We start from the raw sequence: 144,179 nt of genomic DNA, 5'->3' as shown, positions 1-144,179 counted from the left end.
GAGTTAAGAGATTTCTTACATTGAGAAATCACTTCAGTGAAATAGTTATAATAGGTAAGAATATGATTGGGATAGTTTAGATTTGATATTGTCTTGATAGGAATATCATTGTCCTGAGGAAGAAAAAAGAACCATATAAAATCTCTTAAAGTTTGTAAAGTCTTGGAGTTCCTTGCACACCATTTTATAACTGAAAACGATCTTAGAGATATTTTCTACAACCTCCTTATTTCATAGATAAAGAAAGAGAAAAGTAATGCCCAGAGAAATTTTAAGTCCAGACACGATAGTCATGAGTCTGTCAGTATAGAGTTGGATTCAGAACTCAGTTATTCTGTATCTTTTGACATTGAATCTAAAATAAAGTCCAGGGGCACTTGGGTGGCTCAGTTGGTTAACCATCTGATGTCAGCTCAGGTCATGGTCTCGTGGTTCATGGGTTTGAGTCCTTCATCAGGCTCTGTGCTGATAGCTCAGAGCTTGGAGCCTACTTCAGTTTCTGTGTCTCCCTTTCTCTCCCTTTCTCCCACTTACACTCTGTCTCTGTCTCTCTGTCTCTCTCTATCTCAGAAATGAATAAACAGAATAAACATTAAAAATTTTTTAAATAAAATCCAATCAGTATTTCATCATTCCGATGGTCTATCCATCTAACATAAAATATCCAAATATTTATTTATTTATTTATTTACATTTTTAAAACATCCAAATATTTAGAAGTGTTTAAATTACTTACCAACCTTCAGTGTTCCATCTAGGTATATTATATTTAAGTTTTTAGAATGTTGGGGCTCCTGGGTGGCTCAATCGGTTAAGCATCTGACTCTTGATTTCAGCTCAGGTCATAATCTTGCAGTTTGTGAGATGGACCCCACATCAGGCTCTGTGCTGACAGTGTGGAGTCTGCTTGAGATTCTCTGTCTTCTCAAAATAAATAAGATAAACACGCAATAAGATAAAACAAAATTTTAGAATGTCAAAAACCAAGAGGAAAATTTTAAAAACTATCAGAGTAGAAAAAAATAAAGATTACCTACAATAGATGGAGAATCATACTGACATAAGAGTTCTCATCAATATGAATGCAATAAGACAGTGACCATTTTACAATATTTATAATATTTAAATTTGAAAATGTTGGAAGAAAATTTCTTTTAGCCTATAATTCTTTACCAAGTGGTATTTAGGCATAAGTTTGTAAAGAAACTAGTTTTCTACATATGAATAATAAGACATCATATGAATAATAAGTTAAACTCCTGAAAGAATTCTGAAAGAATTATAAGAAGATATATACTGGCAATAAGGAAAATGAATCTAAGAGGAAATAATGTGGTAGAAAAATCAAAGGTGACCAATGATGCTAGGAGAACTTAATGCTGAGTTTAATAAACATTCATTGTAAGAAAAAGAAAGAAAGGAAGGAAGGAAGGAAGGAAGGAAGGAAGGAGAAAAATATTTGAAACTAAATTCGTCAACTATATAAATAGGGAATTTTGTGGAGATGCAGTGGGAGGCTAGAACAACAGAAAGAAAGAAAATCATTGAGATGTCTGATGTTAGTGAGGGTACATAGAAGTTGCTACTTTTGTAGGGACACCTGGGTGGCTCAGTCAGTTAAGCATCTGACTCTTGATTTCAGCCCAGGTCAAGATCTCATAGTTTGTGAGATCAAACACTGCATCTGGTTCTGTGCTCACAGTGTGGAGCCTATTTGGGATTCTCTCTTTCTCTCTGCCCCTCCCGACACTCTCAAAATAAATCAATAACCTTTAAAAAATTACAAAAAAAGAAGTAGCTATGTTTGTAAACCACCTTTGTAGAGCAACTTTGTAGAATTGATTGGCATGTACAATGTATGTTTCCTATAACCTAGCAATTCTTCTCAGGTGTCACCTTGAAGGAAAACATGGGTATGTGTATAAGGATGCATATCTGCTCAAGGATCCCTTAGCGGCAATTGTTCCTAATAGTGAAAAAAAAAAAAAAATTGGGAGTCCACCTTTCAGCCAGGGAGGATAGCTAAAACATTTGGGATATACCTCATCTACAGAATCCAAAGGAAGAATTAAAAAAGCAAAAAGAAAAACAAAAACCCAAACCAAACAAATACAGGCAGACCTGACCCAAAAAGACCTTCAAGTCATATTTTTCAGTAAAAAATGCAAGTTGCATGTATATATCCAAAGAAAATGTAAAGTTTGGGATTTTATGTGTATTTGTATATTAAATTTTATATAAATTGTGTCATTCTACATATATATGTTATTGCACGGAATTATGTGTAGATTAACCACTGTTCTATGTTATCCATGCCAAACATGCTTTCCATTAGTTTTGCTGAATGAACCATTTGTTCATTTATTAATTCTGTGTTTTCATCAGATATCTATCAAATATTTATTGAATACTTTTTATATGCCATGGCTTATATTAGGATCTAAAATGTGGTCTATACTCTCCTTGAATTTATTTTACATTACAGGATCCAAATTATTGACTTAGGATGTCAGTAGTTTACAACAGGATGCATGTTTATAAAAGAGGTATGCATAATGGAAGATAAAACCGAGTAGAAGTAGAAGCAGCTCTATTTGGAGGGCTCTAAAGACCTTACAGAGCAGATGATGGAGTTGGTTGGTCTTTGGAGGAACAGCACCCTGCCAGTACAAGAGACAGAAGAACATTTCAGAGGGGGTACTAGAATGTGCAGTGGAATATTGACATGGGTGCACCCAACATGGGTGGGGAAATGAAAATATCCCAACGTGCAAGAAGGGCACGTATTAAAAATTTTGCAAGTGGGGCGCCTGGGGGCTCAGTCACTTAAGCGTCCAACTTCAGTTCAGGTCATGATCTTACGGTCCCTGAGTTCGAGCCCTGCGTCGGGCTCTGTGCTGACAGCTCAGAGCCTGGAGCCTGCTTCTGATTCTGTGTCTCCCTCTCTCTCTCTGCCTCTCCCCTGCTCGTACTCTGTCTCTGTCTCTCAAAAATAAATAAACATGAAAAGAATTTTTTTTTAAATTGCAATTTACACCAAAGAATAGAGAGCCACTAAAGACAAGGAACTTTATTAGATGTTTATTTTCAGGAAGGTAACTTGATAATTTGGAAGACGGAGGTGTTAGAGGAAAGTAGTAGAACACTGGCAAGGATTTTCTGAGAATTCAAGTGAGAGATAATGAAACGGTCATGGAATTGCAGAAGAGGAAATTGATGTGATAGAGACTTCAGAATTTTCATGATCAACCTGAAAAACTGTTGCCCTCTAATATGGGGACAGTTTTCAAGTCATTTCTCAATTTTGTTTTTGAGTCTGCTATCATTTTCTGGTTTTTTTGTCCCAGGTTCCCTGAAGGCTATAGTATCCAATACTGGATAATGGGTGGCCCAGAAGCCTCTTTTGGGTGGCTAATGCTTTCACAGGCCTTTTTCTAAAAGATACAGCTGTATATACTGGCAGTAAGGGACAATAATGCGCACCGTGGGTAAGTGCCAGCTCTGGGAAGACTCTCTTCCAGATGTCCTGGGGAGCCCAGTGGTCTCTAATCCCAGCATGCAGGGAATATACTCCCACAAACAGATGCCTTCAGCCACAGGATGGGGACTCCTGTAATTGGTTACATTTGGCATGCAAGGTCTCACCACAAGTTGGCAGAGGCTGGTCACACACAGAGAAAGACGTGTCTGTGGGCATGACCTTCTCCAAAGCCATGGTTTCAAAGCGGGTGGTGGCGACTCAGGGTGGAGGAACTGTTCGAGAGCTCGGAAGGCACCGGAGGGAGCCTTGGAAAGGGGCTGAGGTTTGGCTTGTATTAACACCCCTGGCTTTGGCTACTCTGGCTACTTTGCTAAACCTCAGAAAAGTGAATTATAAGGCTGGAAATGTCATAAGAAAAGACCTCCTGGGGACACAGCTTCCTGTTCACCCAGACGCGTGGACCCTGATCTTTATGTTTGGAATATCCTTTCCACAGTCACAATTTCTGGTCTACATTGTGCTAGAAGAAGAAGGAAAACATAAAAATAAAGCTATTCTTTGTTGATGCATGGAGAACCGGCTAAATTTCTTACAATTTCTTAACAAAGTTAAAGAGAAAAAAAATTATAAAAGCAAGGTCAGTGATTGGTGTTGTGTGTTTTGGTTTTTTTTTTTATCTTAACAACCTCATTCCCCTCCAGCTGTCATCCTTCGCAGGGAGAGTGGGCAGCTCTTACAAGAAACGCAGATACAGATGAATGAGTCTGTGTGACGTCTCTACAGGGACATGTTGGCTGTGTACACGGGTTTATGTCAGCATATAACCCCCACCCCAGAGATGATCCAGGGCTGAGCTGAAAGCAGGAATATGCCGCTTGCACGGCGTAATCCCCCTCACTTAGAATTCGATTTTCCACTGCTTGCTTGATCCTCTGCAGTCAGACACGCTAAGACTCCACCTACTTACCTTTTCCTTTTTTCCTGCTTACTACTTCTACTTTTTACCCTCCTGTCTCTTGCTTTCTGTGACTTTCTTTTTTTCCCCCTTATCTCAGACTGACTGGAGACACTGAAAGAGTAAGGATTAATTGACAAATTAATTTGATTGTCCATGTTTACCAGTGTATGAATTTTAAAGAGAATATGTAAGTAAAAGAGAACAGTGAGAGAGAGAGAGAGAGAGAGAGAGAACAAGAGATAAACAGAACATAAGAGTGTGAATACATGTGAGAGTGACTTTAGGTGACAAACAAATTACAGTGTAAGAAGTAAAACAAAACACAAAGGGACCTGACTGTTGACAGTTCTGCCTTCCAGGGAGCTCATATAATTCATACTGGGAGATGGCATTTCATATTACTCTTCTTTACTTGCAAAGACTGGAGGTGGGAGCTTGGTATGCCTAAGAATTTGATCCTGAGATAGGGGTGCCTGGGTGGCTCAGTCGGTTAAGTGTCTGACTTCAGCTCAAGTCATGATCTCACCTCTTGAGTTTGAGCCCCATGTCAGGCTCTGTGCTGACAGCTCAGAGCCTGGAGGCTGCTTCAGATGCTGTGTTTCCCTTTCATTCTGCCCCTTCCCTGCTTTCTCTCTCTCTTTCTCTCTCTCTCTCTCTCTCTCAAAAATAAATAAACATTAAAAAAAAGAGAGAGAGAGAATTTGATCCTGAGACAAAGTAAAGCCATTTTTGTCTCTAGAACAACCTGAGTTTCGAGACAGGTAACAGTGGTCCGGAAACCTTTGAGGTAGCGGGTGGAGGGAGGGCTGCATTATTTTGAAGAAACACTTAACCAACTGAGCCACCCAGGCGCCCTTGTTTTGAAGAAGAAACAAATCAGCATGGGGAGGAGGGAATTGGAAGCTGGCCATGGGAGAAAGAAGGAAATGTACAATAGGGCAGTGGCCTGAGACATAAGGCAAAGAGACAGCCAGTGAGAAATTTCGTGATATGGGATCTGCCAATGGAATTTTCACAGGAAGACCTGCTCAGTTGGTTATTGTGAGATCTTGCAATGGAACTACTTTGTTTCATTGTTTAACTTCAAACTTCCTTATGTGTTCATTATACAGAACTGGCTTAGGGTGGTGATTTTGGGGGAAGGTCAGGGCAAGGGGGATGTGTTTTCAGGGCTTATATTGTGGGGGGGGGAGGGAGCAGTCACATGAGACATAGATAAAGGAAAGTTCAGTAAGAACAGGAACTTGGAGAAAGTAGTGACTATGATAAGTCTAAGTTCTCTAGAAAAGTCACCCATTTAGGCAGAGAGGTCCTTGTCTTCCTCATAAGAGAGAGGATAAAGGCAACTTATGTAGATATCATTGAAAAGGTGTCCTTATAACACTCAAGGACTTGGGAGATTTTGATGTGTAAGGCATAAGTTACACACACACACACACACACACACACACACACACACACACACACATTCACATACACTCACCAGCCTATCTATCTGATATTGCTGTGGAGTCTTGTGAACTGTTGTCAAATAAATTAATTCCTTCCTGGTCCTCACCTGGAAATGCTGATCTACACCAAGCTGCTGATTTGAGAGGCAGGTGACAGAGGTGACACTGCACCAAATGTCATCTCTGTCCCTAGCACCTTAGTAAGACATATCTCTTCCATCTGGATTCCCAAGGCAGTCCTCCCTGCTTTGGTGTCCATGAACTTGATGAGTGCCTCAGTGCCTTCCAACTTTATTTAATCAGAATATCCCTCAAATACTCTCCAAATGGTAAAATTCATCTAACGACTTTTGGTGCTTGACAAACAGGAGAACAGAGGTCAAACTGTGTGCCTAGTTTTCCTATATAACTTTCCCCTCAAATAGAAAAAAAGAGAAGTAAATGAGAATTTCGTAAAGATAAGCCAGCATCAAGTCCCCCTGCCCCCTCCCAGGTTCCCAACCGCTCACGTCTCTGGATCTAACGGGTAGTTGACATTCGTGTTTGTGGTACTGACCTGAACTGGGGAGTAACTGCATTTATCTGTCTTCACTCTGTCCTGCTGTCGAACACACTGTTCTCTGGTCTCTTCCTAGAAAGTGCTCATATTTCTACATCCTTTGAAATGCAAAAATGGAGAGCAAATCACAACATTTTCCTGTTTATCATGACCCATTGGGCAATGGGGTGAGCTGAGCTTTTCACAAGGTCCTGAAGGGATGAAAAGGACCCAGAACATATGGAAAATATGGAGAATAGGGTATAAGTCATAAAAATAAAAATAAAATAAATAAAATAAATTGGGAATGCCAGTTTCTGGTAATGATTTGTTTTCACAGTAACTGAGAACTCCCTTAAACCTGCGATTAATCACACATTTATGGTGAGGCTAAGCGGGGAGAATTAGGGGCTTGGATTATTAGTGCAGCTGCTTTTCATTGATGAGATCTGAGTTCAAATCTTAACCAATGTTACAAATGAAAATGTCATTTTGAAAGTTAATTAGCTCCATGCAATAAATGCTGGCTGCTTGATTGATGTACCTAAAAAATCACTACCTAGGAGAAAAAATTATATATATGGCCCGTTAGGGGAGTCAAGCCAGTCAAAAAGTCAGACATTATTTAAACAATTTGCTTTTTTTTTAGTAGTCCAACCACCTGCAAGTAAATAGAATTTATTAAAAGAAGGTGGGGTTTCTAGTAGTCAGAACACGTGTAAGAATGTCTGAATGTATTAAGAACTGCAGAATTTTAGAAGTAGAAAAAAAACTCTTTATAAGCCATCTAATCTAATCCTTGCTTTTTTTCAATAGAAGAGGGAATAGAAACTCAGGAGGATAAGGGACTTGATTAAGTCACACAGTTAACTAGTGGGGGAGACAGGGCTGGGTTCCAGATGTTGTCTGGATTACTCCTGTGGATCCCTAGCTCGGCTCTCCCCTCACTACTCTGAGACTTACTTTCTTCCACAGGGCCTTGTCTTTGGTGTGTTCTGTGCCTCAGAAGGTTCTGTCTTCTTCTACCGAAAGGTCTCAAAACTTATGCTCTCCATACTTATCAGTGAAGCTACCCAGCTCACACAGGTAGAGGAGAATCAGCATGTGATCCCTTCGCCTTAGATGTCCTAAAAATGGAATTCAGAGTGAATTTGACCCAAATGAGAGAAGTGTGAGGTACTATATTTAGCAAGAGAGCAGACCACTATTCTGCCTAAATCAGTATTTTGTTAAGAGTCCTGTCTGGGCTAGTGAGACACAAAGAAGTCAGGGAAAAGTTCCAGGTGCCTTTGTTGACACGTTTACAATTTAAGCTGCTCCTGATATTGAAACAATGCCTTTGATGTGGCATTTCATTTGGTAGCAAGGTGACTTTACTAGGACCATTAAAGGTGATTCTGCTTGGGGCTCAGGAGCAAAGAGGAGCCCTATGGGGGAAGCCGCTATTGTGCCAGAGAATACATACATCATCATGAACCCAATGCTGGTAGAAATGTGGTTGCTAAGGGACATTCTGGTGAGGTCTGCAATGGAAACGAGGAACATGTTATTGAAAACTGGAAGGGAGGAGATCCTCGTTACAAAGAGGCAAAGACCTTGGCAGACTTGCGTTCCAGTGTTCTGTGGAAGGTAGAACTTGCAGGCCATGATGTTGGGTGTTTAGCTGAAGACATTTCTAAGAAAGATATTGAAGGTATGGCTTGGTTTCTCCAGTGAGAGGAGAAATGTGAGAGGAGAGAAAAAAATGAAGGGCATTGTTAGGCAAATAGGAATCAGAATTTGAGGATTTGAAGAATGTTCACATTGCAAAAACTGAGAAAGCACGTTTTGAAGTGAACACTATGTCTCCCCTCTAGAGACGTTAGGGTAGATTTTGTTTCCATGCTCATTCTGGTTGTTGGGAGAATATAGTTCCTTGAGGTTGTAAGACTGAGGTCCCCATCTTCTTACTGGTTGTTATCTTCTGGAGGCCACCCTCATTCAACTTTCCGCTGCCCTCCCCATCTTCAGCTCCTGCAATGGTGGATAGAGTCTCTCTCAGGCTTGGAATCTCTCTTGACTTTTCTTCTAATGTTTCATCTCTGTGACTTTTCTACTTCCTTCTCCCACTTTTAAGTAATGTAACAGAGGTTTCAGATATGAGAGTGAGAACACTTCTGGGTGCTACTATTCCACCTACCACAAAGATGAATATCCATTACAATTTTACTTTTTATGCTTACTAATTATTTCTAAAATATTTAATATTGTATGTAGCTCTGCTCACTTATATACTAGTGATAAATACAAACATAACTCACTCCAGAACAAGATGTATGGTCAGAGGAAATAAAATAAGTTTTAAAATTTCAAATTAAATTTTGTTGTAGATAAGAAATGATCAAATCAGAACATGATTAATGAAGTTGTAGATGTATAAAATATATTACATTAGGATAAAGATAGATGAAAGAAGGGGAATAAAAATATAAATTCAAAGAGAAATAAAACTAAGTATAGTTTCCAAATCTTAAAGAAGAGTCTATTTAAAAAAAAAAATGACAGTGGATGTCAAACAATTCTTAGATTTAGATTGCATTGAGAAAATGTAAAAGAGTGATACAGTTTTAGTTTTGGACAGCAATATTTACAATATTGCAAATCTTTAAAGTTTAGAATAAATATTAATTTAAAATATGGAAGTGTTTTTTATTTTTGAGAACTATTTTATTGGTAAATGAGCAAAGAATGCCTAATTACTGCCTTAGAATACATATTTATTTTTATCTTCACTAAAACTTAATGAACTTCCCTTAAAACTTCCAAATGTTAAGATATTTTGCTGGTCTAATGGGCAAATAATATGTAATGTTGATTTAATTTATATTTCTTCTTTGGTTAATTATCTGATCATATACTCTACATACTTTGGTTTGCCTCTTCCTTGTTTATTATAGATGCTCTTTATGTATTTCTTCCCATGTTTGGCCTTTAGCTTTAATAGTTAAAAAAATTCAATGCATTCAAATACATCTATATTTTCTTCTATAGCTTTTGCTTTTGTTTTTGGTTTACAAAGAATTTTCATATCTTAAGGTAATATTTTAACACTTCCTTTTTTAGGTTAAAGCACTTAATCCATTTATACTTATAAGTTCAGATTATAAGAAAGATTTAACTTTATTTTCGATCTCTAACGACTAACCAGTTGCCACAACCATTATTCAATAACCAATCTTTTTCCCACTGTTTAAAATGTTTCAGATACTGCGTGCGTGTACATGTTGATTCTCAAATGCACACCTGGTTCAAGTTTCTTTCCAGAAGTCCAGGCCTTTATAGCCAAATATCTCTTAAATATCTCCTCCTGGATGTTTCTAGACACTTTGGAATAAATGTGTCTAGACACCACAATGGATCATCAAGCTGAAGCTAAAGAACACCTACTATGTGTTGGTCATGTTAGCAAACACTCTGCTAAACATTAAAGGGGTAATTGTAGATAATCCTCTCAAGGTGGATTCTATTACTACCATCTCTATTTTATAAATGAAATAAATAATTACAATTACGAAAGTTAAATGATTTATCCAAAGGGGTCAAGATGGGTTTGAACCTGGGCAGTCAGAGCCAAGGTGCATTCTCCCATCAACAGTGCTTTCCTCCAGGGTCCACCCACCCCCGTGTTCATTATCTCAGACAATGGCACCACTACCTAATCACCCTGAACAATTGCTAGCCTTGCTAGCAAATATTTCTCAATCTCTTCATTTCTCTCAATCTCTTCTATTTGGAACCCTGGGTTGCTTCTCATTGTCCTCTTGATACAATTCTAATCCCTACAGGACTTTATTCTGCTCTGTGGATCTAGCCTTTTTCTTTCCCTTTTAGGCCACATTCTTGCTCACTTTCTTTCTTTCTTTTTTAATGTTTTATTATTTATTTTTGAGAGGGAGAGAGACAGAGTGCGAACAGGGGAGGGGCAGAGAGAGAGGGAGACACAGAATTTGAGGCAGGCTCCAGGCTCTGAGCTGTCAGTACAGAGCTGGACGCAGGGCTTAACCTCACCAACTGCAAGATCATGACCTGAGCAGAAGTCAGATGCTTAACTGACTGAGCCACCCAGGCACCCCTCACTTTCTAAACTCTAACCCTTTTTCTTTCATCTGCAATGGTCTTACCCCTTTAAGGATTTAAATAATCACTATGTATCCTTTGGATTAATTGACCCTAACCTACCAGATTAGTTTTGTCCTCTCTCACATGTGGCCATACCACCCTGTACTTCTGCTATGATGGCAGGGACTTGCCATGGTTTCTCCAGTGCTGATCATGGTACCTCAACAATAGTTACACCCAGCAGTGTTTGATATAAATTAATGACTACATTAAATAAATGAATGCCTTTCAAAATCAACAGAATATGTCTTTGGCATGTTGACTCAGAAAAGAGAAAATGAGGTGAATGGAATAGATTGCCAATGATATTACTTTTCTCCCTCAATTATTTTTGTCAAATTACATAGAATAATTGTTAACTCTCTATATTTACTTAAAACTCTATTTCCACCCATTTTTTTATTGTTTCAATTTTTAATTGTGAGTCACTTTTATATAGATAGTGAGGCCATCTACAAATAATAATGCTTTTGTTTCCTTCTTTTAAGTATTGGTATCTTTTATTTGGTTTTCTAGAATTTCCAGGAGGATGTTAAATTATAGTGGCACAATATTCGATCCCTAACTTTCACGGACAATTCCTTTAGCCATTCTGGGTAGTGTTAGTTATTGGTTTGGGATAGATCTCATTCTTCAGGTTAAGTAATTCTCCATCCATTTCTAAATTACAAGAAAGAAAGAAAGAAAGAAAGAAAGAAAGAAAGAAAGAAAGAAAGAAAGAAAGAAAAGGAAAAGAAGGAAGGAAATAAAGAGAGAAAGAAGGAAAGAAAGAAAGGGAAAAAGAAAGAGAAAGAAAGAAAGAGAAAAGAGAAAGAAAGAAAGAAAAGAAGGAAGGAAGGAAAAAGAGAAAGAAGGATGGAAAGAAAGGGAAAAAGAAAGACAAAGAAAGAAAAGAAAAGGAAAGGAAAGGAAAGGAAAGGAAAGGAAAGGAAAGGAAAGGAGGAAGGAAAGAAAGAAAGGAGGGAAAGAAAGAAAGAAAGAAAGAAAGAAAGAAAGGGAAAAAGAAAGAGAGGAAGGAAGGAATGAAGGAAGGAAGGAAGGAAGGAAGGGGAAGGAAGGGAGAAAGAAAATATACTCTTGAATTTTATCAAATGTCTTTCAGGTATTTTTCAAAACTATTTTAGCTGTTTTTTTGTGTGTGTTTTCTGTGGATTTGAACACATTAGCAACCTAATCTTAAACCAGCTTTATGTTTTTAGGATAAACCCTTACTGCTACATACACATTTTACAACAGTGTCACTCTTGGGGCACCTGGGTGGCTCCGTCGGTTGAGCATCAGATTCTTGGTTTCGGCTCAGGTCATGATCCCAGGGTCCTAGAATTGAGCCCTGCACCAGGCTCTGTGCTGAGCGGTGGAGCCTGCTTAGAATTCTCTTTCTTTTGGGGTGCCTGGGTGGCTCAGTCGGTTGAGTGTCCGACCTCGCCTTGGGTCATGATCTCACAGTTGACATATTAGAGCCCTGTGTCGGGCTCTGTGCTGACAGCTCAGAGCCTGAAGCCCACTTCTGATTCTGTGTCTCCCTCTCTCTCTGCCTCTCTCTGTCACTCTCTGTCTCAAAAATAAAGATAAACGTTAAAAAAAAATTTTTTTAAGAATTCTCTTTCTTTCTCCCTCTCTCTCTTCCCCTCTCCTGCTCACACATTTGCGTGCTTTCTCTCTAAAATAAAAAGAAGAAGAAGAAGAAGAAGAAGAAGAAGAAGAAGAAGAAGAAGAAGAAGAAGAAGAAAATTTGCTCTCAGCTGTACATAGTTTTAAAGGCTAAATTTTCATTTAGGTAGTAATTCTACGCCCCTGTTGAAAGTCTTGGAAGGAAAGCGTGAACTTTCCATAAGGCCAAACCTTTACTATTGTCTCTTTTAAATTCAGTCCCCATTGGGGCGCCTGGGTGGCGCAGTCGGTTGAGCGTCCGACTTCAGCCAGGTCACGATCTCGCGGTCTGTGAGTTCGAGCCCCGCGTCGGGCTCTGGGCTGATGGCTCGGAGCCTGGAGCCTGTTTCCGATTCTGTGTCTCCCTCTCTCTCTGCCCCTCCCCCGTTCATGCTCTGTCTCTCTCTCTGTCCCAAAAATAAATAAAAAACGTTGAAAAAAAAATTAAAAAAAAAAATAAATAAATAAATTCAGTCCCCATTTACAAAAACACATTCTCATCCCACCTCTTTCACCCCAATTTATTTCTCTATAAGCCATATTCTATTTTATATAAATTTCTCAAATATTGCATTTGAATTCAAGTCAGTTCTTTCAATGATAATTCTTAAAATTCTCTTCTTAAAAAGTGGCTTCAGATCCCACAAAGACTTACTGAGAACTAATTACTTTCCAGGTTGTGTACTAAACAGTGTCATGTACAATATCTGATCCAATTTATTGGACTTCAAACTCCTGTGTAAAGTGTTTGCTTTAACTCGGAAGATGTTTTCCCTTTCAAAGGAAAAGAAAAAAAAATTGCCTGCCCCAGTTTCTGCATGCTGAAAACTAGACCTGACAGTGAGATGTGTTTTTATAGCTTGAGGTGCTGGTAACTACAGTACTCTGAAAAAACGCACAAAGCAACCTCAAGTGCGGTTATGACAATCAGACGATTTCTGAAGTTTGTACCTTGCAAGAAATAAGGCTGTGCTTAAAAGAAATGAGGCTGATGATTCAAGTGGAAATTCAAAGTAAATGCATAGCACTTGAAACTGTATATTTCTACACTATAAATGCTCTCTAATATCAGGCAAATTGCCGAGATCACTTGTCTCCCTTATTCAAATTCCTGATCAAGACACATTTCCTGAGTAATTTCTTTCTACTCAGTTTACTCCCATAGCGTTAAGTATCATTAGGTCCACTGGCTTAGAAATTAATCTGTCCAATCTTAAGTACATCTCAAATCTATCCGGCCCTCCCCATCCCCAGTGCCACTGCATTAGTTCAGGCCTGCATCATTTTTCCCTTGGATTATTGTAATTGCCTCTATTCTGCCTTAACTGCCTCAAGTCTTGTCCCTTTCCCTGTACCCCTTACAATTTATTTTCTGCATTACCTCAGTAATCTTTCTTAAATGCATGCCTGAGCATGTCATTCCCTGCTTAAAATCCTTCAATTACACTCAATTGCATTCATCATACAATCCAAGCTCTATAACAACAGCCACTTTAAATCCTCTCTGGAATAGGGTGGGGGTGTAAATACAAACAGGGGTGCATGCTCACATGAATTCCTTAGCAGGGCACATAAGAACGACCTGACGACGTATCCTGGTGTGTGCCTCTCTGGACTTTATCCTTCCACCTCTCACTCATACACCCTGGATGCCCCTATCCGCCTCAATGCCTGCGAATGCACTATACGGCCACTCCCTTTGCATAGAATTTACCCTCCTCAAGATCTGCATAAGCCCTCATCTTTTAAGCCTCACTCACATGTAAGGAGGTGGGCAGTGAGGAGCCCTCCTTCGAAGTGGGTTTGGGGCCCTCTTCTAGATTCACCCAGCATTTAAGCACTTCTCCCACATTGTTCTTGTTGGTTTACTTGTTGATCGATTGCCAGACTATGAATTTATTGAGAGTAGGAACTAGGATAGCATTTGGCACTTGGTAGGTACACTATAATGATTAGTAAGAGCTGTGTATCTGGTCATTCAGATGACCAAAATGTATTTCTCTGGTATTTTTGGTCTTCATCCACAGTTGCTAAAAATGTTTCAGAACCATAAAGGTGAAATGGGTGTATTATTATTAATGAAGGTGACTTCTGGACCCCATGCAAGGGCAGGGGACTTCCAGGAGGACCAACCATGCGATTAGAGGGTTGGGACTTTCAGTCTCACATTCTTGACCTGCAGGAAGGGGAAAGGGACTGGAGGTTGAATCAGCCAATGGCCAATGACTCAGTCAATAATGAAGCCTCCATAAAAGGACAAGAGGAGAGTTTTTTGGTCCTTTTTCGGAGAGGTTCTGTGCTTGGGGAATCAGAATGCTTCCACATGTCACCAAGCTGGGCCCCAAGCTCCATGAAGACAGGAGCTCCTTTGGGACCTCTCCCTATGTATCTTTCTCTCTGGCTGTTGATTCGCATACTCTATCATATCTTTTAATAAACCAGTGAACCTGAGTGTTTCCCCGAGTTCTGTGAGCCACTCTAGAAAATGAACTGAACCTAAGGAGGTCATTGGAACCTCCAATCTGTAGCCAGTTGGTTAGAAGCACAGGTAACAGCCTGGGGCTTGTGACTGGAGTCTGCAGTGGGAGTTGGGGGACAGTTTTGTAGGACTGAACCTTTAACCTGTGGAGTCTGATGCTATCTCCAGATAGATAGAGTCAGAATTGAGTTGAGTTCGTGGACACTGGTTCCAAGAATTGCTTGGTGTTGTGTGTGGGGGGGACCCCAACCCCCAGGTTGGGAGCCCTGAGAGATTAGGCATTCCAAGTCAGATGTACAGTTTTATTTGTTTGCTTTGAAATGCCTTATTGTTTTCTACTCTGACTCTCTTCTTCTACAATAAAACATATGTTATACGTGAAACCAGGGAGACCCAACTGGCCCAACCCAGACTTCCAATATAAGAACACTTTCTCTAACACATGAGCTGATGGTCATCCAGCACCTGCCTGACACCATGGTGTAAAGCTACTGCACTTTACCATTCCCAAAGGACCACAGTGATTTTTTTCATTGATTTTGCTCAGTCATTTCTTGAGAGTAGTTTGGAGAAGGGTCATCTTGGGCTTTTGTTCCTCCAAGAATACTAACCATGGACCTTTCCCTTGTCAGATAATTTATAGAATTGTGACATAGGTAAAATAGGTCTTGGGCAATTGCTTATTTTCCCTTTTAGTTTTCTTGATGTGCTTCTCTTCTCAAGATCCTCAGTACCCTGATCTGCCCCAACTTCCTTCCTCCCACCTGGCTCCATTCCATTTGGTTGGTGCCCAAGGTTCATATTTTCACCTTCTCATGTACAAATCTTGAGGACTTCTGTCCCCTAGGAAACATTTAGAATAGGAAAATTCATAGTGGTTGATGACTAATAATAATTTAATTATCTGCCCACATGTTCTTTACATGTTAGTTGATGTTTCTACTTTAACCCAAAGAAGTAAACTTGTGGTGATGAAATTTCAGACATCACAAGTGGACTTGTGGGGATTTTATAGATGTTGGGGTTATGGTTATTCTGAGCATCCTTACTAAACATACCGTCTGCGTTTCCACCTATTCTATGTAAGCATTGATTTGTTACATGGCATTAATTTGTTATGCAGTAGAAACAATTCAAACTAGAGCAAGAGCTTCGAAGAGAACAAGCTCAGGCCTGATTCAGACTTTGTGGTCACATGCATGGGATCGAACAGAAAAGAGTTTATGGAGTAAGGACACTCACGCAGTTGCTTCCTGGTGGATGGTAGATGCTTTCTGGTTGTCAGAGGATCCTCCCAGAATCCACCTCTAGAACGTACCTGTGGTAGTCACTTACGGAGGGGAAAGGAACCACATAAAATCAAGAGGCTAGTAAAGATCTCTGAGGAGTTTCTGAGTTTTATACATTTGTTGATTCAGTCAGTAAAACTCATCCTCAGGGCACGTTTAAAATTTTGCTTTTATCAGATGTTTTACAGTCTGCTCCTTCCATTCTGGAGTTTTTCTTCAGTGTAGCTAGTCGTGATGTGATTTTCCACACTGATATGAGCTCTGGCAAAGCTTCCTCTCCACTTCTTTGGCTGCCAAGCCCCTGAGGGCTCAGCTACATCCTATTGTCTTTCTTCCCTGGAATGACTGAGGGAGAGGCTTCATAGAATCCTCTGGCTAGGTTGGGACAGCAAGACTCATTCCTGGGCCTTTGTTTCAGCTTGAAATACACCACAAATTAATTGGGCTGATGCAGGTAATTAAGATAGTCACTTGGATTGTGTGCCTTTCCTCTGAAAAATTTCTGTAAGTTGCCAGATCTAAGCTTGGTCTATTGAAATGTTAATGATCCATGGCCTTAAAAAAAAATGTTTCTTTTGAATGGAAATTCATAGCTAAAGAAAGTGTTTCTGAATGGAAATTCATAGCTAAAGAAAGTGTTTCTAGTGATGAACATTCATGCTGTAGTCTAATATACTGCTCTCAATAATAAATAGCTCATCATTTAGCATACTCACAAGTAATTCAATGCCAAACTTTCAGTAGACTCCTACTGTTGTAGTAACAATGATTTTTAATCTCTACTCTAAAATGGCCTTGTAGCAAAGAAAGAAATATTCTGGGATATTTTCTGGATCTGCAATCAGGGAACACCAAACTTTGAGTAGAAACCAATAGTTTGAGCAAACAGGATAACTTGCAATCAGAGGCTGTTAGAAAGGGAGATACCAGTAAATACAGTAGTATAACCAGGGTCGTTTGGCATTTTCTGCTGGTGGTTACAATTCTTTAGCATTACCATGTTTGTGCTTATAAGTCTAATAAATCATGATATTGTATGTTCTGCTAAGAGGAACCATTGGTATTTCTTACCTTGGCCCTTCATCAGGCATAGATCTCCTGTATTTCCTACATTAATTCCTTTTTGAGTCACATGCTTCATTTCTGATCCTAATTTTGATACTTCTGATCATGACCTGGTTGCCTGATCCTTATTCCACACTGATCCCTCAGATTTAGAAGTCAATTTGGGAGTATATCCTACTTGACTTTGTTAATTCCCACCAGCTCAGGAGAGGACCCTAGTCTTCTTCCTCCGACAGGTTAAGTGTCCTTTAATTGTGCCCCAAAGCTTTTTCTGTGTTTCTCTTAGAATTCAAATTATTCATGGTTGGAGAAGGGTATTAATGTACATATTTAAAATAACCATCCTTGAGTTTTATATAAATTCAATAAAGTACACCTATGTTTTTCCACTAAAGTTTTAAGTTTGTTTTTAAGTGGATCAGTAGGTGGAAATTTTTGCAATTAGAAATTTAAAAAATAAGTTGAGCTAAGCAGAGCAACTCAGTGTTACCTGAAGGTAACACTAATGTTTGATGAATTTTGGTAAATTCCCATATTCATGTAAACATCACCCAAATCAATGCATATATAGAACTCTGTCCAATCTTTCTCCAAGTAAGTGTCGATCTGATTTCTATACTATAGATTAATTTTGCTTATTCTAGAATTTTCTGTACATAGACTCATATAGTATATATTCTTTTGTGTCCTATTTCTTTCACTTAGCATAAAGATTTTGAGACCCATCCTTGCTGTTGTTTGTGACAGTAGTTTGTTCATTTTAAATTGCTTAGTTTATTTCATTTATGAATATGTAACTATTTACCCACTGATGTACATTTGTGTTGTTTCCATTTCGGTGCTCTTATGAAGAAAGCTGCTATAAACATTCATGCACGACTCTTTGTGGACTTCTGTTTTCACTTTTCTTGGATACATATCTAGAAGTGCAATTCTTGGATCACAGATTAGGTATATGTTTAAACTTATAAGATGCTCTCTGTTTTGCAAAGTGACTGTACATTCCCACCGGCCATGTGTGACTGTTTGAGTTGCTCCAAATCTTTGCAATACCTCTTATTGTCAGTCTTTAAATTTTGGACATTTTTAGTGGGTATGTGATGATGGATAACTGTAAAATACTCCTTTATGGCTTCAATTTGCATTTTCATGATTTCTAATGAGCACTTTTATATACACTTATCAGCCATTCATGCTTCTTTTGTGAAGTGGCTCCTCAAATAATTTGCCCATTTTCAATTGTTTCGTGTGTCTTATTATTGAGTTATAAGTGCTTTTTATATATTTTGGATAAAACTCTTTTCTCAGGTATATGTACTGCAATTATTTTTCTCCAGAGAGCTTCCGGTAAGTTGTCTTATCTCTGTTCATTGTTCCTTGGTTGGCCTTGTGGAGTCCAAAGACATGAGCAGACCCTTATGGAGACTTCTGGGACTCTTTGTGTGTCGATCGGATCTCTCCTTTCTGGTACTCTACAGCACAAACTCCAGCCACCTCAGCCTCTCCCAACTCTGATCTTTGCCTTTTCAGCTCAAGGAGACCCCTGTGTTCTGCTTTTCCCCTCTTCTTACAGGATGATTCAAAAATTGCCTCCAGGCAGAAGGCCAGGGTGATCACAAGGCTCACCTACTTGTTTCCCTTCCTGTGGGGATTACAGTCATATAATACCTATTGCCCAGGGTCTAAAGGCTGTTGTTTCACATATTTTGTCTAGTTTCTTACTTGTTTACTGTAGGAGGGACAGTCTGGTACCAGAATCCTCTTCTGGATTCTGTATTTTCGTAGCCGGAGGCAGAAACTTTAAGAAGTTACTTAGAAACACAAGAAAATAAAGTAGGAAAGTGACAGATAAAGGGATTTCAGAAATATGATTGAATGCAGCATTAGTACACTAAAGATACTTGACCAAGAAATTATAAGGAATGTATTCAGCCTACTCTACTGAAAGAGTTACTAGTTTTTCATTGTACTACAACATATTTTTGGTTTCATAGCTGCTTACAAAGTTAAAAAAAAAAATCCAAAAATCAAACAAATGTAAGCCCTACAACTGAGCTAATAAAATTATCGTCACTTCCTCTGGAATGCCCTTATTCCCTGGTTGAGCCTAGTGCATCCTATCCCTTCATGTACCTTTCTATCTTTCCCACTTTCCTGAAGACCTACCTGTACTATATTCAGAAGTTGGAGAATCAATAAGGACCAGATGTTCAATCATGAAAAATAACTTTTTCTACAATGATGATAAGACTATAACTATGCTAAGTGATTTATCTCATTGAATACTTATAACAACTCGGAGACAGAAAGATGATTTTGTGACCTTAAGCAACTTATTTAATCATCTCACACCTGAGCTTTCTTATTGGTAAAGTGAAATAGTAAAGAGATAGGCAAGAGGGGAGCCCATTTAACCAAATTTCAGTGTGGGCAGCTTGCTTCCAGTTTAGGAAGAATGCTCTTGAACTTCTGGTTAAATATTATGTGAACGTGCATTTGAATACGTGTAATATAACACACATGTGTCTCTTTTAAAGCCCTGTTCACATGGCAGTGAAATAATTTCAAAGGAAGTTCAAGGAAAAAAAAAAAAGGTAAGAAAGGCAAACACAATGAACTACAAATTTCTTCAAAAGTTAGGCAGTAGAAAGTAGATAACTGGTTTGGTAAATGATATAACAGGGAATCGTGAGCTGAAAACCATGTGCCTGTAAATGAAGATATTAATAAAAATGAGCTGATTTGTGCTACAAAAGCACAGTAAATTTCAGGTGCTTGGAACGAAGCAAGGTATTCAGCAAGGCAGGAGTGAAGGATAAGTTGTAAAAAACTAAAATCTGGCTCCCAACCTCCTATTACCACATTCCTACCCCTATCCCAACAGGAGGCAGGGGGCTTACTCTCTGGAGAGTACCAAAGAGAACTGGGAGTCAAGAGTAATGGTTAAGCTGTATATGAAAAACATGGCCCAAGAGAAGTTTCTGGACCTCTGTTGTGGTGACAAGTTCTATGCAAATACATCCTGGCAGCAGATTCATTCTCAGAAAGCTGCTTGATCATCCAAAGAGATGTTGAGGAGATGAAATGATCAGAGAGCTAATACAAGAAAATGTTCTAGGACACAGTCATTTGGAACAGCTGGGTCCTTTCGGGTCATGCTTTTGAGTTTTGTTAGGCAAGAACAAAGCAGCTCGTACTTCCAGTAGTGATCCTTCCCTACTTACTCTACCTGAGGACTTGTGAACGGGGAGGTTTTCCTTCTGGCTGGTGGGAACAGGAATTATTCCTGGCCCCAGGTGAGCTCTACGAAATTGTTCCTTTTAACCCTTGTAGGTGTTTCTTTTCTCAGCCTCAGGTACTTTTCTCCAACGTATACACTGATCACTGAAAGACTTTTAATCCCTGGAGCTCTCTGCTCTGTACATCACTATCCTCTTAAGGGCCCTACCCTGCAAGCTCCAGCTGCCTTGACCTTTCTAGACCTTGACCTTCCTAGACTACCATTTCTGACTCCTTAACTCAAGGAGAATGCTAAGTTCCACCTGGGTACCCCTCCCTGTACCGCCTCTGCTCAGTAAGAGGAGTAAATCACAGAACTCACCTTGTCACTTCCCTTCTCTTGGGGTTCACTGTCCTTCATTGACTGGTGTCCGATATCTTCAAAACCACTGTCTCAGGCATTTCCGTCCCACTTTTAAGATGTTGTTTCAGGTGGGAGGGTAAATATGGACCCTCTTACTCCATCTTGGCCCAAAGTGGAACTCACACAGGTAAAACTCTAGTAAAATTAAAATTACATTAAAAAATCATTGTCTCAGTCATTGGTAACAAATCCCAGCCTTCCCAACCAGGTGATGCTATGATGACAAAGCCTCCATGGTTTTCATGGAAGAACAACAACTTGGGCCTCTCCCAATAATTTTAGCCAGAGAATGGTCTCCTCTTTCTTTGTCACACGTTGCTATTTTTAAAGGAATGACCATTCTCCTCTAAGTTCATCATATGGTGTTGAGGAGAAAGGAGACAGGGTTCCTCAATGGAACCTTTCAAGCATCTACCTGGATGATTTTCAGGTAAGGCAACTAACCTCCCTGATCCTTGGTTTCTTCCCCTGTTGAGTGAAGTGGATCCTATCTACTTTGCAGTCATTACGAGGATTAACTAAGATATTTGTAAGAAAACTAGCACAGAGCCTGGTTCATAATAATTTTCACAAAATATTCGCTAATTTATTCTTAAGAATGTCAATAAAGGCCTTTTGGCACTAGGTCTATTCTTCTGTGCGTGGTCTTATTGTCACAACCTCCCTGCTGTGTATGCGGTTGACATGTCTTCAAGTTTTCCTTGTGGATATAGCTGGTTCCTGAAGCATATTATGTTTCAGTAATCCATTTGTCACTAGCAACCAAGGCACATAACTTGGCACACAAAGAGGGCAGACCAGCAACGAACAGATTAGTCTGCCCCAGTGATGCCTGTGGTGATTTGCCTGACAGTCTCAGAGCCAAACTGGGGGCAAGGAAGTGCATTGCTTCCTGTGTCTCACAAGCCGAGGGCCAGCAGTTGGAGACACCCATTCATGGCAGGAGATTAGCTGCTTTAGCAGCTAATTAATGAGAGAGGCTATGCATGACGTTTGGAAAGTTCCTGAGTGAGCACCGCTGTAGTGAGAAGCTGAATAACATCCTTATGCTATCTGTCACATCGTTCATGTTCACTTCTCTTGGCCTGGCCTTAGCACACTGCATAAATCTACAGCTGCAGAAACCGAAATCTCATATAAAATTGAAGGATTTATTTTGAGGTATTGAAAGGTTTATAGCTAAAAAAGTTAAAATTTGCCGAATCGGCATTTGGAGGACTCTCCTGTATGCCTCACCCCTTTTGGCTCTCCCATTGTGTTCTCTGAATTCCTGTCTCCACAGGGAGACAAGAGAGCCAGAGGAAAACAGTGACGTGGATGGAATTGTCCAGACTTTACCCACTCTTGGCCTTCGTGGCTTCATATTTCAACCTAAGTAGCCCTTGAAAGCTGTCATTATGATGCTAAGACCCATACACAAGAAATATAAAACAATAATTCCATTCTGCTCTGGTGCCTGATTGCATTTTGGACTCCAGAAACTTCCGTCAGTTTTCACGACGTTATTTTAGAGCGTAGTGTTCAGTTTTCAATGCTCACTTTCCTGCATCTTTACTATTTGGTAGGAACCAGTCGGAGGCTGGCCTAGGTCTTTAGTTCTTTCATAGAATAAAAATCTGAATTATTACTCTTGTATTTAATCCAGGATTCAGCATTTTCTCCTCTGGATTCTGTAGGTCCTCCCTAATGACCTCCTAGATCTCTGGCTTATGGTCTGGTTCATTTCTTGAGCCAAGAGAGATAGGTCTTCAAATCTTAAAATGCATGCAAATGGACTGGGCATCTAAATATTAAAATAATAATAACTATACGTATATGCAAAATGCCACAGAGAAGGTCAGAAGGAGTATGACACATTGGTGAGACTTATCTGGTACTGGTCCACCCACTTTTCCTACTAAGATGGGGGGAAAATTACTTGCCTTAATCATTTCATCTGTAATGGGCGAAATATCCAATCTGTAAATTAATAATGACACATGCCCCCCCCCTGTTTTTAGCGATTTTGTGGAAAATCAGTGAAGTAACACATACAGTCTTGAAAGGTGTAAGGACTTTAAAAATCTCAGATGTGGAGCGCCTGGGTGGCTCCGCTGGTTGAGCGCCTGACCCTTGATTTCAGCTCAGGTCATGACCTCATGCAGTGACCATGCAGCCTGCTTAAGATTCTCTCTCTGTCCTTCTCCCCAACTCATGAGTGCTTTCTCTCTCAAAAAACAAACAAACAAACAAAAACAAAGGAAAACAAAAACCAGACATAATGGCTAACCGGCACGTCATTTCAATTGCTTGGCTCTTCACTGTTCTCACCTTCTACCTGCCTCCCCCGCAAATCAAAGAGGGAAGGACCCCTCTTCCTTTTCTCCAGACTTCTCCAATCCATGACATGAGAAAGCATCGTTACATAAAGGCTATTGGAGTTCCATTAGTGAGGACTATCTGTCTTACATGTTTCTGTTGCCATTACAGCACTTCTCAGGGTCCCATGTTCACAGAAATAATTCCAGAGGTGTGTTTGTGTTGGATCAGTGCTGACCCCAGAGTGCAATAGTAGCAGGACGTGACAAGTGGAAAAGGCCTTTAATCTGCAAATGAAAAGTCTAAAACTGGCCCCTGGCTGCCCCCTACTCTGGTGGTCTCTTCTGGGAATGGGCTCACTTTTTAGTTGAACTACGGCTATTTGGGCTTCTCTACAGAGTAAGCAGCAATTGAGCTGTGCAGTTGCTAAGAAGTTGAGGACTCAGACTGTTTTGCAGACACGCGCATCTGAACTCTGCAAGGGCTCAGTGTTTTCTGAAGTCTCCCTTATTCTGTAAGAAGAGAAATCTTTTTTACCTCGCTGTACCCAATGCCAGTTCCAACAGCTGTAACTATTTCATTTTTAATTTGCTCCTTGCAGCCTTGTCTCTGCTTAATCCATTAAGACAACTTTGAATGTTCCCGGCTCATATATTTATAAAGGGGGAAAAAAATGAAGGGAAAAGACTTTGAAAAATGGTATCTAAATTGTAGCCAAATGTACTCAGAACTCTCCTAGGTTAAATTGCAAATAATTTTCTTTCAAACATCACAAACACTCTCTCTAACTTAACTCAACAAATTGGACCGAGGGGTTTCATTGCTCTCAGAGACATGATTCATTCTCTCTTTCTGTCTGTTTCTCCTTTCTCTCTCTCTTTCTCCTCCCTCTCACTTTGCTTCTACAAATATTCTTCTGGTTGTGTTTGAACCACATTGTATTATCTCTAAGGTTTCCTTCCTGGAGCTTCCATGAATAATTTGCCTGTCTGTTGAGAGAGCCATTTTGGAGACCGGCCCCCTAGTCAACTGTGCTGGGAGAGGGGAGGGGTGGGGAAGAAGGGCCGGCTGCTTTAAATCAATCAGTTGACACTAATCTAATGTCTAATTAGCTCTGGGTGGGCGTGTGCTTTGATTATAGGAAGTGCCTCAGGCAGTGGCTGGCGTTTGAAGGGCTGCTCCACACATATCAATCATCCTTTGACAAGGAGAACTGGAAGGAGAAAAAAAAATCAACAACAACAACAACAACAACAACAAAACGGAGGGGGGGCATGTTTCTCTCTGTCATCTGTTGATTATCTGTTTCCAATGGTCCAAACCAGTGCTTTGAAACTCATCCATTTGCTCCTTAGTGATGAGCGCCTGACCACAGAGAGAGGCAGACTTTCTAAAATCAGCAAATATTGCCAGTCGTGTCAAATAATTACTTCCTGTGTCACAAAATGCCTAATCATATCTAGTAACAGTTATGTGTGCTTTTTTTTAATCCTTTAAGTAAATGCAGAAGCCCTACATTTCAATATTCAGCTGGATCCTAAAAATGGAACAATTCCTGTTTGTAGTTTACATGGAACGATTCGCGATTGAAAAGTGACAAGATCTTTCATTAAAATTTAAAAAAAAATCGCTTTTATTGAAAATGGCATGACTGTAATTATTTTCTGATTGTTCTATTTTCTTTATTTCTGTACTTAAATTCATTCTTTTTGAAGGATAGGCAGTTTAGAAACTTTCCTAGAAGTGGCTATGGCATATTGAAATGCTGCTGCTTCTGCTATTATTTCTAGTAGAAAAGGAGGAGGCCGGTCTCTTTCCCGTTTGTTCTTCCACATGATCCGGCATTACAGAACGACAGTGCGGTCAGAATTAGTAAGGCAGTTAGGGTGCCTTTCAGTTTTTAAATAAAGAAAAACAAATCTAACTGAGGAGTTAATTTTACTCTCATCCTTATTGATGAGACTGAAAGAGGTATTTTAAAATCGTTTTTATTTCAGATCTATTTGATTTGCTTTTCTGTGTGCCTTTATTTTTCTAATGGTTCCAAGCTGTTGAACTTGTTGGGCACAAGAAAGTGGAGTGACATAAAAGTGATACTTCAAGAGATTCATGTGCAAAGCCTGGTATAGAATATGGTCTGAGGCTCTATAGATGAACTGTCAGATTTAAATCCTGGCCATGCTACTTACCAGCTGTGTGACCTTGGGCAAGATACTTAACCTTGGTGAACCTCACCTGCAAAATGGAAATCATGATAGTGTCTACTTCACAGGGTGATTATGAAAATCAAATAATATGATGCATGTGGAGTGTTTAGCACATGGTAAGCACTCAATAAAATGTTAACTGTTACTGTCGGTGTACAGAAGTGAGTATTTTCCCAACAACACGGGCTGAGTTTAGAAATCCACAAAAAGTATGTGTGTCTTTGGAGGCAGGGACTTGAAAAGGAAGGTCTCCTAAAATTTTATGTGAGGTATAAGCGTGATATTTATACCACTGCCTCGTATACAGGCATTGTGGGCTTACAGGAGCACTGCATTCTTGGATGTAAAGTAAAAGACTTGTTAAGATTATTGACCCACTTTGTGTTAAGGTATGCATTTCTTAAGAATTTTCGTAAGGTTAAACTTTCTTATGATATGTGAAGAAATTCTGGTGTGACGACTTTATTAGAAAATTCGTATTGGAATATTCATTGGAATACTTCTTGCTAACTTTAAGAAAATGTCCTCTCTCCCTTTCTCTCTCTTTCTCTTTCTTTAACACAAGACACAGTAAGGGAAAGACAATGATATATGCCTTATAAAAGGCACCAGCTCACTCTTTTGCACTCTAGAATTTAATGCTTCCAAATTTTCTCAAAAATTTGAAATAAATACGAAACATAAATGACTATATTGTATTTTTTTCTTTTGTAATATTTCACTTGATCAATAGGATACATTTTCAAAATTTTTCTGTTAATATGAAAACTAATATATTTTAGTATAATTTTTGCAAACTTTGTTTTTTCAAAAATAAGAAAATAAAATATCATGAAGATAATCAGTTTTGATTTCTTTCCTCAAAGTATTTTGTCGGTAACCCATATACTCAACAGATGATTAAAAGTCAGATAAGGAAGTTGTCAGAAGCATAAACTCAGGTTATATATTTCCAGGTTTCTTACTGAAAGATGGTTGAGGCTTCATTATTCTGAATTTTGAAACGAGCAATTAAAAGTAACAAAAAAAACCCAACTTCAATTTGTGTAAAAGTGTAGAGACAGCATATGCTATTTCATGACCTTCCATTACTTACAGTAATTTAAATTAAAAGTATGATAAGATATTACCAATAAAGGTCCTGTCCAAGCACATCTATTTTAAGAGAAAAATAAGTAATAATGATGCATAACTAGCATATCATATAGTGAATATTTAATATGTTAAGGTTTTAGATTCCAGATTCTACACACATAATTGACTTAGTAAATCCATAACTTTTCAATATGATGAAAATGTAATATGAAATGGAGATTGAAGTGTATTTACGTCACATGTATCAAAATCTTAACTGTTTCAGTAAGGAGAATGCTATTTTATGTTTATAACTAATCAAAATCCAAAACAGAGCAAAAAAAATAAAAATAAAAAAGGAACAGAACAAGCCTTGGCTTCCAAAAGCCCATATCATATCATGTCTTGTTTTGGTAAACTCTGATATGAAAACCCTATCAAGACTAACGCAGAGGAAGCACTACTAACCTGCCCTCTTCTCCTCAGGTGAACACGACACACATAGCTCTCTGCGACTGTGGGAAGATGTTTTCATACTGTGGAGGGAGAGATTTCGTCTAGACTGGAGAAAACACTCTCTACATGAGGGTTATGTGTCATGGGAAAGCACATTACAACAGGGGCTATAGAACTTCCTGCTCTGGGAATTTTATAATAAGAGCCAGGCTGGTGTCATTTCACACAAGACCTGCCCGGAGGTAGGGGAATGGATAAAATGACCTTTCCTGCCTCCTCCAAGGGCTATGACTGGTCCTTAATGAAAACCTGGTACCAAGGAATAGTTCAGTATGGAACAATGCTTTTAAGGCCAAAGTTTAATTTCATAACAGCAATCGGATACTGTAGATAGCTGGATTGCACTCTTTGGAGATGGATAAAATGACATGGTCTTTGGAGCTCATCCCAAGGGGCACTTTAAGGAACATTCTCTGCGAACTGCATCCTGTGCTGGCAAAGGCATTACTAGATGATTTAATGGGTCTTTTCCATTTCCAGGTCTTATGATGTATTATTACCACCATTGAGCAGTTACAGTCTCCACGTGGTAACAGACACCAACTAGGCAGTTCGGCCATCCAGCTTCAAAATTTCGTCTTGTTTCATCGCGGCACAGTTGTTCAAGATGGTAGTTGCTAAGCTCCTTTCCCCTCTCCTTTGAATCTGAGTGTGTTCTACCCTGTTGTCATGAAGATCTGTCTATAGAGTTACTTGATTTTAATCTGCATTCCAAGGAGGTTGCTGCGAAAGTTTATTGGTATTGCAGCCTATTCTCTTGGAAGTTAAAAGTCCTTGGGGCCTTGAATCTCAAATCTATTTAACTAGCACAGAAGTAATAGATATGGTCTACTTGGGAGATACCAAATATGGATGGTTTTGAATTAGGGGTGTGTGTGTGTGTGTATGTGTGTGAAGCTAATTCATACCAGTAATGCTCAATGGACCATCAAAATAAAAGCTTATGTTGTTGACTTTTACTGGTTCTTACATGCTGTAGCTCTCCAAAGAGATAGGATTGCTACACTTACTATTGAAATAGGCCACTGGGCAGGCTCTGGGAGGGAAAGAGGTACAAGGAAGCTTTCTGGCCTCCTTTTTGTATGTGTTCATGTTGAGTACCGGCTACTCTGACTTCTTTTCTGCTGCTACTGAAACAGAATAAGGTGGCACACAATGGGCACAGCAGGGAGGGAGGGGCAATGGGCAGCTCCCTGCAACAGGTGCAAGCGGCATGGCCACCACTTTCCCACACGTATCAGTGGGTCTCAAGTGGCCTTGTGTGCTCTGAAAATGAAATAAATGGCTGTGTGGATCAAGTGTCTGCCAATTAGAAGTTGGAAGCAAAAGAGCAACAAGGAGGTGGATGCAGAGGGTGAGGAGGGGAGGAGTGCAGTGAGGGGGGTTGTTCGTGTCCTTGCATCTTTGTTATTCCCATTTCCAAAGCCTGGATGTGAAATCCTATCTGTGTTATTTTGCTCCCAACAATCATGCTCCACTGAGGCTCTGAGATGGTATCTGGGTGATGAACACAGAGAAGTTCCATTGTTCCCCCCCCCCCCCCCCCCCGCCCCGCTTTCATCTGCGCTGAGGAAGTGCCGATAAGAGTCTTCAGGTGGAACTGGAAGGTTCCTAGGGAGGCAGACGCTGTACAAAACCTGGAGTGGGGCTCCCACCAGCAGTCTTTCCTTCTGTGCCAACACCTCCGCCCTCTACCTCATATATCATTCATATTTAATGGACTGATAGTGCCTGTCATATCCTTAAACCTGACCTGAAATTGTGATACTCACTTGGAACAATTTGAGATCAGACAAGTAGAAGACATGTTTGTGGTTAAGGAATTATTTTCAGGGGCCTGTCAAAGTGTTTCCATATGAGGCTAATGCCATTTTCCTAAGGAACAAATGCAAGAGACACAATAAATATTATTTCGTTTCCTTTTGGTCCATTAAAAAAAAAAAGAAGGAAAGAAGGCATTCACAGGGAGATTTTTCCAAGAGCAAGTAAAAAGTACTATCATCTAAGCAATTATTTGGGGGGAGGGGTATTTTGCTTTGATCATGTTTTTTAGATGAGGCTCGTGTGTGCACCTCTAAATTATCTATGTTTTAATTCATTTTTATTTTCTGCAGAATGTGGTGGGGGGTATATTCTCATAATTCCCTCTCCAAACTTGTTTGATCCCTACAATACATCTCTTGCTTCAATCACGTCTAACTACATTCTCATTACATATCAAGAGCTTTCATAACCCCATGGTACCTGCTACTTTGTATGTGGAGTTCTTTTTTTCCTTTTCTCTATTTGGTGGCTTCTTCTCATTTTCCAAGACTGGGACCCCATGTCCCTTCCGGTGTCAAGCCTTCTCCAACCCCTCAGGCATAATGTAAGTATCCTCTTTGTTGGCCTGCTGCTTTGCAAGAGCAAATGCAATGCATTAATGCACGGTAATTATTTGTGAATATGGCTGTCTCCTCCCTGGGTGATGAGTCTGTCTGGAGCAGGGGACATTTCTCCTTCTTTAATTCCATCACTGTCTGATGTGGTGCTCCATAAATGCTGATTGATGAGTCCAGGGATGAATGGGGCTTTCAGAGGTTAGGATGAGCCTGAAAAATGGGATTCTCAATCCTCTTTAATGATTTGCCACGGATGAGCATTAGAGCCCAGAGTTATAAAGGCAGTTCACCATATTAGGAATTCTTCAATTAGGAATTCTGCAAGAATTCCTTTCTTAGTAATAAGCATCTTATGTGATATGTAAGGTTGATGTCAGATTTATAATTGGACTTTTTTTGTATTTGGTTGCGTATAACTGATGATGGTGTTGATGATGATGGTGATATGATATAATAACAATATCAATAGCTGACATTTATTATTTAATGTGTGCTGGGCACTATGGCAAGCAGCTTTACACATATATCTTACTTCCTGCTAACAACACTATGAGTTACAAAATATTATCCTCACATTATTTGTGAGCAAATGGAGCCAGTTTAAGTGACTGGATCCCACAATTAGTGAATAGTATAGTCTAGATGTGATCCTAGGGAGCCTGCTTCCAGAACATTACACAGGTATATTAGCATAAAACAAGCACCATGAGAAACAATCAAGAATCCTGTAACTGTCTTGGGCAGTTGTAGGGATTCAGCCTGTGATTTCTTGCTCTACTAGAATTGGAAAGGCATTGAGGGTTTTCTATTTCCATATTACCTGTAAATGTCCTCCAATCCTCTAAGAGTTCAGAAAGATGTTGATTGCATATCCTGGACCAGTCTGGATCTCAAGACTGAGTGAATCCATTCAGCTGGGATTCTGGTTGTGTATCTAGACTTAGAAGAAATTTTTAGGATTAAGTGGCTTTCTGGAAAATGTTGGCCAAAAACCACATTCACCCCAAATTGCGGTATGAATGAAACACATGGGTTTTCTTTGTGTTTTTTGAATAATTCCAGTGGTGGCTTCAAGCTTCTATTTCCCTGTATTTGTGTGGAGTCCACCAAAATAGCTTTGTACAAACAACAAAAAGTATGAAAAAGCATATGCACCTTGCCACTGCTTTGCCAATTGGAAAAACTCTTAGGATACATGTACAACAAAAAACAGTGGTTTTGGTATTGACCAGCATTTAAAATGCTAAAGACATTGCTTATTCCAGAGTTCTTCTGTCTTATACTTACTTATTTTTAGTTTTGCATTTGCTCATTAGCTAGTATTTCAGGCATTGCATTTTTTCCCTCAAATAGAAAGTAATTAAATTATATTCTTTAAAGATATTTTAAATTGATGGTCAAATCTGCCACATTCTAATAAGGAGGGGAATAATGTTGGCTTTAAATTGGTAATACGGTATTTTTGTGGTTAACTATTAGAAAATTTCTAATGTATTTATTCACCTTGTATTTTTAAATTATTTCAAGTTTGTGAAAGGCTTAAGGAAATGTTGAACGTGAAGGTAAATCTCTTTTCTATAAGCATCACCAGAACACATTCAAAAATGGTAATCAATGGTCTGCATCGATATGTCAATTCTATTTTTCTGGGGCATATGAGCTATAACAAACATTTTATCTTTTTTTTTTTCCAATTACTAGCCTTTTTTCAGATGACACCGAAAATGAGACAAGATTTACTATGTTGCAGTACCATGTTTGATCTCAAATATTTTTCTCCTTTTAGTCATAGTAATCTACCTGGATTTAGACAGACTATTGATAAAAAGGAAAGATTTGAACATGACTAGTGGAGAGTAACGGCAGAATTATTAGAAAACATTTGTACGGAAAGGCATTCTCAGTCTTTTCACAAGTACATTGTAAAAAAGTATTGATAACAATTTTAAGGAATGAATCTAATCTTTATCTGATGTAGCTAAAGATCTATCCCTGACTAAACTCTGTCAGAGCCACTTGCTGATGTCAATCTATGCTGAATAACTTGGGCATTTTTACTTATTTAGACATTAAGAATACTTAAAAGATTTAAAAGCATGTATATTCTAAGACTTCAATAAGTTACAGGGGTCTAACGTGACTCAGGAATGTTGGCATACTGAGTCCACTTAAAATGACCAATCCATAGAAGTTAACATCAGAAGACACTTTAGATAAGTAAACTTTTATTTTGTTTTTTGTAGGAAAGCAAATTGAGACTCAAAAGGTTAAATGATCTACAAAGCATAGTAGCAAGTAGTAGATATCATATCAAAATTTCCATGTCTCCAGAACTCAATTGTAACTCTAATATTTTAGAATCCAGGCTATGTAAGGATCATATCTATCTTTTTCTGTGTAATAGCTATATTAGGACCAACTTTCGAATAAGACTGATATAATTTTAACTGATGAAGGCTTCCATACCATTAATCCAAGAGTAAATAGATAGTAAATGCTACAATAATCAAGTTGGGGTTAATTAGTCCCCAAATATGGTTTGGACAAATCTGATACTGAATGAGGGTAAGTAGAGTGGCTTACATAGGGGAAAAAAACTTAGTGGAAGACATTGCCTATAGGAAATTACAGAGGGGTACCTGGGTGGCTCAGTAGGTTAAGCATCTGACTTTGGCTCAGGTCATGATCTCGTGGTTCATGGGTTCGAGCCCTGCATTGGGCTCTGTGTAGACAGCTTGGAGCCTACAGCCTGCTTCAGATTTGTGTCTCCCTCTGCCCCTCCCCTGCTCATTCTCTCTCTCTCTCTCTCTCTCAAAGATAAATAAACATTAAAAAATTCATTTAAAAAAAGGAAATTACAGAACACTACAAAATAAGTAGAGAAACACACTTGTTACCACTAGAAAATACAAATCATACCTTTAGCCATAGCAGTGTCTAAGTATAGCGTGGCAGATTGTAAAAATGTTCTAATTCTCCATACCTCCCCATATCCACACAGTTTACAATGTGACTTTACAATTTCTTTCATCAAGAGAGGGTCTCCTTTTCCCCATCCCTCGAATCTGGACTCATCTTGCAACTTGTTTTCACCAGTAGGATGTGGCCAAATTGACAATGTGCCATTCTGAACACAGGCTTCAGTGGACCTTCTCTGTGTCTCTTCTCTCTTAGGACCCTTTCCATCTGCCATGAGAATGAGTTTGTGCTATTCTCTCAAATGATGAGAGACTTTTGGCTGAGCGTCACTTGGCCACCAGATAATGCTTCATAAGACATGTTAAGTGAAACCATCCTAGACCAGCCATCTCCCATTTGGCCCACAAGCGGACTGCAGATGCATAAGCAATCCTGTTGAGAGCAGTCAAACCTGGCCCAGATCAGAACTTCCGAGCTGGTCTGTAGACCTTTAAGCAGTAATAGATGCTTACTATTTTAAGTCACTGAGTTTTGGAGTGATTAGACAGTGCGTGGTAATAGATAACTGATATGAAGAGTTAAACATTAAAGGCAAGACAAAAGTCTGAGAAAGACTCAGAAATTCTACACACCACGTATAATATTCAACTTGACTCAGATATGGACAAGGCGATTCTTATTTTCAGTTGTTACTTGGTTTGCTCTATTGACTTGGGATAAACAGGTAATTATCCTTTTCTAAAATTCTTATAAAATATCAGTTAAAATGGGGCTTAGAAGTCACTTAGTCCAACTATTAACTTTATAGGAAAGAAATAAAGGCCGGTTGGGTTTAAAGGAGGAGTCTGCATTTGCTTCTCCTGTTACCGATAGAGCTGGAGCTTAACATTTTTGCTTCTTACATTGGATGCCTTGATTCTGCTCTGAATAAGACATTCATAAAGAAGACAGATATCATGTAAATACTATATTTTATGGAGCTCACAGCTATAGTTCATGGCTGCTTTATCTTTCTGAGAAAGAATTCGATGTCTTCATGCTGATAATCACATTCACCTATTACTGACAGCCAAGTGTCTTCAGTCTTTGTGTGAGGACATCTACTGCATTATGTCTACCTGTATACATTTCTCAAGCTGAGTGTAGGATCGAACAGTGGTTATTGGATAGATGTAGCTTAATAATTTTGGTAGAGAAGGAAAACCTCTTCCATTTAGATCAAGGCCTTATTCACCTTGCCCCCTACATGTTTTACCTTGCGACATCCTCTCTCAGTAAGCAATTTCTTGCAGCATTCAGTGACTGCACATGTGTCTTGAAGTCTCCACACCATGCCTGTGAAACATGGCTCTGAGCAGTTTCCTACTGGGAGTAAACTGTCATTTTTCACCACATTAAATTTTATGTTTCAAGCGAATGGAAAATGGATTTTATTATTTTCTCTCTCTCTTTCTCTCTCTCTCTCTCTCTCTCTCTCTCTCTCTCTCTCTTTTGCCACGAATGTTTTATGGCTGCAAAAACAGAATTTGTGGTTTCAACTGTTCAAGTTTGATGCAGAAAGCTATGGAACCTCTTATGTAACCTGATGGCCTGAATAATTAACAAAATATTTTGCTTTCCACCCTTTCTAAGCTTTAGCAGCAGCAAAAAAAATAGTGTATGCAACCTTTTGACCACAAAATAATAATAATGAGAAAGCCCCTTTTTACAAGGCCTGCTCCTACACCTACACTAAAGATGCTATAATTGGGGGAGGCGAGTACTCATGCAGGTGTGCTTGTGCCCCAGCTCTAATCAGGGACTACCTTTTGCAAGGAAGGAAACAGAGTCTATGAGAAGAAAAGCCAGGGCTAAGAGAAAAGAAAAAAACAAATGTGATGGAGACCACTTAGTAGAGATCCAGAGCCATATGGCCTCTTATCCCTTCTGAATCCAGAATTCGTGTCCTGTGGATCCAAAAAAAATATGGAGTACAAAAAGTGTGTGGGTGTGTGTTTCTTTTGGCTTACCCAAAACATTATTTCTCAGTATCTACCGAGAACTGAATGTCCTCCTAGCTTATTCAACATAGTGTCACCCAGATGTATTTTAAATACAGGTGAGCCTCACTTTATGAAATCTGGGCTCTAGAACATTATACTAGTAAATTGAATTCTTACAATGAATTCTGTAATTATGTACATATGTTCATGTGTATAATACATATAAATTACAGTATGTGTAAGTACAAATGTATGATTATATTTTTTTAACTTCAGAATTTGTTTAAACTCCGTTTGTTTAAAATTGGTTTTATTTTTATTTGTTTAAAGTTTATTTATTTATTTTGAGAGAGAGAGAGGAGTGTGTGTGTGTGTGTGTGTGTGTGTCTGTGTGAGCACATGGTTGTGCACAAGCGGGGGAGGGGCAGAGAGAGAGGGATACAGACAGAATCCCTAGTAGGCTCCCTACCATCAGCGCAGAACCTGATGTGGGGGCTCAAACTCACGAACTATGCGATGACCAGAGCTGAGACCAAGAGTCGGACACCCAACCAACTGCACCATCCAGGCACCCCTAAAACTGGTTTGAGTGAGTAGTGAGTAGTACTTGTCAATCTGTATTTTTGATGTTTCTTTGCAGTAACTTTTCTTCATGAAGTTAAAGATCCACGTACACCAACATATATATGAACTCTAAAGGGTCCTGCTGTAATGTAAATATCGCTCTCCCATTTTACACTTTCCAAAAGGAAAGAAAAACACTTTTTTTTCATTTCAATTTAGATGATTTTCCCCTTGGTTACATTCATAAATGCCTTTATTAGCACTGTATACTCTTTAGGGGAAGAAAAGCTTATTTTACTTCTAACCAGAAAACACTACTCATTTGCCATTAATTTCCCCACTGTGTTACATAATGTTTCGGGTGTGTGCTAAGTGTAAAATCCATTTGCAAATGTGTTTGCCACATTTATCAGTAGAGCATGAAGTCTATGAGAGCAGGGACACTGTCCTATTCTGAGACTTCAGTCAGTGTTGCTACCATGCTACTGTGCTGAGATGCTGTAGAAATTCAAGAACTGCTGAATGACTGAATTAACCTACCAAGCTCTACTTCTAATAAATGTCATGCAATTAGCAGACACAAGTTCACTTTTCTGACTCAGAGACTGAGGGGCAATAGTGAAGCACTTGCCTTTAAACCTGTCAGATATTGGGGGATACTCAGTTTCAGTAGTAGTAATAACACCAAATTTTAATCCCAAAGATCTTATTACAAGTTATTCAAACTCTCAAAGTCTGTTTCCTGATGAAGTAGGTACTTCGTGGGGTGATGGTCTGTAAAGATGCTATAAGGGAAACAGCTATATAGGATTTGGAATACAACATATACAATGTTATTATAGGAATCATATAAAGCCACTAAATTTGACCTAAACACATTCCTAAAGAGGATTAATGGAAGAACATAAATGATACTACAATTGATAATCACTACCAATGATTTTATTATCCAAGACTGTACAAAAGCGGCTCTTTGCAAAGTCTCTGTAGGGTTTTAGTGGCTGTGCTAAGGCTTTTGAGTCTGACAGACATGGTGTGGAATAGCAGCTTCATTAATTCATGAGACACTTAAAACTGAACGAGTTAATACCCCATACTTCCATTTTCCCACCTACAAAGGGATGGGAGTACTCCTTTTTGGAATTCACTAACATATGGAGTGACAGTGTTCATTTTAAACTGTAGTTTTTAGGGGCACCTGGGTGGCTCAGTCGGTTAAGCGTCCGACTTCGGCTCAGGTCATGATCTCGCGGTCTGTGGGTTCGAGCCCCGCATCAGGCTCTGTGCTGACAGCTCAGAGCCTGGAGCCTGTTTCAGATTCTGTGTCTCCCTCTTTCTCTGACCCTCCCTGTTCATGCTCTCTCTCTGTCTCAAAAATAAATAAATGTTGGGGCGCCTGGGTGGCGCAGTCGGTTAAGCGTCCGACTTCAGCCAGGTCACGATCTCGCACTCCGTGAGTTCGAGCCCCGCGTCGGGCTCTGGGCTGATGGCTCAGAGCCTGGAGCCTATTTCAGATTCTGTGTCTCCCTCTCTCTCTGCCCCTCCCCCGTTCATGCTCTGTCTCTCTCTGTCCCAAAAATAAATAAACGTTGAAAAAAAAATTAAAAAAAAAAAATAAATAAATAAATAAATAAATGTTAAAAAAAATTAAAAAAAAATAAATTGTAGTTTTTAAATTGTGTGATTTTAAATTGTAGGCTCTGGAATCGGATCACCTGGGCTCATACTCTGGCTCTATTATTTGCCAGTCAGGTAAACATGAGCAAGTTACCCAACTTGTCAGTGCCTCAGTTTACTTAGGGCAGTTTTGAGGGGACTGCATTAATACAAAAATATTTAGCATTTCCTCAGACATAGTACAGACTAAATAAATTTGAGTCACTCGATATTATTATTGCTATAATTATCACTGATTAAATGGAACTTTTTTATAATACTTTTACTAAGCCATTCAGAGGGGGCAATTCCACTTGGAGAAGATGAATACTGGTTATTTGTTTTTAAAGAGATGCTTTGTCAATGTAGAAAAGTATTCGAATGAGGGGAATGGCTTATTTTCATGGCAGTTTCCAGAGGAGAAGACTCTTTCAGTGCTGGGTCGTGCTCTAGCAGACAGGGGAGCTCCAAGAAGGCGGTAGTACTATGCAAGAAGACTCCATTTCTTCTTATTGGATTGGCCCCATGTCCATCAAATGTAAATTCTACTGACTAGCCATCCATGCTGCTTAGTTAATAACAGTCCTTCCATTCAGCATGTATTGGGTTTGGAGGCTGATGGAGTTTCCTTTTCAAATCAACTCTTTTGGAAATCCTTCCTAATGGAACTTTGTTCATATGGCCAGAGAACAATGCAACCAAATAAGCCACCAGCTGGAGTGAAAGAGACGGCAAAGCTAAAAGGCATATCTCATTCTGGGGAAAATTAACCTCCCAATTTTGCTCAGTAATTGATTCCATCTGACTGAGGAGTTTCAGTCTCGATTGTGACTGTCATTTGGATAGCTGGGAAGCAAAAGCCTGTAATTACAGTCAAGCAACCCTGTTATCAGAACCCAGGGAGGGCTTTGTCTCTTCCTACCCTGGGTGATCACAGGTGAGGCTGGCCAGGGAGGGAGGAAGCAGAGAGGGGAAAGTAGGCCGGTGGATCTTTCTCCATGAGAAAGAGCCCCCCAAGGCAACCTCAGCCATGGAGAAAAGGTCAGAGGTCTTTGAGAGCTCTCAAGTTTTCATGATATGAACATGAAGAAGCGAGAGCTTCCTGCTTGCTGCAAATTCTTCTCTCTGGGGAGATGCTTTGCTTGGAGATAGCTAATAAAGCTCTAGGACTGTTATGATTAACAGGTAGTTGGAGAATCATAACAGTGCTGCCTATAATATGCCATTAGCAGCTGTGTAAATAACTATTAGGTCCAGATAGGGTCTGTGAACTGACAATGTAAACGCTGAACTTTTACAGAACACATTAAATAAGAAAAATTAAAAACTGGATTTGTCTTTACCTTCCATATACATGTTAAGTGGATGTTGTTGAAACTTCTAAGCATTGTTGGACTATCATGATTAGACTAAGTGTGATATTTACTGCTTTTTGTCAGTATAGGTATAAGCGCTTATCTTATTAAAGACAGAGATGAGGCTAGGAAAAGCAGAATTAACTGAAAACTGTGTCTAATGGGATGAAGAGGTATGGCTTTGGGTATTTTGTACTAGATCCAGTATCCTTTTAGTAATGGAACTAGGGTCTTGGACTGATAGTTTCAATGTCAAGATTCAAGTACCAGAAAAAAACTGACACACTTTCTTATTTATTCACTTCTTTGGAGTATACTCCAAAGATGTTAGAAAGATTATTGGCACTATTTTTTATACACCTACAAGTAATTCTAGAGAAATTAAAATGATGGCTTTCATCAACTTCATACAACTATCATGCCATAAGAAAGAGGTGTCATTGAAGCTACATTTACTACTGTGAAGAGATGGGCTGCGTTGGCAGATGAAATCCTAGCGGCTGGATGATATGTCATTTCCATTATTAATAATGCTTATACCTAATATTTGTATGCTATTATGGAGTTCACAGAACACATATGTCACTGGCATCATTTAAAGATATTGGATTGAAATTGAAGGATATGGTCAGGTTGATTCCATTAAAATTAACTTATTAATTACCTACCACATGACAAGTATGTCTTTGGTGATCCAAAATATTCACAAATAGCAAAACTTTGCAAGAATATATAAGATTATAGTTTGAGTGTACTCAGAACACTATGATGAAGATAAATGTTTATGGTCATGGAGAGAAGAGAACTTGAGTCCTATCTTGAGGCAATCCCAATTCTGGTCTTCTGAATGTAAATTATATAAGCTATTATCTTTCACTTAAATACAGTTCCAAATATTTTTTTTAAACTTATGATCATTAGTGTACGATGAATAAACTTATGGGAAGGATATAGTGAAATATTTTAATTAATTTTTCCCAGGTAGAAACTTAGGAAAAAATAAGATACTTAGATTCCTTCATACCACCTCTTTAGGAAAATACAAAACTCATGTCAAGGTTTAAAAAAATGAAATAATATTGGGGCACCTGACTGGCTCTCAGTCAGTTAAGCATCTGATTTCAACTCGAATCATGATCTCATGGTTTGTGAGTTTGAGCCCCGTGTTAGGCTCTGTGCTGAGAGCTCAGAGCCTGGAGCCTGCTTCAGATTCAGTGTGTGTGTCTCTCTCTCAAAAATAAATAAACATTAAAAAAAGTTTTTATAAATGAAATAATAAAATATAGGCCTTTACATTCTTTCTTAGAGAAACAAGAAAATTGCTATTAATCTTAAATTTGGAAGAGTAAACACAATATATGTCTTGTATCAAAACTGAATGTAAAGGTAATGTGTGTGTTAGCTACTATGAACCAACACAAATACCTCTGGTACTAACCTGATTTCTTTTCAGGCTTAATATACTCATATGTTTGGGGGGTGGTAAGAAAGAGCAAGATAATGGCATTTACAACTTGCAGCATTGCTGTACATGTTAAATGAGAATACATACAGTTTGACCTAAAGACCTATGAAATCCAATCATTTCCTTATTTCTTTTTTAGCCACATTGCTACATGTTACAAGAATAGACTATATATTTAACCAATCCAGGACTGCTATTAGGTTGAAACCAACTTTTGCTATTACAAACCATGTTGAATATATTAACCTTCCCCCCTTTCCTGTACTTCCTCATGAGTGCTGTTTTATCTTCTGAAGATAAATGCTGTTGGCCATTGAAGAGGGCCCAGGTAAACAGCCTATATGGCTATTTTCCATTTTACTAAAGGGACTTGGAAGGGAAAGTAAGGCAGAAAGCCCACAGAGTGGACACTAGGGCAATCTAATTACTGAGGTCAGGCAGCACACTGTTGGGACCCCTGGAAGGCTGAGTGGCTGCAGTATGGAAAAATCCCAATTAGATGATTAATTTAGGTTCTGGGTGTGCTTTTTGCCTATGGCCATGGAGTCAGGAAAAGAAACAATTACCTCTCAAATTGCCATGCTGGACCGATTAATTTTTAATTGAGTCTTGTTAAAGGCATGGAAAATTGTGACATATATAACCTGCAGAAATAATCCTGAGCCAGTGGGAGCCACTCTTCTCCCCGCAGGAATCCACAGATTTAACCAGAAAGGAAAGTGATTCAGATAGAGCCTGGAGGCAGGGGTTGGCAGTGATGTGGAGAGGCTTTGGCTACCTTGGAGAGAAATCTGCTCTTCAAAGTAGTGTCAAAGGGACAACTGGTTTTCCTGTTTTCCTCTACCTCCAGGTCACCCCATTGGGCCTTGCCATGCATTGAACCCTTTTTCCTATTACTCGTTGTCTAAAATGATGACGATTCCTTAAATCTCATCATTGTGGGGGATATTTAGATTAGACCGAACCCTGATCCTTCATTTTTCTTTAGCTCTGCATTGTATGAGGAGAAAGAGAGAGAGTGTCTTATCCTCAACAAATAACTCAAGTTGGAAATTTTGGTGTAGGTTGAGAAACAAATTGGAGTATTGGAGGAATAGAGTGGGAGCATAAGGTGACTTTAAGAGAATACAGATTTATACCAGGACGAAGAACCTTCACGTGGCATCCTGGAGTATGTGACTTCTGAGGCATTGTGGAGGTCGAACTGTTAGTTAACAGGATCTCATCTTCAATCAGCATCAATATGCTAAAGAAATTTCACTGTACCTTTTATAGATGTCAAGCATTCCCGATTCCTTGGGAATCTCAGGAGCTATTCACAGTGTCTGTGAACAGACTCAATAACAAGCCCAAATAAGCTCGAATTATTTACATTGATCTACCGTATACAATTTCATCTAAACCAGTTAGGATTATTTCCTTATTAGGCAATTCCCTCTTAAATCTGATTGGTCTCTTTAACTTGGTATCAAGGAGATACTAGTAAGTGACAAGAGGTATTTTTTTTCTTACTTCTATTTCACCCTTCTGAGCCAGAATCGAGCCAATCGTCCAGCAGAAGTTACAGAAGCATTTCAAACAGTCAGAGTTTCAAAGATTAGCCCGTACAGAATGACTGAAATGTTAACAGTGATAAAGCGCTGGTTGTGGTAAATTCGATCACTGTTTGACAGTATTCCCTTCTCTCACTTCCATGGGGGTAATGCACTTTCAAGGAAATTAATTGGAGACGTGGCCATTAGACTTTTCAGCTTCATGACAGGGAGACAGTGTACCTCCCCATCCTTCCATCGGAGCTCAGTCATTGTCCTGTACGCGTTAATAGAAATCCATGCTACGTAAGGATTAATAGAAATGACAGGGTTCACTTACGTGGTTGGGGTTTGTTCTCTTGTCCCTCATGTTGTTGCCATGAGATGATCATGCCCTGGCTAGACACCTGGTCCACGTAGACACAGGGAGAGGATCCAGAGTTAAGCTTCATCTTGGGCTGTTGAGTTGAGCTTAGCCTTGAGCCCGGCCGGGATATTCAACTCCCAGCCTACCTGCAGATGCATTATCAAGTATAAATATTTACCAACATACACCATTAAGCTTTTGTGGTAGTTTGCAGGAATAGACAACTGATACACTAATGAAAATAGTGTGGGTTGTATGACCGTTGAGCAACCCACGTTAGCATTCATCGCAGGTTTTATAGGCAAATAATACAAGTTTTAGTCATTTAAAGAGAATATCTGCATTTGTGTTTTCTTCGAGATGGTCTGCTTGAAGCCAGGGCTTGCCTTGTGTCCTTGGACAAGTCACTTGGGCCTTTTTATGTCTGTTTCTCCATTGGAGGAAAAAAGATATTACTTGCCACCTACCTTTCCCCAGGGGTCATAAATTAACAGTTGAAAAACTCTTTGAGATCTCCCATGAAAGGTGCAATTTGAGCAGAAGCATGCCTATTATTTATTTTTATTATCCATTTTAAAATTGAATACTTAGAGCAAATAGATTTTCCAGCCACCAAAAAGGAAGTCTCTTCTATGCCACAACATATTATGTATTGGGCACTCTCCAACTATAGACTATATTTCCCATTTATAGCACTAATTTAGATGTTTATGGGTCTGTAAATGTATTCCATTTCTCCTGGGGCTTCTGAATACCTATAAGAGTCTAATATTTTGGAACACTAAATGATTCTTTGGGCAAAGTATAAAATAGGGGAACAAGAAAGGCAGGGAAAGGATTACATAAAAAGGGAGACACTTTTTACAAAATAAAATAATTTTAAACTCCCAGAATTACTCTGCAGCATAGTCCAATTTGTGATTACTGTCTCTCCCTCATGTTACAAATTATCACTTTTATATTGAGCTTCTACTGAGTGTTCAACACAAAACTATTTGCAGAAGAGAATATAACCGTGTTAATAGCGCACATCTGTACCAGACTTCACTCTGGGCCAGGCACTGTGCTGGGTGCCTTTTAATAAGTATCCCATGTATTACTCCCCACAATGTAAGGAAAGATGCACTGTTATAATCCTCACTGTAGACAGTACAAGTGGTACAAGTGAATCACTTGCCCAAGATCACACAGAGGTGGAATCATGGACTGAATCTAGGCTCTCCTTTTATGAAGTGAGTCCAAGCTCTTCACCATCATGTGGTTCTTATTCACAACTTTTAGGGGTAATGAGACCAATGTAAAAAGAGCTTAAGATATTTTAGCATCCATAATGGAAATCTCTGTGATGCCCTCAATGTGACTGTAGGGAAAGAGCTGGTATGTAAGGATATGGAAACCAAAGCCTGGTGTGACATTTCCAGTTTGTCTGCAGCTCGTGTTTATTTTTGCAATCCCTGTTCCAAAACTGATGTAGATAATCAAGTTTTCAGTCAAAACACTAATTAAAATAGCCTTTTCCTGATGGGCTATATGGAACTTTCTATGCAATAGAATGGTTACTTAACTATTGTTCTCACTCATAAAGACTTGACTTTTGTAATTTCAAAGATAGCATTATGAAGACTAGTAGGATGAACAAACATACATGAAGGCAAAGTTTGGAATCAGAGGAGAAACCACGGATGAGGGACTCTTTCTAACTTGGGATTCCTGTATGGGGCCCCGGTCTATGTCAAGCTGTAGAAGCCAGTCTCTTTTTAGGAACCGGAAAATTCAAATGGCATTTCCAAAAACACCTCCATGTTGCTGAAACCCCCACGTGGAGGAGTAATGTTTTCGTCACTCTCATCTACCTTATAAAATTTTAGACTTGTCAGGGAGAAGAGGTTGCTTCTAGTCACTGAGGTTCCAACATAGTCATGAATAATTCTGAACTTGGCTCCCTTAACAATATGCCCTGGGGGCTCATGCCATTGTTAACTACTCTTCTAGTTTTCAGGGACTGGGCTGAAGCCAAGAGGCTCCGGCTTCCTAGTGGGGTGTGAAATTCCAGCTTTGTCAGTAGTTAGATTGGTATGTACCACGTCACCTTGAAAAAGGGAAAATCATTTTGAGGAGACATTTTAAACTCTCCAATCAATCAGCCATGTATTAGTTACCGTCTCTACACAACGATATGGAAAGAAATAGGGGCCTCTACCTCTCCCTCAGGTTGATCTTAACATTCAAGGCAGTCGAAGCAGGATAAGCTGTGCCCGGACTTGGGTTTGCAGAGCAGTCTGAGAGGGGGATGGGAGCTGGTACTGACTCTGTTCTTGATCTTAATCCTGTTTCGGCCACTCTCTGGCTATGTGATTTTGGGCAAGTTATTCAACTTCTCAGAGATTCAGTTTCCTCAGCTATATAACCTGAGAATAATACCTAAGTCTGCTTTTTGTTGTGGATATAATAAAGTCATTGACCACACAGGAAGTAGACAATATATACTACTTACCTACCTACCTACCTATCTATCTACCTACCTACCTACCTATTTACCTACCTACCTATCTACCTACCTACCTACCTACCTACCTACCTACCTACCTACCTACTTACCTACCTAGCCATCCATCCATCTGCATGCTGTGCTCATCAACCTTGTATCAAAAGAAGTGCTTGAAGAGGGTTGTAGTTAAACTGGGAGAGAGAAATATACTACTTGATGAAGTTGCTCAACCCATCACAGAGAACCTCCATGTTTATCAATTCTTTCAAACATTAAGGAAAACATGATTTTAACATAACTCTGTATAAGGCAGAATATCTTTTGAGAGTCTAGAGGGGTGTGTGTGTGTGTGTGTGTGTGTGTGTGTGTGTGTGTGTGTGTGTTTAATGGCTTTGATTCTCTCAACTCCTTTTGCTAGCTGAATCTTAACCGGAGAAAGAAAATTTTAAATCATTCAATGACCCATTCAGTGCAAGAATTCTCCCTGCATTGCCCCTGGCAGGTTGTGATCCAGCCTTCACTGAACCCAATGGGGAATTTAATATCTATCATGCATGAGAACCTTATGGCCAGCTTCAAGCATTATAAATTCTTCCCTGTGCTAAGCCCACATCTCCTATAGTCTCTGCCTTTTAGCTGTCTCCATTTTGTGCTCTATGGCCACAAAGAACCAGTTACTTCCCTAAAGAAAATCCAACATCTTGTAACTAAGGGCTAATGTGGCTCTTAAGAAAGAGGACTTATTTATGTTTCTGTAGAAAATAATAATGGTACTTATCCAGATTTCTTTACCAGACACCTTAGTAAATTGTGCCTTCCAAGGGCAGACAGCTAAATCTTTTGGTGGGTGCCAGGTTGCGCTGGTGCCACATTGAAAACCACATGCTTCACTAAAGGGGTGATCTAATGAGTTTATTTCTCTGCCCGGGTTCCAGCGACAGGGCTATTTGAGTGACTTCATTGCAATCAGTATTGCTGACTAATGCCTGTATCAACACCTACCGCCGCCACCGCGGGCACTTCAGTGATTTTACGTTTAGTTTGATTTCTCCAGACAGAACTTTTCCACATCATTGGAACTAATTGAGGTAATGGAGAAATTATTCTGGTGCCAGAACACTCTTACTTTCTTTCGCCCACTTCCCCCCTTGGTATTGAAAGACAACAATGTGCACAGTCTCTCAGTGTTTCTTTACAGCAAGAGGGGGAAGCTTGATCATGTCACCGTTACGCCGAGCCCACGCTTGGACAATTAAGGCTGGAAAACATATTCTAACCTCCGTCTTTCTCTGCTTCCCAAGGCTGTGGCTGCACGGTCCAGCACTGTCTTCGTGCCATGCTCCTGAGCTGCTTCTCAGTGAGGATTCAGGAATCCTTGCTGTTGTTCTCCAGACTGACCACAAGACATCTTCTAATAGTCACTAAAACAATTAGCAGACAGAAACAAACATTTATGAGAATGTATTCCACCTTAATTACATGCATTGTCTGCCAGTGTTTATAGCGTCTCAGAGGGAGTTTGGAGGGAAGACAGAGCTGGCTGAATATGGTTTTGATTACAGGGATTTGTATCGAAGGTGGAATGGTGCCTTTTACTGACTCCCCCCCGCCCCTCCCCAAGCGGCTTTGCATCCCTCACTCAAGAAGGTTGAATGAATCATTCCCTAGACAGCATGGCATACTGCAGAGTCCCTGGTATTGCCTTGTGTCAATAGTTAGGGGCTTAGTAAGCATTGGAGGTTGAATTTTGGTAGACTACAGCGAGCTTCTCCACTGCCTGGTTTGGATTTAAGGGGCCATGCCACAGTGTGAGAGGGTAGGATTGCCTCTCAACAGATCAGAGGCCTCTGCTTGGCACAAGAAATGTTGGTTCATCAGCAGGGAGGAAGCGCAATTAAAGATGAGTGGGAACACTTACAAGTCTATTTGAGGTTGGAGGGAAGAATCTAATACATTCTCAATAATAATTACTTTAATAATAATAGTTAGTTTGCATATTATACCACGTTCCGTTTCTGCGTTTTCCTTCTCTCTCCGGTTGCTAATCTTGCAACCTCTCCTTTATTGATCTGTTCACCCAGACTGGGTAGCAGAAATGATGAGATTTGAGCAACTGGTTGCAAATTTATCTGTGTTACTACCAGTTAGCAACTCTGGTCAGCATTTGGTTAGAAGTGGCTATTTGAGCTTAGAGCTGAAATGGGTGTTTTACATTACTTGCGGGTTTTATTTCTCCACATCACCTCTGACCCCTTTTGCAAAGTTAATTGAGGGTTGGCCTTTTTCAAATTGACTGCAGGAAATTGACCTTTGTGTTCACGCTATGTTAGGAAAGGCCTGGATGAAGAGCAAATCAAGAGGGAAACTGGCAATGATCTGGCCCTTACAGTCATGCTCCGGCACTCTGTGAAATAATCGCAAATTCCTTGGTGCAATCACGTAGGCCATGGTACCTACAAGATTGTTTCCCTGCAGAATCAAACCATAAATCAGAAATTCCCATTTTAATTTACAGCATACTCTGATGGCTCAAAAATTTAACAGTCTAAAAGTCTCTTTTAAATTAATGTCTACTATGTTTATTCTTCTTTAGCTGAAGCCTGTTTGCTCATTTTTTAAATATATTTTTTATTTAAAAAAAATTTTTTTTTTCCAACGTTTATTTATTTTGGGGACAGAGAGAGACAGAGCATGAACGGGGGAGGGGCAGAGAGAGAGGGAGACACAGAATCGGAAACAGGCTCCAGGCTCTGAGCCATCAGCCCAGAGCCCGACGCGGGGCTCGAACTCACGGACCGCGAGATCGTGACCTGGCTGAAGTCGGACGCTTAACCGACTGCGCCACCCAGGCGCCCCTATTTTTTATTTTTTAAATTTTACATCCAAATTAGTTAGCATATAGTGCAACAATGATTTCAGGAGTAGATTCCTTAATGCCCCTTACTCATGTAGCCCATCCCCCTCCCACAACCCCTCCAGTAACCCACACTTCGTTCTCCGTATTTATGAGTCTCCCTGTTTTGTCCTCCTCCCTGTTTTTATATTATTTTTGTTTCCCTTCCCTTATGTTCATCTGTTCTGTGTCTTAAAGTCCTCATATGAGTGAAGTCATGATATTTGTCTTTCTCTGACTAATTTCACTTAGCACAATACCCTACAGTTCCATCCACGTAGTTGTAAATGGCAAGATTTCATTCTTTTTGATTGCCGAGTAGTACTCCATTATATATATACCACATCTTCTTTATCCATTCATCCCTCGATGGACATTGGACATTTGGGCTCTTTCCATACTTTGGCTATTGTTGATAGTGGTGCTATAAACATTGGGGTGCATATGTCCCTTCGAAACAGTACACCTGTATCCCTTGGATAAATACCTAGTAGTACAATTGCTGGGTTGTAGGGTAGTTCTATTTTTAATTTTTTGAGGAACCTCCATACTGTTCTCCAGAGTGGCTGTACCAGCTTGCATTGCCATTCTCATGTTTAATCACTGGTAGAGATAGCTGCTTGAGGCCACTTATATAGAAACCTAACTTTAGGGACTATCAGTCAGGCAAGTGTATCTGTTCCTTGGGGAAGAAGGAAGGGCGATGAGGAAAAAAAAAAATGCATGCATTTTGACCTTAACAATCCTAGGTTCAAAATGTGACTCTGCCACTCATTCTCTGACTTATTTTAAGAAAAGGATGTAAACCCCTGAATCTTAATGCTTCATCTGTAAAATGATGAAATTTGCAAGAAATAAGAGTATGTGAGGATTAAATGAGTATTTTCAGAACTCAGCACCTAGATGCTTAGTACCTGCACTCATTTTTTTCCATGTTGTGTGCCTCTTCTGTGCACTGGGGATCAAGTAACAAAGGGAATAGACAATGGCCTACCCTCATGAAGATTATGCTCTTTGAGGGATGATTATTTCCTTACACTTCTGGGGACAATGAAGAATCCTGGTTAAATCAGCAATGTGTGAAATCCAATAGGAAATGGATTGTTATTTTTAACTAGAAAACCAGCATGTTAGGGGAACCTGGGTAGCTCAGTCGGTTTAGTGTCCAACTTCAGCTCAGGTCATGATCTTACAGATCATGGGTTTGAGCCCCACATTGGGCTCTGAGCTGTCAGCTCAGAGCCTGGAGCCTGCTTCGGATTCTGTGTCTCCCTCTCTCTCTGACCCTCCCCTGCTCATGCTCTGTCTCTCTGTCTCTCAAAAAATAAATAAACGTTAAAAAGTTAAAAAAAAAAAAAAAGCCAGCATGTTAAATGGCCTCCTAAATCTCACAGCTGGATTAAATAATCCTGGGTCAGATTCTAGATTTCATGGTCTGGTGGTAAGGTCAGGCTGAGCTTGCAGACAGGGTGTCTGATTCGTTGCTTGATCCCAGACAAGTACTCTATATCTAGGTCTTGATTTGTGTTTGTTTTATTTGTTTTACATGTAAAATTGGTGTAACGATCCTTTTTTTAACCTCATAATAATACAAATGTAAAACCAGATAAAATATGTGAAGGTCGCATACATAAAATATATTCTTAAGTTCATTCTGATTTTATTAGCCAACCAAGGTGTAGAGGCTCTCCATTCCAGCAACTTGATTATATCGACAAATTATTCAAAACAAAACAAAACAAACAAAACACACAAGGCAGTCCTGGAGGAGTCTACAAATTTAAATACAGTGACCCCAAAATAGATCCTGGACAGAGATAGCATGAGTGGTTTCACATTAAAAGCACCTGTGGAGGGGAGGCAGGGGAAGAGAATTAGGCATAAAGCCTCAGAGAGATCACTAACTCCATAATGGACACAGGGGATGCCTCAGAGACACAAGGGGAAGCCTAGACCTGGGTTCAAATCTCAGCTCTTTCACTTTCTGTTGTATCAGTGGTGTGTAACAAAATGCCCCAACCTAAGTGTCTTAAAGCAACAACCATTACATACGGGTCAGCTGGGCAGTTCTGCTGATTTGGGCCAGTTCACCCGATCTTGGCTGGGTTTACTCAGGAGTCTTGTTGTCAGCTTACAGGTTAGCCAGGGTCATGCTTGTCTAGGATGGCCTTGTTCCCATGTCTGATGTTTAACAGCTGGTTGTCTGTTGGCTGGGGTGATGGGTGTGGCTGGCACACTGTTTCTCATCATCTAGCATTCTAGTCTGGCCTTATTGGCAAGGTAGAGGTAGAGAGAGGAGAGGTGTCCAACGGATCTCAAAGCCCAAGCTCTGAACTGGGACCACATCACATCTTCCGTCTTCTCTCAGCTGAAAAAGTCAGAAGGCTAGCTGAAATTCAAGAGGCAGGGGAACAGACTCAACTTCTTAGTGAGAGGAGCTTAAAAGTCACATTGCAAAGGCTGTGGGTATAGGGAAGTGTAGAGAATTGGGTTTTGTAATCTAACACACTAGTCTGTGCACTTAGACTGGTTCCTTCCTTTTTCTGAGGATAGCAAGTACCTCACAGGACTGCCATGAGGATTAGAAACACATGTAAAACCCTAGATATTATGTAAAATCTACGGGTAGATACCACAAATGGTAGCCATGATTATTTTCCTCTTTACTTTTAGTTACACAAAAGTATAATTTTTGTATCATCGTTTTTGGTAATATACATTTTTGGTAATATACATCATCACAGAACAATTTAAAACATATATGAAATAATGTTTATATGGTTTATAATATAAAGCGAAATACATATAAAAATAAAAAATAATTTTAAAATCACTGAAATCTCATTATCCAGCTCTAAGCACTATAAACATGTAGGAAACGTGGAAATTTCTCATAATCTACCATTATCCACATTGGCTTGACTGGATTGGTCTTACTTCATTTGACATTGGTAGGTTAGGCGGTCTTTCCCTATAACTTGCAGGTAACTACAATGTCTAAAACTAGACTCTTGATCTGCTTGTCTACCCCTTTCCTAAGCCATGTCTACCTACCCACCCATCTACTACAAGCTTCCTCTATCCATTATTTGGCATGTTGCCTGTTAATGGACCCACCTTTACCTGTAATTCAGGTCTATCTGACCCCCCAGGTTCCAGTCGCTTTCCCTCGGATCCACTCTGTGGGCTGGTGCCAGAGCAGACTTCAGTCCTGCTGTTCAAATCTTTCAGGTACTTCCAGTCACCTCTGGGGAGAGAGATCCAGATTCCATAGCGTGAGCAGTAAGGCTCCTTGTTTTCTCCACCTATTCCTTTCCAGTCTTACTTTTATCTTCTGACTCTAAGCTTCACATTCTTTTCATCCCAAAGTGTGCAGAGCTTCTGAAACACTGTGATCTTTGCACATCCTGTGTTTTCTGCTTGCCTTCAGCCTCATCTTCATAGCCAAACCCCTTCTCGTTTAGCTGGATCGTCATGTTATCTGTTATGCATAAGCCTCAATGTGTGAGCCACACAGCCTTCTCTGATATGCACCAAATCTCCGATAGCATTTCTCACATGGAATTATTGGTTTATATGTATATTTCTACTACCAGACCCTGCATTTACTAAGTGGGGGGAAAGTCACGATGATTCAGTCACTAGGCAAACATTTGCCAAGCACATGGGCATAGCATTTGAGATTGGAAATAAAATGAATGAGTGAGTGGTTGAACAACCTGCAGATCCTCCCATTCAGGCTCTCAGGGCTTCTAGTAGTGGAACAGAGGACGAGGGTTAAAATGGCTGTTTGAGGCCACAGAACAGAAGGAAGTTCGTTGTCCCACATGGACATAATGATCCCTTTTCCTCATGATACTTTCCTGCCCACGGGGTTTTAGAGAACATAAATTGGGAGCTCAGCTAATTCATTCCTTGTCTCAGCAAGGAATCACCAAATACAAAATCAGATCTGAGGAATGGAAAATATTCCCAGGGAGCCATGTACTCAGTCAGTGTCACATAGAATCCACTGTGATTAAGTCTGATGACTTACCCTAGATGCACATTGTGAATGAAAATAGGGAAAAATTCTGGTAAAGAAACGCTGATTAAAATATTCACCTCCTTTGAAAATAAACAGATTTGAAAGAATAGGTAACATTCAATGCTGGCAAGGCCGCTGTCAGGACTATTATTTTATAAACTATTTGGAAGTGTAAACAGTGCACTTTGGCAATATGTATTAGTATCTTTAAGTGTTTTATAATTCAACAATCAATATCTGAGATCCTTTAATAAAGAATCTGTCTACAAAGATGTGGACAGCAATGTATGCTCAAATTGCTCACCTATGTGAAATTATACAATGGATTTTAGTTGTCATCAAAATAGGAAAAGATTCATGACATTTTAACTAAAACTAGTACACAAAAATATATATGCATATGTATGATGTATGTATATCTGTATATCTAGACCTATGTAGATATCTATATTGCTATCTATTGAGAGAAAAAATGAAACAGAAAGAAAAATTAATTTCTTAGCAGTACTTATATGACTTGAGTAATCATATATATCTTTTGTATTTTCTAAATGTGTTGCATAGAGAATGTATTATTTGAATGTTAGAAAATAGCCAGTAATTCGTGTAAAAGGCAATTGAAGAAAACCCATCATTATGTGCAAACTAATACGTTCTGTTTTCCCCCTGAGACATAGGGACTATAGGACTACACTTATACATTTATTAACGTGGCTACATTTATGCACAAGAAGTTGCTAAATGGCCCTTTGGATACTTTTTATTTAGGAAAAACAACATTGCTACTGCCGCCTTGCACGGAGAAACTCCAGACAAGAATAAAAAAAAAAAAAAAAAAAAAAAAAAAGCAAGTATTAGAAACAAACAATATAGTTTTCTTTTAGAAACAAAACCTGTGTTTAGAATCCAAAAGTAATGTAATCGCTCTGGAAACTATTATCGTAAGTAATTCCATGTCGATTAGTTCATGCTCCCATGTCTCCAAGACATGTAAAGTCTAGAAGAAACAAAGGTTTGGACAGGAGTGAAATTAATCTTAGATTCTCAGCTCCATCCATGTCTCTGGGTAAGTCTGAGTGAGCAGTGACAGAAAATTCCTGATAGCCTCAAACCTTTCTTAAATGTAGACTTTTTTCACGACTTCTGGGTTCTCCCAGAAGGGTGGGTTCTCCCACCCTTATTTTGACTTCCCAATTGTTCCTATTTTGGAACATACTACATTTGGAGGAGTTGCCTCTTGGTCAGAATCCACTCTGTTTTCCATTTTCTTAATAATGTGACTTCCTCCTAAGGCTCATTTGAAACCCTCAGGCTCCATTGTGTCTCAGGAAGGAACTGGGTGCCTGTGAGGTGAATCAACGGAGAGAAAGCAAAGTTCAAGTTGTCTGCATGCCAGCTCCTCCCTGTGGGGCCTCCAGGCCTTGGTGGCCATCCAGATGGAGCGTCCCTTGGGCACTCTTTCATTTCTCTGAGCGGAGATACAGAGCAATGGGATACGTGACCAGTATACTACTGCAGCCTCTTGCTCTCCTGATGGGGTGTTCCTTCATGGCCCTACGACATACACAAAATAATGATAGTTGGGGTTCCTGGGTGGTTTAGGTCATGATCTCGCAGTTCATGGATTCGAGCCCCGCGCATCAGGCTCTGTGCTGACAGCTCAGAGCCTGGAGCCTGCTTTGGATTCTGTGTCTCCCTCGCTCTCTGCCCCTCCCCCGGTGCTCTCTCTCTCTCTCTCTCTCTCTCTCTCTCAAAAATAAACGTTAAAAAATAATAAAAAAATAAATGATAGTCTTCATTGTATTGCCTGGGACATATGTAGCTCCCAAGTCTGATTCTTACACAATTAGTTGTCACTTTTTACTTTGGTTGAGCTGGAACCAATGTGACCGCTGAAGACAATATGGAGTTTGGATCCAAGCAGACCTGGGTGGGAGATGTTAACCCTGCCTCTTCATAGCCAGGGGATTCCGGGCATTCTATAAAGTAGGAATAAAAATACCCGTCTGCTGTGGTGTTCCTGGTTATTCAAGCTAAGGTAGTCTATCTACGACAAAGTTCCAGGAGCAGGACTCCAGTGAGGCTGAAATGTTGGAAGGTACACTGAGTTTCCATAAACCTTTCTCTCCTAAGTGGACGGAGACCTCAGGATACATGTCACTTTTTGATCTCCTCTTGGTTTCTTATCAAAAACTTGGTGGCAGCTTTTGGAGACTTTACAGGCATCATCTTAGTGGGGTAGAACAGTAGGGGGCTTGTCAGAAAGTTGGTGAGAACACTCTTTTACATGGTACGTCGCAGAGCTACTAAAATATAAGCGAGTTTCCCTAACTTGTGCTTCAGGCAACATGTCCTTCTTCTATTCCTTTTATATGGGGCAGATAGGTGGCTCATGATGAATGTCCGAGGTTTGAATTCTTTCTCCTCTTGCTACAAACGTTTGGATTTCTGTTTCCATAAGGATGTCTGGACACGCCTGCTGCTCTGATGGGGCTCCTGCCTCCTGTCATCCCTTGAAGAGGAACCCTCCACCCAGTCGCCAGCTCCCTTTCCTCATCTGCCAACCCAATCTGACCTGGCAAAATGATGGGGATGGAGTAGAATGAATTCACTCATCAACTTTAGCAATATTTTATTTAAAAGTTTTTTTATTGTTTATTTATTTTTGAGAGAGAGACAGAGAGAGACAGAGAGAGAGAGAGAGAGAGAGAGAGAGAGAGAGAGAGAGAATGAGTGGGGGAGGGGCAGAGAGAGAGGGACACACAGAATCTGAAGCAGGCTCTAGGCTCTGAGCCATCCGTCAGCATAGAGCCTGACGCAGGGGCTCAAACCTGCAAACCCTGAGATCATGACCTGAGCCAAAGTCGGACGCTTAACTGACTGAGCCACCCAGGTGCTCCAACTTTACCAATATTTTAAAGGTTCCATGAGAAAAAATACACAAAGAACTTATGTAACAAAAATACATAAAGGGATATGATATGAGCCTACTCAGTGCTCTTTCTCTTTAACTTTCATACCCTGTATCCTTAGTTCAAGTGGCAAAGAATCACACTTAGGAGGGGAACACACAATAATAAAACAATGACTAACATTAAAAAACTTTTCCTCGAGTCCCCTAAGTTTTCATAGTAACTTTTGCTGGTATGTAGAAGGCATCAGAAGTAGGTCTGACCTGTGGGAAGACTGCTGTCTTTGGCTTCCCCCCCACCCATAGTAACTTCCTAGTCACATGCTTTTATCAGCCAGGAGGAGGATACAAGAAGACATGGCTCTTGGCAAATATATTTGCCTATTTGGAGAAATTCTTCAAAGTGATACCGAGAGCGGATCAGCAGTGTCTTCTTTTACTTGAGGGTCTTTTTCTCTTGTGATCAGGGCTGGAGAACAGACGAATCTATTAGCAGCTTCTGTTTCTAATCTTGTGTGTGTGTCTCTTTTCCTCTAATTAATTCTGTGGCCTCAGGCAAGTTGTCATGTCTCTGATTCTATTTGATGACATTCTCCACCCTGTGACCAGAGTTTACCATTTTAACACGGATCTCTCATCTGATCAGGCCTTCCTCCTGCTCGAAACCCTCTTGGGTCTCTCCTCTGGTCCAGATCTCTTGTTATTGAAGACCCTTCATACTTTGCCTCACTCTTCCTCTAATTTTAGGTCACATGTATTTCACTCCAGAAAGGTGGAACTGTGTGAGGTTACCTCAGATCACTGGGCTATTATCACTGCTGAAGATACCAAGGTCAGTTTTTACTTATTCTCCACACATACTTCAAACATCTTCTGCTGGGACCTACTTCAGATCTTACTCTCTATTCCCAAATACCTGTACTCCCTCCTGAGTAGGATATTCTACTTGTTTATATCCCTAATTTGAATACATTTCATATTATTCTAGGGCCTATCAATCATGAGCTCTTCCCCCAAGGTCTTCGATTCCTTGGTCAAGATGCAAATTCTGAAAGTCTCAGGCCAGTTAAAAATTCTTCGTTCATATTACATTCTCCATATTCCCTATTTGTTATGGTATCAGATATCATCCAAACTTTTCAAGATTTCTCCATCTTTTTTTTTTTTTTTTTAAATTTTTTTTTTTCAACGTTTATTTATTTTTGGGACAGAGAGAGACAGAGCATGAACGGGGGAGGGGCAGAGAGAGAGGGAGACACAGAATCGGAAACAGGCTCCAGGCTCTGAGCCATCAGCCCAGAGCCCGACGCGGGGCTCGAACTCACGTACCGCGAGATCGTGACCTGGCTGAAGTCGGACGCTCAACCGACTGCGCCACCCAGGCGCCCCGACAAGATTTCTCCATCTTGAGGCAAGTGTCCCTAATCACCTGGATGATCTCAAGTCCACTGGCCGATGCACAAGGACCTCACTTGGGGATGGAGGTGGGAAGAGGCACAGCAGCACCTGAGATCTCGTAGGTATGATTTTAGGAAGCAAAAGGTGCTAAATGAAGGTTCACTGTCCTTTATTCTTTCACTTCAGGTAGAAATCAGAGGCCCATGCTGACATCTAATCACAATATTTTTCCACCTTATTCAGGTCACCAATTGGCAAGTTATGATTTCTTGTATTTTTTCCCCCTCTAGAACAGCAATTGATGAACTATGGCCCGCAGGCCAAACGTGTCTATTGCCTGGATTGGTACATTTGTGAGTCAGTTTTTAATGTTGAAATAGTGGGGGGGAGAAATGAAAAGAAGAGTGGTATTTTTGACATGTAAAAGCACACTGGATTGTCACTAGATACGGACTTTTTTTTTCTTACATGTAGTAGCTTTAAGTTTAGGTTCTGATCTCCATGAGCATGACATTGGAAAGAAAGAGTCATAAAAATATGCTTCCACCTCTCTGATCATGTATCTTTTTCCTAGTTGCTATTTGTTTGTTTTTTGTGTTTTTTTTTTTTTTGATGCCAGTATGTTTACTCTTTGTTTGATAAGCAAAGTAAATAAGCCAAGATAAATCAGTTTTAATCTACTAGCAAATGAGAGAAGTTAAGCTATTCAAGATGGTAGGGAATGGGGTGGGAGGGAGGAATAGAAGGATGGAGTAGCAGATATTTTTAGGATCTGTCACTGTTTTAATAGCTCTGCTGTTATCACTTCAGAACAGCCCACATTTGGGACCATTTACGGCTAATGGACATGTGTTGAGAGGTGTATGTAGGATGATACGTCATGCAAAAGTGAAAGCTAAATGTTTGATTTTGCCTGACCAGAATGTGGATGAGAGGGAGGATCTGTGGCAGTTATTTTAAGTGCCTCCACTCATAGCTAACAGGTGTCCTGAGCTCGTTTGGGGTGTTTCTATATATACTGAAATTTTTCCTTTGAAAAGAAGTTTTGCCAAGAATATGAGGTCAAGATAATGCTTTAAATCATGCAGGTTCTACAGGGACCCGGGCTTGGCCTCAAAGAAAGCCACCAACCTTTCAGCTTTGACAATTAGACGGTCTTCCTCCAAATCCCCAGTCTCATGATTTGAATTCATCTAACTCTCACAAATAAATTCTCGTGTCTCTACCAAGTGTTGGAAATCTTAAGAATTCTTCATTCTAGTTTCTGCTTTCCAGTGAAATTATTTATCTGGACATGTTTGTGATTTGACTATGTTTTTAAAAACATTAATTTTTTTTCTTTATTTTAGAGAGAGCATAAGTGGGGAGAGGGGCAGAGGGAGAGGGAAGGGGGAGAGAGAGAGAGAGAGAGAATCCCAAGCAGGGATCCTTGACAAAAGTAGCCCACTGACTACTTTTGATGGAAAAAAAAATTCTTACATCCTTAGCTCAGACCACCACCTAGAGAGTTATACGAATTTCTCCAACTTCCTTCCTCTCATACACCGCATTGATAATAAATAATGTTGGCTTACCATTTTTGTGCATATTTTGGGCACCATTCTAAGACCTTTTCATGTACTAACCCATTTACTTCTCTGAATAATTCATTACATAGATGCAGAAACTGAAGCAGAGGTAACTTGTCTAATTGTTCTTCTGACAGCCATTTTTTTTTTAAAGTTTATTTCTTTTTTTTTTTAACGTTTATTTATTTTTTTGGGACAGAGAGAGACAGAGCATGAACGGGGGAGGGGCAGAGAGAGAGGGAGACACAGAATCGGAAACAGGCTCCAGGCTCTGAGCCATCAGCCCAGAGCCCGACGCGGGGCTCGAACTCACGGACCGCGAGATCGTGACCTGGCTGAAGTCGGACGCTTAACCGACTGCGCCACCCAGGCGCCCCTAAAGTTTATTTCTTTATTTTGAGAGAGAGAGAGAAAGAGTGAGAGACAGCAAAAGCACATTGTGCCCACAGGGGAGGGGCAGAAAGAGAGGGAGAGGGAGAATCCCAAGCAGGCCAACTCTGTCAGGTGCAGAGCCTGACATGGGACTCAATCTCATGAACCATGAGATCATGACCTGAGCTGAAATCACAAGTTGGATGCTTAACTGACTGAGCCACCCAGGCAGTCCTCCTCTAACAGCCTTTCTTATTGCACACCTGTGTTCCACCAGGTACTGTTCTAGGCACTTGGATGTCTTCATAAACTAAATATGTACAACCCCTTGACCTCAGGGAATGTATATTCTCCTATCTAATGCCATGGAGCAGAGACCGGTTTAAGACCACTACAAGGTGGTGCCACTCAAAGTAAATTTACATCTTCTCTGTATGACACCATGTCTGACTCCAGCACAGCTCCGTGTTTCGGCTCCCTCCCAAGTGCTATGAGGTCCTGGTTCAATGTCAACTAACTGATTATGACTCTTGTAAGCCTCAGTTGCAAAAACTGTTTTTCTATCAATGGATCTATCTCCTTTCTGTCTTCACAACCAGCATGTCCTTTCTTGGCTAATTACCATCAGTCATCAGAGGCAGAGAATGAAAGCAAACTACTAAAAATGAATGCAGGTAAGGATAGGGCTGGAGAGGGAAACCACAGGCGTGAACTCATCCTCCAACTCCTTGATGTTGGTCTCACCCTTATGCATCTACACCAGTCCGAGGCACATGTGGGACACATGTGGCCTATACAATGATGGCCCAGGTCCTGTCCTGCTACCCCATATGGCTCCCTGCAATTCTCCAGTGTGGGAGTCTGCCCTTATTGTCAAGGAGCTAATATTGTCAAGGACCTAAGTAATACCGCAAAAACTGTGGATTCAGAATTGGAGTGACAGAGTGACAAAAGTCCCAACTTGCCTGTTTTACTGTGGTTCCAGCATAATTATAAATAACATCCTTCCTCCCCCCCCCCCCCCCCGCACAAGTATCCCATTTTGATAAGATCAAATGATATCATAACCCTAGGTAGTACCATCAAGATCCTCAGAATAATATAGCCCACACCCTGATCCAGGAAGCTGCAACTCGTCTGGAAAGGCATCTGGAAGAATGCCCCTTGATCATTCTGGTTCACCATTTTCCACCCAAATAAATAGTAGAACTAAAGCACATTTTCTCTTCCTTTCCTTCATACCTATGCTGATATAATGAAGCTTGTGGATTTACAAGAGCTTTTCATTTGTATTCTTCCTCTATTTCTTTGCTGAAAATGCCACCATTTGTTGGCATCTCTGTTAAAAGCCAAAGAATGAGAGCAAGGGAACATAAACTCTATGCACAGTCACTTAGAAGTTTTTGTAAAAGTTTGAAGGTAAAAGCTGTTGGAATTGTTATGTAAAATGAGTCTTTTGTTGGGATGCTTGGGTGGCTCAGTTGGTTAAGCATCTGATTTTGGCTCAGGTCATGATCTCATGGTTCCTGGGTTCAAGCCCCCGCGTCAGGCTCTGTGCTGACAGCTCAGAGCCTGGAGCCTGCTTTGGATTCTGTGTCTCCCTCTCTCTCTGACCCCCCCTTCCCCCATTCATGCTCTCTCTCTCTCTCTCTCTCTCAAAAATAAACATTGAAAAACATTAAAAACAAATGCGTCTTTTGTTTTAGCTGGAGATTTCATTTGTGTATGTGAAACCAACTATTGATAGGTGCTCATAATTTTCAGGGAAAGGACTTGAAGATCATTAAATACAAAGAAAAAGTGAATACAGGGGTGCCTGCGTGGCTCAGTTCATGATCTTGCAGTTCGTGGGTTCAAGGCCCGCATTGAGCTCTGTGCTGACACCTCAGAGCCTGAAGCCTGCCTCAGATTCTGTCTGTCTGTCTGTCTCTCTCTCCCCCTTCCCCTCTTGTACTCTGGCTCTCTCTCTCTCAAAAAATAAACATTTAAAAAACCTCTTTAAAAAAAAGTGAATGCAAATTTATATTCCAACAAGAAATTACTTTTAGGGATTTGTTGGGTCTTATCTGCATCCAAGGAGATGCCTTTCAGACCCTCCCTAGGGTAGCCTGGCCTGTCTCTGCTTAGCCTCTAAGTAGCAGTGCAGCTATAAACAAGACACTTAAAAAATTCTCTGAGCTTGAATCCTCACACATTATCTGGTCATTCAGCACACACTGAGACACAACGATGAGAGATCTGTAACATACTCTAAAATATTTCAGCAGAGGTTTTGATATTGTGTACCATGATCATTTTTTTTATGTGAGAGAGAGTGAGTGCACAAGCAGGCAGGGGAGGGGCAGAGGGGGAGAGAGAGGGAGAATCTTAAGCAGGCTCCATGCTCAGCGTGGAGTCTGATGCAGGGCTTGATCCCACAACCCTGGGATCATGACCTGAGCTGAAATCAAGAGTTGGATGCTCAACCAACTGAGCCACCCAGGCGCCCCCATACCACCATCATTTTAATCAGAGATCCACACTTCAGGTGTGGTTGCTGGAAATACATCAGAAAAACAAACTCCAGATGTGGATATTATAAGCATGTTTGTCACAAAACCTCTGCTTAATGCCAGACTTCAGCTAATTATCAGTCTGTGTGTAAATTGGTAGCTTATTAACCAGCATAAGGGACATTGATTTACAGCATTTGAGGGATGTGACTTGGCTTAAATATTTTAAAGACCTCTGTGCCTTTGTGGTTAGAGGGCATAAAAGTCCAGCAAAGGCAGCAGATTTAACATCAGGGTCGACAACCAAAGATTCATAGCTAAAAGGTCTTATGTCTAGTCATTGGCTTTGAGCAAGGGTTCCCAACCTCAGCACTACTCATATTTTGGGCCATGTGATTCTTGGTTGTGACAGCTGTCCTGTGCGTTGTAAGATGTCTAGTGACATTCTTGGGTTTCTTCTCACTAGATGCCAATAGAGACCCTTCCTCCCCTTCTGTTTTGTCAACCTTAAAATGTTTCTAGACATTGACAAAGGCCCCTGGGGGTGGGGGGTAAAACCACCTCAGTTGATAAAGACTAGTTTAAGAGGACATAAGGACATGGGACTAACCTTAAGGATAACTGAGTTCTAACAGTGAACCATTGTCCACTTGAGTAAACCTTTTCTTAGAAGGTGGATCCAGACTGTCCTAAAGGATAGAGCACTGAGGTGTCCTTGGACTCAAAGAATGGATCCTCTGAGCTTTTTTGTGCTGCTTGCTAACAATTGTGTACTTTAATATCTGTATGTGTATGTGGGGGGACAGATTTGCTTTGATAGCTGGTTTGATTATAACTGGTTAGTGAGTTTATGGGGAAAATAAGCCTCTTCCACCTTGAACTTCTTGGTGCCTATCTATCTATCTATCTATCTATCTATCTATCTACCTATCTATCACAAAGAATCTACGCACCATGACCAAATTGCCTTTGGTCAGTTCCCAGCAGGGGTGGACAGTGTCAAATAACTGATTTGGTTGTTATGCAGAGCTGGTCAAACTCTTCAACATAAAGTTCTAGGCTCCTAGTTGTAAGGAATCAGGACAAGGGTGTGCACAAGTGGAAGCCTCCCTCTCTCACCCTCTTACCCCCCAACACACCCCTAACTTGGCTGCAATTTCATCATTTCGTTTCCTAGAGATGCTCTGAACCACCTTGGTGATAGTTCTTTCTGTATAAGCCACTTGGTGACTGTCTGAGATTCTGAGAGGTAATAGTAGTATATAAACACAATTTTTTTTTTTTTTTTTTTTTTTTTTTTTGAGTTAAAAAGCGATGATCTCACTGCTGGTCTCCAGAAGACATAGGGCTGAGACTCTGCTGACCACCCCCTCCCTGCCCAGGTCTCTTTGGTGGGAGATCTGGAGTTCATTCACAGCTTCCTATCTAATGGAACCAAACGCATGCTCATCATAAAAATAAAATGTCCATCTCTGGTTTTGAAGCACCTCAGGGAACTTATGCAGGCCCCTAAACTAAATTCGAATCGCTCAGTACTTCCTTAGCTCCCCTCCCTGGAAACCTCCGTGGGAGCTGCTTTTGTAGTCAAATAATGCGGCAGGGCAGCAGGGTCCTGACTTTCAGAGCAGAGAGGCCCCCAGCACCGAGCCTCTCTGCAAGCCGTTCTCCTGCCCATCAGCTCCACCAGGTGGCTCTGTGCCCAGAGGAGCACCACTGTCCCCCAGTCCCTGGGGGCTCTGCTGCTCTCCCGAGGGGAAAGTTAATGATTTAATTGTGTCTGTGTGGGATACATAATAAATGAGCCTGAATAATTCAAGACAGGATGTCAGTGTAGAGGACACAGCCAACACCTGGGCTGGACAAAGATTTCTTTGGCTGCTTGAGAGGGTGGGGGGGGGGGGAGGGGATATGCAGTCTTCATTTTACCATATTATGTATGCTCCCAGCTGCAAAAAGTCTAAACTACAGGGACAGGCTCTTACCCTTTTGAGAAGACAACTATGGCTGTCTGGATGTATGCGTGTGTAAGTGTACGTGTGCTTGTATGTGTGTGCGTGTGTGTGTGCTTGTGTGCGTGCGTGTGTGTGTGTGTTTCCTTGCCAAGACAAATTCTGATGATAAATCTGGCACCTTTAGAAAGATACTGGTCTTGTATCCCTTTACTCAACTTCAGATGTGGGCCTGAGAAAAATATCAAGCAAGCCACATTCTTCTCTAAAGTTTTATAATAATGATAATAAAATGGACCCCTACCAAGTTCAAAGGGGCTTTCAACTGGATACTTTTAGACCAGGATCTTGGTTGAGGGAGCATGGGGATGCTCTGGAATTTCGCTGCTTTGGGAGAAGATGGGAATAGTAAAGTCAAACTCCTGGCTCACCTGAAATAACCCCGTAACTGAAATTGTTTAGTGACAGTGCCCGGGCTTTTTTTTTTTTTTTTTCTTTTTTTCCCAACCTGGGTATTACATTTTATTTAAGGGGCTGTAAATTTTATAGGTTCTGGGTGTTTATTATTGTTTTTCTTTTGTTAAATCTTAGAAAGTAATAAGATGAAGAACTGACATCAGTTCTGCAGAATACTTGCAGGAATTTTATAGGATTATCTCACAGGATAGGAGGAATGTCACAGTATTTACTTTAATAGCCCAAAGAGATAATCATTCAGATGGACCTGGGGTCTCTCTACCATCACTATCAATCCCACTCCCTCAAATATCAATCTCCAGATGGTTTACCTTCAGACAATGATTGTTATCATCTTTGTTAGTCGAACAAAGTCCTGGGCACACTCACTCTCCAGTAACACGCACACCCAGACATATTTGAAGGCAGATGACAGACTCTTTGAAGAACCACCCACCAGTCCTCCAGTCCTCCAGACCCCTTGATGACTACGGTCTCAATAAAAATGAAATCTGTCCGGGGGATGGTTTGGGGGGGGGGGGAAATGTCGCCATATTTCAAATGCTCATCAACTCACATAATTTGACAAGCGCATGAGCAGGAGGAAGTGGGAGCAATAGGTTGTTGAGTCCGGTAATAAATCCAGACCGCGAGACCACTTTGAAAAAATTATTTGAGGGGTGCCTGGGTGGCCCTGTCGGTTAAGTGTCCGACTTCGGCCCAGGTCATGATCTCGCGGTTCGTGGGTTCAAGCCCCTCGTCGGGCTCTGTGCTGCAAGCTCGGAGCCTGGCACCTGCTTCGGATTCTGTGTCTCCCTCTCTCTCTGCCCCTCCCCCGCTTGCACTCTGTCTGTCTCTCTCAAAAATAAATAAAACGTTAAAGAAAATTTTTTTTTAAAGAAAAAATTATTTGACTTTGGGAAATGCTTAAAAGGCACTTTCAGATTTCTCCGGTGGCCCTACAAATGCCGGATAAGGGGAACAATGAGACAGAATAGAAAATGGAGGCTGTATGCTCTGGAAAGTAAAGAACATTCTCCTGAAGCGATGGTGTTCTCATTTCTGTTTATCAGCTGCCAGACTCTCATGTGAGTCAGATTCAGTGCATGCTTTCTTTTGCGGTCCACTTCACTTGGAAATATGGTGCAGAATGATCGAGAGCATTGATTTAAAAGCTCCAGGTAGAATATGGCCATCTTGTTCTCCTAGAGAATTAACACATTGCAAATCTCCTGGCACATGAGAGCTTATGTCCCTTGTCAGTGAAGAAGATATGACAACTGTCATTAAGTGCCTCGCTCAAGAGGGACCTTAGACGACATTGAGTTCCTCTCCCCTAGATGAGTGTATTGAGACAGTCAGGAGAGGACAGCGCCTTGCCTAGGCCACTTCTGAGTTGGTGGCAAAGCCAAACGACATCCATCGTCAGACTCAATTGGCACTTCCTCGTGTGTGTCTCCATTTTGACCATTACCCTGTCAACTTCAATGAGTCAAATGCTCCAGCTTTAAATAGGTTCCCGTGATTTAAAAAGAAAAGAAAAGAAAAAAAAAATACAAAATCAGGCTAACTTTCCATGACTCACTTTTCCAAAATGTTTTGTATCAATGCATCATGTATAGGGCAAACGTATGAGTTGCAGCAGGACCACAGCCAAGATTCTCCAAGGCGGAGAGTGCGTTAGGGAAACCCTGATACAGGAGAATTGGTTGCAGGGTCTCTTAGTAAATCATTGTTTATAAGTTCCACGTTCAAGAGAAAGAAAAACTAAGGCTTCACACAAACCACAGAACAAAAGTGGAGATTTCCAGCGAGGCGAGAACGCAGGGAGTGGGGGAGGTGGGAGGAAGGAAGGGGATTCTTAATGGTATATTGTTTTCTGAGCTCTACCAATTAGCAAACATCTCTTATAAAAGGAAGAAAGAAAAAGGGAAGGAATTTCATGTACTGAAATAGCCCCAGTCAGCTGCAAACGCTCCAGGCTTCTGCTACAAGGCTTTCAACCCCCCTCCCCGAACCCTGGCCATTACATCAGTCCAAGTGCATCCTGGGGGCTATTGTCATGCTGATGAGACTGGATTCTCCCACTGCCCGGGGAGACATTCCCACCACAGACTGGCTCTGGGGCGCATTCACGCTGTGCTGAATTGCCCTGGAGAATAAAAGATGCAGCCTTAATTAACTACTGCGCTCAGCTCCCAGTCACAGCTTGATTGTTGTGCGGGCTGCACTCTGCGCGAAAGAGGAAATGCCAGGGCTCCTTAAGCAGACCCAGTGCTGGGAATTAGGGCTCTCCTTAGGGAGCTGCCGTTGGGTTCTGTCTTGTTCTGAAAATAAAATATCGTAGGGTCTCATATCTCTGGATCGCTCGTGTCCCGTTTTCCGCAAAGAAACAAACTTCGGTGTCTGTTGTTACTTCTCTGCTCCTGCTCGAATATCCCAGTGAGGGTCTTTCCATGCATTTTATAACTCTGGCAGAGAACTCAACTTTATTCTTAGCACTGTCTTTGTTTCATTTGAATAGTTTCTGGTGCTGTTGATACTCGGAACCATGAAAGATCCTGAGTTTTTTTGTTTCTGTTTTTGTTTGTTTGTTTGTTTTGTTTTCTGTTTTTTAGCCCATTAGATTTGGAAGTAGATCTGTTTCACCAAGAGGTTGGGTGGGAAGTCAATAGTAGTCACACCTTTTCATCCTGAGGCATCTCACCTTTAATCCTTCCTAAAATCATAGTCTTTGGAGATTGGCTTGATTTCTTTTATCATTTTTTTTTCTTTAATACTGTAGGGAAAAAAAGGGTGTTCTTAATGGTGTATCAGACAAAATTGAGCTCAGAAGTTTCAAAAATGCTGCAGTTGGTGGACTTGATAATCTCTAAATTCTGTGGCAGGTTGTGATTGAAGAAGCAACAGGGCCAGGAGAGGGATTCCCATTTTCTCTGGGGCCCATGAAGTGTGTTGGATTAGGCAGGACAGTGACTGTGGGAATGATGTAGAAAATGCTGGGATTCAGAGCCAATGGCCAAGAAAGAATTCTTGAGACCTCTTTGATGCAAAAAGGCCGTTTTATTAAAGCATGGGGACAGGACCTGTGGGCAGAAAGAGCGGCACTGGGGTTGTGAGGGGTGACTGATTATGTACTTTCAGGTTGGGAGGGGGTTAGGGACAGCATAAGTCTCTAAGGAATTTTGAAGCAAGGTTTCCAGGACCTTGAGGGGGCTAGCTGTTGTTAGGAAGAGATAATTTATTACTGTTAAGTAAAAACTCAGTCCTGAGACCCTTCAGATGTATATCGGTGGAGTTTGGAGGATGACTGCCAACATATATTGTGGGGGAGGTAGAGATAAAGGAAGTTTCCAAAGGCATTTTTGTATGTTAAAGTAGACTTACAGGAAGGATCCTGGGGGTTTGGGCTAAGACTGCCTTTTGCCCTTAGCAAAGTGTCATCATGGAGGCAGCTGAGCTCCTAGAGCAATGTTGCCCTGCCTGTCTCAAGGACTTGTCTGTCAATGGGCTGTAAGTTGTAAGGAAATTTAATTTTTTTTTCCTTCTGCTTTTGTTTCCCACACCAGGAAGAGTCAGCAGGGCTTTAAGGGCCTGATTCGGGTTTCTTACTTCTGTTCCTTCCTGGTAGCCTCCCAAATGCAGTCTTTTCAAACCTCCCCTCCATTATTTCTCACTCTTAAGTAAAATCACAGAGAGCCTTGGAAGTCTGGGAATTTGGGAATGTTTTCTTTATACCAAATTTCAGTGATCAGGTGAATTTTTTAGGAGATCAAAGATCATAATGTATTTTTGCTACTTACTATCCTTCTAGAGCAATCGACTTGCCAGGTCTGTGTCAAGGGGCCACTTGTTCCCTTTTAGAGTATTGAGGCCACTACAGGACATGGTTCTTATCCAGCGTGTGTCCCACCTTGTCATTTAGCCGGCAAGACTTTCCATGGTTATGGTTGAATAAGAGAAATCCTACCTTCCTAGCTCAGGGCTTTTTTTTTCTTTTTTTTTTTTTTTCATTGTTTTATTTATTTATTTTTGAGAGAGAGTGGGGGAGGAGGGGAAGAGAGAGAGGGAGACAGAGGGGACAGCTCTGGAGTCCAATGTGGGGCTCGAATTCATGAACTGTGAGATCATGACCTGAGTTGAAGTCAGATGCTTAACTGACTGAACCACCCAGGCACCCCATTCAGGGTTTATTTTTAAATTTTTTAATGTTTATTTATTTTTGAGAGAGCTCAAGTGGGGGAGGGGCACAGAGAGAGGGAGACACAGAATCCGAGGCAGGCTCCAGGCTCTGAGCTGTCAGCACAGAACCTGACACGGAGCTCGAACTCAGGAAAGGCGAGATCATGACCTGAGCTGAAGGTGGACGCTTAGCTTACTTAACTGACTGAGCCACTCAGGTGCCTCAGGCCTTATTTAAAAAAAAATTTTTTTTAATGTGTATTTATTTTTGAGACAACGCGAGAAACAGAGAGCAAGCGGCAGAGGTGTAGACAGAGGGAGACACAGAATCTGAAGTGGGCTCCAGGCTCTGAGCTGTTAGCCCAGAGCCCGACACAAGGCTTGAACTCATGAACCCTGAGATCATGACCTGAGCCGAAGTCGGATGCTCAACCGACTGAGCCACTTAGGCGTCCCTCAGGCCTTAAATTTTTTAAAGAAAATAACAAAATATTTAACAAACTACCCAGCATTAAATACTTGCCAGTATAATGGACCACTGAGTATTTAAAAATAGTATATGATTAGACCAAGACTTTAAGAAGTCCTGGGTATAATGGAGCTCAGGCTGCCACCCCAGTTTACCTTAACATTTTCTTTCTTAAATTAGTTCTTTTGTTTCTATGCAGTTGAGTATTCCTCTGCAGCCATTAAACATAAAGAACCAGACAGAAAATGTATTAGAGTGAAAAAAGTCAAGTCCAGCAGAGATAAAGTTAGACCCAGACACACCAACGTAAATAGAATTTAACATACTTAAAGTAGCACCCCAAAGTGATGTCAACACCAGGAAGAATGGAGTGAAAGGGTAGCTCTATTGCAGGAAGCAGGTAAGTTGACATGGACGAACACGTGGCTAGGTCCATGGTTTTGAATTTGTGTTTTTTGGTCAGCAGAATTTTAAAAAGTGAAATGTTAGGTAGAACCCCAGTGTTAGGAAGCCGATACTTTTCTAACAGGAGCAGAGGTCAACAAAGACTCAATTTCTCTACTGTCTCATCATGCTCTGCTCATTTCCCAACTCCAATGACATGCCTCCAAAAGAATATTCAACTTGATGTAAAAGAGTTGGAAAGACATTGCAATGACATGAAACTATGAGCCAGAAAATGAACAGGGTGGGGGGGGGGCTGCTCCCCTCCCTGCCCACTAGGACGTCTGTGAGCATCTTGAAGTAAGGCTGTGATCAATATAGCCTTATAAAGAATGAATCATTCAGAGACTAAGCCCCTTATGCAATTAATGATACTTAATGTTGATAGATGAGGTGGGTAGGGTAAATCAAAAATTCAGTAAAACATCAGCAACATGTCCTTAAAAGATGTTGAAACTGGGGCACCTGGGTGGCTCAGTCAGTTAAGGGTCCGACTTCTGATTTCAGTTCAGGTCATGATCTCATGGTTCATGAGACTGAGCTCCCTATCTGGCTCTAAACTGACAACTGGGAGCCTGCTTGGGATTCTCTCTCTCCCTTTTTCTGCCCCGCCCCCGCATGTGCACATGCTCTTATAAAAATAAATGTTTTTTTATTTATATAAAAAAAGATGTTGAAACAGATGTGCAAAGGTATTTCTTAGATGGATTTACAATGTCCAACTGCTCAATGGGATCACACTTTCTGTTGGTTGTCAGATAGACCACAGGAAGCAAGGAATCAGTCATATTTTAACATACTACTTAAACCCACCAAAGTGAGACCACAGTATGAAAGGAAAGAGAGGCATTCTCCCAAGTTAGGGGAAGATAGTTTAAGTCAACAAATAAATTCTATGTAATCGGTGAGTGACTCCCGCTATAACATGGTTTCCTTGAGAGCTGACTTCACATGGTAGTTATCTGGGTATGCCTAGGGCCTCGCTCAGTTTAAGCTTAAACATTTAGCATCTAGCTAGATCTATCATCCAGTTCCATCTCAGCTGTTGTGGATATAATCCTGTTGTTTGCAGCGGACACACTTCCCTCCAGAGAGGAGCAAAATGTGTGCCTGATGGTGGCTGGGTGACTGTTCACTCTGCCTTAAGTTCAATTCCAACTTTTGACCTTTTCACTTTTTAAACTTAATTAAATTATTTTTAAAAATTAATGTATTATTGGGGCGCCTGGGTGGCGCAGTCGGTTAAGCGTCCGACTTCAGCTCAGGTCACGATCTCGCGGTCCGTGAGTTCGAGCCCCGCGTCAGGCTCTGGGCTGATGGCTCGGAGCCTGGAGCCTGTTTCCGATTCTGTGTCTCCCTCTCTCTCTGCCCCTCCCCCGTTCATGCTCTGTCTCTCTCTGTCCCAAAAATAAATAAATGTTGAAAAAAAATTTTTTTAAATTAATGTATTATTTATTTGCCTTCATTCTTTTTGATCCTTCAAGATTAGTTCAATTGGTTCCTCCACTTCTGTGAATGCCCAGCTTGGATCAAATACGTCTTCTCCCTTCTCCCTCTCTCTACACACACTTCATCTTTGTGTTTACCGTGTCATATTTTTGTGTGTTTTGATCCCTGCATGCAAGTGTTTAGTTCGAGAGGCAATGACTGCCCCATCCATGCACCATTAGCGCAATGCCTAGAATGCAGTGGGCATTCAAAAATGTCTTTTTGGAATTGTTCAATTTATTGAGAAGGGCCCAATTCATGCATTAGGCAAGTTTTCTGATATCTTCTTTTTTAGATATTTCTTTGCCTGCCAGTGCATGAACACAGGATGATTTGGCTAGCAGGTTAAATGCAAGACAGTGATTTCTTACAACCATAAAACAAACTCATTTAGAGCACTAGACCCTTCTCCTATGGAAAATTGGTTGCTCTCTCATTGACTTCCCACGATATTTTGACTGTGGCTCTCTTAATGCTAGGATGACTACATAATGTACTATCCAAATGGGTATATTGGCATTATTAGTAATTACACCACAACGGCAGATATGTCTAGAATATCTGGTCACATACTTAATGCACTGAGCTTGTACTACATGAGTGGTATTAAGATGCCTATTTCTACCCAAGCTATGTTTTCCTCGGGAGCCAGAGTGGCACTTTATTCACACTCATAGCATGCCTTTCCTTTCCTAGAATTTTGTTTCACGTGTGTTAAAGGAATGAACTTCCTAAAGCTAATACCATAAGGTCATTTTCTTCACTCAAGTACACACGGAGGGTGCCTGGCTCTGCATTCTCCACCATTCGGCTATGAGGTTAACAGATGGAAATGACAGAATCTGAGGGACAAGAACAGTTGTTTATGAGTACTTGTCAACCCTCCCCTTCTCCAGAGATTCTCAAAAGTAAAAGAGAAACTTAAAAAAGGAAACTCTCAAGTCTATAGGACAGAGCATCAGGATCATAGCTGTGATGGTGACTCCTGCTGAACCAAGGGGTAAATGTGGTTACGCTGAGTTCCTTCTCTGATGTGTTTGTTCAATCTCCTATCGAGACAGTAGAGCGTGGAGGTTATGACTGTGTGCTCTGAAGCCTAACTCAAGCATTAGAATTTGGGCCCTGCTAATTGTAAACGTTGTGTGCTTGGGTATGCTCCTTTACCTCCCCATGCCTCGGTTTTGTCAATGGGGATAACACTGTAAAATGGGGATAACACTACCTCCCTTCTTCTCCTGCTTCCTTTGCCCCCCTCTTTATCATAATTATGATCATAGAATATTTAGATTGTCCTCAAGGGCCTAGGTCTTGTTCATCTTTGTATCGTGAACATGTGGAGTAGCGAATAAATTTACTAGGCACTCAATGAATACTTGATGAATACGTGGATAAATGAATTAGTGTTATCCTCCATGCACCAAGTACTGGTTTTATTGTGTTCTGTTCTGATTAGATATGCTGTAAGTAGAGCCTTGGTTGTTCAGTCTTTTTAGGTGTCTTTTAGGGGCATACGGAGGGGGCCATTAAGGAAGGAATGAGGAGCAGGGGTGAGGATTCTCAGGGTGACAAGTGGAGGATGATATTGCCTTTGTAATGTCCTCCATTGATTGTCCAGAATTGAATGAAGTCCTTCAAAATTTTCAGAGAACAAAACAGTTTCCAACATCTCACCAAACCAATCAATGCAGTTTTAATGCTCTTTTAAAAACAATGATTCTAGCAGTGTTGGGTTTATAGTGACTCATTTTTTAACCCGTGAAATAAAAGAAGCAAATAAATCCACTAGGGGAGAGAGTTTAGTGGTCTAAATCTCAGGTAGGAAACTAGAGCTCCCTAGAATTGCAAAGTTCAAATGACAGCCACATTGACTTACCCCTTCATCTTGTTTGCAATAAATTGCGCTTGGTATATAGTGACAAAGACTTTTGGATAAGTCTCTAAACACCCAAGGTTTGTTTGCTTTGTTTGGGACATTATAGAACTCCTGAGGTTTCTTTCTTTCTTTCTTTCTTTCTTTCTTTCTTTCTTTCTTTCTTTCTTTCTTTCTTCCTTCCTTCCTTCCTTCCTTCCTTCCTTCCTTCCTTCCTTCCTTCTTCTTTCTTTCTTTCTTTCTTTCTTTCTTTCTTTCTTTCTTTCTTTCTTTCTTTCTTTCTTTCTTTCGTTTCTTCCTTTATTTTTTTCTATTAGAAAAGGATTTGCTGTAATTTGGCCCCAAATTCTGGTACTTGGCTGAAATGTTGGGAAAACAGAGAACTGGCTTTCTCCTATAGTCTATTAGACACTTAATAAAATACGTACGATTAAGAGACCTCTTTCTGCTTCCCAGAGGAGTACTTGAGACTGGGTAAGAAATAGAAGTAAAGGAATGGGGTGACAAATTTCAAGATGATGTTGTAAAAGTGGGCCTTAGTAGTATGGCTAGCAAAATAGCTCTTAGGACTTTTAAACTGACATTGAGAAGCATACAAATATTATGTTCAGTATATTTTCAGATAAAAATGTAATAACACCAGCACTTTTGCATATGGGCAAAATGAGTATAGAAGTGATTATTGGATTATTGGAGATGTAAAAGAACTATTTCCTGCTTTAAAAAGGAGATCCAAATCTATACATAATGGCTCTTGCATTTCCAAATAAGGTTAATCCAAAAAACACATTAAAAAGAGCAGGGCTTACACATAAATATACGCTGATGAAATGTTTGCATTTCAAGGATTTAAAAAAAAATTCTGTACATATTCAAGCAGAAAACTTAGGTTATGTACAAAGGAACCAAAGTAAGCTCTTTCTCCTTAGTAATACTTGACTTAAGAGATAATTATGGAATTCCTACGGAGTTTGGAGTGATAAAAGGCAAGATTCAAAGATTCCAATAATATGCCATGTTGTCATTCATGAGCAAAAGCAACACAAAGATTTTCTCAGATGTGAAAATAAAGAAAATATGAACTATTTGTGAACACTTTGGATAAAATTACTTAGATTTACTCTAGAGATATTAGAAGTAAATGAGGGGCGCCTGGGTGGCTCAGTCGGTTAAGCGTCCGACTTCAGCTCAGGTCACGATCTCACGGTCCGTGAGTTCGAGCCCCGCGTCGGGCTCTGGGCTGATAGCTCAGAGCCTAGAGCCTGCTTCCGGTTCTGTGTCTCCCTCTCTCTCTGCCCCTCCCCCGTTCATGCTCTGTCTCTCTCTGTCTCAAAAATAAATAAACGTTAAAAAAGAAGTAAATGAAACCGGTGGAAAAAACACATAGATAGGGGCAACTGGGTGGCTCAGCTGGTTAAGCATCTGACTTCCGCTGAGGTCATGATCTCACAGTTCATGGTTTCGAGCTCCGGGTCGGGCTCTGTGGCGACAGCTCAGTGCCTAGAGCCTGCTTCAGATTCTATGTGTCCCTCTCTCTCTCTCTGCCCTACCCCCACTTGTGCATGCATGCTCTCTCTCTATTTCAAAAATAAAATAAAAATAAACATTAACTTTTTTAGTGTTTTTAAAAACACATAAAGATGAGAATAGGAATTCAGTGAATCTTATTGAATGAATTTTATGTATATATGTATGTGTGTGTATGAGTGTGTGTGTGTCTCTTTCTCTGTATATATTGACACACACACACACACACACACACACACACACACACACACACACTGATACAAAAGCCAAATTGAGGGGCGCCTGGGTGGCGCAGTCGGTTAAGCGTCCGACTTCAGCCAGGTCAAGATCTCATGGTCCGTGAGTTCGAGCCCCGCGTCGGGCTCTGGGCTGATGGCTCAGAGCCTGGAGCCTGTTTCCGATTCTGTGTCTCCCTCTCTCTCTGCCCCTCCCCCGTTCATGCTCTGTCTCTCTCTGTCCCAAAAATAAATAAACGTTGAAAAAAAATTAAAAAAAAAAAGCCAAATTGAGTACTTCTCAAATGTCGAGTAAATAAATTTTGTCAAACAAAATTGGGGAAGTGTCACATGCCTATGTACACGCCTTTGGGATCTATCATAGCATTCACGGGAAGCTCAGCCAATGACTGAGCACAGCAGGGGGCTATATTTGGGTCATTTCTGCCCAATTCTCTTGGCCCTGTGATGCTCCATGGGCTGGCGGAGAAGTTTCAGACCTGTATTGTAGCCTGAGGCTCTATTTCTAGGTGTCAGATCTGTAGGACAATACTTTTCCCTGCTTCATTTCTCTCCTTTGTCTTTCATTCAATAAACCCCTTGCACTTCTAGTTGTACCTTGGTGTCTCCTACCTGGAAGAGTGGAATTGACAATGTGTGTATGCTTGCTTGTGGTGAACTGGTAGGTGGATAATGGGCTCAGAGGTTAGAGAAACTAATAACAATTTTTTTTAAAAAGGGGGGGCTAAGATAGGAGGCATGCAACAAAATGACAGAGGTAAGATCCAACATATTGTAAAAGTAAGACCCACCCATCTAGCTACATTATCCTCAGTTTGCTTCTTTGTAGCAGGCAGAAGATGGAAATGAAAACATTCCTATGTTCTAAATTTAGACCTGGATATCTCTGCACTATTTTGGTAAATCCTTCCACCAAGGCTTCAGAATTTTATTTTATCACACTCCCTCACCTCCATACTCACCGCCCCCCTGCCCTGGTACATAGTTTCATTCTATCTTAGAGAAGGAGGACTAAAGAAAATCCCTATTGGGCTCTGAATATCAGCTTCCAGTTTGGCCAACTTCTGACCATAGAGGAACAACAAAACAAAGCAAAGCAAAACAAAACAAAACAAAACAAACCATTCTTTTGAATATTTTGTCAGGTTTCTGCCAGGACAAACAGTAAATATTTCTGGCAGTATTAAACAACCCCATGGACACAAGAGGCATCCCCAAAGAGGGTTCAAAGGATACTACCCTCCAAGATCCAAAGATAACCAAAAGAAAGGAAGACAATTGTCTTGAGAGTTGGCAATAGTTCATAGGACTCTAGCTGCAAATGAAGTACAACCTGCATTTATGTCTGACCATATTCTGGGGACCCCTAACCTGATAGATGCCAAACCAAGTTCTCGGGACACAAAAATGGGACAAACAGGAAGGTGTTTCTCCCAGCTGCCCCTGTGAGAAAAAGAATCGACCACCAATAGGTTCTGTAAAAAGCAAATTCACAAGTCACATTCAAAGATCTAATTCTTATAAATGTTTTTTTTTCCCAGCCAATCGGAATTTAGGAAAGAAGAGATAAGGTGAAATTTTACCTCTCTCCACCAGGCACCATAGAGATCTGGGAGCGCTGACTTTGGCAACAATTTCACCCTCTGCCAGCTTCTGTGCTTTCCCAGGATCCCAGGCTGCAGGCTCTGGACTCGATGGACTGTTCCAGAAGATTTCATCCTGTCGCCAGAAACTGCAGAGACAGAAAACCAATCCCCTTTTACCCTTTCTAGTTAGTGCTTGGCTGAGACCCCCTTTTCTCTGGGGCACTTCTTAAATGGATAAGCTTATCTAAGAGCTTCAGAATTCTCCCAGTAATTCAAGATTAAGTTTGTTAAGGTTAAACTTACTTGTGCAGCCTTAAAACACAATTTTATTCACCTGAGGCCTCTCACTGGCTCCAGTCTGACCCTGGATCCTACTCCCACTTAAATTCGGTCCGGTTTCTATGTTGGACACAGTGTGACCCCTATGGTTTCTACTTGGGACCCCATGTGAAGTCGGACCTGTCTGATGTGGGACCCAGGTGGGTATGGAACCCAGTCTGAGGCTGGATCTAGTCTGAGGCGGGACCCAGCATGAGGTGGGAACCAGCGCGAGGGGGTCCCGTCTGAGGCAGGACCCAGTGTGAGGTGGGACCCAAGCGTGAGGTGAGACCCAGTGTGATGTAGGACCCAGTTGGCGGTGGGACCTCGTTGGAGGTAGGACCCGGTCTGAGGTGGGAATCAGTCTGAGGTGGGACCCAGTCGGAGGTAGGACCGGGGCTGAAGAGGGACCAGCTCTGAGCTGGGGGCCCGTCTGACGTAGGACCCAGGGTGAGGTGGGACCCAGTTGGAGGTGGGACCCGGTCTGACGTGGACCCCGGTTTGACGTCGAACGCAGTCTGACGTCGGACCCACCTGACGTCGGCTCGCTCTGACGTCGGCGCTGTCTGACTCCAGCCTGAGGCCGTCCTGGTTTTGAAGTCAGCCCGGACGCCGGCCGACGGTTTCCACACCCAGCCTGGAAACCGAAACGCTCACGTGAAGCCTGAAAGCCCATGAAGGGAAGGACTGCGACGCTGGGATCCCGAGACGGGGCCTCCCCGCCTGGAGAGGCAGCCAGCGAGCGGCAGGTTCGGCGGCTGGGCAGGTACGAGGGCCTTGCGGCTCGCTCCTCCAGGGGGCGTGTGTTTGTGTCTTTTCCAGTCCCCTCTTCTGACCCCAGAGCAGATACGAGGTAAACGGAGGCCTAGTAACCGACCCAAGTGTTGATTCGCTCAGAACTCGCCGCGGGCCGGGCAGCGTGCGAACTGGCGGACGGAAAGGGCCTGCGAGGAACTGGAGGAAGTGAAAGGGTCTTAGAGGAAGCGGGGGAGTCCTCCTCCGGGAAACGGCGGGTTGGCCATCGCGGGGTGGGGTGGGGGGGACCGTGGGGGCCGGCAGGGCTCTGTGGGGGCAGGCAGCCCCCCGGGAGCTGATCCCCGCGGCTCCCGATCCACCGGAGTGGGGTTCCAGTTCCGGGCGAGCAGACGCCGATCAGGCCTCCGTGGGGGCTTCGCAGAACCACGCCCTTTGGGGCCTGTTGTCTTGCTTTCAACAGACCCCGGCTCTCAATATAGTAGAACGGCTATATTTTCCCCTTAATTCCTTTCTTTTTCTTTTTTTAAATTTGAGAGAGAGAGAGAGAGAGAGAGAGAGAGAGAGAGAGAGCACGAGCGAGCAGGGGAGGGGCAGAGAGGGAGGGAGGGAGAGAATTCCAAGCAGGCTCCACGTTCAGCACGAAGCCCGATCCCAGGCTCGATCCCACCTCCCTGGGATCCTGACCTGAGAGTAGTCAAGAGTCGAGAGTGGGACAGTTAACCAGTTGAGCCGCCCAGGCGCCCCTATAGTGGAAGGGCCATTGAAAAGCCATGCATACTCATTTATCTCAGGTGCTTGAAGAGTGGGGAGAAGACATGTACAGAGAGGTGGCCGCATCATTTGTCAGAAGTGTGATCGCTGCGTTTCCTACAGATGCGGTGAGCTACTTGGCAGTTGTGTGTTGGCCTGTCCGCTGGTCTCCTTCCTTGCCCTCAAAGAGGAGTGTTTGGGATTGATGAAGATCCAGGGATTGTGGAACAGGCTGTTGGTAGATAAAATACTAAAGCCAGTGAGGCTGAGAGGTCAGAACCCCTAGACCCTCAGGTGTCATTCAGATGTCTGTTACTGTTTTCAAGTCTGTTCAGCATCATCTCCCATCCCCCCTGTCTCTGTCTCTATCTCCTTGTCTCTATCTCCTTGTCTCTGTCTCCATCGTCAGTGCAGCTAGAAGCAAAGGGCTCCAAAGGTGGCAGGACCATAGGACAGAAGGAATCCAGACCCATGAGCCAATTGGGGGAGGGGTGCCCAGGGCCATCAGCACTGGACACTGCATGCGTGAGAGAGAAATCTTTGTTGGGCTAAGCCACTGATGTGCAGAGGGTTGTTTATATCAGAAGCTAGTAGTAACTATTGTAACGCAAGTCTCAAATCTGTGGCTCTTTACGTTGATGCAAATAAAGGAATACACGTTTTAAACATTATTCATTTCCACCATTTCAATTTTACTCTTTCTCTGTAGGAATAGGATGAGCTCCCATCCCCCCACCCTCTCCTTAAGAAGTATTATTTGGGTTCTTTGGATGGATCAGATCCCATTTGATGCCAGTTTTGTTACAAACAATTCTCCCTGCAGAATGCCATCACGGGAGCAGAGAATTGGGATTTGAAAAATTAAGTCTGTTTTATAACAAAAGGTCAGCAGTGAGGATCAGATGAGTTTGTATTCTTTTTCCCTGAGTACAGGTTTTATGTGAATATGTTTTAATGTGTAGTCTTAGACCATCCATCGCCAAATATCCAAAGAAAATAGAGAAATTTAGTTGGTGGCATAGTGAGATTTTTCCAAGTTGTTCAATTCTGTATAAAGAAAACTATTTGAACATTTACTGAATCAGTTTTCTGTCAACATTTTGGAATAATATAGACAATGCTTTCATTGGGCTCTCAGGTAAGGGCTGAAAAAAATATTAGGCCACAGAAGTAATTTAGTTTTCACTTTCTCCTTTCTCCAGGAAAAAAAAAATAGTGCATAAAATGTACAAAGTCAGCATTTGTTGTTATTTGCCAGAAATTATCATTCTTCTCTCTAGGAAAATTGTCCCAGAACTTAACCCCTACAGAGTGGTCAAAACTAAGAATTGACATGCTGAAGAATTTAGGATGCTATATAAATCATGACATTCAGTCTCTTCTCGTTCATATGAACCTGCTGAATTACAAACCCAGGTCTCCTATGGAATTGTATGTCACGTGGCTGCTTCTGTAGGTCGTCTCTTTATCCTTTGGGTTTTACATAGAAGTGCTCTTAGCTGTTAAGTTCTGTCTCAGTCCTGGTGCACAGAGTTGGATTAATGCCTCTGCACGTGTTGGTAGAGATTTAGCACACTTGCTTATCTCTGCATATTATTCCATACCAGACTGGGCTTTGGAAGATGCTTTGGTAGAACTTGGTAAGGAATATATATTCTTTTAATGAACGAAGGAATAAATTCCTATCTTACCACGTTCGGGCTTGCTGAGGTCTGTTTAATTGTGAGGGCAAATGAAAGAGCTGTAGAATACCCGAATTATTGGTGACCAGATGTCAAGTGCTGCCATGTAGGGCCTGCTGATTGCATAACAGCCACTAACGAAATGTAAAGGTCATCTCCCCTTTTGCCATAACATTATGATCAAAAACACGAACCCATGCTTTTAAAAATAACTCCTTTGGCACTGAGGGGGACAGAAGAAAGAATAAGAAAGTAGAGTCAAAGTTTCACTGCTCTTCCTGCCAATATATACAAACCCACATCCAAAACACATCTCATTTACATGCCTGTTTATTTTGTTTTCATGGCTGTCTGGAAGCTGGGACCTTTCCTTTTCTATAAACTGAGACAAAGAGTTATAAAGATAAACTCTGACCCTGCCTAGCTCCCCATAATGTCTGGCCTTACCATCTTCACCTGGGCAAATATTCTTATCACTAAGGGCCTTGGTGTATGTGTAGGTGTATTACCAGAAATTTAGAAAGCATAGCACGAGTTCTTTTGTTTACAAATTTTGAATTGGTAGTTTTTGCTCTAAGCATTACACATTCTTCTTGGTTTTAGGAAGATTTGAAGGAGGTGGAAGAAACATAGCCGGAGTTGAAATAATTTCATAGAAACATAAACTTTAGATTTACAGAAATTTTAGAGTAGTAATTATTGGTAGGTTTTTGCTATTACTGTTGTCATTATAAAGCACTTATTCTGGGACACCTGGGTGGCTCAGTCGGTTAAGCGTCCAACTTCGGCTCAGGTCATGGTCTCGTGGTTTGTGTGCTTGAGCCCTGCATCAGGCTCTGTGCTGATGGCTTGGACCCTGGGGCCTGCTTCCGATTCTGTCTCCCTCTCCCCCTCCCTCCTCTCCCTCTCTCTTTCTCTCAAACATAAATAAACATGAAAAGAAATGGGGAAAAAAAACAATTATTCTGTGTCAGGGATTACTCTATGTACTTTATACATATTTCATCCTAATAACAATCCTCCAAGGTAGGTACTGTTATTTCCCCCTTGTACATATGAAGAACCTGAGGCTCAGAGAGCTTAAGATACTTGTCCAAGGCCACAAGGCATGTAAGTAGAAGAGCCTGGTTTGAGTTCACCACCTGCTCATTCCCCAGATTCCTTTTGTCATGAAATCCTCTCTTTGTAAACTGGGTGCCACATCCTTTTGAATATATAATGTTTGATCAAAATCTTTCTTTAATGAGGTTTATTTCCCAGTGTTGAGCTACTGTCATCGCTCAAGGCACCTACCCATTCCTCAGACCCTACTGCGCATTAGGCTGGGTCTTAGCAGTAGGGGATTTTGAGAAATTGAATCCTCCTAAAATCAGTTCCCTATTTGATGGCACACCGTTTTGTCCCCTTGAGTTACTGCTTTCTCTCTCACATTCTGCTGGTTTGAAAGGGATGCATTCACTTCCCATCCCATTTTAGATCATGTCGGGGGCTTATTTTTCTTTTCTCGACTACTCCCTTCCTTTCTTAAGTAAAAATGCTAGAGATTTGAGTGGAAGTTGAAAAGGTCTTACGGAGAATAACAACAAGGAGGCCCAGCACTGCCTCACTGAGTGAGAAAAATACTCTGGTGAAAGATTTTATATTTTTCAAGAAGAATAAGAAATCTCCACATAAATCTCTGCAAACTTAGCCTTGAACACAAAGTAGAAAAGAGCTTTGAAAATGGGCTTCAAACCGGGCATAACCAACAACCTGTGCGTGCAATGATTCATTCTGGAATTGTTCTGCTGAAATGTAAACTCAGCGGTGAAATGGATGCTGCATGCTTTGGGGTTCTTAGCCAGATCCCGTCTACCGTCTGGAAGAAGGAGGCCACAAACAAAGTGATACTACTTTGTTGTAAAATAAACAGTCCCCCAAGGGCTTCCAAATGAAACAGGCTCTTTATTTTCTATGCCTGCAGTTTCCCACATCCATGGCAGAGCTTCCCATTCAAGTAAACAGAACACCTTCTTCCTTTGTGTTGCTTTTAGAATAGACTGGCCCAAACCGTCTGAACTCATAAGAGCTGATAACTACCGATCTATCTGGTGCCATCCTTTACAATTTTCTCCTTGGAACTGCATAATCCCTCTGTTTTTCAATTTTTCTCCTATTCTTCATAGACCCTTGTGCTTTTATCTTTGCACTCACTGCTCTATCCTCCTTCTTCTTTTAAGTTTATTTATTTTGAGAGAGAGAGAGAGAGCAGGGGAGGGGCAGAGAGAGAGGGAGAGGGAGAGAGAGAATATCCTTCTGAAATTGGTGGTTCCTGCCATGCTTCTGTTTTATTCTTCACATGGCTACTTCCCCTCATCAGCCTAGATCTTGCCTAACCCTAGCAAGCTTTATCCTGGCTCGGGTGCCCTTGAGGACGTTTTCCTTTTCTCAGGTTTATCTTACCACATGTGGCCATTAGTATGTGAGCATTTAATTGATCAAGTCAGGACACTCTTCCCAAAGAGGGAGCTATTAATAAGTATGCTGAGACAACACACATAAATCAGGACTGTCCAGGGGAAACTGGCCTGTCTTGTCAACTATTTTGGAATTTTTTTGTTGAATTGAATACTCCCTGCCTAACCTCCCGATTATAACTTGCAGAAGAGGAAGAACCTCATTTTTGAATCTTGTTTTCTGCTTATTTCCTAAATTGTGCTATCTCATTGCTTAATGCATAATTGGAGATAAATATAATAACAATTGCATGTCACAGCAAATATATGTATAAATACATAAAAGTATGTACATACGAAATAGAAAAATAATATATTTATAAACAAGTTTGTGATGGTAGAATACAAAATTATGTGTGTCTGTGCCAACTGTCTGTCAGGCAGTGAGATAGCTACCATAAACTGAAATACTGATTTTTATAATTCTCATCTTACAGTGAGGCATAAAGAAGTCAAGTGAAGAGCTAAGATTCAGTTTCCAGTCAGATGGTAAACATGCATTTCAGTTGTGCTCTTTCCAAGAGTCATGTTAACACATTCCCTTTGTTTTGTCCTCTTAACTCCACTGGGCCCAGTAGCCAATACAGGTCATTATTTATGTGACTTATAATTATGCCAAATAGCAAGAAGAGGAGAGAACAAAATGAAAATAAAATATTTCTTTTTGGTAAGGTTAGGGGAGGTGTTGAGGAAAAAAGAAAAAAAAAAATAGACTAGATGTGTTTGAAGGAAAGTGTGTTTCTGGCCAGGAATTGGTGATTAGGATCAAGCCATTTGAAATTCTTCACGGAGTTTGGACAAACACACATGCATCATCTAACACTAACACCATCGATATGACTTTTATTTCTGTTTCCAGCTGAGAGAGTCATTACTGTGATCTGTGGGACATTCTATACATGAGCTGATACTTCTCTTCCTTCTCCTCAGTCTCTAAGGTAAGATAAGTTCACACAGAACTTTAAGAAATCTAAACAGTGGCATTTGTGTCAAATAACTTTTACCTTCATAGCTTCTGACTCTGGCTGCTTTCAACATATCAGGATTCTGTTCTGCTTTGTCTTTCTAGTTTGTGTTGAGTGGTGTTTGTGCTCTGCTCTTAAGACAAAATACATGCCTGAAGCCTGTCTTGCTTCCTTTATTACTGTTAAGTTATATGTCGTCCATGCATTAGAACTTTTTTCCTTTTTTTTTGGTTTTCCGCTTTATTAAATGTGTTATGACTTCCCATTATAGCACGCCATAACCTGATTGGTAGAAACTGTGGTTGTCTGGTGCCAAGAATAACCAAATATGGCTCCGAATATCAATCTGGTATAATCCCAGGGCAAGCCACACTGGAAACTGAATACGCTCGAAGTCATCGCTCTTTTAGTCCCAGGGAACAGGAGAGGGTTATGGGGAGTGGCGGTGGGTGGACTGACTCCCCGCAGGGTCTCATAAGTAAGAATTTGCCTATAGAGGTAATATTTAGGGGGCAGTCTCGGTCATTCAGCATTAGTGTTTCACAGCTTCTAGGCCACTTGCTAAGTGTTGTATTTCTGCTGCAAACTGGAGTAGAACATATTAAAGAATAATTTACACAGTTGAGAAATCCATGATATCTCCCAAGGATGGGGTATACTTTAGAGTTCAGATTACTTTTTAAAGAATTCCATTTTAATTACAGTTGGAGACTTCATTGCCATTTTGGGATAAAAGACTCAATTTTAAGTCACTAGAGGTTTGTATACTGGAGTTATTATCTACTTTCCAAAACAGCAAGTTTTTATTTTGCTACAGTTTAATTTTAATCTCTTTGACATTAAAACTTTGGCATATATGTCATCTTAAATTTTCTTTCTCTTTCTCTCTTTTTTTTTTTTTTTGCTTGTTTGTTTTGCTTTTTGTCAAAGGTAGAACATTCTGGGCTTTTTATTTTTTATATTTTTTTAAATATTTATTTTTGAGAGAGAAAGAGTGTGGGAGCGCATGTGTACGAGTCAGGGAGGGGTGAGAGGGGGCTAGGGAGAGGATCTGAAGCAGGCTCTGTGCTGACAGCAGAGAGCCCAATGCGGGGTTTGAACCCACCTGACGTGAGCTGAAGTCAGACACCCAGGCGCCTCTAGATCATTCTAAACTCTTTAAAGATTAGCAAATTATGCTACCTTAAAACATAAAGGAGAATCCTTTGACTATTCTATTTAGTGCTTTGATTTTGTGAACTTTCTCTCAGTTTCTTTGCACAAAGTTACCCAATCCTCCAGGCAAAGTTTTTCATCTTTTTTTTTTTTTTTTTTTTTAAACGTTTTTTATTTATTTTTGGGACAGAGAGAGACAGAGCATGAACGGGGGAGGGGCAGAGAGAGAGGGAGACACAGAATTGGAAACAGGCTCCAGGCTCTGAGCCATCAGCCCAGAGCCCGACGCAGGGCTCGAACTCACGGACCGCGAGATCGTGACCTGGCTGAAGTCGGACGCTCAACTGACTGCGCCACCCAGGCGCCCCCAGGCAAAGTTTTTCAATTATTATTATTAGTAGTAGTACCTGTAGTTCCTAGAAGTCCAAGATATCCACAGTAGTTCAGACATATTTAGATGTTGGTCAAAAGCAAATAGTTATACTCTATATAAGTCATTATTATTCCCTAAAGCCACTAACATGAAAATTATCATCTGCAAACAAACAGAATAAAAGCAGGAACAAAAAGATGGGGCAGGTGTCAAGGCTTACCATGTGTTGGAAACTCTTTGGAGAACTCTGGATACGAGGATGAATAAAATATAATTCCTAAGCTTGAAAAATTCACAGCCTGGTGGAGAGGCAAAGATAAACAAAGAACTATAATTCAATGCAATGTGCTCTACAAATGAGACATATGCAAAACTCTATTAGCATATAGGTGAAGGAGAAACTGATTTTTTCTGAGGATGTTCGGGACAGTTGTGGAAAAAAAAATTGAGCTAGACATTGGAGGATGAGTTTATTTTCCAGGTAGACAGGTGAGGCAAGTCATTCCTGAGAGTGGAAAAAAGTCCCCTGGACATGTATATGGCACCCTTATACCAAAGGACTTACATAGGATGCAGAGGAGTTTAAATTTTGAATGACCAGATCAGATATCCTAGGACAGTGAAGAGACACCTGACCAGAGAATCAGGCTACATGGGTGCAAGTCTTGATTCTGCCATTAGCAGGACAGTATCACTTGAGGAAAGTGCTTTACCTTTCTTGCCTCCAAAATGAGGTGATTTTTGCGGCACAAAAATTCTAATTCATAGGTTAAGGCTAATGTTTCATCCAGAGAGACACTGAGTTAGAAAATGAGTTTTGTTTGCCTCCAAAACCAGAAATGTATTTAATTCCTATTCTAGTAGTAGTGCTTCGGCTTATAAATAGGACTGAATTTATATGGTGTAATCAAGCAGGGGACTTGATATATAGGCTGACAATCTATAAATACCCTGAGCAAAATATTATAAATGAAGAATGGGAAATTGCATCCTCCAAAATTGGTAAGAGTAGAAATAATGGCCTGAGACAAAGGATAGGACTATTTTTTTAGACTAGACTTAAAAGTATTTCTAATCTTTGAGAGCATCTGGGCTGTGTTGCAGACTCCCTGGAGGGTGTGGGAAGGGCTTCCCTGAGACGCTCAAGGGCAGGCAAGCGAGCCAGTGAAATGTGGAAGAAGAAGGAGGAGTCGAAGTAATAATAAGCAGGCCATGGCAGTAATTTGCAACCTGGAGTGGGGGAACAATGGGCCTCGAGAAGCTCAGAGCTGACGCTGTCTTGCTGGTTTCCAGCCACCCACTGCACTCTGCACTGGACTAACACTCCCAGGGGCATAGGCCTCAGGGCTCCTCACTGTCTTTTAGGAAAGTGCCGTTTACTTAGCATCCACTGTATATTTGCCACCATTGTACTCACCCGACACATTCAGGAAAGCTTTGAGAAAGAGGAGGGGAACTAACCAATGTTGACGAGTATTGGACGCTTACTACTTACCGCAGGCTGTGGCCTGTGCTGTAACAAACAAGATCTCATTTAAATCTCAGCAGCCTTCTGAAGTGTTATGTAATTATTATATCCCTCCTCTTCATGTGAAATGAGGAACCTGAAGCACAGAAAGGATAAATAAAGCTGCCCAAGGGGGGCAGTCAACATTTGAAACTAGAACTCTCCACTCGAAAGGCCACTCCTTGCTGCAGCATCCTAGGATGGTATTGTCAACCAGTTCCCTACAAGTTTGGTTTCTCACTGGGTCATTGCTTGTGATTGGGAGGAAGATTTTCCTTAATAAAAATGCTCCATCTGAATCTGTTCCTGCAGGTGGTAGAGACACAGCCTGTAGTGGCTGACACATGACCAGTGGAAGGCTGTCCATTATTCTTTCTTTCTTCAGTTAAGGCTCTGAATTGGATCCAGCTGTTCTTTGTTGCAAAGGCCAAAAGACCTCAATATCCTGCTCTTTGTTTTCCTGGAAGTTATTGGCTATTGTTAGCCATGAAGGCCAGGTTGGAACCCCTTAAAGAACTAAAATGTTGGGAGACAGGTACCAGGGAGCAAGGTCTTAGAATAGCAGAGATGATGGTATTTCAAGACCAAGCCTCAGTTTCTGGTCTGGCAAAAGCCATGTGTTGACCCCACGGGAAAAAAATCTGTAAATAGACCTGAGGAAAGAAGCCAACTGGATTCTTCTCACCCTTCACTTAGAACAAATAATAATGTAGTAATTTTAATACTTCTTATCATGTATCCATTGTTGCATGCTAAATACTGTGCTAAAAGCTGTTTGTAAGCACCATCATCATTTTTAGCTCTAACATTTACTGAGCACTTCTTAGGCACCATGCTCTTGTGCTAAGTATTTAAAGCTTTGCCGTTCTGTAAGGCAAACACTGATATAGTCCTCATTTTTGAGGCATAGATACTGAACCTTAGGTTTACTTTTCCAATGCACCATAATTAGCTAATGACAGAAATAGGGAACTAGAGTATGTATGTTTACTGAGATTCTCAAAGGACTAGAAATCGGTTACAATAAGATTAAAAAGAAAGCGACAGGGAAAGAGCGGAATTACTGCAAGGACTGAGAAATCTGTCACCTTCTTATACCACACCAGCATTATCCCACTGCCTCTTGTAGCAACTGTTTTCTCTTTTTATCTTCTGGCTTTACAGCCAGAGGGGGCTGACCATTTGGATTGGCACAATCGTAAGCATGTCTAGAAATGAATTCCCAAATTTCCTACTATATAGCAACTCCAGTGTGATGACCAAACACAAGCTTGGTCAGGCAGTACCTTTATGGATCAGCTTGGTCAGAATAAGAAACTCACTCACAACTAAACTTGGAACTCAAAAGAGATTTTCATCCTCCAAATGTCAGATGTGATAGAGGGCTGTTGGTGAGTCACTCCCTTTTTCAAGAATAGAGGCATAATTCCCAGTGGAATAATGAGCTTCAGCCCACTGGCGCCCAAGGAGCTAACACAGTGGGCAGATGTCCGAACTCTACTGGCCATGTCCCAGATGCAAACAATAGAACACTGGCCAACTTCTACTAAAGAGAATTTCTGAAGCCATGGTATTGCCTTGGCCCGCCAAAAATGCATTACAAGACCACGGTTGCCCACAATAGTCTCACTTCATAAAGAAGGAAAGGCTTGGGGAGGGGAAGTAACGTGAGCTTATATTCTCTGATGGAGTTTGAGGAAAAGTGCTCAGAAATTTTGCCTCTTTGCCCTTTTAGATGATGGATTGCTTCAGTTTTATGAAATGCTGGGGCTAAATCCCTTCAAGGTTGGGTCTACATGAATATTAATTGGTCCTGAGTAAGAAGAGTGAGGCCTTGCTCATTGCCAGTTTGGGGCAGTCCTCATCAGTGGTCTTTTCCAGACTCTTTCTTTTAAAGGAGATCTTTTTGGTGGGGGGGAAGGAAACTCAGAGAGTTCCATTTGGGAAGGAGATTTTTTTAAAGCTTTCCATAGTTGTCAGTAATTCTGTTCCTTAAAAACTGCATCTTGTTAAAGGACTATAATGACATTGGGTTGTCTAAGCAGATCGCATTTCATATTCTCTAAAATGGATGCAGATTACAAAATTCAGGGTAAGCACTTTTTTACAGTTCCCAGAATTTTGTCTGTTTGCATGTTTACATTATGTAATACTTTCATATATATCATCTTCCCTCAAGGTAAATACAGCAGATATTGTTTTTCCCCCTTTACAAGCAAGATCAGCAATTAAATAACTTGTGAATGGGAGATCAGAATGATTGAGTAGCTGAACTGGGACTTTAATCTGGGTCCCCTGATTCCCAGCCCTCTCCGTTTTCTATACAGGTCCTGTCCAGTCCATAGGGGCCACTTCTTGCTTTCTACCATTCATTCATTCCATTAATCGGTTCAGCTCTCACTATGACAGCTTCTCCATAAACAGGAAGAGAGTGGGGCCCAGACAAAATGATATTTGTATAATTCCCCTGGAGCCAAGGAACAACTTTTGCTTTCTTGGATGTATTAATTTTGGGCACAAACCATTTGTCCTGGAGGAGTGATTTACCTTTAACTTTAGTGGGGCAGGGGGGCGGGGGAGAAGAAATTGTCTCCTAAGGCTTGTACAGAGGTGAGTTTTCTTCAATGATAGAACCCAGTCAATCACATGAAGACAGTGAAAAATAAGAAATGCAGATGCATTTGCCTGTGTAGGATCAAAAACATAAAAACACTAAAAATCACAGTCACTTAAGGGAGTTTTTCTCAGAGCCACTGAATATCTATACACAGTTCCCTTGGGACATAATTCTGAAAGCTTGCTAAATTAGAGGAAAATAAAACAACTCCCCCTCAACTTCCAGAAGATTCCAGCCAAGGCTGAGCTCTAAACCTCTTAGATTTGGATTTGGTTCTAAACTTGGCAAAGAAACACTAGCCCATCCCTACTGGAAAGCTCTCAAGAGAGTCGGTTCCAGCTTTCCAAAAACTTGCAGCCCAAATATGTTTGGCTTCACATCTGAACCTTTGTAATATTTGACATCTATTAGAAATTACCAAGTCAACTTTAGAAACCTAAAATCAAGCTGAACTCCAATGGGTATATGCAATCAAACTGATAAGATTGCCATATAACTTAAGCAAACATTGAACCTGATTTGAAAACCCATGTGAAGGCTCAGTCACATTTTTGGCAAGGGCTCCAAGATCTTTGGAGATATTAATGAGGAGGAAGAGGAGGGAGATCTCATTTTTCTCTTCTAATCCATCGTTTCCACCTCTTGTAGCTACTGTATTTCATGACCTCAGAGGACAGAACTCCTGAAACTAGCATAACAATGGCCCCTATGAAATCAGAGTTCTTGAAAAACAAGGTGATAATTTTTCCTAATCTGAGTTAACCCAGTGGAGCTAGTAACAGAATAAGAAAGTTACTGCTTTGACTTCACCAAGAGATTGGCAGCCTTCAAGCTGGGAAAACCTGGATAAGTTTGCTCACAAAGATGAAAAAGCACTTACAGATCAGATAAGATATTAATCCAATTTGGAGCTCTCAGGAGAAGAGAGAGGAAGTGGCTAATTAGAGGAGTTCTGATCTGGCCTAAAAGCTGAGAAGACCCTCAAAGTGTCCAATAGACTTTTTGGTTTGTTTGGTTGCTCGTAACCTCTCTAGAGGATGCTATAACGTAGGAGAAGTGGTCCATATATTTTGTCTCTTGTAAGCTTCCGAGGGGGTTGGCAACAAATACAAATTTGTTTGTGAATGTCTAAGGCTCGTGGACATGTTGTCTAACAAGTAACATCTGCTATATCCATTTGAGGCAGCAGGAGGTTGCAGGAAAATCCATGGGCCTGGCCCAAACATTCTGCCACTTAAACAGCAGTGTGACCTTGAGATAAATCACTTACTTCTCTGGGCTTCTGTTTCTTCAACAGTAAATAGTTATTATAATATCTTTTTCAGAGTGTCATTGTGAAAACTGAATTTAGGATTGTATATGCAATCACTCAGCATTGTATCTGCCATAGAATATAGTCTAGAAAAGTTAAAGTTGTTTGTAAGGAAATGCAAAATCCATCTCTCCTCATTCATGTCTTCCACCTTCTTATATTATCTGTAGGATAGGAAAACCTGAGCTGCTTTCTGGAATGTTATTTCATAATATTGTGATAAGTACTGGACTCCTAGCATATCTTTACCTTCCACCTCAAAATCATAAAGACGAGAAGGAGATAAGGCAAAATATATATTAGTTATCATTCCCTCCTTTCTCTTCTCTGTTTCATTAGCCACCCTGACTGCTTTCCTTAAATTTCTTGTGATTATTTTTTTCCTCATTGTATTTTTCTTGTTATTTTTTAAAAGTTTATTTATTTATTTTGAGAGAGAGAAAGAGAATCCCAAATGAGCTCCACTGTGTCAGTGTAGAGAACCTGGAGATCATGACCTGAGTTGAAATCAAGGGTCGGATGCTTAATCAACTGAGCCACCAGGTGTCCCATTTTTTCTTCATTTTAAGGCACAATAACCAGTATACTTTATCGGGTGAAATCCTTTTCAATAAGCTGATCCTCTGGTCATGAATAACTGTCCCTCCCTCTCACTTTTCTTCCCACCCTGTCTACCTTCCTCCATCTTTTTCTTCCTTAGTCCCATTCATTTATATATTCAACAGTATGTTTGAGTGCTAATTGTATACCAGTCATTTGTTGAGACTTTATATGTAGGAACAGTAAACTCTATGCTGTCTCTACTCTCACAGAGCTGACATTCTGGTGGCATTGGCGGGGAGGGACAGGAAGTAATGACATATAGAACCAAATAAACCTATAGTGGCAATAAGAGCTATGGTGAAGCATGACACTGGATAATGGAATAGAGGCTGATGGGGGGGGGTCTGACTAGGGAAGATATTTCTGATAAAGGAACATTTGAGCAGGGGCCTGGGATTAGGTGAGGGAGAAAGACATATGATCTTCTAGGGGAAGAGCATTACGCAAAGGGAATAGCCAGCCAAAGGCATGCTGGAGGCACAGTGAGGAAGCCAAGGACTTTGGGGTTTACTCTAAATTGGATGTGAAGCCAGCAGGATTTTGGGCAGATGAGGGACATGATAAAATGTAACTTTTAGAATGCTCTTCTGGGAGCCCCTTTGGGAAATGGTAGTAAACTCTGAGTCTGAAAAGAACAATCATGGGGAAGGTTAGCACTCAGAAAATAAAGCATATTCTCATAATGGAAACTCCTGTTTTTTTGTTGAATAGTAGTGTTTTGTTTCAAAATACAAACAGTGAAGTGCTACTATTTGTATCTAGAGCAGCACCTTCTAGCTTTTCCCTTATTCTTTCTTTTGCCTTCCCTTCTCTGTTCTCATTCCTTTGCGTGGAAAGAAAGAACAACAATTGGAGAAGGGGGTTATTCTCCTTGAGTAGGAAGTAGGTAGAATCTAGAACAGTCTTACCTCTGATCAATTTATAGATGACCATCCTCATACTCAGTGCTGGTATTTGCTGAAGACTTAGTATGTGCTGCCAAGCATATTGCTAAGTGCACAGCAGGCAATACATTGATTCCTTAAAGCAAAACCACTCTATTTGACCATTGAAGAGGTTGAGTAATTTTCTCAACGTCATATACTAAGGAATTTCTGAAGGCAGGACTCCAGTCCATTTGATTCAAAGTTTGTATTCTCTAAAGATACACAATATTGCTTTCTAGTCACTCACTCACTGACGCAGTTATTAAATGGGAAATTATTAACTGTACCCGGTATTGTGTTAGGGTAGGATGTGGCATGGATGTATAATTGTATAAATCAAATCTAATGTAAATGGTTTTCAAAATGTCGAGCTTAATCTTATGTCCACCAGAAATTTGAACTAGGAAATGAAGATTTTACTTACAGTGGTAAATTGTGCCCCTTTTTATAATCATTTGAGAGTTGGAATGCAATTTAAAAAGAGGGTCTGTCCTCCCAAAATATCTTAGGTCCCATTTTTCTCTGAATGGAGACAGCTCTACATTCAATTATTTTATGCTAAGCACCTGTGTTTTACTTACTGTCAGAATATGTTTATGAATGACCTTCCCATTGCTTTAATCAAAGGGACTAGTTTTTAGAAGGAATAAGAAAGATTTCAATGGTTAAAGCCAGCAAACAGCTCTACATTGTTAATGTTGGAGAGGTAAGTCTCCTATTTTCAGTCAAAACTGAAAGATTGGTAGGTTCTGCTGGATGAAACCATAAGACTAATTTTCTTAGTGATGAGTGTATGTATGATGTATACTTCTGGGATCTCCTTGCAATTTATCTTTTTTTGTTCTTTTTTTTTTAATCATTTCATTAGCACTGGGAGGCATTTGATCATTTTTTTTTTTCCCCATGAAAGAGGAGAAAAGGAGCCTGAGAGAGTTCACTGAATTACCTAAGATCCTGCAGTTATTTGACTAGAACCTGACTGTACTAGCCAGGGTTCTCCCGAGAAACACGAAGCAGTATGTGTATATGCTAGAATTGATTGGAATTAGCTCATGAGATTATAGGGGCTTCTGAGTCCCGAGATAGGTATCCAGTGAACTGGATCTGAACTGGAGGTCCAGAAGAGCCAGCCATGCTCCATTCTGAACACTCGCAGGCTAGAAATCCCAATATGATGATGAACCAATATGTCAGCTGAGTCTAAAGGCAGGAGTGAAATGATATCTTAGGTAAGCTAGTCAGGCAGGAGAAGTTCCCCCTTACTCATGGAGGGGCTAGCTTTCTTTTATTTAGGCCTTCCTCTGACTAGATGAGGCCCACGAGTAGAATAATCTGCGTTGCACAGTCTATCAATTTCAGTGTTGCTCTCGGTCAGGAACAACCTCACAGACACACCCAGAATAATGTTTGCCCAAATGTCTGGGTGCCCCGTGGCCCACTCAAGTTGACATATAAAGTTGACCATCACATTGAGTTTCTAGCTCTGTGCCTTGTACCATATATATATATATATATATATATATTTGTGCTTCCCCCTTTTTTTTCTTTCAATTTTTATTTTGAGAGAGAGAGAGAAAGTGAGAGTATGTACATGTGTGAGAGCAGGGTAGGGGCAGAGAGAGAGGGAGAGAGAATCCCAAGCCAAGCAGGCTCCATGCCATCAGCACAGAGCCTGACTTGGGGCTACAACCCATAAACTGCGAGATCATGACTTGAACCGAAATCAGGAGGTGGATGCTTAACTGACTGAGCCACGCAGGCACCCCTGACTGTGCTTCCTTTTAATGTTCACACATACTCTCTTTCTCACACACACAACATGCAGTATCATAGTAGCAGCAAACCAGAAACAAATGTACGAGAGAAGAAATTTTTTTCTGGAAGAATATTCTTCTAAATGAGAAAGGAGCTTGCTAGTAGGGCTGAACCTAAGCATAAGACTTTATCAAGATTATTTGTCAAAGGGTAACATTCATCTGAATTCATCTGATCTCACATAAGTTACACACACAGGCATATTAAAAAATTGGAAATGAAAACCACAACAGAGATTGCTTGTACATTTTAATGTGTCCCGAACGTGAATCAATAGCTTTGTGAGTTCCTGATTCATTGCATACCACGAAGTGACCCAGGAGCCTTTCAGCACTCCCAGTGCCATCCAGCTTGCTTGCCTTGGCCTGGCTAAGAAAACCGCAGCTCACTGCCTTGCTCAGTGCACTCAGCAAGAAGACGGCGAGAGCACGCACTCCAGGCAGCACTGACTCCATTTGGAAAGCCTCGGGATAACGAAGGGGTAATGTGTCTTGACTTCCGACACTGTTAAATACTCTGCTACTACTTTTCCTTCCATTTCTCACCTTCCTGAAGTAGGGGTGAAGTGAGGGGGAAAAGGAAAGTTTGGCAGAAACTCCACTTTGGAGAAAGAAAATCTTATTTGAATAAAGGTCCTACATTGAGAAGCCCCCATTGCTTTGAAAACCGGTTAACTCTTGATTAACTTGCCCACAAAAACTTGCAAATGTTGGGTTGGAGGAGGGACTAGGGGAAACTGAAATGAAATAAACATCAGTACACACATAGGAAGGGGGGAGCAGCAAAGAGTCCAGTCCTCATGACTGGGAGTAGTGGTTCTGAACAGCTCCTTATAATAGCATACTGAGCCTGAGTCCAGTGAGGCCTCTCTGCTGTTCTCTACTGAGGTTCGTTCAGTCCTAAAATGCTTTGGGTTTGCACTAGACTTGGGAAGCCTTTATCTTCTCTTGTTCTCCTCCTGATTAAGAACATGGGGACACAGAGATACTTGAAGCCTAGTTGAAAATAGAAGTCTTGATTTCTGGTTGTAAGAAGAGACTTTGTTTGTTTGTTTTGAAGAAGAATACCTTGATTTGACTAAGGAGGGGAAATTACATTAGAGAATGGGAGGTAACTCTGAACTGGACTCCTGTTTGGAAATTGGGTCTCTTCACAGATAACTGCCTGGGGCTGAGAGCATGCTTTTCCTAATAATATGCTGATAAGTACCAGCTGAAGTGAATTGAATCTTTATTGGCCCAGTGAGACTGGGAAACCTATTACAAAACGAGCTGAATAGTTTTGGGGATCTTTCCAGGCAGCAGAAAAATCCCGAGAGCCATGAGTACCCAACCTGTAATAAATACATTGTTCTGTCCAATTGCAAAGCCTTCTCTTCTAATACTATTCCCTACATAGATTTTTCTTATTAGGAAATTCATTATATGGCCCAAGATTTACTTATAAGACATTGCCACAAAATAAACTTTGCCCATAGGAAGAGTCTCTTATCCTCTTCCTTTTGGGGAAACTGAGGATTTTTTAAGTACTGGGATGATACTTTTCTATAAAGGTCAAACTGTGAGTTCTTCTGGATCCCCTGAAGGAACAGTAGTTTACCAGAATAAACTTGTATAAGTGTGTGTGCATGTGTGTGTGTTACATAGGAAAATCTACTTGGGATTAAAGTTACTAAGAAAGCAAACAGAAGCAGTTCTAGTTAGGGTTTGCAGGAGAAGAGAAGAACCAACTTTTGTAGTTTGAGTTATTTAAAAAGAAGTCAATTCAGAAAACCATCTGTACAAACTTGAGCAATGAGAAGGCAGACAGGCAGCAAGCACATGGGTGTGTGTGTGTGTGTGTGTGTGTGTGTGTGTGTGTGTGTGTGTGTGTGGTGGTGGTGGGGTTACTTTTATTCTCCATTCCTGGGAGGAAGGCTGGGGCACTGACAGTACTCTGCATACATGTCTGTTGGGTGTGTTGAGAAAAACAAGACTTTAGCCACGTTGAAAAAGAAAAACCCCAGTGCATTTTTCCAAGACCTGGTATTGTCAGTTTTAGAATACTTGGGACTAGAGTAAAGCTGTGTGTGTTCCCTGGTTTTTAGCCCCTGATACATCTGTGATTCATTCCTTTAACTAATGCAAAGTGGGGGTCTAGATGGCACATCTTTTTGTTGTTTATTGCTGGTGTATTGGTCTCTAACCCTGTCAGCAATATTATTTTAAATTTGTGCTTGGTCTCCTTCCAATGGAGTTAGTTGCTTCTTCTAAATGGCATAATAATGATGATGATGGTGGTAATACCATCATAAACAACAGTAACATCTGCCATTTGATTTTTAAAATCATTTATTTATTTTGAGAGAGAAAGCGCAAATGCATGAGCTGGGGAGGGACAGAGAGAGGGGGACAGTGAATCCCAAGCAGGTTCACGCTGTCAGCGCCGAGCCCAATGTGGGGCTCGATCTCACAAACCGTGAGAGCACGATATGAACTGCAATCAAGTGTTGATGCTTAGGTGATTGAGCCACCAGGCACCTCTGCCATTTACTGAGCATTAATTAGGTGCTAGGCGTAGCATGAGGGAATTTAGAATATGCTAGCCAGCAACTCAGGCTCTGTCTTTAGACTGTTGGATTCACATCCTCACTCCACAGTTTACTACTTATGGACCCATGGGCACTTTAGCTAGACCTTAGTGTCTTTGTCTGTAAAACGGGTTTTCCAGTGTTAATGAGGATGGAATGAACTGATGCAGGGAAACAGCTTTACACTGTGCCTTGTGCGTGGTGAGTGCTGTATACATGTTAGCTATTATTACTGTTTTTCATTATTTTTAGTGTTTTATTTAACCCTCATGTCAACACCGAAGAACAGGTATTATTGTGTCAGTTTTATAAATTATGAAGCAGAGACCTAGAGATACTGAGAATTTACCCAAGTTTATGCATCTTGTGAATAATGGAATTGGAATTTAAATTTGGATCCATTACTTTTTGCCACTAGGCTAGACTACCCTATAGCCTGTTCTCCTGTGATCTGACTTTAGAAGGCAGCACACGTCTCTTGGAAAATCAGCACTATGGCAAGAAGAATGTTACTTCATTACTCATATTAATTAGTTACTAAAAACCCAGGTGCTTTTCATAGATTATTTGTAATTATTTCACAAAAGTTCTATGAAGTTGCTATTGTTATCTCATTTGGGACTACATGAAGAAATAAAACTCTGAATATTGTGAGATACTCTATAAATGATTGGTTCCTTGAGAATGCTCCTGCCTCAGGGTCTTTGCACTTACTTCCTGCCTAAAATGTTTTCTGTCCAGATACATGGCTCATGCCCTCAACTCCTTAAAATTAATGAAGTCTTGACTGTCCTATTTAAATTATGAGCACCGTCCCTATCCTTGAAAGTTCCTAAGCCCCTTAGGTGATTTACTGTATTTTTTATACCACTTATTCCCAAATGACATTCTGTATAATGTAGTTATTTGTGCATGGATGGCCTGTCTGTCCCCACTAGAAAGGTAGCTCCACAAATAAGAACTTTTGTCTCTTTTGTTTACTGCTGTGATCACATTTCACAGCGGAGAGCCAGGTGAATAGAAGGCATATGAAATCTATTTAATTAATGAATAAATGTGCATTGCCTCACATTTTATAGTAGCTGTATATTCTAAGACCCGAGTTTTCTACCTGCTATGCCAGCAGTTTTCAATCATATGACCCTTGGGATTTTAAATTATTTGCTATTGGAGTCTTCATGCAGTCTACTTTGTAATCATCCGCACAGTGAATTTTTTTCCTCACAAAAGGGTGTCATTGGGGGGAAGGGGGACGCACATGATAAGGAAAGTGACATTTGAAGCAGACCATTAAATATCTGTAATCCACACAAATCTGTGTGCCTCCTGTTCTGTTTCCACACAGTGCCCCATTCAAATAAACACCAGTCCAAAACTGACGTTCATTGGAAAGACATTTTTGACTTTACTGATATCTATAAAAAATAGGTATATTTTTATTCCACTTACTGCACACACCAGGATTTTCTAAAATGTTCCATTCTTACCTCACAGATACTCTCTGCCCACCAATTCCTTCTCACATTTCCAAAAAAAAAAAAAAAAAAAAAATCTCGCTAAAGCTCTTTTTCCCTTCTGCGTTCCTGTGACCTTCCAGATGGAGTCTGTTCTTTTTGACTAGTGATTCTTTTCTCTTCCCACTGTGAATTAAGTGGCAGGTCTGGGCTCCTCTAAATGATCTCCTTATCCATTACCCTGATTCTCTACAACAAAGGGTTAAGACATCTGGGAGACCCAGAATTTATAAGAGTGTTCAAAGGAGTAACAGTGATAGTTATTTGAATTCACTTATTTTTTCTTCCTGTACATGGAAGCCAATTAGGTTTTCCTGAGCATGTCCTCTCCCTTTATTTAAGAGAATGCAATAATTTGTTAGCTCTCACCCTGACTTGTGCCCATCAGCTTGGTGATAACCCTTGTGATGACTGAAGTGTGCTGTGGACGTACGCCCCCAACAGACGGGAGGGCAGGTGGGAAGAAGATTTGAAAGTAGGAAGATGGAGGAAGATTATATATTTGTTTTCTAACATTCTCCCGTCCTAGAAAGTTTATATGAGCTCAGACCAACCTAAACATTTTAACCTGTCAGTCATGCCATGTTTATTGACCTAAGATGGACAGATAGCAAGATAATTATTATAGGGGAAAGTTCTACTCCCATCTCTGTTATCTTGGCATTAATTTCAGAGTTTTGTTTTCCAACGTGGCTGAATGACACTGAAAAAAGTGCATGTACTCTTCTCATTGTAGCTCTTTAAAAGGGATGTATGTGTTTAATGTTCTTTAATTTATTTATGGCAGGGCATCATGAGTCCTTCTGTTTATCTCCTTAAACAGCCTCTTTCCCTATCCCATCTCACTGTTTGGCTTTTATGTCTATGTATTCTATTTAGCAGTTCCCGTCTCTGAACTTGTCTTTGTGTGGCTATTACTTTGTTGAATAAAAGGAGGGGACAGCAGTTAGTGAAGACAGTCAAAGGCACAACCTCCGAATGTGTCTTGATTCCTGGGCTCTGCGATGGCCCAAAGTCCCCGTCTTGTGAAGTTCCCTGATTACATGTGTCAGGCCACGGACACCATGTTGATGTTCCTGAGGAGGATTCCAGAAGCTGCTCTTCTGGTTTACCCAAAGGAGGAGTATGGCCGCCCATTTCTCTCTTTACAGGCAGAGGTGTGGGGGCCTCCTGCATCCTATTCCTGGAAATGTCCTCTCTGTATCAGTCTTGTTCAGTCTAATGGTTGGGGCACTTGTGTCCTTACCCTCCGAGACTGTGGGTTTTAAACTAGAAAGCCAAAAGAGAGTCACTTCAGGGAAGAAGGGAAAGGCATCTTGAGGGAGGATGCTCTTTTTGAGGTGGTGTGGTGCTCTGCCTTGTCTGTTCTTAAGCTGAACTGTGACCGAGGCATCATACATGGAGGGGTTGCCAATCCTCAGTGAAGGATGTGAGTGAAGGGTGACAAGCAGTCGGCTTGCAAATTAGAACTGATGGGTCCTAATTCCAGATCTGCTTCCCTGTGACCATGTGATCTCTAATGAATCATGTTTCTGCACATTGATGCATTTGGATACAAGAGCCAATTATGTGATTTATGCCTCACTCTACGAGATGTGAATTTTAGACCTTTTTCCTTCTTCCACTACAGAGGGGATCCTTTGCTGGGGGAATAGTGTGCATTCGTGGGCAGAAAGTTGAATGTAATAATGGTTTTGGGTTTAATCTAACAGATTTTCTCTTAATGAAGTCTTAAGAATGTGACCTAATGCAGTACTGTCCTGTATGGGGCTCTCCAGGGAACCACTTCAACCTGGAAGTTCAGAGAAGGCATCTGGACTCAGTCTTGAATCTTTCCCTATCAACCATGTGATGAAGAGTCAGCACTGTGTAGTCTTTGTATCTATTTTCTCAGCCACGTATCTCATATAAACGTTTTAGAGATTCAGTTAGTAATACAAAGAATTTACAACAGAGCCAGGTTCATAATAAGCACTCAATATTGTTTTCTGATTTCTGAATAAAGACTAACAGAAGGCCAAAATAAGGAGCAAGGGAGGAATGGGCATACATTTTTGATTCATCTGATATATAATGAGTACTTTTGGTGTGTCACATGACTTCTGTGTACTGTCAGAGATGCAGAAAAGAGTCCGGCATGGCTTCCAGCTTTAAGGAGCCATGAAGGAAGAGAGAGAAACAGGTCAAGAGCTATAGTAACAAACTGATAAAGGTGATGGCAGAGATACGCCTATTGTGCCAGAGTGTAAGCGGTATATGATTAGACACATCACCCACTAAACCCAAACTCAACACCAACCGGAGGCACAGTGCACAGGTAGGATATTTTATTTTTTTATTTTTTTTAAAGAACCGTTAAAAAAAAAAAAAATGTTTATAGAGAGGGAGAGAGAGAATCCCAAGCAGGCTCCGTGCTGTCAGCAGAGTGCCTGACGTGGGGCTCAATCCCATGAACTGTGAGATCATGACCTGAGCTGAAATCAAGAATTGGATGCTTAACTGACTGAGCCACCCAGGTTTCCCAGATAGGACATTTTAAATGTCTGATCAGTTATATGTAATGTTGGTATTATCAGGAATTTTCTGTGGGGCTTGGGGAAAACATGTAATGTAGCAACCTCATATGAACTATTAAGATCACAACATGTATTCACTTTTAGTTATTCCTCTAAGGCCGGGGTTCTTAATAAAGAGTGCACACTGAGACAACCTATTGTAGTCTTCGAAAAATAACAACAGTAACAACACAGGCTTTATTGTCATCCCTGTTGATTCTCATTGATTAGGTCTTAGGGGGTCAGGCCCAGACATCTATACTTTTGAAAAAGCTCTGCTGGTAATTGTGTGTTCCCTGGGTGAGGATCAGTCTTTTAAGGGGAAAGCTTTCAGAAATATGAGAACTTTTGCTGGACATGTGACTTTTGTTTACTGTGACTGGTATCTATATCTGCTTTGAAAAGAAACCTAGACAGACCATGTTTTATTGTACTCTACCTTGTATTCTTGGCAGAGCTAAATGATCCAGAGTTGAGAGCACCTGTGGCCAATATAATCTCAGTTTATAAATTTCCTAATTCATGATGTAATGGGTTTGTAATGTGTCAGCTTGGCTAGGTTGAACTACACTTCCCAGAATTCCCTTTCTTTTAGGGTAGCCAGGTTAAGCAAATAAGAATACAAGGCACTCACTTATATTTGAATTTTATATAAACAACGAAGATATATATATGTATATATTTAATATGTACATATATACATATATATGTTCAATATGAACATGTCACACACATGCAATATTTGAGATATTCTTCTACCAGAAGAGTCTGTTGTTTATCTGAGGTTTGAATTTAACTGTGTATCTATTTTTACCTGGCAGCCCTGCTTTCTTGTATGTCTCCAGTTGGGGTGGACCACAAGGGAGATTCTTAGAACATTTGGAGGGTGGAAAGGAAGCAGCAGCATTTTGTAGTTCACATATGTTGTTGCTGACTTGCTGACTTACTGGTGTGAAGCAACAGAGAGACCTGAAACTACTGGACCCTCTCCTGGATCCTCCTTCAGCTTCTCCAACTCCTAGACCAGGATTATGTGTTTAGCTCTGTAACGAATGGCTCTGTAACGAATGAGGGACAACCTCAGCACCGAGGTCAGATGCAGTAAGAACTGACCTGGGTTGCAGTCTGTCCCCATGAGGTCCCAGTTCCTGCTTATGGTTTCTTATCTGACCTTGATCTTTACTGATTTACACCCATTGTCCTGTCCCAATTGCCCATGCAGTTTCAAGCTCACACCAGACTGAAAGGCAGCAATCGTACACAAACTGCTTAACCAGCTCTGACAGTTGGGTGAAGGAGATCAACAATGCCTATCTGGATTTCAGAAACAAGTCCAGGTCAAGCGTTTTGCTAAGTATCCTTGGCCATTGCCTGCTTCTATTCCACATAACCAGCCTCAGTGTCCGTGAATGATTATTTTCAATTAGCAACTACACTAAAATGCAAGATGAGGACTGTTATCCTGAGGTATCATGTATTTCTGATGGTGTGGAAATTTCCATTAGGGAAAAGGGAACAACAGCATACTGAGCACATCAGACCTCTGCCTTCTGTCGTGGACTCATGTGCATTTGCAAGTCAACGCTCTCAAGTCTGTCTTTCCTTGTAACTTTCTTCAGATGAATGAGTAGGTCATTTTCTTATTTACCATGTTTATTATAAAGGAACCACAAAAATAGAAAATAAGACACTGGGAGACAAAAACACAGGCTTCCATTTACTTTGGTCACTCACAGAGCTTGATAGTTAGTTCTCAAGATGATTTCTTTATTTAACACAGCAACACATGGGCCCTGTATCATATCAGACCATCTCATCCATGTGGGGCACTGAATCCTGGGTGTTTTGTATATGTTTTATGACATATGTTCAGGCACAAAGTATGCACATAGTGTTGGGAGAAATGGGTATTTTAACACTGGAAGCATCCAACATATTAAAAGGAGACTCAGCTTTTAAACGTGTATTCTGGCCATTTAGCTCTCTACAGGATAGCCACTGAGATGCTGCTGTTGATGCACAGATCTCCAATCCTTTCCTTCCCCTTAAAAATCAGTGGTTTGCATTAGCCATCAACCCTCCATTCTTCTCCAGTTGAGGAGTTGTATTTGCAATAGTCCTGTCACATCAGATGTTAACTGTCTCCTAACGTCTGGGCCAAGGGCACACAGTAACTTCAGAAAAAAGAGAAGATATTCAAAGGGAGGAAAATGAAACCCATAAAGCTACCTTAAATTCCAGAGGAATCAGAAACTACTCCTTTTCTGTTTGAAAAACTGCAAACCTCAGGAGCTTCAGTTACCCTGCAGATCTGTATGTCATTTGTTGGACCACGGTATTTGTCTTTTCTACTGAGCCTTCTTCCTTAAAGGCAGAGTTTTCTGTTGATGAGGACATGAGGTATTCATTCAAAATTTTTTTCTGAAAAATGCTTTCTTTTCAGGAATTAGGGAAAATCCTAGGTGATTTCACCATAACATACTACATTTTCTTTTCTTCTCTTTTCTTTTCTGTATGTGTGTAGGTCTTTCTCCCTCATGTAATCAAGACAGTGTCAACTTACATTTAACTTGACTGAAATTGGGAAATCATGCAAGCCTTAATAGGGGCAGATGATGGAAAGAAAGACAACCCAAGAAGTGACTCTGCAAGTTTTCAGCTTTCCTTGTTCAGATATGTAATTGCTAGTTTGGCCTCACTTTTAGCGTTCTTTTTATTTCTGTTCCTATAACCTCAGTCATGGGTTTGGAGAGAATCTTTAGTTTAAATTCCCAGAGTCAAATGGCACAGATACATCTTCTTGGCAAGATCAGGTCTCTCAGCCTTGATTGTATACAATTTACATGCTTTAATTAATAAAAGGCTTAAAAAAAATCCAGTGTGGGCAGTTAAAAGCATCATACTCCCTTTAATTTATTTATGCAAGGAGGAAATGTGTGAACCCTATTGTTTTAATTAGACAGAACATTGTACAGTATTAAGTTGCATTTCCATCTGATTGGCAGTCAGCAGAACAAAAAGAAGCAAAAAAAAAAAAAAAATCACATCCTGAAACTGATAGCAATAAATTATGAATAAAGAAAATGTAATAAACTAGAAACAATTTTTGAGGACTGACAAAGAGATAATTACAAGTTTCAGCTGAATTGGTTTGCCAGGGGTTAACATTCCTACATATTTGTAGTTTCCTTTGACATTTGGCAGTGTCCGTGGTCATAGCCTTCATGCAATAAGGAATGGAGAGAATAAAGGTGAGAAGAGGTCCTGATAAGCCAGAAGTTGGTGTTAGCCTTTGTGGAAAAGAAGCAAAAGAAAGCAAAGAGTGGGAGTAAAGATTGAGAAGGAACTGGGAGAAAGATCAGACTCCCTGTCAGCCCTCCACTTCGTGTCTGTTGGCCACCAGTTGGAGGACATCCTCCGCTACCCACAGGCATGCTTACCCCTTTCTCTTCTCACCGGTGTGGGTAATGCTGACTGCCAGTGTGGAAGTGCCTGGTCCCCATCATCGCCCAAATTACTGTTGACAAAGACTGTGAGCAAGTTTAGTCTTGAATCTGGCTTGCTTTGTCTACCAAAGTCAAGCTGCATGAACTCTGACTCCAGGGGGAGCTCTCTGGCCCAAGAACTGATCCCACAAAGAGGGATGTATGACAGTATGCCAAATGGAGCTTCTTGGCCTCCTTTCTGTGAAAATGATGTGATTTCTTATAAAAAGAATCTAATGTATTCGAAGTTTGCATTCATGGTACCACATTCACCATGACATAATTGTGTTGTGTTGTATTTTGTCTTGTTTGTTTTAGTAAATACGCCAATATAGTCTTAACCTAGTGTTTAAAAAATGGTCACTCACCCTTGCCATGTGTTAGGGGTTAAACAGAAACTCTGGGGTTCTTAACAATGGTATTAGCGTGGCATTTTGGTAAGGGTCTTAGGTATACCAGAATTCCATCCTAAACCACAGCCACAAGTTTTCTAATATGTGGGTATACGTGAAGGACACTAGCGACTGGAAAAACACTACTTCCCCTGTGGCTCGGCTCATGTCTGAATTCTGGCTCATGATATTCTACTGAACTGGATTGTGGAACGTGATTTAAGGGATATCTTTGATCTTTCTAAGCTCAAACTCTCATCCCTTCACTGCAGAAAGCATGGGGGGACAGAAATAGAACATAGGCTGGATGGGCCAGTCTCAAGTGAGCGGTAAGGAGGTTCCGGCAGCTCTTCTACATCATTTGTGCCAGAGGAAGAGGGAGAATTACAACAGTGACTAGAGAGCTAGAAGTCCAGGCCCAATTAATCCTTCAGAATCTAAGTTGTAGCAAATTCTCTTCCCTGAGAGGAAATAGAGAGTAAAATCTCAAGAGTTTCCTCTCCTGAATGTCTACACAACATGGTTTCTCAGAGAATTTGCTGGGTAGAAACTTTGACCGTTTTTTTGGTCTAAATATTTAGTCAGTATATACTTATTCATCATATACCACATGACTGGCCCTGTGGAAAATATTTAAAAATGTAAACAATGATACCTACACATAGGGTGCTGGTAGCTTTATCACAAGAGACAGAACATGAAAGGTGAGAAAAAGTTAAATAAAATTTCTTCAATTTCTCACAAGCTGTACTTTGTGTTTTCTTTTTTTTTAATTAAAAAAGAATTTAATCTCTACCCCCAATGTGGGGCTCGAACTCACAGCCCCAAGATCAAGAGTTGCATGCTTCACCCACTGAGCCAGCCAGGTACCCCATCACAAGCTGTACTTTGATTCTGCAAAGTCTGTCTTAAGTTTTCCCTTTCTTTCCAACTCCCTAGTAACCATCCTGTATCTTTTAAGAGTTTTCATATTAGAATTTAGCCAAAAAGTTCTCAATAGAGAGCAGTTTTGCTCCCCAGGGACATCTGTAGATATCTGTGACATTTTTTTGGTTGTCACAACTGTATGCTTAGGGGTGGGGGTGGTTACTGCTGGCATTTAGTGGGTTAAAGCCTGGAATGCTGCTTAATATCCTACAATGCACAGGACAGTCTTTACAGCAAAAAATTATTTGGCTCAAAATGTCAATAGAACTGAAGTTAAAACTCCTGAATTTTAGCCTGTTAAATAATTTCTCCACTGTATGCTGTCTTTCAACCAGTATCCCTCATATATCTCTGGATATTCTCTTTATTCGCAATTCCATATATTTGCTTGGGCATAGTGTAAATAAATATATATGGGTATGTAAATATACATGGATATGTAAATATGTGTGGGTATATGTATGTATGTATATTTGACTTTGATTTATATAGGTCAGTGCTGGGAGATGGATTTATTTTTCTTTCCAGAAGAGTACAACAAATTTAAACTCGGGGAAAGGGGAGTGGAGACAAATCCGTTATTTCAAGAACAAACTTGAACATTAACTAGACAGTGACAACCTTCTTTCTCTAGTCAGATGACACATCTTCTCCAGATCATCTTGTAGCGATTATGAAACCCTATTTTTGTTATTGTTTTAATTAGTACTCCGAGATATTCTGTCCGTATACATGAAAGTTAACATTATTCATTCTCTGGCAGATTAAACTTAATGTTTGTCCTCTCACCCTCACCCTCCAGTGGAAGGTTAACAGAGACAGACATGCCCATAGCCATAAAATAAGTCCTGACAGGCCCGGATTTCCATTTCCACTTTTAAGAATTAAATCAGCTGTCCTATGAACTAGAAATAGGTATGGAATCTCCAGTTTTAATGTGACATTTTTATTTGCCTGACTGCTTTTAATTTTATTAAGCTTTATTTAAACAATTTATTCCTATGAGTAATTATTTCATTATTTTAAAAATTGTGAGTCATATTTATGACACAATTCCAAACAAAACGAGGAGTCAAAACAGACAAAAATCGATTTTCCCAAATCCAGTATTAACTGTTTCATGTATGCTCTTGACGACACTCTCTACTTACACACAGATAGTTGGACGGATAATATATAGATACAGAGAAAGCAGTAATTTTACTATGTAGGAGGCATCCACGAATTACCTTTAATTTTCCTGGAATTTAATCGTAGAGACATTGAAGTAAAGCTAAATGAATTTCCAGGCTACAGATAAATGTTTCATAAACACCAGTGAGGTGAGTTCTCAGAGCACTCCTCTAAGGCAGAAGTTTTCAACCTTGACTACATACTGGGATCAGCTGAGAAGGCTTTCAGACTCTATATCTAAGAGCAATTATATCAATCTCAAGGGATGGGACTCCAGCATTAGTGTTTCTTAAAGCTCTCAGGTGATTCTAATAGGCAGCCAAAATTGTGAACCACTGCTATAAGAAAAAAATGATCATAAAAACATTCCAGAGTTAAAATCTGTACATCTTTAAAATTTTTTTTGAACTTAATCAATCCATGTAGTGCTATGTAATATGAGATTAACGTCCTTACAGTTTCTCCCACTGTTTTGCTGCCTCCCTGTGTTTGTGGTCTGTGGTATTTTTATTTTGTCGGGGTTTATAAGATTTATCCTTAATGCTACCAAAATTCCCTCAGTTAGGGGGGATAACCAGAGAGATGACGAGAATGGAGAAAGATATTCCAGAACAAGAAAACAGGTACTTAGGCATCAAAGAATATATCTGGGGAGACTGAAGTATGGCAGTGGGCTGGCTATGTCCTCAAGGAAAAATATCAACCCAACTCTGTATGGCTTCTTACTTTATTATTAATGAATTAATTATGTTTACTTTGGGAAATTGGAAAATTGATCATCAACTACATCTTAGGTGTCTTTATTCAACTATTTTTTTTTTTTTTTTTAGTGATTGTCACCTATGCTCCAAAAAGGGACAGGTTATTTTTAACTATTTTTAGACCGGTGGGCCCCTTTAACTTTCTGATGAGGGCTATAGGAGTTCTAACTGAGAGGCGGTGTGGGGGAGTACCAATTCACAGAGCCCTGAGCCAATTTTAAATGGTTTACAGACCTCAGGGTAAGAATCTTTGTTTTAAACATTTAGTCTTGCCTGTTCTCTTCTTTGTTTATTCACTGAGTAAATTGCATTAGGGTGAATGGGACCTTCCCAATGTAGGAATAGGTTTCTGACTGAGGAGAAAAATGTAGGAATATGTTACTATGTATGCTATTTGAGAGTGTTTTCTTTCTTTCTTTTCTTTCTTTCTTTCTTTCTTTCTTTCTTTCTTTCTTTCTTTCTTTCTTTCTTTCTTTCTTTCTTTCTCTTTCTTTCTTTCTTTCTTTCTTTCTTTCTTTCTTTCTTTCTTTCTTTCTTTCTTTCTTTCTTTCTTTCTTTCTTTCGTTTTGTTTTTTGCTGCTAACTTGTTAAAAAAAAATTAAAACATTCAGAAAACATGACCAGGTAGTTCAGGCAATTAGGGCTGCAACAAGATGGGTAAAAAGGCCTTCTCTAGAAATAGACATGAGAATACAGTTTGGTATCCTAAGTAGTTTTGTCTAGAAAAGCAAAGATGAGTCCCTGGAGGGGAGCCAGTTAGTGTAGTGAATTTTCGAAGCAGTGCAGGCCTTTCCTGGGCATGGAGATTAACTCACTGCTCTTGCTGAGTCGCCCATGACCCATCTAGGTCATGGTCTGTATAGAGTAGGGACATAGATCTTTGGTATACATCAGAATGCTGAAAAGCTTCCAAGACTACTAATGCTTCTATCTCTTCCTTTACTGTTCCATCCCATCCTCTTACACCTTGAATTCCTTGGGCAGGAGTAGGGATTTGTGGATGTAGGCTCCAAGGCAACTTCCAGACAATTGTCCTCTCTCTCTCTCTCTCTCTCTCTCTTTTTTGAGGATTCCGCCACTGTTAATACTGCATCCTTCCAACCTTGAAGACTGTATCTTTCTTACCTTCCTTTGTAACTTCAGGCCCGTCTTCCTCTTATTCATAATCATTAAAATCATCCTTGTTGCCTTAATACCATTCTGAGCTAACTGTTCTTTTATGTCTATAGGTCCAGTGATCTCTGTTTTTTCACTCCATGAACTATCCCCAAGTGTGGCCACATCTTAGATCTTATCATGATCAGAACTGCCCCATTTAAAAGGTCTCAGAATGTGTAAATCCCCTCTTTGAGCATGACCCCCTTTCCATTCATTTTTTCTGTCCCGTCACTCATGCTGGGAATTCTATTTATCCTCAGAGTAATTAAATCTCAGTGGCATAACACAACAGAAGCTCATTTCTCATTCACACAAATCCAGTATGGGTCATCAGGGCCTCCATCTGGGGTCTAGGCTCCTTCTACCTTGTGCCATTGTCATCTTGCTCAATACATGGCTTTCAAGGTCTAATACTGGTAGAATAGGGTGGAGGAGACACTTTGATTTTTTTCCACTGACTTGTCCTGTACGAGATGCACTTCATTTCTGCTTAAAGTCCATTGAATTGAGCTTGTCACCTGGTCCCAGATAGGCTGCGGTGGAGGCTGAGAGATGCACAGAGCCCTGGGGTATTTGGTGGCTACTGACTGTCTCTGCTGCTTCCAGTACACTTTCCGGTCTCTTGAGGTCTTCATGAATGTCTCCTTCCTTCTAGTTCTATGGACCTCCTTTATAAGTTGGAATCACGAGGCCTATCATGTCATAAAAGTACTCCTTTTAGTGTCCATAAGATCTTTCTTCACATATTCCCCTGCTATTGCCTTATTGATCCCATAACCCATATCTACAGGCAGCCTCTACAGTGTACCCTCTCCTCCTCCTCCTCTTGTGGTTTGCCAGGGATAATGTAATGAAATCACATTAATTTGATACAAGGAAGATAAATCCTATGGAGTTTCAGGTAGGTCGTAAATTGCTCATTTTTCATCCCTAGTTGACAACTTATTCTGTGATGATTTTATTAAAACCTTTTTCATATCTTTAAGTTGCTATCTAATCCATACCTCTTCAATTTCAGCGTATGGATTCATATTCAATGTTAACAAGAGGCAAGAGGTTTGTGGCCAGTTTGACGGAATATTCTTTAGCTCTTCTATTCTCAACATTTTCTGTATCTTTTTTCGTCTTCTCTTCCTTTGTGTCTACCTTAAAATAAATATTCTTCTTTTGTTCTTTCCATCAAGTTCTATGCTTTTACTGATCATATGGTGCCTTGCCTTGTTCCATTACATTCAAACTCTTTTCACTATTTAAACCTTTTCTTTCCTAAGAATTCTCTAGCTGTACATCTGCTAAACGTTTGTTTAGTCCTGATTTTTTTCTAAAATTTTTACTCCAGTATTCACTTAAGCTACTGCACTGTCTCTCACCTGTCAGCATCAAACTTCATAATGGAGAAGTCTACAGCTAGCACTTTTGCAAAATACCTTCAAGTGCTGACACTTCCCTTGTGAAAACTACACATTTAGATGGCTATTAATGGCCAATGGAGTTTCATCATAATTGGTATAATTCAAACTTCAGCAAAGTTTAGTAGTATTTTTTATTCTGTAATTTCCTCTTTCCCTAGCTTTTATTATACAGTGTGTACATACATATCTCTCCTACTTTAATGATGAATTTTACTTATAGATTTTTGGATGATCTAATTGCCTCCTTCCTTTCTCCTACTAAAACAATGCAAATGACTGAACCCTGTTTCTCTCAGATAGAAGGGAACTTCACAGAGTCATTATCCAGACTGGGCTGTATTTCAAATTATAGCTCTCTTATAGAGGCTAGTACATATAGTATCCAGTGCTTCACTGCCTGAAGCTAAATAGAAATTCCTGCCCTTCCTGGTTTTTATTTCACTTAAACATGTGGTCTCCAGCTAATTCGCAACAGTCTGAGGAAAATCCCACCATTGCATCCTGGATCTTGTGACCTATGACCCACAAGGGAAACTTTGGATCCATGATGTTTTGATGTATGAAAACCAAATCCAAATAAAATAAAACTGAAATGAAGAGCTATTATCTGGAGGTCAGCCATCAGCTAATCTAACTGGTTATCAGCTCAGAATTGTTGGCGAGAGATTTGTCATGGACCCAATGTCAAGTCTATATCGTTGAAAGGAAATAGAGAATTGGCTGTTGTGCTGAAATGTGATAACTAATCTGTATAATCCAAAAAGAACAAGTGGAAATGTGGTCCTTTGTGACAGTTGACAACTCCTAGTAAGAACGGGTTGGCGATATGCATCTTCTTGAGGATTTTTATTTCTTTTCAGGCATCTTATCGAGGTTTTGGTTACTATCAACATGATCTTTTGTGAAATTACGTTTTTCTTCGTAATTCAAAATTTTGTTGGAATTTATCCATCTGTGGATTTATTTTCACTAATATTATTCAAAACAGATTGAATCTGTTTAATCTCTATTTTAAGGTGTTTAGCTTTGAATTCCAGAAAATTTTCCTTCATTATGGATTTGATTACTGCTTTTCTTGCTAGTGTTAAAATTGTGCATTTTTTCCACCCTTGAAAATAACTGTGATTTTTATCTTCTGTCTTCTCACCAGTTTTGGTCCTTTGTCCTTTCTTATCGTGGAAGAGCTTATCAAGTCTGTTTTGAAGTTAGTGAAACATTTTGCATGCCATTGCTGTTTTCAAAAATCTGTGAAGATTTTAATCTTGCTATTGTAATTTTAATTGTCATGCAGTCCTTCCCTGTATCTCCTGACTTTTATGCATGTGTTTATTTGTTTTATTTTGGTTCAGCTCTGCCTTTGTAGCTAATTATTTTTTGTTTTTCAGTTTTATCCCATCCTTTAATATTAGCCTGTTTGCTACTTAAGGATTTTAACCTTTGCTTGATATAAGGCAATTTGCATACTCTGGAGAGTTATCTTCTGTCTCCTGAACTGTACTTTTGTCAGAAGTATATTTTTCTCCCAGATTTTCATGAGTTTTTGTTTTCTCTTATTCTAAAATCTTCCTAGCCTTAGGTCCCATTTAGCTATTGTCCTTTTTATTCTTTCCCGTCTTTAAATGGAGAGAATCCATTTCCATTTAGTGTTTGCAAACACACAAGGTGTGTGTAATGCTCTTGGTTCTGTTCTCCCTGACAATGAAGAGAAAACTTCCAGCCCAAGATCCATGAAATAAATTAGGGTTTCTACTATGAGAGTGGCTTTTTGGAATAATCAGAATTTTGGTTGGCCAGACTCTAGAGGTCATCGAATCCATCTCCTATGTTCCTGGAACAACTCTATCTAAATTGCCTTATGTACATCTTTATAAAAACAAGGACTCTGACTTGACTGGCTTCCTCCCTGGCAGCTCCTCCACCTCCCACCTCCCAGTCTTTCCCAGGACTTGGTTTTAGGTCTGCAACCCGAGGTCAGATGGAGATAAGGCCTGTGGTTCCTGGAGTGGCCCCCACGGAACCTGAGGCAAGGAGGCCTTTCCCCACCAAGTCTGGGGATAGCTGAAGGCTCCAAGCTTCCCACTTTACCCACCACAGACCACCGCCTGTGCCAATTTCCTAGTCATTCAGTGGCCTCAGCAGCCTGTAATGAAGGCTCAGCTTTTGTGCAGGGTGCTCCTGGGAAAAGCCCCAATCAATGCCTTTAGGAATCATGGGGGATTTACCCACAGGATTACAGGCCTCATCATCCCAGCCTAACCAAGGGCTGACCTAGGCCCTAGAATAATATCCAAGTACAAAGATTTCATTTACTCTAACAGAGCTTCTAGTACTATAACAAATATGACTTTTCATCCCTCCCCGCCCCCCCCCCCCCCCAGACTTTAGAGCAAGATTGCAGTGACCTATGAAAAGATAGTCTACATTAGTAACTGGAGCAGATAATTTTATACATCCCTGTCTATATCTGTGTTGTGCATGTGTCTGTATGTTTTGCCTTTCCTAACTAAAGATTCCTTAAAGTCCATTTAAGCCAATCTGCTTGCCCAGCTTTTTTAGAGGGAGGAAAGAGTTAGGCTGGATTAGTACCATAAAACCTGATTTTCTTGTGTTTATGTGAACTTCTTAGAGTTGTAGGAAATAATTGTGATAGTGGTGATATTGGTAATGGTTGATAAAAGCCTTTCTGCAGGCTAGCCAAACGGGGATTAATCACCAAGAGCAGATGTAGAGCACTAAGTATCAACTTTTTTAGGAGGAATTTGAGGAGTCACTGACATTCTTTGTGTAAGGTTGAGGTAAGGTGAGAGATGGCCTTCAGAGATTCATCAGTGGGATGGGAAAACTCAGCACCTTGAAATCAACAGGGAGGCAGCTCACTTGCAGATGAGAGGAGCTCATGTGAAGCCCATGAAATTGGCCCGATTATGTTCAGGGATGTGCTTCTTGGAAAAAGGAGGGCATCTCTCAGAATCCTTGCCAGGACTGCAAGGGCTTCCAGCATCCTGCAGATGGGCCTGCTGGGGAAAGTGGTCTTCGGCTCATTCTTCTGTGACTATGAACAATTGGGACTGGGTGCTGAATGAGCTTGGCTGTGAGTCAGTCTGGCTGTATAGTGGCTATAAATCTTCCCTTTTTGTTTTTATAAGTTAGTCCCTTACTTTCTCTGTTTGCCAGCCTTCAATGCCCATGATTTTGAGGGCAGCTCCTAGTGCCCTCTCATGTCCTGAATTGATGTGATGAAGATTGGTAAAAAAACAAAACAAAACAAAAACAAAAACAAACAAAACAACAACAACAACCATAATGGAGAGATACAATAATGCACCTGGATATCAAGATACTTTCTGTGTTCCTGGGTCTTTCAAAGATCTAGGTTAAAAGTCTCAAGAAATCTTATAAAAAATGGCCCAAATACAAAACAAAACAAAGCAAAGCAAAAGAAAACACTAAAAACAAATAGGTTGCCTGGGTGGCTTAGTCAGTTAAGCATCCGAAAAAACAAATGGGTTGCCTGGGTGGCTTAGTCAGTTAAGCATCTGACTTTGGCTCAGATCAAGATCTTGCAGTTTGTGGGTTTGGGCCCCACGTTGGGCTCTGTGCTGACAGCTCAGAGCCTAGAACCTGCTTCAGGTTCTGTGTCTCCCTCTCTCTGCCCCTCCTCTGCTTATGCACTCTCTCAAAAATAAATAAACATTAAAAAAAATTAAAAACCGGACACTCAGAAACAGGCAAATAAACACAACACAGTAAAAACCAGAAACCAACTTTGCTGCCATTTGTATCCAATGGAAAATACTTTTTTTTTTTTTAAAGCTTTAAGTCACTCTAATAGTTATACTAGTTAAATATTTAGCATGTTTTATTTGTGCTTTTAAAATATTATCTTTGGGATACCTGAGTGGCTCAGTTGGTTAAGTATCTGACTCCTGCTTTTGCCTCAGATCATGATCTCATGGTTTGTGAGTTGGAGCCCTGCACTGGGCTCTGCTCTGATGGCGTGGAGCCTGCTTGGCATTCTCTCTTTCCTCTCTCTCTCTGCCCCTGACTCTCTTGTGCTGTTTCTCTCTCAAAATAAATAAAAAGTTAAAAAATTAAAATATCCTTAATAGACAAATGCACATATGTAAATTGTGTGTGTGTAGAAATAGAGCTAGAGATAGACCAACTGTATTCTTTTAAAAAAAAAATTTTTTTTTTTTTACATTTATTTATTTTTGAGAGACAGCATGAGACAAAGTGAGAGTGGGGGAAAGGCAGAGAGAGAGGGAGACACAACCTGAAGCAGGCTCTGAGCTGTCAGCACAGAGCCCGATGCAGGGCTCAAACCCACAGACTGTGAGATCATGACCTGAGCCGAAGTCGGACGCTCAACTGACTGAGCCACCCAGGCGCCCCTAGACCAACTGTATTCTTAATCTCTCTCTTTCCTGTATCACCATTTAAGTTTTAAGTTCAAGGCCTGAATCTTATTCTAATTAACCCCCCTCCTTTGTTTCATAGTTATTCATATAAACAATAGGCCAGCTATATAAAAAATTGAAAGAGTATAGCAGATATTATTGATTAAATACAACCAGCATTTCCACTTCCCCCTTACTCCTTAAGCAAAATTAATTCCATTTTTGTTAGGAAAGGGCTTCTGGTATAATTGTGGCCAGTATGAAATGAGAAGAAGTGTAGTAAGGAGCTTAAAGGAAAGGTATTGTGTCTAACTGAGAGAAGACATAAGCAAGAGAGGCCTCATCTTCCACTTCTGGTCATTGCCGTGTCTGCTTGTGATGGCTGTTATCTTAGCAGCCATCCTGGAACGCTAAGTGATACAAATGGAGAGCAAAGCCAGCATGCTGAAGATGGCAGGACAGCAAGAAGGGAGGTGACTGATCTCTGATGTCGTCTTTGATCCACTGAATGGTTCAGTCCTGGATCTGCCTTAGTTGAGGACTTTTTGACACGTAAAATAAGGAAGTTTACTGGCTTCTTGTTTTACTAGTTCAGAGTTTTGTTTTATGGAATTTGAAAGCATTCTAACTGATGGGAAGAACAAAACTTGTTAAGCTGTATGTGTGTTTCCTAGATGATACAAGAAGATCTTGTGGTTATTTTGGTCACAAAAAGTGGGTTATTCAGAAATGAAAATATTAAAAAAAGAAAGAAAGAAAGAAATGGAGTCCTATGTAGTGGTCACAGTCTCTCCTCCCCAGAGAGTTTTGTAGTTAAGAAAAGTAATGATGCTTTTTATGTAGAATACAGCTGGGATTTATAACCAGTAGGAACCTAGGAACGAGACTAGAAAGAGAAGTAGTTCTTCTCCTTTTTAACCTCTCTACAGAAAACGAAGTTTCTACTGCTGTCCAAGAAGACTAGGAAGCCCCAAGCTAAATCCTGCACATCCACTTGCATAGTGCATATGGAAAAGTGTTAGTATGTTTACCTCTGTTTGACTTTGTGGGGAGTTTTGCAGAGTATTGATCCTGTGTTTTATTTTGTAAAAAAAAAATTTTTAACGTTTATTTTTTATTTTTGAGACAGAGACAGAGCATGAATGGGGGAGGGTCAGAGAGAGGGAGACACAGAATCTGAAACAGGCTCCAGGCTCTGAGCTGTCAGCACAGAGCCCGATGCGGGGCTCAAACTCACGGACCGCGAGATCACGACCTGAGCTGAAGTCGGACGCTTAACCGACTGAGCCACCTCGGCGCCCCTTGATCCTGTGTTTTAAGATGAAGTACCATGTGAATGAATTTTGCAACATATTGTCACTTTGAATTCACAGTGGTGGTTCACCAAGCTCCTAATGGAACTCAAGGATTTGTACCTAGTTTCTACATTTAGAGTAGAGACAGTGAGAGTCACCCCCCAGAGCTAATGACTTGCTATCCGGAGTTCCTCTGAGATTCCAGCTCATCTGTGGGCAAGATGCTCCTCAGTGATGCTGAAGTGACTAAAAACTGAGAACCATTTTAGTATCTTAGAGAAGACCTAAACCCTTGCTTTACATTGCTTTTACATTGCCCTTGAAATGCACTCACACCTGTACATTTTACCTAGGAGGTTTAGGCAACCTTGAAAGGTTGCCAGTGTGTGACTCATTAAATTTCTGTTAAGTGTCACAAACTCCAGTGTCTTACCATAGCCCTTTTCAAAGGGAAGTAGTCAAGTTGGGTCACGTAACCTTGAAAGCGATCATGTGAAATGCAGCCTTTCTGGTGATTAAATGGAATTGGGGCTCATGGGGAGGTGACCTTTATCAAAAGACACTTGACTCCACTAGATCTACACATAGAGAAACCATAACTCACTTACGATCTCTAATAATCATTAATCTATGTTCTTTCTTTCTTTGTATATTTTGGACAAATGAATTTTTAGAGGGACAGAAGGGGCTGTTAACCATACTAATAACATGCAAAGTCAGTGATATTAACTGCTTAATAAGGGAAATTATAACCACAGGTGAATGTAATAATGACTAAGCATAACTCAAACCCTAAAGAGAGTTACAATGATGAATGTTTCCAGCCTCTGTCCAACTGTCGCCATCTTTCTCAGTTACAAAGTGCTGGAAACATTACAGTATTATTGAAGGCACAGACACCTTAAAGATACCAAGGTGTAAAGCAGATTATCTCTTTTACAGACAGGTTCTTTTTGCATGTTCTCAGTTCATTTTACCTAGCGATATTTAAGATTGTAGAGTTGTGTCACAGTTTGTCTACCCTGGAAGATTGTGAGCATTTGTTGCAGAGACCATTGTTTCTTCATCTATATGAGAACTAAGCGAGACATTAAATAAATGGATACAAGATAAAATGATGTGAGGATTAATCAATGAAGAGCTGTGTATCATTGTAGGAACTGCAAATATTAGCTTGAAAAGAAATTTCTATTTTTCCTTAAGGCTACTTGGAGAGTTTTTGATAATTGCATTAAAAGAAGAGTCTAGGATAGTTCTACCTAAGCAATATAGAACATCAGGAAGATATGTAAAATATATTATGTAAATGAGTTACTTCAATTTTTATTTAATTTGTATGCTTAATTTTCTGGGTTGTTAAATATTTTGTGTATTGGTGTTTCTAATTTGTTTTCCTTTTAAAAACTTTGCATGCTTCTAATGGAAAGGATCAAATTAAATAACACTGAACACTCATAATTACTTGAAAGGAATTTTGATTTTGATAATGACATGTACCATGTGTATTTTCCAACACCACTAAGCTATTCTTCAGTTGTCAGAGGGTACTAACTAGGTGTCTTACAATTTAACTCACTTCTGCCACTACAGGTAAGGGCTCAGTTCCATAAGACTGCCCCAACTTAGTTACCAATTTCAAGTTCAAGTTGTATATAACCTTTGCTTCTGACCAGCCTTGGCTGTAAATAGGAGTTTCCCATAATCCCCTCTTAATGTTTGATTAGTTTGCTAGAGCAGGTCACAACAGTCAGAGACACATTTGTCAGTTTATTATAAAGAATATTGTAACTGATACATATGAACAGTCAGATGAACAGGTACATTAGGTGTGGTCCAGCAGGATCCCTAGAGCATAGGAGTTTCTCCACAGAACTGGAGTTCACCACCCTCTTAGCCTATGGATGTGTTCACTAACTCCAAGTTCTCAGCTTCCTCCTCGTTGGTTTTTATGGAGGCTTTATTACATAGGCATGCTCTATTAAATCATTTGACCACTGGTTATTGATTCAACCTCCAGCCCCTCTCCCCTTCCTGGAGGTCAAGATGTGGGACTAAAAGTCCCAGCCCTCTATTTGTGGTTGGCATCTCCTCATCCTTAGGAGCCTTCCAAAAGTCACCTTGTTACCACGAACTCAGGTGTGGTTGAAAGGGGCTTGCTATGAATAACGTGGTATGTTCCCCACTCTAATCACTTAGGAAATCCCAAGAGTCATAGGAGCTTTGTGCTGGAAACGGGGACAAAGACCAAATATATATTTCTCATAAATCACAGTATCACAACATGGTAGTGATAAGAAATGAGAATCTTATTGCCATGAAAGTGAGTATCAATAGAAATGAGTGTGGTTTAGTTTTTAGCCAAGCTCTTTCTACTTGAGTGAAGATTTTGTTGAGCTATGCCTCACTTGAAGAAAACTTCACTTAAAATCTGTATTTCTAAGAGATGATGGAGGTTGAAATTTTAAATTATTATAGTAACTAACATTTGAAATGAGCTTTACAGTTCCAGAAGTCTTTCAGATCCATTTCTTCTTGTCAACCTTAGAATAGCCATGTGACAGATATGATTATGACATTCTCCCCAGACAAGCAGTAAACATAAAGAGTAGAAGTTAAACTTAACATTTTGGCTAAATATGCAAATTGAAAAATATGTCCACTTTCCCCTTAGAAGTGGTTATGTTCCTTGCAAAAGCTATTTTTTTAAAAAGACAAATATAGGGGCACCTGGGTGGCTCAGTCGGTTAAGGGTCTGACTCAGGCCATGATCTCATGGTTTGTGGGATTGAGCCCCATGTCAGGCTCTACTCTGACAGCAGGGAGCCTGCTTAGAACTCTGTCCTTCTCTCTCTGCCCTTCTCCTGCTCACGTGCATTCTCCCTCTCCCTCTCTCTCAAAATAAGTAAATAAACTTAAAAAAAAAGTAGCAGCTAAGGATTACGATATCTTAGTTTGAAATTTGGCTTCACAGCTTAGTTTGTTTGAACCCCAGCAAGTTTCCTAAACTTCTCAGCCTCAGCTTACTGTATTGATAAATGGGGACAGTAATAGTACCTAAGGAAGAAATGAGATAATGCTTGTAAAATGCTTGGCACAATAAATAATAGCTGTTGCTATTACTATTGTTATTAGTAATATTATTCAGGTACTTGGGTTTCAAATATGACACATTACATTTCCTTAACGGGAGATCAACATAGACATGGGAAGTAATTAGTCCTCCTTCTATCATTTCTCCTACACTTTTTACTTCCGTTTCACTCTAAACAAGAAACTGCTGTCTTCCCTTTTAGTTCAGTGTAAATGTAATACAAATTAAGGATCCCATGATAAGTTTTAGAGCAATCAGTAAAATTTTACCAGGTAGTGAAACCACAGCCTAGTTTCATTTGTGGGCATCATTTGTCTAATAATTGGCCTTCAGAACCATTTGTAACTTAATCTTGAATTCCACCAGATGTTCTATGTGATGATATAACATTTTTTTCTTCAAAATTAGGTATCACCCATGTACTTGGGACACACCGGTTTCCCTCCGCCTTCCCTAATCACAACAAGCCTATGGGATATGAAATCATAGTCTGATTAGGGTTGCCCAGATGTTCTGAAATCTGTTACTCAGCACTTACTGTGCCAAAAACAAAAAAAAACAAAAAAAAAAGAAACCCAAAAAAAACCTTGACTTTCAAAAAATGCAAACTGCTTTCCAAAAGCTAAGCAAAATGAAGAGTAAGCCATCTACTAGTTAAAGGAGAGAAGAGCAGAACGTGGCTCACCAAACTTAGGAAATGCAGTAGTAAGAAATGCTGAAGCACAAGGATAGGTCTTCTTTTCAGACTTTGAGAGTTTCACTTTGAGGAAATTTCTGCAGATTGCCTTGAAAGCTATGCTTTGACTGAAGTTATACTTGCTCAAAACCCTTTTTGTTTTGCATTGCTTTTGGTGCATCTGCCATATATAACAGTCATGAATTTTAGGATATTTTTGCCACTACTAAGTCATGCGCAGTCTGTCTTCAGCACAGCAGGCAGCCCATCCTGTTAAAACACCAGTGATGCTATGCCCCTTGCTCTCTCTGAAGGCTGTCCATCTCCTTCAGTGTAAAAGCCCAGTGTCCCATAATATCCTTGTGATCTGAGCTCTCAGTACCTTATCACCCACTTTTCAACCTCTCTTCCACTTGACTCCAGCCGCACTTTCCTTACTGCTCCTTGAGCCCACCAGGCATGCTCTTGGCTTTTACCTTTGCTTCCCCATCTCCTTGGCATACTCTTCTCCAAGATCCTTCCTTTGCTTTATCATTTACAACTTTCTCTTGTCAGTGAGGAATACTCCGAAAACCCTGTATAAAAACGTGACCCAGCTCTCCCCAGCCTTATTCTTATCATTTTTTAACATATCACTTGTCACCGTTTAACATACTATGTATTTACATCACCCTCTGAAATGTAGGTGCCAAGACAGCTGGGATCTTTATCTCTTTTGTTTCCCACTGCCTCTTTACCACCTAGCATGGCTCATGTTAGGCATTCAATAAATATTTGCAGATTTGATTGATTAAGTAATCACTTGCTCAACCAAAAGCCTTCAGGGAAATGTATTTTTCTCCCAAATTGCCTATTGAACAGAGGGTGGAGTATGGGAGTGATTCTTTAGGCTTGTGGTGGGTAGAAGTAGTTGCCTATCCCCAGTGGTTCATTGTTAATGAGTCAGTATTCCCTTTCAATCTGAAATACTTTTATGTGTGAATGGTAGAGATTAAATAACCTTGCAGCTTTGTGACTGCTCATTGCTGCTGAAAAAGTAAATAAAATTCACTTCAGGATACTGCATTTCCTATTAGAGTTTATTTTTTCTCTCCCTTGTTGTCCTCCCTTGATTTTGTACAGCAAGTTTATACTAATCACTCTTGGAATGAATGGCTAGCTAGAGATGCTCTTAAGTTGCATTGCAAATGGAATTCTTTTCCTTTTCCACCCTCAAGATTTACTTCTCTATTTTGAAGAGGGTCTGTAAGTTGATGAGATCTCTAAGGAGCCACTTGGAAGGTGGACAAGAATAATACTCCCAAGTCTCAAATCCAGTCACTGTCAGGCCCACAGTGGGAGGTGGGAGGTGTCATTCGAGGTACTGTGTCCACGGTTGGAAGATTGTCGGGAAGCTCCTGATGAATGAGATGCTAGACTTCGTCTCCTGCGTCTCATCCCCGGGCCATGCTGCAGAACCCAGCCACACCTGTGCCTGATGGGAAGCAGATGTTTAGCTTTGCAGGGAGAAAGCGTTCAGAACTATGGAATTGAGGACTCAGACGCCCTTTCTCTTTTGTTCCCTCTCAAAAAGCAAATCGAGGAGGGAAAATTACACCCAAGTAATGACCCTGCAAGAGGACTTAACTACAATGGGTTGAAACCAATCCCATGTTTTAAGGATTTGTGTAATTCAAAAAGAAAAAAAAAAGCAGTATGTTTTAAAGCTAAGTTCAGCCAATTGGATAGTTTTGAGAATTTTTTTTTTTACATCAGTTCTATTACTGCTGTTTCCATAATACTTCGTTTCTGTCTCCTCCTGTTAATTCTTGTTGTCACTCGGATTCCCTTGACCTCTTTTCTGCATTTTTGCTATAGCTTTCAAACTTGCTTTCTCACCTTGTCTTCCCCATTGCAAACCATCCTATGCTCTGCTGCTACATTAATTCCTTAAATCTTAGTCTGATCATGTTATTCTGTTCCTCAGAAGCTTTCAGTGGCTTCCTGATTTTCACTGGATAAAGTCCATATCCTTCAGTCTTGAATTTATGTCCTTTGTCATTTAGACCCAAGTTGTATTAGTTTAGCGGATCTCTCACTATATTCTTAATACTCTGGGGAAATAAGAATATATTTCTGTCACTGTGGTTTTTGTTTTATTTTATTTTATTTATTTATTTTTTATTTTTTAATTCCCTTGAGTTTCTTCCCTATGTGTTTTTGGTCATGATTATCACTTCATATGATAGATCCCCTCTATTAGCTTGCTAGGACTGCAGTAACAAAATACCTCAGACTGGGTGGCTTAAACAACAGAAATGTACTTTCTCACCGTTCTGGAAGCTGAAAGTCTAACTAAGATCTATATTCTGTCAGGTTTGGTTTCTGGTGAGGCCTCTCTCCTTGGCTTAAAGATGACTGCCTGCTCTCAGTGTCCTCACATGGTCTCTCCTCTGTGGACCCTCATCCCTGTGACTCTTTCTCTTCTTATAAGAACATCTGTTATGTTGGATTAGGGCCCTATCCTAAAGGCCTCATTTTAACTCAGTCACCTCCTTAAAGAACTTATATGCAGCATGGTTACATTCTGCATACTAGTGGTTGGGACCTCAACATATGAATTTTGGGGGCCACAATTCAGGCCATAACAACCTTCCCAGTATATTCACATGCAAATCATATCTGTAAAGAAAAAAATGAAATTTCCTCCATCATGTCTCATCTGTTCTTATGGCTCAGTACCTTTGTCTTCCCTTCTCTTCATCTCATTAGTACATGTTTCTCCCATATCTTATAGCACTTTCTATATAACTTCTTTTTATTTTCAGTTTTTCCAGCTTTATTGAAGTATGATTGACAAATAAAAATGTGTATATTTAAGGTGTACAACGTGCTGTTTATAAATATATAAGTATATATACTTAGAAATGGTTAGTATAATCAGTCTAATTCACATATCCTCTACCTCACATAGCTCACTTTTTTTGTGGCTGTGGTGAAGATTCTTGAGATCATTGCATGATAAGAATGGACTGAACTTGTTGATTTTCACCTCAGGAAATACAAATGAAATGCACCCTTAGAGCATGACTTTGTAGATGGCAAATCCAGTAAATAGTATTATTATGAATATTGATTTTGTTCACAAGCATTTTTGAACACCCTTCCCTGTTTATTGGTACACCGAATAAGTGCATCCACATCACCTTACAATCCAGTAGACTGTCAGTATACGTTGATGGAATGAATGGTCCCTGCCTGTAAGGAATTTGTGATTCTTCAGAAAAGAATATATATATAGGCCTTAAGAGCTAATGACCTGTATCAAAGGAAAACATTTAATCAAGAGAGAGTGTGTGCTGATGTGCCAGAGTAATTGAAAAAATAGTTGCATTTCCCACTCGTATTACTTCTCATTCATTGTTAGCTTACCAGTCAGGAAGAATGAAAATGGGCTTGTATATTTTTCTCTTGTTGAATTTCACTGAAATATATGTAAGAGTTGGGATTGACTGTTATCTTGAGGCAAGCAAAATTTGATTAAATCAGTCACTGACAGACAACCCATTAAACCAAAGTAAGTATGCCACTGTTCATTTGAGAGGACTAAGAATAATATACAAAGAAGGAAAAGAGGAGGAAGAGGAAGGAGAAGAGGGGAAGAGGAGGAGGAGAAAGAGGAAGCGGAGGAAAAGGAGTGGGCAGGGAAAGAAGAGTAAGAAAAACAACAGGAGCAATAGAAGCTATCATCTCCCAAGTGCGCAATGTGTGGCAGGCACTTTATGAGGAATTTGCTAAATAATACCTATTTTAGCTTTTAATGTAACATCTCATGAGGTGAAGACTCTTTCCCATCTTACAGATGATGAAACTGAAGTACTCTAAGATAAAATCGGTCGCTGAAGTTTACACAAATAAGTAACTGAAGTAGGATCAGAGTCTGTGCTGCCCAGATACAGATTCTGTCTTACCTTCTCACACTGCCTCCCAAAATAAAATATATCAGCAATCTCAGATTAAATAAGTGAAACTTCTTGAAGCCTGTAGTATGATAATGTACACTGTGAATCTCCAACAGAAAGTTATAGTAAATTTGGCTTCCTGAAGTTATTTGACTGCTAGTATTTTGTCCCTAGGAAGGTATTTCAGGAATCATGTTATTAGGACCTGCTATCCCTGGGCATTGATATTATTTTAGAATGACAGTGTATTATTTGTATCTGCTTTTATGGTCCCCTTTCCTTCAAAACTGTTTATGGCATGAACTTGTCAAATAACTTTAAATTTCTTTCAGCATATGAGTATGTATTTAGTGAAGTCTTGCTCTCTTTTTTTTCCCCACTGGAAATTGCTGACGTGTCAAACCACAAAGTGTTTCCTTTAAGGCAGTATTCTTGGTGCTGTGTTTGGCCTTAGATATCTAAGGTGCATTGATAAGGACTTCTACAGAAATAAAGTTTTAGTATAAGCTCTTATTCTTGTTTTATAAGCATTTTTCAGTCAGATTTGTAAAATAGAGGACTTTTCACGTCTTACAATCTAAAAGAATGTTAGAGAATATATTCAAAATTTTCTACGTTTTGTATTTCAACTGAATCTAGTTAGTTACAGAGTATCTGGTGTATACAGAACATTGTAAAGTCCAAAGGATGTTAGAATAAGATAGGACCATTGTTCTCAGAACCTCACGGCCTGATATGTGTATAGAATTTCTTGTAAGAGATTTCAAATGAGAGTAGGTTAAAAATAGCAAGGAAGACCTGCAAAGAACCTCTCCTCGAAAGAACCTCTCGTCTCCCTGGTAGCTAACTATTCGACAGCCTGACTCCCCCTGATGGAGGTGGTCTACCAAACCACACAGGGAAGCAAAGGGTGTGTTTCTTTACAAAGAAGTCTCAGGAGTAATAAAATCTTGAACCAGCATCTCCAAATGAAGGAGATTTTCAAGGCAGAGTCAGATTGGCGAAGGGTATGGGCTGCCGTGGTACTGGTGTTTATATTGCATGGCAAATAGCTGTCTCAGTTCTACATGACTTAGAATCCTAAACTGTTATGGGGAAAAAGACATTTTCAACATTCTTTTTCCAAATCCCACACATTAAAAAAAAAAAAAAGCACAAATCCAAGACACATCCACCCTGCTGGGAATCCATCCCCCATGTGTGGGCGCTGACTACTCTGTCTGGAATTCGCTTGTGTGTAGGAAGCATGAAGTATATTAGTTTTTGGAAATTTGATACCAGACATGGACAGGTAAGGAAACAGCAGTCAAGTTAACTTTATAAAGAAGTTACTTTGTAATGTTTGGGAAAGTTAAGGAGATTTTGGAAAATGAATTTCAAGTACTTAAAATGAGAGTCAAATTTGTCCTGTTGGATTTCTCTTATCTTCATGTCTCAAGAAACACATAAGCATGACTATAAATTTTAGAATGAAATAAGCACAGGATTCTAACCTCTCCTGTGAATGTCAGAAAAGGAGAATTTTGTGGGGTGTGTGTGTGTGTGTGTGTGTGTGTGTGTGTGTGTGTATTTGAACTTCAGTGTTAGAAGAGCCAGTGTAAGATCAGAATATCTATCTGCATTCTAATTCTTGGTTCGCTGTGCTCTCTTGGAAAAGTTACTTATACTATGCAGACCTGTATTTCTTTATTTGTAAAATAGGAGCAAAAAAGCCCATCATGATCTGTGTTATAGAGAATACAACATAGAAGTCAAAATGACAGACTTGGGCCAACAGTATAGGAATTTAAATATGAATTTTATGAACTAATTAAAAGTACATTCATGCACAAGAAGTGGCTAGAACTACGGGAAGGGAAAACCTGAATATTTAGACTGGTAATATTTGGATTATTTTTATTTCTTTTTAAAAAGTTTATTATGGATTTTTATTCTATTTGAGAGATATAACTAATACCAGGGAATTTACTTCCAGCAAGCCTGCACAGCTCCTGCCAGACCAGTACTCTCAGAGGTAAAAATAATGAATTGTGGACAAAATACAAACTGCAGATATATGAAGGCACTAAGAGTAAGGAAAAGCCGGCAGATAGTGAACGGAAATCTCTGTAGCAACTTGGTTGAGTTTCCCATTGTTCTGAGCTTTTAGCCTGAGGGCAGGCTGCAGTCCCTTGGCAGTACTTGGAACAGCTGAAAGCTCAGATACAAAACCTCAGTCCTGTTAGCTTGGAAGGCCAGAGGAGTCCTTGGTGATCATTGTATCTGGAAAGTAGGAGAGGAAAATCCCAGAAAGGAGAAGCTTTAAATTCTTTATTTAAACTCTTGCAAATCTCTGGTTGACTCTTGAACCATACATGCTCAGAGAAGACCCCAGGTAGCCTAAGGCTAAAAAAAAATTGTATTCCAGTGTTTGAAATTCGAATTCAGTCAAATATTACCTGCTTTGCTTTTTTAAATTTATTTTTATTTTTTTTTTAATGTTTATTTATTTTTGAGAGAGAGAGAGAAACTGGGCATAAGCAGGGGAGGGGCAGAGAGAGAGGGAGACACAGAATCTGAAGCAGGCTCCAGGCTTTGAGCTGTCAGCACAGAGCCTGATGCAGAGCTCAAACCCATGGACCATGAGATCATGACCTGAGCTGAAGTTGGATGCTTAACCGACTGAGCCACCCAGGCGCCCCAGCTTGACTTACTTTTTTTTTTTTTTTAATTTTTTTTTTTTAACGTTTTATTTATTTTTGAGACAGAGAGAGACAGAGCATGAACGGGGGAGGGTCAGAGAGAGAGGGAGACACAGAATCGGCAGCAGGCTCCAGGCTCTGAGCCATCAGCCCAGAGCCCGACGCGGGGCTCGAACTCACGGACCGCGAGATCGTGACCTGAGCTGAAGTCGGCCGCTTAACCGACTGAGCCACCCAGGCGCCCCTTGACTTACTTTTTAACCCTAGCTTGGTCTGTTCCTGGTCCCAAAAGGAGTTGAGTATGCGTTATGGTGGGGAAGGAGATGAAGGGAGAGGGAAAAAAATCCATTTTGTCCCATAGTATTTTGCTATATAATTAATGCTTCCATTTTTAAAAGTTTATATGCTTTAGGGAAACATAACTGAACCCAGTGTCTCTATAACATCTTTTTAATATCCAAGGCACAACCAAGGTTACTTTACATATGAAGAAACAGGGAAATATAAGCCCTTCCCAAGATGGAGTGAAAAAAAAAAAAAAAAAGGTCACTGGAGACTGATCCCAAGATGTTTGGAAGTTGGCACAATCAGACAAGAATTTTTAAGTGGCTCTTATACTTTTGATCAAGGGCTAAGGAAAGCATGATCATAATGAAAAAGGAGATAGCAAATCTTAGAAGAGAAACCGTACCAAATTAAAAGCCTAGATAAAGAGAATACTAGTAATAGAAGGACAAAAACTTATAAATCACAAGTTTCTTCAACAAGTAGCTACTTGTGGAATTACAATATTTTAGTGTATATTTGGGAAGGTTTACACAAGGTGAATACTCAATAATGTGAAATGTGTATTGTCAGAATATATGTGTCAGTAGAGAAAGTGGAGAGAGAAGCCATAGAATGCAGTTAAAAGAGATAATACTACTAATAACAATGCAAACATTTATTATTACTTCCATACCCCATGCTAAGTCTTTGACTTACCCAATTGTCCATTATCTAATATCTAATATCTCTTTTTGGTACTGTTGGTTTCAGAATGCAGATTAAAAAAAAACAAAAAAAACCTAAAAAAAAAAAAAAAAAACCCTTGAGGCTTAGAACATTTAGGTATCTTGCCCATGGTTGCTTAGCCAGGAGGAAATGGATTCTTTTAAATATCCCACTCAGATGCAGCAGTTTGGTGAGAACACAACGCAGAAGCATGAAGAGCAGGGATAGAGTTCTCTTGTTTATAGGACTGTGCTTCTAGATTGTGTCTGCAAAGGTGAGGAGGTAGTTGCTACAGAGATGATAAAGTATTGAATGGGCCCGGTTTCCACCTTAGGCTTTTGCCACAAATTTCTCTTAATTGTCATAGCCAAAGTCTATCATTTCATCATTAGAGGCAAGGGTGAAAAACAAATACTCCTGAAAGAAGAAACCATCTGACTTTAAACAGTGTAAAGATATAAATTAAAATTATTCTTTTTCCTTGGATGTTACATTAATAACAATTATTTTTTGAGTACTTCTTCTATGCCATGCACACTGCTAGGTGATTTATATGTATGATGTGTTTTACTTATTGTACTCTTATGGCGTATGCACTATTATGTTAGTTTATAAAAATAAAAACAGGCTTAATGAGTTAACAACTTGCCCAGTATCATAGTTGAAAATGGCAGGAGTGAATTAAAAATCGAGTCTGCTTGACTCCCGATCTTGATTTCTCAGACTCCACCAACACCAGAGAACACTGGTGTCTAAATTTGAAGGAGGCAGAGAAGATGAAGGAGGGAGGCTAGGGCGCAGCAAAGGGAGACCAGGGACCCTGAAGAGAGACTTTTCTGTTTGATAATATTTCCTAAGGCTGTGCTGTGAGTGACATAGGTTCACACATGAAGGGCCCTGAAGAGAAAAAGGTGTGGAAAGACCTTAAAGTGGTATGATTAATGTCTGACTGGTGGGAACTTTTCTCTCAACTTCCACATCTAATCAATCATGATGTCCTTCCAATTCTTTCTTCTCAAGGTTCTCAAGTATGTCTCTTTATATTCACTTCTATCACCGTAATCCAGGCTGCCGGTATTACTCACTTTCCAATTCTTGCCTCTCTCCAAATTATTCTCTTCTTTAGCAAAGGGTTGTCTTTCTAAAATGAAAATCCAGGAAGATCACTCTCTGCTTAAACTTTTCGGTGACTTCCCAAATTCCTCAAATTATTATTTTCCATAATTTATTGAGTCAATTCATCTTTTAATGTTGGACTTTTATTCTAAAATTTTATTATAACAAAGAACCCTTTGATGAACATTTCTATATATCTCTATGTACATCCCAAACTACTTTATTGTAGGGGCAAAAGTTGTACTCATTATTTTTACCTATGTCTGATTTTGAGGATTCAGTCATCATCCTGGATACTGGCCAAGGATCTAGGGCTGATCCTTGTGGTCACAGTCACAGCCACAGTTTCCTTCTGAAGACACACATTATGACATGTCAACCAACAGGAATGAAATAGTAAGGAGTCAGGAACAATATTAATCAGTACTTTTTGGTGTAGAGGCCTATTTATTTTCATCTCTACTATCATACTGAAATGGGAAGGATATGGAGAAAGAAGTAACAAACATAGTGAAGATTTACCAACCATGCTTTGCCATCGAGGAAAGGTGTCTAGGAAGACCTCAAGGAATACGCGAGGAAAATATTTTGAAATAGAAGGGTCAGTGGAAACTAAGAGGAGTTATGGAATGTGGTAGTGTGGTCGGATGTAGAAGAAAGAAGGGACTTATCCAGTGCATCTCAGTAATGCTATCATCTATTCAGGCTAGTAAGTGGTACATTGGAAGATAGCCCCTACGAAGACTGATTCACACAGAAGGCAGAGAACAAGATACCACCTTCATTTTCTAAAAATGATCCTTCGGACAAGCATCCCTATCATTTCTATTTTCTCTTTATCAAGCATCATCTTCTGGGGCGCCTGGGTGTCTCAGTTGGTTAAGCATCTAACTCTTGGTTTCAGCTCAGATCATGATTTCACGGTTTGGGAGTTCAAGCCCTGTGTCAGGCACTGCACTATCAGTCCAGGGCCTGCTTGGGAGTCTCTCTCTCTGCCCCTCCCCCACTCACTAGTGCTCACTATCTCTCCCAAAATAAATAAAACTTTCTTAAAAAAGCATCATCTTTCTCAAAAGGAAAACAATCAAGATAATTTGAAATAATCAGTAGAACTGGGCATTTAGTGAACAAAAATAAATGGTTTTGAGAGCCCAGTCAGAAGTTAGATATGCTAGATGTTAGTGATACTAAGAATAAGAAAGAAAGAAATCTGGAGACATAGCCTACATGAAAATAAAAGTGGAAAGACAGAAGGAAATCTGCTGAGATTTAAAGAAACATACATATGTATTAGAGAAAAGATTGAAGATGGATTCTTAACTCCATTTCATCTTCTTTGGACATCTTGTCCTTTCCCACCTCCATAACATAGTGTTAAACTTGTAAACTTGTATTTGGAAATTAGACAGATGATAATATTCTTCTCAATAATAAAGACGAGAGAAGAAGATAAATTTACCTAAGCTGATGTTATTGGGGAAGATTCGAAGATTGAGAAGCAAAACCAACTGACTTAAGAGGGAAGATGCATCATTACAGCCTTGAGGCATAGAAATGGTCTTGAATAGATGAGCTCATTGCTGAACTTAATAAGGGACTTGCAGATCTTTAAGCTGTTGGCTAAGAAATGCATTCAAAAAGGGCATATTGGTTTGCAGATGGGGAAGGATAAGCACCCTAAGCAATATTGTACACCAAATATGGAACATTTATGGGCACATTATTTATAAAGTTGAGCAGCAGTAGGTGGCAGAATGATGCATGAGACCTGAGCAGTAATGAAAGGAAGGTGGTGCACTACTTACTTACGTTAAGAGGCATGGCGAAATAGCTGCAAGAAGGAAAATGGCCAGATCACCCAGGGAGCATGGACTAAGACCAGACCAAGTCTCCTCTAGAAGACAAGGAGGCCTGTGTGCAAGAATCAGGGAACTGTGTGGGCAGGACTCAGGAATATGTACTTTTTCCATGTTTCCAAAGAGTATAGAGAAACTATTAGGAGAATAAGCTCCAATGGCCTGAAATCATAGACTTTATCTGTGTTTCTTTGTAGAATGAGTCCAGACCCATTCTGGGACTCAGAGAACTCTTTCTGGACCATCTCTTCCCTCTCACCGCCAGCCACCATCTCCCATCCATCAGTTTGTAAGTTCTACCCACTGTCCTTCTTTAAAATATTTTAATCCATGCAGTAGTATTATTGGTCTAGTTCAAGCTCTTATTTATTACTTCTGTTGATACAATGCTCATGTATAGTGCTGCAGCCAGACTGATCTTTTAGACAAGGGAAATCAAATTATATCTTATTGGCCCCCTGCTTAAATTTCTCCAACAATTATCCATTGTTTTCAGGATCACATTTCGCTGTGACATATAAGGTCTATTATGATGTAGCCTATACCTAGTTCCATTTCCACTGAACACCAAATCTTGCCACACACACACACACACACACACACACACACACACACACACACACACACACACAGGTGTTGCCACACACATATACCCACATATATACACATAGCCCCTACTCTGTTGAACTACTGAGCTCCTTGCTCTCCTCTAAATAGGCTATGATTCATTTTTTTTTTTTTTAATTTTTTTTTTTTCAACGTTTATTTATTTTTTGGGACAGAGAGAGACAGAGCATGAATGGGGGAGGGGCAGAGAGAGAGGGAGACACAGAATCGGAAACAGGCTCCAGGCTCTGAGCCATCAGCCCAGAGCCTGACGCGGGGCTCGAACTCATGGACCGCGAGATCGTGACCTGGCTGAAGTCGGACGCTTAACCGACTGCGCCACCCAGGCGCCCCTCATTTTGTTTTAGCATATGCCACTTTGGCCAGGAAAGCTGTTACCACTCTCTTCTACTCCTTGAAATCCAAGCTTCAGGGTAACCTCTTCCTAGAAGGTTCTTCACAGTGTAGCATCTGGTGATTATCTCTGTCTCGGTGCTGGTAATAATCTATTAAAAATGAGATGTTACCTCATCCATCCTCCACCATGTGGCTTGAGTCTGTGGAGAGCAGAGATCTCTCTCTACATATCTTCAGTAACTGTTATACAAATGGGTGAATCAAAAACAGCTCAGAAAAAAAATTTTTTTTCTTATAAATTATACAGTTTTATGTATGACCTGAGTTGGTTGGATCCTATACTTGGGTAGAGGGGAGGAAAGCTGGAAAGAACATCATTAGGTCTTTTGGGAACATTTTAACATAGATTGTGGATTAGATATAAGCATTGTATCAATGCTAAAATGGGTTTTGATAATTTTGTAGCTATGTAAGAGAATGTCCTTGTTCCTAAGAAATACACAAGGATATACTATATAGTAAAGTGTTGTGATGTCTCCAACTTACTCTCAGTGGTTCATATATATATATATATATATATATATATATATATATATATATGTATATGTATATATGTGTGTGTGTATATATATATATATATATATATATATATATATATATATACACACACACAGATTCCACACACACAGATTGATAAATTACTGCCTTCACTATTGAAACTTAATCAGACCTAGGTTCATTTAGTTGCCTGTAATGTTTTCATTTGTCTTTAGTCTTGTTGTGTACAGTTTAAAAAAAATTTTTTTTTAAGTTTATTTATTTTAAGAGACAGAGTAGGTGAGGGGCAGAGAAAGAGAATCCCAGGCAGGCTCCATGCTGTCAGCATGGAGTCCAGTGCAGGCTTGAACCCATGAACTGTGAGATCGTGACCTGAGCTGAAACCAGGAGTCGGACACTTAACTGACTGAGACACCCAGGTGCTCCAGGTCTGTGTATACACCTTAATGGCCCTGAAGGCATGAGCCCTTTTTGTATATTCCCATAGTGTCTAGTTTGCTCTGATGAGAAGGATGTAAGATGTCCTGGTCCTGTTGAGAAACCACTGATAACACAACAAATGATGTTCAGTTGAGTGGGTGAGCCACAGTTTTGGTGTACTGGAAAAAAGAAAGGACAGAGATCCAGGACACCTGGGTCCCCGGCTCTTCTCTTCACTAAGCAGTTGTGCGACCAGCAGCAAGTTATTCCTGTCCCCTTGCTAATGTCATACTTTATGAAAAGAAGTTTATGACTTCTGATATTCCTGTTAGTCCTACAGCTATATGCCTAAACATATAATGCTTGGAAAGGAGGATAAGAGTCCAAGACTCATTCATAACACAGTATGCATGTAAACCAGAAGGAAACAAAAACACGAGTAATTGGCCAAAACGGACAGGGGCAAAAGATATTCTGTTGCTGCCTAAGATGAAAGGGATGGCCTTTCAAAGAGGAGGCACTACATCCAGTCCATAAAAGTCCTAAGTTATCATAGATGAAAGACAGAAAACAATGACGGAAAAGGTACTCAATGACTATCAGAAAGAAATCAGACAAAGTGTCTCATTTTTATACACGGGGTACTATATGGTTATAATGAAAAACTCAGGGCCACATGTAACATATTGATGAGGCTCAAAAGAATGTTTTGCATAAACAACCAATGAAACAAGTTGCATAAAGATATGTACTGTATCATACTATTTAAAAAATGCTATATAATATTATGTACTGTATACATGAAGGAAATAATCATAAATACAAAATTTTGGACATTGGTGACCTCAGGAGAATAGATATTAATAAAAGGGAGAAGTGTAATAATTTTGGAGATTGATGGATAAGAAGCATCAATTTTAGAATAATTTCTTAAAAGAAATTTGGGCCAATTCAAAAAAATGCCAATATTTGAAAAAAATGGTAAGTAAAGACAAATGATGTTTCTTAGATTATTTGTAATAACTTTCTGTGTATCTTGAATATTTCATAATGAAAGATCATATCTAAAAATAAGAGAGAGGGTAAAAGTGGAAGGTGAGGTTGTCTCAAAGTATTAGGGGTAAAAAATTTGGAGAAAGGAACTTAAAAAGTGTGATAAGATAAAACTAGACAAAATATAAGAAGTGCTTTTGCAAATTTGTTCAAATAAGCGTGGATGTAGAGCCCATTTGCATTCTGAAGGCAGAGAGCAGATACCTTGTATGTATTAAGAAAAACATGAGCTGCATATTTGTAGCCCATGCTGTCTGAATTCAGGCATCCAGATTCTAGAGTATAAATCAACCTTTCTTTTTCTTGTGCTTTTGGCTGAAGTTTTATAAAAAGATGTAGCTTTATTTGGGGTATGTTTTTTTCCCTCTTTGGGGAACAGGAGCAAATGCGTTATGTGGCCATTGTTTCTGACAGTTCATTTGTGCAGATGAAACAATCCATTCATTTGGTGAATCCATGGACTCAATGGCTTCCACTTTGTACTTTTTGAAAAATATACAGCATTTCAGGCCCCTGGATTTACATTCCACAGACTTTCTGGTATAATGGAATAGTTTTGGGTCCCTCGAGGGCAAGCATATGGCTCTGCAAGAGTGTTGATGGCTTTCCTACGATGTGGGCATGTGCATTTCTAAATGTTCTCACTTGGAACAGTTCTTTAAAAAGCTCTTTGACATATAATGTGGGAAGAAATTCTTCTCAATGACCATTTATGAGAAAAGTTGCTTTATAGACTCAGGTTTAGGGCTACAATGTGGCTAGCTCATCTTTTCCTTCAGGCAGGGATGCTTCTAAAATGAGAGTAAGTATCATTTTTAATAGTAATTTGAAGTAAACCTTTTTTTGTAACAAACATCTATAAAACTCTAATTTTTCCTTTGGAGTCCAATTAGGCACTTGTGGAAATGAGTATTTAACACACTGGGAATTAACAGAAAATAATTATATATGGGTAGGCAAGGGTTTATCAGTTAGCCATTGCCTCACGTTGCCCCACAAAAAATATAATTCCTTACTATGTTTAATGATGTTATACTTGGGGTCATTCTTGTATAATTCTGTCAGGGAGACAATTGCATGGTTGTCATCAGGGTCCTACCAGGTCTATACTGTCTGGTCTGGTAGCTGTGAGAAGCCTGACTACTTTGGGGACAGATGCCCTATGAATAAACAATCAGTGACAAATCTGTGGCATTTATAGGTAAAATTTCAATATTAAGTTCATGACCTTGAAAGATATATGCCTGTATAGAGAGGAAGATCTTGAACACCAGGATGGAGAGTTTATTTAAATGGTTGATTAATAAATGAGGATAGATGTTGCTTTCAGCACCAATCTGCTTACAGTTTCATGGTCAGAGATACTAGACAAACCACCAGTTGATTGAAGGAGATGCACTTCGTTCCTTCTCCCGGAGCCTTAATAAGATGCTGTGTTTCCTCATCTTTGGAGATGATTGGCTTGAACAAGGCTGATGGGGAAGAAATAAAAGATCAGCAGCCTTCATTGTACGTGCAATTAAGTGACAGAGAAATGGCAGAGAGGGAGATTGTTCACTAGCCTGAACCATGAAAGAGGAAAATGGCTGAAGAGATTCATTTTCTGTTGGAATTAATTACTCTTTGCTATGCCCTTAGGGAAAGTTATTTTATTTAATTAAAGAAATTTTGTTTTAGAGAGAGTGAGTGAGCAGGGGAGAGGGGCAGAGGGAGAGAGAGAGATAGAAAGAATCTTAAGCAGGTTTCATGGTTAGCACTGAGCCCAAAGTGGGGCTTGATCCCATGACTCTGAGATCATGACATGAGTCCAAATCAAGAGTTGGATGCTCAACTGACTGAACCACCAGGCACCCCAAAACAATACAATTTTATAGCTATTATCTTTTTCTTTTTCTTTTTTTTTAATGTTTATTTTTTGTGACGGAGAGAGACTGAGCATGAGTGGGGAAGGGTCAGAGAGAGGGAGACACAGACTCTGAAGCAGGCTCCAGGCTCTGAGCCTTCAGCACGGAGCCTCACGAAGGGTTCGAACTCATCAGCCGCGAAATTGTGACCTGAGCCGAAGTCGGACGCTCAACCAACTGAGCCACGCAGGCCCCTATAGCTATTCTCTTAAAAATGCTTTTTTTTAATAGTCAATTCTCTACATGTCTGTCTGCTTCACTCTAAAGCAGGGAGCTGTAAGCCTCTGGAAAACTGCCTGCTAGGTTTAGGGACTGACTTCTGCACTGAATTATTGAAACAACTTTATAGGACTCTCAAAAGAGCACCAAACAATCTGATTACCCCAGAGCCTCAGTGGCTCAGAGCGCCCTAAAATCTCCTGATATTGTTCTAATTTACCCATGGAACCTATCTCAGACCACTGTTTCCTTTAACACTATTTTTCTGTAATATTTTTAAAGCATGGCATGGTGGTTTGAGTATGAGTTTGGAAGTCTGTATGCTTAGTTCAAATCACTGCTTCAAAATTGTATAGTTTGGGAGACATGGAAACTTACTCTATCTTTATGAGCCTCAGTTTCTTCACCTGTAGAATAGAGAAGACAGTTTTATCAAGTACAGTATGTGTCAGTTGGGATGCCTTGTGCTGAAAGTTGACAGGAAACCCCAATTCATGTTGGCCTACACAGTAATGAAATTTATTATCTCACACAAGTGGAAGTCAGAGAGATAGTTTGGTTCTGGCGAAGTATGATCAGTGGCTCAGCAGTGCCCCTCAGGACTCAGATTTTTTTTTCTTTCTCTCCCCTGGTCCATCTTATGGTGGCAGTGTGGCTTGCATTAAGTCCAGATATCACACCCAGGGACATTGATGTGATCTCAGAAGAAAGGGTGTCTCTTTCTTGCACATGCTTTTTAGGAGTAAGAAATCATTCCTAAAAGCCCCTCCCCAGACTTCCTTTCATATTTTATTAGATAGTCTTTGGTCACATGCCCATGCCAAAATCAACACTGAAAAGAGGAATTGCATTGCAATGAGTATCTTAAGATAATCACTTAGAATTCGGAAAGCAACAACCATGACTGCCACACAAAGGGTTTTGTTAAGTATTCAGTGAGCTACTGCATCTAAAGTAGTTCAAACAATCCTGGGCACAAAATAAACTCTCAATAATTGTTACGTCTTATTAGCTACTGATCAGTTTACTAATTTATACTAATGTGAAATTATAGCTATTATTTGATAATGTTTTTCTAGGAGCATGTTTGTTCCAAAGAGCCATGGACTTTAAATCAGAAAAATATTTAATGATGGGTCTGCAGACTTTGATGGCTTGAATTAGGACTCCATTTTGTGGCTGAGGGTACTTTCATGGAAAGCCATGCATTTGTGTAATGAGAGGAGTTACATCCTTAGAATTTCAGCTGCTGTTGGGACTGGGAAGTTAAGGGAACTAACAGGAGGAAGAAAAAGAAGAGCAGAACAAAAATCTCTCAACCACGATGTGGCCAAAGCCCCTTCCCTTCCTTGAATGCAGTGAATTACCTGATCTTTATGGCTATCACAGCCCCTGCAATGACTTTAGAGGGTCTCTTTTCTCTTAGCAACCCTCACACTGTCTGGTGATTTTCCTGGTGTAGCTGCAGGTCCAGAACAATACCAGGTAGAGCCCATTGAGCTCCAGGCAGTGGGGGAGGTATTCCTGCAAGTAATCACTGTTGTTCTTGTGCTGTCTCCAACTCCTTCAGAATTCTAACCACAGAATGGAGAAGGAGAAGGAATAGACCCAAAGGTTTAAGGTTGCTTGGTGTAGTCTGAAGCAGGAATGGAAGTGAGCTGCCTCACAAATCATTCTTGAGGAGCTCCAAGGTGAAAAAAGGATCTGTTCATAACAAATAATGAAGTGCCATGCCATGAATTTTCCCTCCTTCTGTACATTTTATTTGTCAAGAGGATATATTCTGAATAGGGAACATATTGTAGCTTGACCTCAGGGTTCAAGTAAGGGTCCAGTTTGACTCCAAAGTTGAAGAGACTTAATAGGCATTTTCTACATTTTCTTATATGATCAATGTATAAATTTGGCTGGGGTAAGCTTTGTACCTTTCTGCATGACTCCCTCCCCCCAACTCAGACCCATGACTAATAACAACAAGGGGAACTTCTTGAGCTTAGTGATGGCAAGTTTGGTTGAAAGGGGCAATGCAGGTGCTTCTAAAGCCCTCACCTCAAATGTGCCAAGACTCTGGCGCCTACAAGATTGGTTTGGGACTCTTACAAGACCAGCCATTCTCTGGGAAGTTTCCAAGAACTTCCTGTTACTAGTCAGGCAAAAAGAGATGAAGAAAAAGTAAAAACAACTTCATTTCTTTTGGGGAGTTCAGCATAATTTTTGTGGTTTTAGACAGATTCAGAAAATGTTAAGCTTGCAATAAAATGTCACCTTTTTGGTATATCTGTGGGTATACAGATGGTTACTGGTACTGTTGGTGGTGGTGGTGGTGTGGGGGTGGATAGAGAAAATCTTTCATCAGACTTTTTCGGAATACTCTCAATGACTGTTCCTTGACATTGGCCAACTCCTATCAATTCTAAATTTAATTAGTGGCTTCTCTCTGTGGCCTTGAGCTTAGTTGCATTATCATGTACTAATATTCTCTCAAATACTTAAATACCATATTAATAAATATATCTAACACATACCCATGGAATTACTACTTTTAGTACTTTCTTTGGGACCTTTAAGTAAAAGAAAGATACAAAAAAGAAAGCTCTTTTTGTTATTGCAAAATCTCCTAAAAGCCTTATTTATGTGTTTATGTATTTATTTATTTATTTTAGGAAAAGAATATCATTAAATGTCTTAGCTACTGCTGGTTGAGCTGCAGCTCAGGAAGCTCTCATCTCTCCTCTTTGACAACGTTATTCAAGAAATGTTGTCTCTCTGTAATAAATGTTTTACCTCCCCTGCTAACCAGAGTACAGTATTTCAAAACTCACAGTAGTACTTAATGTACAGGAGTCTCACTGCATTTTAATGTAAAAATAACAGAAGAGAAAACCATTCTAAAAACCTGTTGGAGACAATATTGTATAATGCATTTTAAAACAGAGTCCTCTTAGTAATTGGCTATTAGGAAGGAAGAAAACAAATACTGTTGACCCTGGTAATCATAAGTTTACCAATACCCTTCTGTCTATTTAAGCCTCCTGCCCGACTTTCCCACTCTCCAGATAATATCATACACATTTTCTAATTGTAAATGAGTGGCCAGTTTATTTGGAGGTCTGCTATAGTCAAGGCAGATGCATAGAAAATAAATCAATATAGAAAAGGGAATGATCTTCATAGGAGCATATTTTTAATAGCCTCCAGCAAGCACATTCAGTACGAGTGTGGCTAAAATCTAACAGCCCCTACATCCACATAATTAATGAATATCAGTTAGTAAACTAGAAAGCATGAATTCTAGTTTCAGTATAATTCAAAGTGTTATAAATTACTATAGTCATATCTAGTATTTATTCTTTTATTTATCCATTTACCTATACATACAGTAAATATAGGTTGAGCTTAAAATATCTGTGAGTTACTGTTTGGGAACTCGGGGTGCAAAGATGAATATACATACTCCTTGCTGTCAAGAATTTCCCAGTGTCTTTCCAGGAGGTAGGGGAGGGGAGATAGAGACTCATAATAGAATGTAGTAAATGCAGTGATAGAAATTTTAAGAGGGAACTCGCAGTGCCTAGAAGAGAATTGTTATCATAGCTTAGGAGTGATCAGGAAAGAATTTGTGCAGAAACTACTGTCTGTACGGTAAACTATGAGTAAAGAGATAGTCGTAGTAAGGAAGGTAATCCAAGGGAAGAGATCCAAGCTTCCGGGATAGTTTATGCAAAATCATGCAGTTTAAAATAGCATGATATATGAGAGATTATAAGCAATTTAATGTTGCCAAAGGCATCTGTCAAGGAGGTGGGATATTAACAGGTAAGACTATAGGGGGAGACAGTAGATCTCTTTGAGGGCCTTCCTATGACCTTTTAACAACTTGGATTGATCTTATAAGAAATTAGGAATCACAAGACTGTTTAAACAAAGTGTGGCATGGCTAAATTTTTGTTTCCAATAAATGATTCTCTGTAGAGGATACATTTAGGCAATGATATGCCAGTAAATGTTTAATAACTGCCTGTTTGAAAACAAAAATCTTGGGGTGCCTGGGTGGTTCAGTCAGTTAAGCGTCCGACTTCGGCTCAGGTCATGTACTCATGGTTCCTGGGTTCGAGTCCCGCGTTGGGCTCTGTGCTGACAGCTCAGAGCCTGGAGCTTCCTTCAGATTCTGTGTCTTCCTCTCTCTGCTCCTCCCTTGCTCATACTCTGTGTGTGTGTCTCTGTCTCTCAAAAATAAACATTAAAAAAAAATTAAAAAAAAAAAAAGTCTTGATGATAGCATTTGCCAATTTCCATGATGTAAATACTCCCACCATGGTAGATTTTAAGCTACTAATTTGAAGCCACTGAACCAGAGTTGGGAAGAGAAGAGCACAAGTCTCATGAGCCAGGACAGCCCATCCTGCCCATCAGCAGATTGGAAGGGATAGTTGAGGAGAGGTAAGACACATTAGGAGACTTGCATAGTTCAGGTGAAAGGTAACCTGGGCTTGTTGAAGTAAAGGAGAGGCAGCTGATGTAGAGTGAGGGTGGCTTGGCTGTCCTGGAGATTGTTGGATATGGAGGATGAGAAATGACTAAAGATGACTCCCAGGTTTCTAGTTTGGATCGCAGGCTTAATTGCCACTAGGAGAGAGAAATCTGGTAGGAAGTGTGCTTTAAATAGAGAATGTAGTCAGGTGTGGAACACTCTGACAGTGTATCCAATCGTTGGTGGTCTGTGTGATTCTGGATTCTGGGAGTTAAGAAAGAGGTGGATATTAGGAGAAGAAGGTTACATATGGGAGTTACTGGTCTCTAGGTGATGATTAAAAATGCGAGTCAATAGGATTGACCAGAGAGATGTAGAAAAAGATGAGAACATAGCTTCCCAGTTGCTGTGACACAGTATTTGTGGTGTGCCTTGGATAGGTCTCATATATATACATACAAACATGTTGATTCATTTAACTTTGGGGCTGCTGCTGGGTGTCCTGGAATCACGGAGCAGGGCTGGGGCCATCAGAATCTCAGGCCCAGAAACCTTCAACCACAAGCATCTTTCTTATTCCCCTGTCCATATGCTGTAAAAATGTCATCATCTTTTAAGTGTTACTTGATGTGGAAAAACATGTGAAATACTAGCATATTTTGCAACCACAGAGTATGTCCTCATTTAAAGGAAAGGGAAAGGAAAATAATCTTTATAGAAAGGATACCAAAGGAAAGATCAGAAGGGGTCAAGGAGAACCTGGAAGGAGTAATATCAAGGAAACTAAATATTTAAATTTGCAGAATGAACCTTCTTGCTGGTCATCAGTTACCAATGCATGCCAGTTCATTTGCTTATCATCTGTTTCATTCATTTATTTATTCATTCAGTAATTCAGATAGTCACATGCATGTGTCAAGTCCCTATGAAGTGTCAGGTGCTTGACTTTTTGAACATTGGTCATTTGTTTGGTTCTGGCTGGTAGCATAAAGCAAGCAAACATTGTAGCCAGAGAGAAAGTAAATTAGTCTTTAATAATTCAAAGATCTAGAGATCATCTTAGCATTCCTACCATTTGAGAGAAAGTGAACATTCCATCAGGTACTTCAGAAAATCAAGGGGATTCATTCTGGCATTTTGATAAGAACCCCCCTTTAAATTATTTTATTCCTTCAGGAATACTTTTTGAGTACATATAGTGGGTCAGACACTGGGCTGAGAATTCAATAGACAAAACAGAAAATATTCTTGCTGTTATGGAGCTCACATTCTAGAAGGAGGAGATAGATTATAAGCAAATGGATAACTACAACATATAGGTTGTCAGATGGTGATGGGTGCTAGGGAGAAAAATAAGGCAAGAGAGGGAGTAAGAATGACTAGGAGGGGGGCGCCTGGGTGGCGCAGTCGGTTAAGCGTCCGACTTCAGCCAGGTCACGATCTTGCGGTCCGTGAGTTCGAGCCCCGCGTCAGGCTCTGGGCTGATGGCTCAGAGCCTGGAGCCTGTTTCCGATTCTGTGTCTCCCTCTCTCTCTGCCCCTCCCCCGTTCATGTTCTGTCTCTCTCTGTCCCAAAAATAAATAAACGTTGAAAAAAAAAATTAAAAAAAAAAAAAAAAAGAATGACTAGGAGAAACTGTAATTTTAAATAGGGTGGTCAAGGAAATTCTAACATACAAAAAATATATTGAGGACGTCATCCTGAGTCATAATAACGAAACTCAACCAGGAACCCATTTGAAAATCTGATGCATTTTATTTTCCCAAAGCAACTTATTCTCATTTAAGAATGCTCTAGGGACTGGGGCACCTTGGTGGCTCAGTTGGTTAAGCGTCCAACTTCGGCTTAGGCCATGATCTCATAGTTTGTGAGTTCAAGCCCCATCCATATTGGGCTCTGCGCTGATGGCTCAGAGCCTGGAGCCTGCTTCAGATTCTGTGTCTCCCTCTGTCTCTGCCCCTCCCCTGCTTGCATTCTGTGTCTCTCTCTCAAAAATAAATAAAAACATTAAAAAAAAAAAAAAACCCTCTAGGGACTAATCTTATATGCCAATCTTGGCCCATGAGTCCATGGATTTATTTTGTATTTGTATTAGTTAATGGGTAAACTTTTCTTTGCTCAGTGTTCTAGAATGAATACTTATCATCAAGTTCCATGTGTTAAGCAAAAGGAATACTTGAAGTGTCCCTAAAACAGTCTTAGGTCTCCTCTGGCCTTGAAATGGGATATTTTGAGTATCTTAAATTTTATCCTCTATATTGTCTCACCCACCTCATATCCTTTTATTTCTGTAAAAAGGCCCACTGACAATTTTATTTCCTCTGCTGATACTTTTCCCCAGAACCTCATTGTTTTCAGAGCTGGCTGAAGCCAATTCCTGATTTGCTAACTTCACTCTGCCTGAGTATGCTGGGACCTGGGTGGAAAGCTGCTCATGGAAGTTTTTGCTGTGGGGTGTCTGGGGCAGAAGTAGCAGTGGTTATAATGAGGTCCCTCTGGTCCTTTGAAAATTAACCTCCCTTGGATGACATTCAAGATAGATTTGTATTGGACTGAGGTTGGAAAACAGGTGTACCTTATTTTACCTAATGTGTATTTCATGAAAGAGTGAATGAAATCAGGTTTGGTAAATCAAATCCTGTCTGAAGTACTCTAATGAAAATCACTGAGAAATCACATCTTATAGTGAATCCTTATGGAAAGTGAATAATTGATGTCAAATTTATCTTAGCACAGTCACAGATTCATGTATTCGGGGCACATCTGCTGGTGTTACACCTTTAATGAAAATTTGGGGAACACTGATTTATGCTCTGGTCAGTGTGATAGTCCAGGCTTTATTGCATGAGATGTTTCCAAAAAGGAGGCTGTTGGCTAGGACAGGGGTTGGCAAAATTCTTCTGTAAAAAAAGCAAATAGTAAGTATTTCAGGCTTTGCAAGCTATAAGGTCTCTCTTTCGCAAGTACTCAACTCTTCCACTGAAGTGTAAATGCAGCCATAAGATACCATGCAAATGAATAAGCATGGCTGTGTTCCAATAAAACTTTATTTATGGATACAAAAACTTGAATTTCATTTAATTTTTATGTGTTGTGAAATAGTCTTCTTTTGGTTTTTCTTTCAACCATTTAACAATATAAAAAATATTCTTAGTTTGTGGGGCATACAAAAACAGATGGTGAACTGGATTTGGTCCATGGGCTGTAATTTGCCAACTCCTGGGCTGGAATGTTATGTTATTCAGGGTACTGCTCACACATCATTTTCTCCAGGTTTACATGAATTTTGTTTAGTGGAAGTTTGGGGCATTGTTTTCACATCTGCATGTTTAATGGCTAAAAGTTCCAACATTTCCTCTACTTTTGGACCAGTTATATAACCTTTCCAACTCAGTTTCTTCACTTGTAAAATGGGGAGGATGATACTTGCTTCCAGTAGGTGATAGGCAGATTAAATTATATGGTGTGTATAGAGCGGGCAGTAAAATATTTCATTCAGTAAAATAACATTCATTGTATAATAATAGGTGCTTAAGAAAGAGTAACATCTGCTCATATTCTCGTTGGAAAAATCTTTTGCTGTTGACAATAAACTGAAGGCAGGAATGTGGTGAACTAGTTGGAGGATGACTGGCACCATCCCTCTTAGTATATTGTGGGTTGTCTTGTGTGGATGCTTTTAGCCACGGAGAAAATTTGCCCCTCTTGAGTATTTCCAATCCTTTGTGACTTGGCCATTGGGCTGGCAGGATGAGTGGGCCTCACCTGTTGCTAGATGTGTTAATTTGACATGCCTCTTTAAGGTGCATTGCATGGGGATACCTCCTAATTTTATCAGCCAACATATCAATCAGTTTCCCTCTACCAGAAGACCGTCTTAGTTCCCTTTCACCAGTCACAGGTATTCTTACTGCTGTTGGTCATCATTAAATTGTGAAGGACGTAGTTTAAAGGGCTTTCCTTCCCTAACACTTGCTTTTTCTTTTCCTTGAGTATGTACACTAGGTCACTTTGATACATTTTTAGATGGGTAGGAAAAATTCACCATAGACAACTCTGTACTGGATTGGAGGCAAAAACTGGATACTGTAAGTCAGTATCATAGGGTTGCCTGGGTAGCTCAATAAGTTAAGTGTCTGACTTTGGTTCAGGCCACAATCTCGTGGTTTGTGAGTTCAAGCCTTGTGTCAGGCCTTGTGCTGACAGCTTAGAGCCTAGAGCCTGCTTCGGATTCTGTCTCCCTCTCTCTCTCTGCTCCTCCCCCACTCACATACTCTCTCTCTCTCTCTCTCTCTCTCTCTCTCTCAAAAGTAAGTAAACATTCAAAAAACAAGTCAGTATCACAGCAGGATGAGGAGAACAGTTGTGGAAAATGTGGCTCCTACAGGACCCTACAAGTAGAGCAAGAAATAGGGAAGTCTGAAGATCTCAAAGATTCAGTGGCATCTGTATAAGAGGAAGCAAATTGGAGTTTGCTTTTTATCATCCACTTTTGGAAGGAGGGTACTGCTACAATAGCTGTGGTTCTCTCTATTGTATGGATAAAACATACATATAATTTGGTTTTTGTTAACAATATAAGAAAAATACAGCAAAATACCCAAAGCACATTGTTTGTTGTGTTAAATGTATGTATGTTCTATAGAGTAGACAGTAAAGCCACTACCAAGGGGTAACATGAAATATCAAGTGTGGGTTCCCCACTGTCCAGGGCCTGTGGCCATAAAGATGAGTGAGAAGGTGGTACTAGGGCCTGCTGTTTTATGGCCACCAACAAGGAACTGCTTGCCTGTAACATTCCTTCCAAGTTTGATCACTTCTTTTCACTGTAGAAATGATTTTTAGAGTAGATTCCTGCCCACTGACAGCTGGATTATGGTTAAGAATTATTTTCACCAAGTCTATAAAAGCTGAACTTCTACTTTTAGACCACGGAAGGTTGTTTCAGTGTTAGTAACCAGGAGGTTGGATTCACAAGGTTCCCTGTTTTCTGTATCTACCTTCCAGTTCTTAAAACTTGAGAAAGAAGAATCAGCTGAGATGTCCTATCTGGTTAATGTTGGGGAAAGGCTCTCAAGCACAATAAAAGATGAAGTTGCTGGGAAGCTAGCAAGCTACTGGGCAGCAGAGCAGTGGTCCAGAAAATAATAAACGTTGAGGAGGATGTGGGGAAATAGAAATTCTTGTGAATTGCTGCTGTGGGTGTGAAGTGGTGTGGCTGCTTCTGGAAACAGTATGGCAGTTTCTCAAAAAAGTAAAGCTAGAATTACCATATGATCTAGCCGTTCTTCTGCTAGGTATATATCCAAAGGAGTTGATAGCAGGGACTCGAACAGATATTTGTCCACCCATGTTCGTCGTGTTATTCACAATAGCCAAAAGGTGGAAGAAACCCAAGTGTGCATCCATGGATAAATGAATAAACAAAATGTGGTTTATACGTACAATGGAATATTCTTTCTAAAAAGGGAGGAAATTCCTACACATGCTGCAACATGGATGAACCTTGAGGACCTGATGCTAAGTGAAATAAGCAGGTAATACAAGGACAAATGCTTTATGATTCTAGTTATATGAGGTACCAAGAGAAAGTAGTCAAATTCATGGAGACAGAAAGTAGATTGGTGGGTGCCAGGGGCTAGAGGAGAAGGGAATGAGGAGTAAGTGTTTAATGGAGACTTACTCCATTAGTCTGGGAAGTTTGGGAAGTTTGGGAAGTTGAAAGTTTGGGCAGTTTGGGAAGATGAAAAAAGTTCTGGAGAGAGATGATGGTGAAGGTTGTACAATAATGTGAATGTAGTTAATGCCACTGAAGTGTGAACTTAAAAATGAATAAAATGGTAAATTTTGTGCCATGTATTTTTTACCACAGGGGAAACAGATGAGAGAGAGAGAGAGAGAGAGAGAGAGAGAGAGAGAGAGAGGGAGGGAGAGAGAGAAATTTTCCAAATCAGCCAATATTGAGCCATAGAGACAATGGAATAGAAAAATGAGGTTCACAACTAGGCTAAAGCTAAATTCTCCATAGAAAATGCTTTGTATGTAGTGTCTGCAAGCTGGGGATTAATATCTCATCCCCACCTCCCTTCTTTGCGCAGAGAGCTGGGTTTAGGCAGGGAAAAAGAAATCACTGTGCAACAATCCATTGTTAAAAATAGGTTCTTTTGGATCAGGACATAGCATATAAAATTGCTGTATATAATATACTGAACACCATATATATGGTAGAGATGAACCAGGAAATTCTGTTGTAGAGTAACTTGGTATGCTGAATGATCAAGGATTTTCCAGTAGGAAAAGAACTCACATAATGCATGCATGTTCTCTGGTGTTACCTGTTTCTTTCTATTATGCTCAACCCCCTCATTTCCTCTCAAGTCAAACTCCATACGTACTCCCAGATGCATCTACCTATCACTTGTCTTTAATAACATTTCGTTTTACCCTAAGGATGGTGTGAAATATATGATGAGAAGGTTGCAGGTCTTCCTTTGTGGTGAGAAGATATTATCTTAATGTTCAAAAAGTCTTTGATCATTCCCAATGATTCTGACCAGTTGACATCATCAAGAGCAGCCCCACCGCCAGCTTTGAAAACAAAGGTGAGGGAGGAGTGGGGGGAATAAGAGAGAGAGCATGTATCGTGTGCTTTCTTTCATTGCTTCCTTCTCTGTCTCTGTCTTTCTTTCTTTCTTTTTTTTCTTTTTAAGGAAAGATTGGTTAAAATAAAGAATAAATATGAGTAAAAGAAGTGGTGGTAAAGAGAGGGTTAGGGTGGAGAAAAACACCAGGGTGTTTTTATTTTATTTTATTTTTTCTATATAGCACTCTGGGAAGTTTTGAAGGGGAAAAAAAAAAAAGATTTAAGAAGTGATACTTTTGAACTTCAGCCAAAAGCAAGCCATCAAAATGGGACACTGTCCCTTTAAGTGCAAGCCTGCACAAACGAAAGGAAATTAATTAAGTATCCGACGCTGGTGTGGCGCCATGGAAAGAATACACAATCTGGGTCCAGCATGCCAAATCTGAAATGAAAATGAAGGTGATCCGTCATATTTGGCTGTTTTTTTAAGACAGAATATATATTTTTGAAAGTTGACTAAGCAATTACCCAAATTAAAGAAACTAGAAAAGCAAACAGTGGTAAAAATGCTTTAATTTTTTAGAGGGTAAATTAGTTTTAAAATGTGTGCCTTTTATTATCTTAATACCAAAGAGAAAGAAAAAAAAGCCGGGGTGTTTCTTAACTCCTTAATGGCAGCATCTCAGAGAATTTATTTACTGCCTCTGCCAGTGATAAAGTTTCCAAACTTAAGGAAAACTTAAGAAGGCTTGGGCTGGCTTCTAAGCTCTAAGGAAGAGATGCTTAGTATACATTTCTGAATCTGAGATTTGTTAAAGGTATTTTTCCTTTCTTACATGTGGGTCCATGCTCCACTAGCCTGCCTTACATGCCATCAGCAGCCAGATGGATTCTCTCTCCTACCACCACGCACACCCTCTGGATCATGAAACTCAGGGCCTGCCATTTGGCAGGTAAGGGCAGTCTTGCATTGCTCTGTTTCTGTATTAGTCTCTGGTAATGGCCAAGGGAAGGGATGCAAGGACTTTAGAAAAGGGTCCTCTCAGAGGACAAGAGGACATGTGCCAGGCGGATTGTGTGGTCACCTGGACATTTATTGTTCTTCTTGAGCTTGGAAGAGAAAATCAGAGACAAAGCTCCTGAGAATTCCATCTTACTTCTCAACCTCCTTAAGCTTTTTCTGATACAGTAGGTGGAAATAGCTGTCAGAAGGAGACACATCCTAAAATGAACATGGTTATTTATGGAGATCTTCGAAGGGAAGTCTATGTTAGGTTAGACTCTCTTGGTTTTAAGAGACAGAAAATCTATGACAAGTGGTCTTGAGACAAAAGGTAGTTTGTTGTCTTTCATAA

General features: G+C 40.2%; 3 long non-coding RNA genes across 3 annotated transcripts; 1 reads left to right on the top strand and 2 right to left on the bottom strand.

Annotated features, from left to right (window-relative positions):
• Positions 1-3,634: 3,634 nt before the first annotated feature.
• LOC147574507 (uncharacterized) lies at positions 3,635-7,544 on the bottom strand. Its single transcript, XR_015243745.1, has 3 exons — positions 7,392-7,544; positions 6,447-6,547; positions 3,635-4,550 (listed from the first exon to the last, which is right to left on the bottom strand). It is a non-coding gene; the product is annotated as an uncharacterized LOC147574507 (long non-coding RNA).
• A 66,651-nt stretch (positions 7,545-74,195) lies between these two features.
• Positions 74,196-134,566, top strand: LOC147574505 (uncharacterized). Its single transcript, XR_015243743.1, has 4 exons — positions 74,196-74,468; positions 80,245-80,323; positions 126,851-126,942; positions 134,434-134,566. It is a non-coding gene; the product is annotated as an uncharacterized LOC147574505 (long non-coding RNA).
• On the bottom strand, positions 80,201-83,479 carry LOC147574506 (uncharacterized). The gene is made up of 3 exons (XR_015243744.1): positions 83,374-83,479; positions 82,099-82,177; positions 80,201-80,318 (listed from the first exon to the last, which is right to left on the bottom strand). It is a non-coding gene; the product is annotated as an uncharacterized LOC147574506 (long non-coding RNA).
• Positions 134,567-144,179: the final 9,613 nt, after the last annotated feature.

Source organism: Puma concolor, chromosome E1 (assembly GCF_028749965.1).
Source record: "Puma concolor isolate L17-30 chromosome E1, mPumCon1.1.hap2, whole genome shotgun sequence".
Taxonomy (NCBI): domain Eukaryota; kingdom Metazoa; phylum Chordata; class Mammalia; order Carnivora; family Felidae; genus Puma; species Puma concolor.
This window is presented reverse-complemented; position numbering and strand designations above follow the sequence as displayed.